General features: G+C 45.5%; 1 protein-coding gene and 1 pseudogene across 1 annotated transcript; both read right to left on the reverse strand.

The window, feature by feature from the left end:
- Positions 1 to 6,668: 6,668 nt before the first annotated feature.
- LOC100454527 (intersectin-1-like) lies at positions 6,669 to 18,776 on the reverse strand (annotated as a pseudogene).
- Positions 18,777 to 21,342: 2,566 nt separating this feature from the next.
- Positions 21,343 to 102,099, reverse strand: DAP (death associated protein). The gene is made up of 4 exons (XM_024246881.3): positions 100,760 to 102,099; positions 87,810 to 87,906; positions 24,749 to 24,791; positions 21,343 to 23,280 (listed from the first exon to the last, which is right to left on the reverse strand). The coding sequence occupies exons 1-4, from the start codon at positions 100,812 to 100,814 to the stop codon at positions 23,167 to 23,169; spliced, it is 309 nt and encodes a 102-aa protein (XP_024102649.1). The 5' UTR covers positions 100,815 to 102,099; the 3' UTR covers positions 21,343 to 23,166.
- Between the last annotated feature and the right edge of the window lie 42,080 nt (positions 102,100 to 144,179).

Genomic DNA, 144,179 nt, shown 5'->3' on the forward strand with positions numbered 1-144,179 from the left:
TGGCAGGTGGGCATCCTTCAGGGATGTTGCCATGAATTTATGTACATACATAAAAACAAGAATATAGTTCAGTTTCTGCGTGTACTTTTACCTAAATGGTACACTCTACAGGTTGTCTGTTAGTTTCTTTTCTTTACTTAAAATATGTCCCTAGAGAGCTTTTTAAAGAATTTAAATATTAGTTTTATTTTCTTTTGACAGCTAAAAAAGTAATACACAAATATGAGAAAAAATGTAAACATTGTACAAAGTTCTTAGATGAAAGTGACTTTACCTTCCCCCAAGACAGTCCCTCAGACCAGCTACTTGTACATCCTTCTAGAAATACCTTTTTAATGCGTTCTTCCCTCCGTACTGTGCAAACAGAACTCGATGGGATACAGAGTCCCATTCACTCACTGTGTTTTGGGAAGGGCGTGTTGGTCCCTGCTTTGTTCTTTTTCATTGCTGTGTAGTATTCCTCAGCAGAAGTGCACCACGGTTCATTTAACCATTTTCTCATGGGTGAACTTTTCAAATGGTCCCAGTTTTTACGATTTGCTAGTAATGAAGATCCTTGTACCTACCCAATTGTATACACAAATGGATGTTTTTAAGATAGGAGTGTAGAAGTGAGATCTGCCAGGTTTAAAAGAATATGTGTTTTAATTGCTGTAGTCACTGCCATGGCGCCCTTTTCAAAGCTCTGTGGTGTGTGCAACCACCAACAGGGAGCAAGAGAGGCCCTTTCCCAATAGTTAGAAAAATGTATCTCGTTTTAATTTTCATTTTCCCAGTTGTTGATGTGGCTGAACATCTTTTCACCTGTTTTTCAACATTTTAATTTCCTATTTTTACACATTTCTTATTTATATCCATGTCTCATTTGGTGTTTTTTTTTTTTTTTCTTTCTAAGGATGGGGCTGGTGGGTGGAATTTTATTTATTTTGTTTGTTTTTATTTTTGAGACGGAGTCTTGCTCTGCCTCCCAGGCTGGAGTGCAGTGGCACGACCTCGGCTCACTTCAAACTCTGCCTCCTGGGTTCAAGCGATTCTCCTGCCTCAGCCTCCTGAGTAGCTGGGATTATGGGCACTAATTTTTGTATTTTTAGTAGAGATGGGGTTTTGTCATGTTGGCCAGGCTTGTCTCGAACTGCTGATCTCAAGAGATCCGCCCGCCTCGGCCTCCCAAAATGCTGGGATTACAGGCATGAGCCACAGTACGTGGCCCCTCATTTGGTTTTTATTTCACTTTTTGGTGTCATTTTTGCTGGAGGTTGATATGTATTTGGGATCATATTTCATTCATGTGTGCATTTTCTCGTTTTATCACTTATTAAGGTATTTTCGGTAGTGTAGAAGATTTAAATTATGATTTAGTCAAATTTGTCTAACTTTTGTTTGTTTTGGTATTTGCATCCTGTGTTTTTTTTAAGAAGGCCTTACCTACCCCAAATGAACAATCTTTTTCTTCTATATTTTCTTCTAATGACCTATAGGTACTTTGCTTTTTTCCTTTTAGCTGAAAGACATGTACATGTATACACAACTCGTTTAGGTTATATTTGATGGGACTGAAAACAACCAGCCCCTATTTATTTGGGAAGCTCCATTTCGAACGTAGGAAATCGGAAGTCTCAATCATTAAATATCATAATCTACTTGATTATTAAGGAAGGGTCTAAGTAGGGAATAAAATTTTACATATGAACCTTTGTCCTAGGGCAAGAGTGTTATTGGAGATTATTTGTGCTCATTTGTGAAAGAGCCAATGATGCATGTGTGTTGGGTGAAATATGATTGAACAGGAGGGTAACACACAAGGGAGGATCCCCATAGGAAATCCGAAGAACTGTGATGGGAAACGGGAAATGGGGTTGAGGAGGGTTGGGAGAAAGGTGATCTTGTCTCCTTCATCTTCCTGACTGGAGATACTGGGGGAACGGTGCACTAAGTTCTTTCCTGTGGAAGATGGGAGCATCTTCCCAGGGAGCTCGCCCAGTCCAGCTGCCTCGCGGCTGTGTCTGCCCACGCTGGGCTGAACTGGTCAAGAATGTCTGCTGAGGATTTTGCGCATAGCCCCTTGTGCTCCTCCTTCACCAAGGCCCTTTACGTGGTCTTTGCTCCCAGCAGGTCATGCCTGCCATTTTCCTTGATGATGTCCAGGCTGGTTTCCATCCAGGGACATGAAAGGTGGCCCCAAAGCTTCCAGTCTGATGACAACTTTGATGTGCAAATTGCTAGGCAGAAATTGTCAGCTTGCCAGCCAGGGGTTTCCCAGTCCTGAGGGGTCACTGTTCCTCCAGCAGCGTGGCCTGGGCAGGGGTGGAGAAGGGGTGACAGCCCCCGGGCAGGACGGCCACCACCGCCATCCCCCTCACATCGCCTGTACTTCCAGCCTTATGCTGCCTAAGCCCTTTACTGCTTTCCCTTAAAAAGCCAACAGGGCCGGGCATGGTGGCTCACGCCTGTAATCCTAGCACTTCGGGAGGCCAAGGCGGGTGGATCACGAGGTCAGGAGATCGAGACCATCCTGGCTAACACGGTGAAACCCCGTCTCTACTAAAAAAATACAAAAAATTAGCCAGGCGTGGTGGTGGGTGCCTGTAGTCCCAGCTACTCGGGAGGCTGAGGCAGGAGAATGGGCATGAACCGGGGAGGCGGAGCTTGCAGTGAGCCAAGATTGCGCCACTGCACTCCAGCCTGGGCAACAGAGCGAGACTCCGTCTCAAAAAAAAACGAGAAAAAAAGCCAACAGAAACCTAGCAAAAGGTTAATAGGTTCTTTTGGCTAAAAATAATTAAAATACATCAATCCAACTCAAAAGCACCTTGATATTCCAAAAGCAGTATTTTAAAAACAAGAAAATCAAGAAATCGGTCAGCTGCAAGGAAAAGACTTCACCTTTTTATTAGCTCTTATATAAGAAAGAAGCCTTATTCATCTCCACAGCCTAGGTGAGAAGCTAGACCAGGAGGCCCCTCTCTGGGCCAAGGGAGACAGGAGGGTTCAGGCGCACGGACTGTGAGGGGAAGCCGGTGCCCTGTACTGAAAAAGCTGTGGACTGTCCTCACTCCCAGTGCAAGGGGGATACTTGGGGAAGCCACCCTCCAGCCTGGGCTAAAGATGGCCAGTCTGTGTCCTGCAAAAAGGGCCTGCCTTGGTGTCAGCCCTGGGCACCCCAATGCCTCTTCACCCCTTGTCGGGGGCCCTGACCTGCTCATAGGCCAGGGTGATCATTTGAAGGGATGAAAAGTCCTGCCTCGCCAAGCCCCATCTGAAAGGGCCTCCCAGGTGCACATGAGCTTCTCCTGGCTTGATTTAAGCTCACAATGTCTGTTGGAGGGTGAGAGGCGGCAGGTAGGGGTGGTAGAGCCATGGCCACCTGCGCTTCCTCCCCCTGCTTTGCAGGTGCTGCCCCTGAGTGTCTCCTCCGCGTGCTCAGCCCCAGGCTGTGTTCCTCTAACTCTACACGCTGGTCCTCATCGTGGACTCAGGGCCAGGTGGCCCTTGAGACATTGCGGCAACTCTCATCTTCTCAGTGATGAACCGCAATTACCTGCACCGTGGCTCTCCATGGGCGGTCCCCGGACCAGTAACATCAGCACCACCTGGAAAATTGTCAGAAATGCAGGTTCTCCAGCTCCACCTGTATGCCTTTCTTCGCGTTGCCTTAGCCAGTTACCGCAAACGTGGATAGCTGGAAACAAATGTATTCTCTCAAAGCTTTGGAGGCCAGAAGTTCAAGGCCACGTGACGTTGTCAGGGCCGCGCGCCCCGTGAAGGCTCTGCGGGAATTCCCTCCCACCTCCTCCAGCCTCTGGCAGCTGCTGGCCACCCTTGTTATTTCTTGGAGAGGGCCTCCAGTCTCTGTCTCTGTCATCACGAGGCCATCGTCTATGTGTGTGTGTCCAAATGTTCCTCCTTCTATAAGACCACCAGCCATTGGCTCATTGCTACCCTCATCCAGTGCAACCTCATCTTAACTTGCTTGTATGGACAGAGACCTTATTTCCAAATAAGGTCACATTCACAGGGACATGGGTGAGAACTTGAACATATCTTGGTGGGGACACAATTAAACCCACACCACAGACTATTGAATCAGGATGCTGAGAGCCCGGGAGGGCCCTCACCCCACCACCCTGGCCAGCCGCAAATCTGATGGTAACTTCTCCATCTGCGTGAGGGAGAGATTTCCACCCTGGGGCATCGGGATGGCTGCACGCCCAACACCCGACACTGGACACACTATCAACAGTGGTGTATTCACCACATGCACTCACAGCCCGGGAGGAGGCCACTGCCTGCCACACAGACCACAGGGGGAACAGTGTGAACAACCAGGGCCTGGGAGAGGCAGGCTCCATGGTATTGAGAAGGTGGGGTGCCCCCACCCCGTCTCCATAGGAAGATACAGTCGGCTTGTTAGGAACATTGCAGGGGCTGGTGGGCCATGGAAGCCGCTCTGCAGGGGTAGCAGGACTGCGTCTGGTCCGGCGACAGGAGGGTAAGTTGGCTGGGGGCCGTACTTACTGACACCAAGGCAGGTGTCAGTCTGCTCCACGGTAGCAGAGCAGGGAGCACAGCGCATGGTTGGACCACTCCCTTCTCTCCTGGGTTCACCCAGTGTCAGGAGCAAAAAATCTTGAATTTTAATTTCAGGATTTATATTGTATTATTTGTAAAATAGACCTCAAATCCTTCACTCGTTCTCTGCTACCAGCCTAGCCTGAGCTACCATCACACCTCCCAGACAACGGCCTCAGTCCACATTCGTTCCCCGCAAATCCATCCTTCCCTTAATGGGCAGAAGGATCTGTTGAGAGTATGGATGAGATCCTGCCACTGTCCTGCTCAAAACCTGCCAGCAGTCTTTGGTTGCACCTAGAAAAACCACCCAGCCCCTGCCCCATGGCCTGGAGGCCCATGGGGTGTGGCCCTATCTGCTGTTCCTCTTCCTGCTTTCCCTGCTCAGCCTTCAGCCCAGTGTCATTGCTCAGGTCCTTGCCAGGCCCCAGCGAAATTTAGCTCCCCTTGGGGTGCGCTGCCTCCCATCACCCTCCTCTTTCCTTTATGGCATTTTCTATACTTTTCTGCTTGGTGTCCATTCCCCATGATGCGTCCATCCCAGCACCTAAACTGGGCTTGGCCCACGGGAGTTGCTCCCAGGTATTGGTGAGCTGACAGGAGGGCCGGGGCCACTTTTTGACTTGGGCCTTGCGACTGAGTGGGGACCATGAGCAGAGGACAGCTCTCCACCCCAGGGCAGCAGCCTGGACCTCGGAGTCACGGCATAGCCTGTGGGTCAACCCTGCCCGCCTTGGCTGTGGGACATGGGCATGTTATTTAATTTCCCATGCCCAGGGTCCTCATTTGTAAAGTGGGGATTGTAGGGTTTGCATAATAACTTAATTAAATGACAGAAATTCTACTCAGATCTTTAACGAGGCTGCTGCAGAGTTGGAGGCCACTAAAAGGTAGTTTCCTGCCTTCCTCTGTCCTGCTTCAAACTAAATAACAGATGGCTACAAAACCCAGGACCACCCAGGGTCATCTTCCAGAGGGCCAGTCACTGAGGCTGCAGGTGAGGGAGTTTTAACCCTACCCCCAACCCCCGTCTCCCACGCCCACCCGCTCATGTTCCATCAGCTCTAAAAGTTTCTTGATTGTCCAGGGGCCACAGCTGCGGCTGCTTGGGCTTTTCCATTCCTGAGACTAAAAGAATGTTCACAGCTGGAACCTGCACCAAACCCACCCAGCGACCCCAGATGAAAGCCCCCTGCACCCCATAGAGAGGCAGGAGCAGAAAGAGGGCCTCCAGTCACTCCGTGCTCCAGGGTCCAGGGCCCAGCTGGGGTTTCCGGCTCCCCTGTTGGCAACTGTTCCCCTCTGCATCTCCGGCAATGACTCATTCCCAGGGACAGAGCTGCCTTCCTGGGGGATGAGCAGGAGCTGGAGGAAGCCAGAAGCGAGGCTCGGGGCAGTGGTCCACCTCCTCACCCCTTGTGCCCAGGGGTCAGAAAAGTGACCTGCCACCAGCAGCCGCCTATTGGCGTGTGGGAGGTGGCTGTTCTCCCAAATGCTGCAGGACATTGCTGATTAGGCTGCTTCGATGTGGGCGTTGTTTGACTAAGGGGCATATTAAATGGCAATGGGAACCAGTGAAATCAGCCCTCCAGGAGACAGCAATGCGGAAAGTACCTGCTCCATTAGGCTCAGCCTGGCTCTCCTCCCAGAAAAGCAGACTGGATGAAGGCACTGGGCCAGCTTAATGAAACCCAGCAGCAGTCCACGTATTCTTTTTTTTTTCATTTATTTATTTTGTTAATTAAAAAGCTAAAATATATATTTAAAAATAACTTTAAAACTATTGAAAGCACCTGTGCAAAGGTGGGGGAAAGTCAATTTGAGTAACTAGGAAAGCCACAAAAGGACCCACTACCCTGTGTTTTTGTAATTTTTGCTCCTATCTCTGCAAGTAATAACTCAAACATTGCGATCACATGCAACTAAGGTAAAATGAGGTAAACTGCTCTGCAGTGAGTTCTACTCAGAAGGCAGTAGGTGATCATGCTGGAAGTCGCATGATCAAGACTGCATCTCCCATCATCCCTCTGGGCAGTGATATGGGATAGTGGGTCTCTTTGAGGACTTTCAAGCCTGAAGGGGGGGATGGACAACATGATTCATTGCTGGCTTGGGTCCATGTCTGGTCAGCTTCACATAATTGGATGGGAAGAGCCCCACTTGTCCATTGACTTCTCCTTTCCACCAGTCAGTGTCCTCCTTGTTGAGGACGTTGATGATCTGGCCCTTGTTGAAGGCCAGCTCATCATCATTCTGCGTGGTGTAGTCGTACATCCCAATCACCTGGCACACTGCCGCTAATGCTGTTGACTTAGGTGGCTCTGTTGGAGTAATTTTGCTCGTCCCAGGGCTTAGAAGCTTTATATAATTAGCTGGGAACTAGCCTATCTGGCGCTTTTTCCCACGTGCTTGCAGCTCTCCTTCCCACCATCCACCTGGGTTCTTTTTTCGGATCAAAATCAGCTGACTAGGGGTGAGAGTGAGCTGCTCGGGGCCGGTGGCGGTGTGTGAGGAAATAACCTGGGCAATTTCAGGTTTCTTTCCTAAACTCCCTGTTTTCCCAGCAGTTCCAGAGCCCTCTGAATCTTTAAGCCTCACATAGTTAGAAGGTAAGACTCTGGTCTTGTCGCTCACTGTTCCTGTCTACCAGTCACTATCTTTCTTGGTAACCAAAATCACATCCCCTTGCTGAAAGGTTAAATCTCTTGCTCAGAACTCTCGTAAGTGTACATGGCAATAAATTCTTCTCCCGAAATGACCGGCTTAGCAGTCCACGTATTCTAGGCTGTGTGAGAAGGGGGCTTCAGGGGCAGAGACGGGGTTCCAGCCCTGGCTACACAGTTTCTCCAGCCTTGGATGCATACTCTCTGTGTGACTCTGACAGTGTTTGTTACGTCCTAGAGAAGAGCAAACTTCTGAATTTGCTGCACACCCTGCCTGGGCCAGTCCTGGACAGAACGATGCTGGGGGCCACTCAGCACAGACTCTGTGCCCATCACCTTGACTGACAGTCCTCAGGGGTTCTCCATCTGTTCTCTGCTTCCACACCCTCCCAGTGATCAGGAACAGTTCCCCAACCTCCCCCACCCCCCAGCAATTCTTGATGGAAGGTAGATCAGCATAATACAGCCTGCAGTGGGGTGTGTTTTAAAGCAGGGGCCCCAACCCCCGGGCTAAGGCCTGGTGCTGGCCAAGGCCACACAGCAGGAGGTGAGTGGTGGGTGGGCGAGCGTTACCGCCTGGGCTCTGCCTCCTGTCAGATCAGCGGTGGCATTAGATTCTCATGGCAGCTTGAACCCTATTGTGAACTGTGCATGCCAGGGATCTGGGTCTCGCACTCCTCATGAGAATCTAGCACCTGCCTGATGATCTGAGGGGGAACAGTTTCATTCTGAAACCATCTGCTGCCCCTCTCCGGCCACCCATCCACCCCCAGTCATAGGAAAAATTGTCTTTCATGAAACCAGTTCCTGGTGCTAAAAAGGTTGGGGACTGCTGTTTAAAATCCTTCTGAATTCTCACACCTTCCATTATAGGTCTTCCTCCAGGAGAATCAGACCACAGCTCTTTGCCCCAGGCCCTGGGTGAGCCCCGGCTCTGGTGTGTGGCCTTCCAGCAGGTGAAGAGATGCTTTGGCTCCTTGCCCGTAGGGCCATGCTGTCGTCATGGTCTGGAAGACCCCGTGGTGTCCTCAGTACCAGCAACAGCGTCCCAGACCATCTGGGCCCAAATCTTTCCAATCCTGGTAAGAATAGTCGGGAACCCCCAGGAGAAGCCCCCCGCTTCTCTCAGAGCCTAGAGTGAGGCGTGGTGAAGAGGCCTGGCCTGGGGCCTTCTGAGAGGAGGGGACCCCTCCGGGGTGGATGGTGTCCCAAATCTGCTCTCCCACCATCCAGCCACTTGGAACTAGGAGAAAAGCTAGGGTGACAGGAAACATGGGTCTTGTGTGAAACAATGGAGCCTCTCCTCTCGGCCCCTTCACCCTGCAGGTGGCACCCAACTGCAGTCCGTGCTGGCATCCTCAGGGCTAGAGCTCCAGCAAGCATGGCCTGCTGCTGCCTCTAGAGACTGCAGAACACAGCCAATAGATGATTTCATTATGTCCAGCTTCTTTTCTCATTTCCAAGCGAGGAAAAATCATGCCGCTTTTGTAAAGAAATTATGGACACATGGGAAGCTTCAGAAAATCAGGGCTGAAAAAGGCATGTGACAACCTGCTCAGACACAGCCCACTGCCCCTGTATTTCTAGCCAATGAAACAGTACGCAAGGGGGTCTTATTTGAGACTCCATGCCCAGACCGAGCATCGAGAGTGGCGTGCTCCTGACCCTCGGGCAGCAACTGCTCCCCCAAGAGAAGGGCCTTGGCCAGAGGCAGCTGCATAAAGAAATAGGGCTGAGGTGGCTACGGAGCCATTTGATGCCTGTGTCTGCATCTGTTTCCCAAAAAGGTTATGGGTGCACCAGGCACCCAGACTGTGAAGTTTCAGGAAATAGTTTCCAAGTCTGCCCTCACTTCTGACAGCAGCTGCAAGCTTGGAGGGTTCCCCAAGCTACCTCCCACATTAAGAGTTTGCTAACAGGATTCACATAACTCAGTGAAAGCTATTATACTCGTTGAATACAGGGCAAGGGCACTGACAGAAATGAGCCAAAGGCAGAGAAGCATGGGGCGTCAGGGAGCGTCTGAAATGTGAACCTCCCACTGTCCTAAAGATGTGTCAACCTCCTGCCATTGACGTGTGACAAATGCATGGAGAATTGTCAACCAAGGAAGCCTGCCAGAGCTTCAGTGTGCAGGATTTTTATTGGGGCCTCACTACATAAGCATGAAAGAATGATTGATTGATTGATCACATGCATAACTGAAATCAGGCACCAAGGCCACTGATATTGTGTAACTCAAAGCCACCATGGTTGGTCTTTCCTGCATGGCCAGCTCTTATCCCGAGACTGTCAGATGTGGCTGGCTCTATGCTAAGGTTCCATGTGGCCAGCCTTTGCCACCAACAAAGACACTCCTATCAGGTATGCCATCAGTCACCTCCTAGAGCGGAGGGAAATGGCCAGAACCCCTCTGTGGGCAAGGCCACATTTTTTCCTATGTACCTGGCTCCAGGCTGCACTGGTAACAAATCCCATGAGGCCCACTGACATCCATGCAGACATACTTGATACTGGGTCTGATTGTATCCCAGGGTCATGCCATGAGAACAGACACAGAGAAAATGGCAGAACCCAGCTTCCACAGCCAGTGATGCAGAGCTTACCAAATGAAGGTTAAAGAGGAGGTGAAGGATGAGTCAGTTACAACAGGCCCCACCCAAGGAGACAACTCCACCAACCCCCCTGCTGGGCACCCATGCTCCTTATGGGGCCTCAGCCTTGACTTTTAGTCTCTGTATGTTTTCTTCCCTCCTTTGCCCCACACATCCTTGGAGATCCTTTCTATTGTCCACAACTTGAATGCTGACTTAGCACAATTGAACCAGTAATTGGCTAGGTGGGTTATTTTCTGTTGCCCCAGTGTGCTCTGTCTTGAAAGTGGGTTCTGCTCTATTTTTTTGGAGACAGAGTCTGGCTCTGTTGCTCAGGCTGGAGTGCAGTGGTGGGGATCTTGGCTCACTGCAGCCTCAACCTCCCAGGCTCAAGCGATCCTCCCATCTCAGCCACCCAAGTAGCTGGGACTACAGGTGTGTGCTACCATGCCTGGTTACTTTTTGCATTTTTTGTGGAGATGGGGTTTCGTCATGTTTCCCAGGCTGCTCTTGAATGTCTGGGCTCAGCTGATCCTCCCACCTTGGCCTCCCAAAGTGCTAGGATTACAGGTGTGAGCCACACGTCTGGTCGGCCTCTGCTCTTCTGAGCTCATGGTTTCACAGGGGAGCTACTGAAAGGTATTGAAGGGTAATGTCTCTTCCTTTGTTCAAGGTTCTGGAAAACCCATTCTGGCTTGGCTATTGTGAGCATATGTACCAGGTTAGGTTTACCTGCACATAACAGAAAACCCAGTAACCATCATTGTCTCTGTCATTGTCATCATGATCATGATCATGGCCTATACTTATAAAAGTGCCTACCATAGTAGGACACCAAGAGTTAGAGGAACAGTTAGGTCCTCTAATTGCAAGTCACGTAAAAACGCCATAACATAGAGACCATTTCATGCTCGTTTTACAGATGGGGAAACAGATACAGAGAGGTCAAGTAACCTATCCAAGGACTTGATGCTAGTGAGTGAAGGTGCTGAGATATAATCCAGGGTGTTCAGCCTCAAAATCTGTACTCCAAACTTTTCTGTTACAACCAAGAAAATAGTGGCTTAAATACTTAAGGGTTTGTGTCTCCATAAGCAAAGTCCAGAGAGGCAGGCTGGGGCGATCATGGTGGGGCCACTGTCACCAGGGACCCAGGCTCCTTCTGTTCAGTCATCCTTGCAAGGGGCTGGCATTCCCTCATTGCCTCATGATCTGAAGTAGCTGCTGGAGGACAAGCCATCACACCTGTTTTCCAGGCAGGAGGAAGAAGTGAGGGGGAAAAACAGGCAAATCATCTGGATGAGTCAGCTCCCTTTAAGATACCATCCTTTTATATAGCCTATTAACCAGAACTCAGTCATGAGTCACACTTACCTGCTAGGTTGGAAAATGGAGCAGTAGAACTGGGCCAGTTGCTGGCATGGATATAACGCGGCTCCAATCCAAAGACAGGGGAGAATGGACATTGGGAAGCAACTTGGCAGCAAAGCCATGAAAATCAGTTTCTTAATTGTGTTTTCTTTCCTGAAACGTCTCCTGGGGGGCAATAGGGAAGAGGCCCCATTCTTTTCTCTGTCTGATTTTTGGAGCTCTTCATCATTCTAGATCTGCTTGCCCCATAGGACTTTCTCTTACAGTTCCCTGTTCCAGGGCTCCTGAAGACCAGCCCTGCAATGTGTGCATAGGGGGTCCTATTTGGTGCTGAGAGAGACAGGGTCTAGAGCATAGAGTTGGATTTCTGCACAGTGAAAGCAGGACTGAAGTCTGGTCTTTAAAGATTTCCTCCTTTTCCTGATATGGCCCACTGTCATTGTCATTGTCATCATTCACAATGATGACATCTCTTCAAGATTAATAGGTTTCAGACTTATAGTGTTACCATCCTGGGAACAGGACCTAGACACCTGTGAGGTTCCAATTATTGACCTAAACGGTGGACAATTGGAGGACCTAGCTGTCCTCTAACTCTTGGGGTCCTACTTTCACCTGAATGATGGATTGATTGGTTCCATCAATCAAATGTGTGAAAATGACAGTGGAGCTTCCTGTTCTTTAAAAGTTGGTGGTAGAAATCATAGCTGTCATATTGATCTTAGCTTTGCCACCTACTAGCTATATGATTTAAGTATGTTATTTTACCACACTAAGCCTCAGTTTCCTTATCTGTAAAACAGCAATGATGAAAATGTCTACCAGTAGGATATGTGAGCATCTAGCACATAGTAAGTGTCCAATAAATGTGAGGAGGAGGATGATAATGATGATCATGATGGTGGTGATAGTGATGGTGGTGGTGGTGATAGTGATGACAAATGATGGTGGTGGTAATGATGGTGAAAACAGCAATGATGGTAATGATGGTGATATGATGAAGGTGGTGATGGTGATGACAGTGATGATGATAATGGTAATGATGATGGTGGTGGTAATTACGGCGATGGTGATGATGGTAATGATGATGGCGATGATGGCAATGATGATGATGAGGGTGATGATGGTGATGGTAGTTATGGTAATGGTGATGGTGATGATGGTGGTGATGATGGTGATGATGCTGAGGGTGATGATGATGGTAATTATGGTAATGGTAATGACAATGATGGCAATGATGGTGATGATGGTGCTGGTGATGATGGTGATGGGGATCATGATGATGGTGATTTAGGACCAGAATCTCCTTCAGTGGGAAATTTGTCTACTTCAACACTTTTGTGATTAATGAAAGAAACAGTATAACTCTGGCTAAATTTATATGGGTTAAACAAAGCATTAATTAATAAATGCCCATTTGTCATTGTCTTATTATGTTCAGGTTGGTTAATTGTCCTTGAAGAAAATGCTGGTTTAGTGATCTAATGCTCTTTCTTAGACACTGCAATAGTGTTGCCCCTGAAAAGTAATAATCTTTTGGTTTTGTTATTGTTTCCTAGGATAACTTTCTTTGGGATCCTTTTGATATACTAAGAGCATCTGTGAGGATAGCTGAATAACTATTAGGCTGAAAAAAAATAGTATTAAGGCAGGAAAAATACTTTAGCTGTGAAACTAAACAATACATATATGAAGTCCTTAGCATCATGTTAGGGCTGTTAAATATATGTGATGTGACATTACAAAGTAATTTGAGATGATTTCCTTAGTATGCATGATGGAAATGATTCATAATTACCCCAAACACCATTTCTTAGGTATTGTTTTTATGCATGTATTAATTATGGCTGTGGTGGTTTTTGTTTAGAGATGCTTTGTACTCCAGTCTGTCTTCTTAGGCACAGCCTTGCCTGTGATGGGGCAAGTCTCAGGATGTGGGTTTCTTGCATTGGCCACTGGTCCCACTGGGTGAGGATGGAGGTGTCATTGCTATAGAAGGTAGGGAATTTGTGATGAAACTTGCATCTTTTGAAAAGTTTTGTTTTGTACAGTGCTCTGAAATTTGTCTTTTATATATGCGTGACGCAATCTAGTTGCACATGTTGCAGCTAAAAGCGGAACCAACTAATTGAACATTTTCAGAGTCTGACGGAAATGGTGGGTGCCAGCATTCCTAGTCTATCGTCCAGTTAGTTTGGAGGCTTGGGTAAGTGCCAGGTACGGTGAGAAATGACCACTTTCCCCCAGAACTCACATCTAGCTTTCACTCCTGTGATAGAAACAGGGATTTGTTGAGTGATAGAAACAGGGATTTGTTGAGGGGCTGCGATAGGTAGGAATTCTGCTAGCAGACAGGGACACAGGACAAGGGCAAAGTCCCTGCCCTGAAGGAGATCGTTACCTACATGAGTTTCTTTTCATGCTGCTGTTCTGCAGACACACACATTTTCCTCTCAGCTATTTATCCCTTTGCCATGCACACTCATAACTGGGAGGTTAATCAGCTTGAGGGACACATGGTTCATTCTGGAAAGCAGCTGCAATTGTTTGCAAAGAGGTTTCTAGACCTGTTTTTGAGAATACTTAAATAGCTGAGCCAAAAGCCAGTGTGACTGTCCTTCCTGCCCTAGGTGAGTGTGCTGGGAAGCCACCAAGGACATTGATCTTGGCTCTTCTTTGTATCAGTGATTGAGAAAACAACCATTATGCTGGAGAGCCACTGAACGCTCTCCCTGAAGGCAAAGATTTGCTTTATCTAAAATTTTCCATTGCGTCCAGGAGCAAATCTGCATCATAGCAATTTACTATTTTCTGCTCCAGGAACTGGAAAACACAAACAAGCTTGAGCTACGTTAGCTGCTTCCACGAAACGTGTTGTCATCACTGAAACACATGTATTTTTTTTTTTTTTAAGGATTCCAGGTTGAGGGAAATTTGCTTTTAATTGTTTAATTGCATTATTAGATTTTTAGTGGCATCTCTGGCCTCCATCCACTAGAAACCTCCAGACAGTGTCAAATATTCCCTGGAGGGCAACATCACCCCCACGTGAAAGTCATTGCCCTAGAAATAATGAAGATCATTATTAGTCCTCTAAGCACATTCCATGTTCTCAGTACATCCCTATTTTAACACAAGTGGGTTTCTGGTGACTTGCACAGGAAACTGAGTCCTTATGCTACAAAATGTTGGAGTCTTTCTTTTAAGTGACCCTTGGCAGTGCAGAATGCTGATGTCGAAATGTAATCAAAAGCTCATTCCGAGCTTCTGGGTAGAGTTCCAAATCCTCCAGATTATATTAGTTCATTATAGCAGACCATGCTGGGGCTTTTCCAGTTGACAAATTAGATTTTTTTGAAAGCATGGCAGTTGGATTTATGAAAATATTTAGGATTAAAGGGGAGGATGAGGGAAACTAATTTTCTCTTGTCATGAATGCCCTTAATTGAATTTTAGAAACTCTGTTTGGAAGAGCAAGGCGAATGCTAGACAGAAGCTAGTAAAGATGTGCAGATAGGTCGAAGTAAAAACACATCCGAGATGCTTTAAGGACCCAGAGAAAAATCAGCTGCAATGAACACTTACATTAGCTAATTTTATGTGTCAACTCGGCTGGGTCATGACACCCAGATATGTCATGAAACATTATCCTAGATGTTTCTGTAAGGGTGTTTTGGGAGGAGATTAACATTTAAATCAGTAGACTTTCTGAGTCAAGTGGACTGTCCTCCATTATGTGGGTGGGCCGCATCCAATCAGTTGAAGGCTTGAATAGAACAGAAGACCGACCTTCCCTGAGCAAGAGGGAGTTCTGCCAGCAGACAGCTTTCGGACTTGAATAGCAGCACCAGCTCTTCCTGGGCCTCCAGCTTCCTGCCATCCCTGCAGATATGGGATTTGCTAGGCTCCATAATCTCATGAGCCAATTCCTTAAAATAAGTCTCTTCCTATATGTGTGCATGTGTGTGTTCGCATGGATAAACACGTGCACACAAACACACCCCCTACTGGTTCTATTTCTCTGGAGGACCTGGCGAATACAACTGTGATGAGGATGTCTCAAGTTCGCAAAGCCTCATGGTTCGCCACCACCAGCCACTCCCTCCCTCCCTCCCCGTTCTTCAGGCGCATATGGCTGCAGGCGCCTCCTGGGAGGGTTACAAAATGCCTGTTTTTGTTTTGTTTTGTTTTGTTTTTGTTTTTATACTGCAGAGGCCAGCAGGATGCCAAGTCTTAGGGAAAAAGAAGTTTACTTTCGAACTTGTAAAAAGAAGCATTTAACCAGCACAGCAGCTGTGAAGACAAGAAAAGCTGCAGAACAGCAGAATAGCACAGGCTGCCGAGGCAGAGGCAGATGCAGATGCTTTAACAATAACCAATGAATGACAAACCCACTGGGTCTGGCCATATCTCCCCATGGCTCTGCTCTCTCGCCCCCAGTCCCTGCCCTTTCTCAGGCTGCCTGCGTGGCGCTCATCCAGGCCTGGGTGCGCCCTCCGCTTGGCTGTTGGTCATTCCACGGTCTCCTTGGCCAGGTTCCTGTCCAAGCCATGGGCACATCACACCCTGTAGCTTCACTTCCTGATACACACACGGGGGTTCACCTGGTGCCCAAACCTAGTAAGTGGCAGGAGGCACCTGAACCTGAGCCCTGCCTGAGCTTCCGGGTTCTGCGGTCCAGGCACTGGCTCCATCAGGGGCCGGCTCTAGTTTGAAGAACTGGAGCTAAGGAGGTTCTTTGAAATGGTGTCGAGGTGGCAGAACTCCAGGACACATTTGAATAGGGTCCCTGTTCTCCTTCCTCCCTGGACCCAGAAAGGAAATGTCCCAGGGATTCTCTCCCTCCAGGAAGGGTCTGTGGAGAGAGGGGGTGGCCCCAGGGACCTGGCCTCTGGGTCAGGGCGGGGCAGCAGGGATGTCCCAGGGGCACACTGCAGGCGTGAGGAGTGGCTGCTTGCTTCTCGGGTGGTCGCAGGGGAGAGCTCAGGGCTTGTGGTCCATGGGGCAGCATATGAATGAGTCAGGGGCACTGGAAAACGATGTGCTCCTCTTGGTAACCCCTCCAGTCTTGGATCATTCCAGTAACTTGTAAACGTTATGAAGAAATTTCTCAGTGAAAACATTCAAGGCACTGTGCTTTGTGCTGGGGCCACCTTAGCCCAGAGACTGCGGTGGATGGCATGTGGGAACCAGAGGCACGCACGCGCCGCTGACCTCTGGGTGACAGGTGGCCCCTGGAGGGTCCTTAGGGCCCAGCACCCTCCTGCCCATCCCTGCTCCGCCAACACTCACCTGGGCCCCTGGCCTCCTCTCCATCTCCTCATTGTTCCTGAACACGATCTTGATTGGCATTGATCCAACCATCCCTTTCTGGAATCTTCTTGCCAACTGCAAATCTCTGTACCCCTCTGGCACCCTTTGTCCATACTAGGACCCCTGTCCTCGTGATCCCAGTCACGCCTCTCATTTACTGAGCATCTGTATTAACCAAGAGGTTAGTGTGTATGACTTCTTTTCATGCTCACAAAACAGAGTGCAGAGGTGCAATTGGGTAGGTGGAGACTGGGGTCCAGAGACGCTGATGGAGGAATCTCTCGTTCCAGCAGGGCTGAGGTTTGATCCTGCGCAGGGGTGACTCTAGAGCCTGTGCTTGCCCCGGTGCAGTGCCATCCCCCCTCACCCTTCCTCAAGCCTGCCATTCACCACCTGGCCATTACCACACGTAGGTGCTCACGACCCTGTCTTCCCCGGCTCTGCACAGCAGAGGACAGCTTGTCCCCCACACCGTGTCCCTAATCCAGGGGCAGCAGCTAAGCAGAGCTTCTTGCTCCCTGTGGGGGTTTTTAGGTCGGCATTTGTCCTCCTTACAGGTCTCCTTTCTCCGTGTTTTATGCCTTCTGTTGAAGCTCAGGCTTTCCCAGTCCTTACTGCTATCATCTAATCACCCCTGGGATGTGCTGTTTCCCTGAGGATTTCAGTATCAGTTTCATAGTCTCTGGGGTCTCAGCATCCACACTGGCCCTTCCAGGTTTTCTCGTTTCCTCGACTTTCCTCAAATGGCTCCTTGCCATGCTGCTGACTAGCTCCCCTGAGTTTCTCTGACTGCCAGTCTCTCTTGCCTCCTTCATACCTCCGAGCTGCCCTCTCCATGGTATCTGTCCCTTCTGGGCTAGCAGGTGATAAGGTTTGTTTGATAATTGAACATAAGCCTTTATGGTGACACTGCCTGTATGCAAGTCCCAAGTCCTCCAAGCCTCAGTTTCCTCATCTTGTAAATGGGTATGATGATATGGGGATCCATCTCCTGGAGCAGATGGTCCACGTCTATGGCTCAGCACAGTAACGCACGCCAGCACAGAAGGAGCACCTGGTGTGAGTCAGCCATCCCTGTCCCCTGGGCTGGGCCCCAGGCTTGGTGATTCTGGGCACTGCGGGAAGCACTCTCGATCCTTCGGCCCATGGCCATGCTCTGGCCCCATGTTAATCCCCACACTTCACTGCAGGCAGCCTCTACCTCTTCCAAGCTCCCCCAGTCATGGCTAGAGAAAGTCCTAAGATTGGATGCATCACTTCCACTACAGATCCACTCTCCTCTGTCTCAGCTCAGTCTTTCCAGGCTCAGTAATCTTTCGAATCATCTGTTAGTGGCCTTGCATCTCAAACACCCCGATCTTCTCAGCGCTCCACTCTGCAGAAGCTTTCGCATAGGTTTGTTGAGAAGGCTGGCTGTACATCTGCGGTGGGTGCTCTCTGCTGTCCTCTTCCCAACCTCATGTGACTTTCCTGTATCCACATTGACTTCTGTCCCTCTCACCTCCCCTCAAGGGTGACTTTCCTGCTCTGGCTCATGAGCTCACCCTCTGTGAGGCCCCAGGACCTCTGCTGTCAATGAACATCATGCAGTTGTTCTCTTTCTTATGCCTGAAATCACTCTGGGGCCTTTCTCCACAAGCATGTTCAAGTCTCCCTGTAGTTCAGGCTAAAAACAACTTTTCTTCTTCAAACCTCCCCTCCCCTCCAGTGAAAGTCTTACCTATAGCTTCCCATTATAGGCAAACTTTTCCATTCCTCATTTTGCGAAATCTGGCTTCCATCTCTCCACTTACCAGAAGCCCCTGCTCTAGAGCCACAGGGTGATGGAATGCAGTCACCTGTCTGCAGCTCCCTGTGTCCCATCTGCCAGAGCCTCTGGCACTCATGACCTCGTGTGTGCTGGTGTGCCTCTCCAACCTTCCCTCACCTGGCACCTCTGCACTCACGCCTTCAGTGTGTCTCCATGGTCTCTCCATCACTGAGTCCCCGCCTTTATCAGCATCTCCAAGCAGATGGATCCCAGATGGCTCTCCAGCCCTGGCATCCCTCCAAGCACTGGTCTCACCTTGTCAAAGCCCTGCACAGTAGCTCTGCTTGGAGGCCACGTGGGCACACTGGACTCTGCCCGGAATGGTCTCTTGCTTCCCACATTAATTCCTCCTCCATTCACGTTGGCTTTTCTTAACACCTTCGCCAACATCCTGGCCATCCAGCCTTGAAACTGCAGCATGCTCCTGACCCCCTTGCCCTTCACATCAAACCACATTCTGTGTTTTCTGTTATTTAGTCCCAAGACCATGGCAGGGTGAGGTGTGATGTGTTGTGGGATCACAATAATCTGGATTCAAGCCTCAGCTCTGCCATTTGCTAACAGTGACTTTTAAAAGAAACATCTTTATTGACATGTATTTCCCATACCACACAATTCGCCTAAAGTGTATAATTCAAGGCTTTTAAAAAGCATATTAATGGTTATGTGCAAGTATTAACATGGTTGATTTTAGAATATTTTCATCACCTCAAGAAGAGACTCTGTACCCTTTGGCCATCACTTTCCTACTCCCCCTGCCCCCCACCAGCCCTAAGCAAGCACTGTCTCTACAGATTTCTCTGTTGTGGACATTTCATATGAATGGCATCACACGTGATCTTTGGTGACTGGCTTCTTTTAGCATGATGTTTTCAAAGTTCATCCATGTTGTAGTGTGTATCAGTCCTTCATTCCTTTTCATGGCTGAGTAGTACTCTACTATGTGGCTATACATTTTGTTCATTCATTCTTCAGTGGATGGACATTTGTGTTGTTTCTTCCTTTTGGCTATTATGAATAATGCTACTATAATCATTTCTTTACAAGTTTTTGCATGGACATGTCGTTTCATTTTTCTTGGGTGTATATACCTAGGAGTGGATTGCTGGGTCATATAACTCTATGTTTAATTGTTTGAGGAACTGTTTTCTCACTTGAGGAACTGTTTTTCTCAGTGTTTTTTCACTTGGGACTGTTTTCCCAAGTGGCTGCACCATTTTGCACTCCCAACAGCATTGTATGAGTTCCAATTTTTCTGCATTCCTGTCAGTACCCTTGTGCCATTGACTTTTTGGTTCTAGCCATCTTGCTGAAGTGGTATTTCATTGTGGCTTTGATCTGCATCTCCCTGGTGACTAAAGATGTTGAGCATCTTTTGATGTGCTTATTGGCCATCTGCTAACAGTGGCTTTGACACTGGACACTGAACTTCAGTCTTTCCTCCTGTAAAATGGTACAACCACCATCCATGGAGCACAGTGGCAACACCGCGACTCTCTGGGCTGAGGACACATGCTACAGCAAGTAATCCCACAGCCACTGGACCCAGGGACAGGCAGCCTCTGCAGCCAAGGGTCCTGTCCCTTCATGTCTCCGCTTCCAGTCTTTTCTCTGTATGTCCTGCAGCCAGGCTTGGGCTGCTGCACGGCTAGAGATGCTCTATCATGAAACCTGCAGCAGGTGAAGGTTCTCCCAGCAAAGTTTTTGCAGAAAAGCGATGCACTAAGTGAACTGTTCTTCAAATGGTGTGAGCTGGGAGTCAGGTTTCTGGCTTTTCAGCACATGGGTGATGTTCTTGGGTGAACGATGTTTCCCCAAAAGATATGTTGAAGTCCTAAATCTCAGTGCCTCTGAATGTGACCTTAATTGGAAACAGAGTCTCTGCAGGTGTAATTAGTGAAGGTGAGGTCATACTGGAATAGGGTGGGCATTCATCTAATGACGGGTATCCTCAGAAAACAAGGGAGAGTTGGAGACAGACACACAGACAGGGGATGGCCATATGACAGCAGAGTCAGAGACCGGAGTGATGCTGCCCACAAGCCAAGGAACGCCAAGGATGGCCACAGCCGCCAGGAGCTGGGTGAGGCCAGGAACTCCCACTGAGCCTGCGGAGGGAGTGTGGCCTGGCCAACACACTGATTTCAAACCTCTCCAGAACTGTGAGAGAATACACGCCAGTTGTTTTAAGCCACCCAGTTTGTGGCTTAATTTGTGACTTTGTTAAGGCAGCAATAGAAGACTGACACAGGATAATGATGTTCGGGAATGATGTGGAGAGCCCTGGGGGGTGGTTCTGTTCCATGCTTGTTGGATGCTTGGCATTTCTGGCCACCACAATGTATTTACTGAGAATGACCTCTCTGCCCAGTGGCAGAAAATGAGTATGGCCCTGGTTCCTGTCCTCAGCTTAGCATGGGAGACAGGAGGCAGGAATACAAGCAGCAGCTTCAGAGGCAACACCAGGCAAGACCAGGGTTGTTGGAGGTGTGGGCTCCAGCCACTCCCAAGCCGGGGCTCTGAATGTGGCCCCTGGTGCTCTCTCTGATGCTCCCTGACAAATATGGCCCTGGGTGAGAAAACCTCAGGCCCCTCCCACTCAAATTCCGATTTGATTCTGGATCGCCAGTGTAATAGTTGTGATTATTTTCTCACAAGGGTTATAGGAGACCTTCTGATTAAGGCAAACGTCTTGTACATCAAAAGCTGCTCACTGTCACCCCTGGGCTTACTATTAATCATTCTCTCTTAAGTCTGTTCCCAAAGGGCCTACCTGGCACAGGCCAGCTGCTGGGCCCAAGTAATATGTTTTAATCAATGGTATTAAGCTTTTCCATGTTCTGACATTTTAAGTAGATAATTAGACTCGAGTCACCAGGTGTCCAAGAGTTCTGCTTTTCTATCTGGAAAATAAGTTTTGAAAATACCTATCATGTACACGTTTGTATTTCTACTGTAACCATCTGGCAACCCTGGTAAAATGTAAAAGGGAATCTCTGATCTATAAGAAAAAACAAAGCCGGAGAGAAATGCAGGAGCTTTATTATAAATCATTAATATTTTTGAAGTTAACAACTGATAAACTCATTTAGGCAAACATTTTGGATTTAATGATCTAAAGCCCACAGATGCATGCCACATCTAGCTAAAAGTACATAAAAAGCGCACCTCTGGAAATAACAGCCCTCCCTCCGGCTGAAGACTGAGAAGCACGAAGGATGCTTCTGGATTTCTGCAGCGGCAGGGCAGGGGTCTGCACAGGCCTGACCTGGTGTTGCTGGAGCGCGGCATCCCCTCCTGGGTGCTGCTCTGAAAGGCAGGCTGGGAGGTGCTTGCTGGGGTGTTCCATGGCAGCGCTGCTGACCAAGTCTGGGTCTCTAAAAGCCACCCTCAGTTTATACCAACTGATCAGGAAATAGGTGGTGACAGGGCCTTGAAGGGTACGTGCTGGCTTCCCTTAAGTTGATTAGATGGGAAACCAAACACTGTCTTTCAAGTGTGAGGCTGTGCCGTGCTCCCTCAGGGAGAAGGGGCGCCGGGTCTGACCAGGTCTGCCTCTGCCCTCACCAGCTGGCAGATGTGAACTGGAGAACAGCACCAGAAAGGCTGGTGGTTGGCAGCTGCTCAAGGCACAGTTGCTGACCTGCAGCAGATCGGCTGTGGGTGGGCAGGACAGTCAGGCCCTCCACAAGCACTGTTCTGGAGTTTCGTCTGACTAGGTGAACCCTCTGGCTTTTCGAAGATGCAGGGTACCCTACTGCCACCAGCCAGTGAGCAGACTAGGACATCTCTAGACAGGAAATTCATCTAAAAATCGGAGGACAACCTGATGCACCCAAGTGACGATGGACCCAGGCAGCTGTGCACACGGGGTAGGAGGCGTTTGGAACAGTTAGACTCATCAGTGGATAGGTTTTTCTAGCACAAATGGAATGTGGTGTCTCATGTCCCTAGGGAGACAAAGGGCAGGTTTCTTATCTGGTCTTTCCAAGCTTTCAACTCTCTGGCTCAAGTGTCCCAGAATGAACTAGAAGTCTATTCCTCCACCCTGGTCCGTGGTCATTTCCAGGACTCCGAAGTGGCTCAGGAGGTGATTCCTGAAAGGCAGCCCTTGCTTGATCTCCTGGTGGAGCCTGTCTGGGCTGAGGCGATGCTGGGCTTGCCGCGCCGAGATCTCATGCCAGAAGTCCTCCCTCGGAGCTACCTGCCTCCAGCCTCATTCTTTGGCATGTTGACTCCTGGAATTGAGGGGCTATTTCTAAGATGCATGCTTTTTTGGCTTTTCTCATGGGTGCCTCATCAGCCTGCACAGGATCCCCCATCTCACAAGAGAGGGAAATTCGGCATTGCTGTTCCCTGCCTCTAAGGGCCTTTCTGAGTGGCCGCCCAAACTCATTCTCTTATTTCTTACTCTCCCACAGGTGTTAAGATTTTATTGTCCCATACTAAAAAGCATGCAATGACTGAGCTTTTCTCCTAACCTTAATCTCATCCTCTCAAATGTGTGCCTTTTTGTTTTTTAAGACCACAGACAAGGACATCAGGTGACTGCTGAAATAGAACTAAAGCTAAAGTTTTTCTCGGATCTTGGCAAATTCTGCTAATGGCACCTCTAGGGGCACAATGATCCTCAAATGACATCCGACCGGACTCCCCATGAACAAGGTTTGGGCTGGAGCTGTTTCTAGTTTTAAATACGGAAATGTAAGGCAAAGGACAGAGCACTTGGTTTTGCCTTAGATTTCCCAGCAGAGTAGGATTTGGGAGAAAGTGCTGGTTCTCTCTGTCGGGGAAATACCAAGTGCAGCAGAGCCGGGGCCGCGGGGGAGGCTGGTGGGCTCCAGGCTCACTTGCGTGGCTGCTGGATGTGCTGGGTTCTTGGGGAAGTATGCTTGTCCATGGAGGCATGCGGCTTCTGGTGAGCCACCTGCGCGGCCGCCGGGGGGAAATCTTTGTCACCCTGTCAGGATACATGGAAAGCTCAAGTTGATCAACAGGAAGCATGGGGTTCATGGGTGAGGAAGTCCCCAGGCCAGCACCCAACAGCATCTCTGCAGGAAGCAGTGGGTTTGTGTGTGAGGAAGCCCCAGGCCAGCACCCAACAGCATCTCTGCAGGAAGCAGTGGGTTTGTATGTGAGGAAGCCCCAGACCAGCACCCACCAGCGTCCCTGCAGGAAGCATGGCGTTTGTATGTGAGGAAGCTCCAGGCCAGCGCCCACCAGCGTCCCTGCAGGAAGCATGGGGTTTTTATGTGAGGAAGCTCCAGGCCAGCGCCTACCAGCGTCCCTTCAGGAAGCATGGCGTTTGTATGTGAGGAAGCGCCAGGCTGGCGCCCACCAGCGTCCCTTCAGGAAGCATGGTGTTTGTATGTGAGGAAGCGCCAGGCTGGTGCCCACCAGCGTCCCTTCAGGAAGCATGGGGTTTGTATGTGAGGAAGCCCCAGGCCAGCGCCCACCAGCGTCCCTGCAGGGCAGGCATGGACTGTGAATGGGTAAAGGAAGGTGGAAGCCTGTCCCCTGTGGGTGGTGGGGGGCCTGGGCCATCAAAACCAGGGAATGGCAGGTGGCACTGAGGCCCACACACTGGCAGGACAGCAAGAATGCTCACTGGCTCTGCCTCATGCCGTGAGACACAGGAACATGTGACTCCCACAGAACTGACTTGGATGCTGGGGGCTTTCTTCTGCTACATCTGTATTTGTGACTATTTAAATTGGGGGCAGGACAGAACCAAATCTAGGATCTTAAGTTCAGATGTGCCACCACAGCTGTGAGCCAGGCCTGGGATGCTGGCCGGGAAGGAAATGCACAGGGCGCCTACGAGACAGAGCCAGGTTCGGCCTGCCCAGTCTCAAGAGGGACTCGCTATTTTCCAGAGGGATCAATGGGCTTCTGTGGCAACTGTGGGTGTGGCCAGGGTGGGGTCCACATGGGCAGGCTGGAGCCACACTTCTCTGGCTGGCAGGTTGGCTGGCTGTGGTCACAGCTCCACCAACAGTGGGCTGTCCCCAACACTGGCACTTTCTTCAGGCATCCTCTGATAAGAAAGTGAACGTTCTGAGAACAGCAGCCCTGTGGATGGCAATACTGTGGGGTTCGCTGGTGGGGGTTCGCTGGCGGGGGTTCGCTGGCAGGGGTTTGCTGATGGGAGTTTACTGGTGGGAGGTCTGCGCTTAAGTCACAATGTTGGGCTCACCAGACGGCGGCTCTGGAAAGGTAAAGGATGTGACCCAAACTGTGAGTCTGGCCTGCGGTCTGCAGAAGCGCCCTCTGGGGAAATGTGGCAACGAAGACAGCCATGGCCACAGATGAGATGAGCAGTGGTGCTGGGTTATTCCAGGTAGAGTTTAACAAAACCAGAAGGAACCAGGAGACTCCATGCTGCCATGCAAAAGCCTCAAACCCACCGCAGACGCTCCCAGACTTACCCGGGCGATGACCCCAGAGATGAACACAGTGGGTTTAGGTGGACTGGAAAAAAAAAGGGAAAAGGCAGATTTAACAAAACAGTCCACAACAGGGGACACGGTGGCAGACAATGTGTATGTGGATGAGCCAGGCTGGAGGGTGTGGAGGTGGAATGGGGAGCAAACCTCTCCTCTGCGTTATTTGTTGTAATGATCACACTATGGGGCTCGGGAGCCTCCTTCTCCTGAGGCTAGTTCAGCCCCAAGTACGAGAGAGAAAGAGACTGCAGCCAGCTGCAAGTGAATTGCCTTCAAGCACTTTCTACTTGTGTTTTTTTTAGAGACAGGGTCTCTGTCACCGAGGCTGGAATGCAGAGGCACGATCATAGCTCACAGCAGCCTCCACCTCCTAGACTCAAGTGATCCTGCTTCAGTCTCCCGAGTAGCTGGGACAACAGGTGTGCATCATCATACCTGGCTTTTTTTTAAAATTTTTGTAGAGACAAGGTCTTGCTATGTTGCCCAGGCTAGTCTCAAACGCCTGGCCTCAAGCCATCCTTCCACCTTGGCCTCCCAAAGTGCTGGGACTACAGGGATGAGCTACTGTGCCCAGCCTATTTTTGTTTTTTGGTTAAATCAACACATTTTAACTATGGGCAAGCCCAATTATTTTGATTTCATGAGATCGTGAAACAGGCACTTTCCTAAAGCAGGGGAGAAGTAGCTTTACATGGTGTGGACTTGGAGACTTTCTCACTGCCTTCTCAACCCTGGGCTTCCCCTTCCAGCGTCCTCACAGGGGAGATTCCAGAGCCAACACAAACCTCCCGTCCCCATCAATCCCTGAGCATTACAAATACAAGGTCCTCGGGAAACTTGTCACCTCTTGACATGTTAACTCACACTGAGCTCACCCAAACTGTGGAGTATTGAGGGAATGGATGCAGTACCAAAGCAATACAGCTCAGTGTGAAAAAACAGACAAGCCCAAACAGGCTCAAATCGCCAGCAGGTCTACCACATGGAAACACGCGCTGTTAACATGGGGCTATCCTCCCAGGCTTTCCTTCTATGGACAGATGAACGTGCTTGTCTTCTTGTTAACTTTTTTCTTACAAAAATAGTTATACTGTTTTGTAACCTGCCTTCTGAACTAAGGCTATGGCAAGCATCTCTCCATGTAATTATATACTCTTCTGTACATTTATTTTTTATGGCTACGAGTGCCATAATTTAAAAACATCAGGACACAGTTTGAGGTAGTGGACAAGGTGTGTGCACTTCCAAAATGCCTCCACCAAGAGGTACAGACACACAAGAGCAGGAGGTGAATACAAGGTCAGCCCAGCTGGGACAGCGCGATCGATCGGGGACACTCACGGGGGTCCCTCTTGGCTCAGTTTTGCTTAAGGCCAGCCCTGCTGGGCAGAGGGGTAGGATTTGTCCCCCGAGCTCCCCAGCCTGTCTCTTCCCAGCTCTGCTTCTCCTCTGCTGCCAGTGGTCTTTTTTAAGGAATCCACTTGTCTTAGCTTTGTTGTGCTGCAGGCAAAAGTCCCAGCATTCCGAAAGTTCACTGACGGTTTACTTCCCCAAAGAGTTTACCAAAAACACCTGAAATTCCCCCAAGTAATTTCTGTTACTTTGCGACATTAAGAAACTTCAAATTTTACTAAGCAGCACAGAGATGCCCCATACATTACCTTGGTTTTATTTGGTGTTTGTTGTGTGGTTACCCAGGTTGGATTTTTTTCCCCTTCCTTTACGTATATGATTTAGCTATAGGATTAATAGCCGGCCAGAAATGTGTAAGCTCAGCTCAAGTTTAAGCCCCGCCACGTGGTATAACTGAATTCATTTGGATTCTTAAAGCACATCCTGCTGTGATGCCTGATACCATCCACAGGGGAGGGCATCCAGGGATTCAGGGCCAAGGAGTTTGCATCCAAAGCTCGGGAACTGTGGTCTGAATTCTAACATTTTAGAAAGATTTGGAAAGGAATACAGGAATGGCAGCACAAAGTTTCTTAACGTCATTTGGAATGTTCTTTTAAACATCTAGGAACAGCCTGAAGCAGGGATGGCCCCACTCTGGTAACGAATCATATAGTATCATCTTCAACAAGGCACAGCCGTCTTTCCGTAGCAGGAGTGCACAGTGGCTTCCACTGTCTCCATGTCTTATTTGTTTTTTAACCTGTTGAGGCTCTGAAAGGCGGAAATACAGGAGATCACCCCACTCCAGAAACTTGATAAAAATGTCATCCATAGAGAGTCAATCTAGTAAGAATACATGCATAATAAAGGGAATTAGCTTCCCCACCAAACTGAGCCCTAAAAGGTGGCTGAGGAAGCTTGAGTAATTATATACATATATAAACACCCTCCCATCTACAGACAGACAGACAGACACACACACACACACCTTGTTTTATGGCATCTGCTTATTGCACTTCACAGGTAATGTGTTTCTTTAGGAATTGAAGGTTTGTGGCAACTCTGCATAAGCAAGTCTATGGGTGTCCATCTTCTTTATTATTGTGTCTGTTAATGGTGATCTGTGGTCATTGATCTTTGATGTTACTACTGTAATTGTTTTGGGTCACCATGAACTGTGCCCATATAAGATGGTAAACTTAATCAATACTTGTTGTTGTGTTCTGACAGTTCTACTGACCAGCCATTCCCTGTCTCTCTCCTTCTCTTCAGGCCTCCCTACTCCCTGAGACATAGCAATATTGAAATTAGGGCAATTAGCAACTCGACAATGGTCTACAATGGCCTAGAAGTGTTCAAATGAAAGGAAGAGTCGCATGTCTCTCACTTTCAATCAAAAGCTAGAAATGACCAAGCTTAGTGAGGAAGACATGTCGGAAGCTCAGACAGGCTGGTCTCTTGTACCAAATAGCCAAGTTGTGCATGCAAAGGAAGAGTTATTGGAGAAAATTAAAAATGCTACTCCAGTGAGCACTGGAGTGAGTGACAAGGAAGTAAAAGAGCATTATTGTTGATATGGAGAAAGTTTGAGTGGTCTGGAAAGAAGACAAGCCACGACATTCTCTTAAGCCAAAGTCTAATCTAGAGCAAGGCCCTAACTCCCTTCAGTTCTATGAAGGCTAAGAGAGAGGTGAGGAAGCCGCAGAAGAAAAGCTGGAAACTAGCAGAGGTTGGTTCATGAGGTTTAAGGAAAGAAGCCATCTCCAGAAGATAAAAGTGAAAGGTGAAGCAGCAACTGCTGATGAAGAAGCTGCAGCAAGTTCTCCAGAAGATCTAGCTAAGATCATTGATGAAAGTGGCTACACTAAACAACAGATTTTCAGTGTTGACAAAACAGCCTTTTATTGGAAAAAGATGTCATCTAGGACTTTCATAGCTAGAGAGGGGAAGTCAATGACTGGTTTCAAAGCTTCCAAGGGCAGGCTGACTCTTAGTAGGCACTAATGCAGCTGATGACTTTAATTTGAAGCCAATGCTCAATTTACCATTCCAAACATCCTAGGAACCTTATGAATTACGTAAAATCTACTCTGTCTGTGCTCTATACATGCGATGACAGAGCCTGGATGACGGCACATTGGTTTACATCAAGGTTTACTGTTTTTTTTTAAGCCCACTGTTGAGACCTACTGCTCAGAAAAAAAGATTCCTTTCAAAGTATTACTGCTGATTTATAATGCTCCTGGCCACCCAAGACCAAGTATAAAGGAGATTAATGTTGTTTTCATATCCGTTAAGAAGACATTCATTCTGCAACCCATGGATCAAGAATTTTGACTTTCAAGTCTTATTTAGGAAGTAATTCCACTGGTGGATTTGGGCAAAGTAAATTGAAAACCTCCTGGAAAGAATTTACCATTATAGATGCCACTAAGAACACTCATGATTCATGGGAGGAGGTCAAAATATCAATATTAGCAGGAGTTTGGAAGAAGCTGATTCCAACCCTCATGGGTGACTTTGAGGGGGTTCAAGACTTCACTGGAGGAAGTAACTGCAGATGTGAAAACAGCAAGAGAACTAGGATTAGAAGTGGAGCCTGAAGATGGAACTGAATGGCTGTGATCTCGTGATTAAACTCCTCAGGGATGAGGAGTTGCTTCTCATGGATGAGCAAAGAAAGTGGTTTCTTGAGCTGAAATCTACACGTGGTGAAGATGCTGTAAACACTGAAATAACAACAAAGGATATAGAATATTACATAAACTTAATTGATAAAGCAGTGGCAGGGTTTGAGATGACTGACTCCATTTTTGAAAGAATTTCTACCATGGGTAAAATCCTATCAAACAGCATCGTATGCTGCAGAGAAATCTTTCCTGAAAGGAAGAGTTGATCTATGTCACAAACTTCATTGTTGTCTTTTTTTTTTTTTTTTTTTTTTTTTTTTACAGAGGGAGAGGGTCTCACTCTGTTGCCCAGGTTGGAGTACAGTGGTGCGATCTTTGCTCACTGCAACTTTTACCTCCTAGGTTCAAGCGATTCTCATGCCTCAGCCTCCAGAGTAGCTGGGATTACAGGCATGCACCACCATGCCTGGCTAATTTTTGTATTTTTAGTAGAGACAGGGTTTCACCACATTTGCCAGGCTGGTCTCGAACTCCTGGCCTCAAGTGATCTACCCGCCTTGACCTCCGAAAGTGCTAGGATTGCAGGCGTGAGCCATCACACCTGGCCTGTTGTCTTATTTTAAGAAACTGCCACAGCCACTCCAACCTTCAGCAACCACCACCTCAGTCAGTCAGCAGCCATCAACACTGAGACAAGACCCTCCACCAACAAAAAGACTGAGCCTCACTGAAGGCTCAGATGATCATTAGCATACAGAATTTTTAAATTTTTTAAAATTTTAAATTAAGGTATGCACATTGTTTTTTAGACGTAATGCTACTGTACACTTAATAGGCTACAGTGGAGTGTAAACATAACTTTTATATGCACTGTGAAACCAAAAAGTTGTGGGACTCACTTTATCATAATATTTGCTTTATCATGGTGGTCTGCAGCAGACCCTGCAATATCTCTGCGGTCTGCCTGTACATATTGATTATTGAAAAGCAGACAAGCAAAACAAGTTAAAATCACTTGTACTTCTGTATTACTGTATGTGTGTATTTATAAAGATTGACACATGCACAGAACTACTGTCCCATCACAACTGCTGAATGGCCATGGAGACTCTGGGGGCTAAAGGAGATCCCCAGCAATGAGGGTGGTCTACCCTGTGAGTACGCCACCCTTTGCAGAGGTGGAGTGGAACTCCAGGACGCAGAGGCGCCGTCCAGCAGCAGGGCGCCAGTGTGGAGAGGCCTCCATGTTGGGTGTTCCTCACAGGCTCCTTGGTTGAGCCCAGCCCCACTGTGTAGTAGCTGCCACGTGAGGCTCTCGGGGGACCTGGCTATCAGGAGTCTGTCTCCAGCACTGGTCCCCTGTGTGCACTGAGGACGGGAGTCTGGAGCCCAGGGGCCTGCCACAGTCCCACCCTTCCTCCCTGCCCTCGGTGCTCCTCAGAGGTGGTGTTCTCTGGGCGTCTCCTGCATTGATCACGACAAGGGTGGGGTTCTATGCCTCGAGTATGTCCCCGGAGAAACGTGTGTGAACAGTGATGATATGAGATCATGACAGCTCTGCTCTAGCCTGAGTGCTGGAAAACACACATGGAAGCCGAGGCCTAGAAACCAGCCTCTGACTCCCGGGGCACACTCTTTCCTTTCCTAAACCCACATTTAGCACCTCACCCCCATGTGAGCTGCTCAAGACACTGTCCCATCGCAACTGCTGAATGGCCATGGAGACCCTGGGGGCTAAAGGAGACCCCAGCAGTAAGAATGACCCTCCCCCGACAGGCCCAGCTCATTCCAGGAGGGTCCAGGGCCGTGGTTGCAGGTTGCAGAGTCTAAGAGTCCACAGGAGACATTCACAGATGGCGCTGTCCTTGTGAAACCCCAAATTCACGGAGATAGCTCCTTTGTGGTGAGTCATTACTGGATCTGCTGAGCTTTAGTGGCTTGCTGGATTCTGCTCATAAAGACAGAGCATGTCAATGAAAATCATGCTAGGCTCAGCGTAAGAAATGTGCCTCTGCCAACCATTGGGTGGTGGCGGGTGAGGCCCGCCGGGTGCGGCGATGAGCCAGGGACTGGTGTCCTTTGTGCTACAACCTATACAAAGTGGCTAGTCATTCTGCTGGATGTGGTGCTGGCGACTTGGCCAAGTGATGGCAAGACTGAGGGTCTGGTGCCGCAGTCAAAGGGACTCAGGATGGAAAGGCCATGAACTTGCCCTTGTGCACACCCTGAGGGCTGACTCCGAGCTGAGGAGCAGGGACAGGGAATGTCACTCAGTGGCAAGCTTAGGTCAGAGCAGTCTTTTGGGGCACAACCAAAACAGTGTGCATTCCACCTAATTAACTTGGGGAAGAGCAACATGAAGACCTGAGACTTCATCCTGCACTGCTGTGCTCCAGCGCCCCCATCTGTTTGGCACTGGTAAGAAATAAGGCACTGAAAGAAAAGAACCCTGTGTGTCCAGCACTTCCGCAGGTGAGGTCCTTGCTTTAAGACTGCACTTTTTACACAATATTCAAGAATTGTGTTGTGTGAGAGAGTCTTATAGAGCCGCAAGAGGTGACTTGGCGGGAAGTGACAGGACACCAGACTGAGGGTCTCCTTTAGCTCTGGTCTGCTCGAGGCGAACGTTCTTCCTAAAGACAGTCCCAAGCTCTCCCTCCCTTCTAACTTCGCTTTGAAACCCCAGCCAGCTCAGCCACTAATTACAAAAAAATTATGTACCATTTTAGCCATTTTTAAGTATACAGTTCAGTGGCATTAAGTATATTCATAATATTATGCTATCATCACCTTTATCTATTTCCAGAACTTTTTCATCATTCGCAACAGAAAGTCTGTCCCCGTTAAACACTAGCTCCCCATTCTCTCCTCCTCTCAGCCGCTGGCCATCACCATGAGTTTAACTGCCCTAGGGATCTCATGTAAGTGGAATCATACAGTACTTGTCTTTTTGTGTCTGGCTTATTCCATCTAGCATTAATATTGTCAAGGTTCACTTATGTTGCAGAATGTGTGGGAATTCCGTTTTGAGGCTGAATAACATTCCACTGTACGGACAGACCACATTCTGCTTATCCATTCATCTGCTGATGGACGCCTGGACTGCTGTGAGTGGTGCAGCTATGGACGCGGGTGTGTAAATACGTGCTCGAGTTTCTACTTTCAATTATTTTGTGTGTAACTCAGTAGTGGAATTGCTGGGTTATATGGTAATTCTGCGTTTAACTTTTTGAGGAATCACCAACCTGTTTTCCACAGCAGCTGTTCCATTTTAGATTCCCACCAGCAACGCACATGGGTTCCTATTTCCTCATATCCCTGCCAACACTCGTTTTCTGTTGTTTTGTTTTATTTTGTTTTTTGGATAAAGGCTCTATTCTAATGGGTGTGAAGAGGTATCGTACTGTGGTTTAGATTTAGCAACTAATTTTAAGAATAAGCTTCCTTGCCGCAGAATAATAAATATCAATCTGTATTGATCATTCATTAAAGGGCTTTCTGAACCAAAAGTCGCCCCCAAAATTCTTCTCTCCTCTAAAACTGAAAAGGCCATAATTGGCTGTAAGGACATATGGCAGCTGCCCATGAAAAGATGGCAAAAGGCAGGCCTCTTCCAAAATGTCTAACGGCAATATGTATTTTCATGTGACTTGTCCCGTGACAGAGCGTATGTTGTGTTGAAGGTTTTCATCAAGTTTGGCCCAAAGGCTTCAGAGCCCAATCCTTTTTTCCAACTATAATTAACAGCAACTTAAATTGGCAAACAATTATTTATGACGTTTATATAGTAAAAACAGTTACTAAACTCTGAGATGTGGTAGCTTGAACAAAATCTCACCAGCAAGAAACCCCAGTCAAAGGTCTGGGTGTAAGGCTGTACATGCAAAACACACCTATTTTAAATGCCATTAGGCTTCCATGCAAAGTATAACCTACATTTCTCAAGTCTAAGAAGTATGATAGCTGCTTTGAGGATTTATTTAATCTGATGAAAATCATTCTGACAGACGCTGTTTTGAAGATGCAACATTATTTTCTCTCAGGAAACAGAGAGAGTGAAAACTATCAACCCTATTTGCCCCATATCCTCAGGCTTTTCCAGACTTTAAAAACTACACTTATTTAAATTTAAAGGAACTGCAAGCCAGGCAGAATTAGCCAGGATTAGAATCCAGGTAACACTTCCTATACACTAGCAGAAACTGCAGCTTTTTCACACCCAGACTAAGCAGCCACCTGATGTCCGTGCACATGGGTCTCTATTGTCCATCTGGCAAGGACCACATCAAACTCTTAAAAGGACCCTTTGTCCTTAACAAAAGTTCGCTATTACTTATTTTCTAAATTTTCTTAATGAAGAAGATTTATACCTTATTGGCATTCTGTGGAAACTGCAGGCAGACAGGATAAAATGCCAGAAATGCTCAGTGAGTGAGTAACCCTGTGGAATGCAGATATCATCAAGACTGAGTTTGATGGTCTCATCTTTAAAGGAACGTGGAAAGGGCTGAGAAACCCAAATTCATGGTTTTAAAACTTCCCTAAACTCCCAAACGGCAACTATTTAACTCAATATATTCAAGTTACTGATACCCCAACAGGTAACTCATATAAAAATTGAGAAGACTTAACATTCTTTTGTGTTCTAAGGCTTTACACCCTCCCTCATCATCGCGGGGCTCTGACAGCCTGGTTTCTGCCCCAGTTCTGAGAGGTGTAAAGCAATGCACTCTGTGAGTTAGGGCTGGACAGGAGGTTCCCTACGAGGCAGACGGCTGCTGCAATCTATACCTTCATGCTTTCACAGTTGAGAGCTGAAGGGCCTTCAGTGGGGGCCACCTGGATGTCTCCCAGGTGGGCCGGATTCTGTCTCCCCGCACTTAGTCCAGCGCCCATCCCAAGTCTAACGCTTTTCCACAGGACAGCCCTTTGATATTTGAAGAAGGCTACCACAAGCCCCCAGAACATCCCTTTCCCAGACTCAAAGGCATGATTTCAAATTCCTTCACTCTCTCAGCTATTCTCTCAACTGCATTCCAGTGTGGTTTCTAGAGTTTTGCCTAGAACTGTACATGACACCCTACATGTACCTATTCAGTCCCCACAGGACACCGATATCGCAATAATACTTTCCCCTGGGTTACAGAGAGCAGGCCAGCCAGGAAATGAATCCGGGCTCCCCAAAAGGACCGATTGCTAATAATCTTCAAACAGGATTGCTACTGATAGGCAACTTGTGAACAAAGTAATTTGTATCTGCTGCCCTGCTCCAGCCTGGCTCACCACAGCTAGTTTTGTGGGGTCCTTACCCTTCTTCCCTTAACCCTGGGGAGCTTCTGCCTGTTAGAAAAATGCAGTGCCCTTCTTCACCCCAAAATAGGATTCTGTGCAACAGGGAGGGTCCGATGTGCATCCAACTGGTCAGCCTCTTCCTTCCCAGACATCCTGGCAGGGATTAGGGTCAGCTTAGTTACCACGTAGGTGCATTCTGGGATGGGGAGAAACATGCACACACACACACACACACACACACACACACACACACGCGCGTAGTAGTAGTGAAACTGGGAATCTGGTCAAGTCTCTGATCCCGCTGAAAGTAATCAAAATGGCAGCAAAGAGAGCTGTATGTGGAGAGCTGTATGTAACAGAATCATTTTCATGTTAGTTTTGACCTGGGTTCATGGAAGTCTATTCAAGTTATCCTCTGCAAATTCTGTCTCCTTTTCATGTAAATGTACTCTATCAGCAGGAAGCGTGTACACAGAAGGCAGGGACATATGGCCTTTAATAAGCCACTGGTGCTCTATTTTCCCTAAAGGATAGAAATGATCTCAGGTTGATAAAAGCTACTGTTTATCAATCACCACTATGTACTATGGACCAGGTGCTAAGTTAGGCGCTCCCCTTAGAAGTGCTGTATCTAACTCTCTTGGTCCTGTGAGGCAGGAGCTGTCCATTTCACAGATTAGAATGGTAAGTCAGAAAGGGCCGGTCATTTGCCCGAGCGTTGCACAGTAATAAGTGCTGGGAACCAGACTTGGAACGAGGGCCGTATAGGGCATGTAACCTTGGCCGCAAGCCCAGTCCCCTCATTTTAAAGGGCTCAGCAGCCTCAAGTTTTAGCTTGTCTTCTGTATATGATTTAGAGATGCAGAGTTTTAAGGTAAGCAATCTAAATGTAACCTGAGAGTCTTTTGTTCAACCAGACAGTACAATATATTCAAATCTACCTAAAGATTTACTTTCTGACTTGATAGTGGATTTTTTTTTTCTGAAAAATGATCACTTATGTCTCTAGCATGTAACTAGCATACAAAGCACTTCCACATAAATCATTAACTCATCTGAGTTCCTTTGGCAGGTGATGTTCTATTTTATGGAGAAAGAAATGGTGCTTCAGAGAGGCTGGAACCTTGCTTGGGGTCCTGGGGGTGGAGCCCGGGAGGAAGCGCAAGGGCTGTGCTCTTCGGTTGGGTTGTCTGAGATCTCCACCATCTCAGACGACTCTGTTCCTCAGTCTCGGGAACAAAATGCAGGGGAGGCTTCAAACCATCCAACAGATCCAGAGGCAGCCGACAGGTCCAGAGACGATTCAGAACCACAGAAAGGAGGGACCGTGGCAAATGGACACCATGAGTGTGGGCTAGGTTGTTGGATGATCCGGGTTCAAATCCTGACTCTGCCAGGGACAAGCTGGTGAGCTGGTGGTTGACTTTTCTGAGGCTTAGTTTCCTTGTCTATAAAACTGGACAGCAACAGACCCTACCTCCTTAGGTGACTGTATATATGTGTATACACACACACACACACACACACACACAGACCCTACCTCCTTAGGTGACTGTATATATGTGTATATACACACACACACACACACACAGCAGAAAGCAACAGATTCTAAAAAGGGTTGAAATAGAGTTTCAGAATTTGCTTCTAGGCTGCCTGGCGGGCTCTGTGCTTTCCTGAGGAGGGTGGGCAAAGAGACTGCTTTTCCAGGGTAATGACCTTGAGAACTGGGCCGCACCTCAAATCAAACCCTCTGTCAGTGCAGGAGAAGAGGCCCTTGGGCCTCACCCACTGTGTGCCGATGAAAGGTAGTCACAGTGTATGCTTAGCACGTGTGTAACAGAGAGGACACACGCTAGAGCACTGCAGTGGGATGGGGCACTCTCGATCAGCTTCTGCCCACACAAAGTGAATGGGGCCGGGGGCTCTTCTCATGCACTGATGAAGGGGGTGACTTAGGTTGCGGCCCAGCACACGCGCTCATTGACTGGGAAAAGCAGTCTCCTCATCCACTCTCCTCAGGAAAGCACAGAGCCTGCAGGGCAGCCTAGGAGCAAATTCCAAAACTCTTGTTTTGACTCTGCTCAGAATCTGTAGCTTTGTGCTTCCAGAGTTTATAGAAAATATATTCCTACCTGGGGTGACTTTTTAAACATTTCCTAGTAAGTCGATGGAAAACAAATCCGTTCCTGCCATTTTTAGTTCTTGAAATACCTTCTTGGCTTGGTCTTAATTTATTTGGGCTATTAATTTTCTGGACAGCAAAATAATAATTAGCATGGCTGGTGAGCAGAGGGAAATGTCTCACTCGACTGCACCCAGACATTTCTGGATAACGTCATTCTTCAGAGTGTGACAGTCGAGGCTGTCTCCCTCCTTCAGCCTGGCTTCAGCACTGAAAACATTTCCACAAGATGGCACTGCTGGTCCTCTCAGCCCGCGAACGCTCAGGCCAGCTCGGCCACCTCGAGGAGAAATGGAAGCCGGCCGAGCACTGTGGGTGAGGGCTGCTGGCACCTGGGCACAAGGGTGCCCCTTCTCCCCAGGAGTGGCTAATTGTCACATGAGTCTGACCAAAGGTATATAAAACTCAACTCCAGTGCCATAAACACAATTCTAAACCCGCGAGAAAATAATCTGGAACCTAATTCCTTCTAAATTTGGTATAAGAAATTTATAACATTTTTCAAAAGGGCACAATCAGAGGTGCTTTTCTTGGGGAGAATGCTTGAGCTCATGTTCACATTGGTCTAACAGCACCTTCTTTGCAGTGAGATGGTGGTTTCATACAACTGGAATCAGCCTTCAAATCCCTCAATGAAGAGGGTGGGACAGCAATCTGCCCCTTCCTCAGAACTACTGCTTCCAGGACACTGTGATTTCAGGACAAAACTTCATCCCAACCTGTTCTTCTGGGTCTAGGCCAGGTCTGGGTCTGTGTGGGAAGGATGCTCTCATTTGGGGGTTCTGAAATATTTCTCTCCAGGTAGCATTCCACCCACAGATATTTGGCTAATTGTTGATCCAGATATCAAAACTTCACAGAGATTTTTTTTTTTTTTTTTTAGTTAGGAAAGGCTAAAACCCCAAGTTCTGAGTGTGTCGGGTGAAGAGGGCTCATCAGTAGATGATGTGTTCCACACTCTGCATGCAGTGTGAAAGCCACAGACTGGGAGTCTGGTTTAAACAGGCGGGAACCTTCATTTTCCCTCTAGACACAGCTCCAGAAAGCTCCTGTGTGCCCAGCACTCTTCCCGTCCCAGATCACTTCAGCTTCTGGCATGTGGATCTTCCCTCCCCCTCCTCCTGCTCTTCCTTATTCTACCTCTTTCCCTGGATGCAAAGAAGGGGAAATAACGACAGGAAGTGTTAACTACCCTTCTCACATCTTATGGATTTAATACATAGTGACGGTCCTGGGCCACTGAGAGTCTCAAAATTCATCACATATACAGGAGCGACCACATCTGAGGGGCACAGCCCAGGCACCACTTCCTGACAGTGAGCCAGGGAGTAGGGGGTGTGGTGGGGGGAGGCCTCAGCCTGGTGTAGAAATCCCAGACATTCTGCTGCCATCTCTACAGGAGTCAGAGGCGATTCAGAACCACAGACAAAAGCAGTGTCATGGCACGTTTGAGGGCTTGGGCTTAGGAAATAGACGGTTCTGGGATTGAATCTCAGTTCAGATGAGCAGCCTCTCAAAGCCTCAGTGTCCATCTGTAAGATGGGAATGATTCCTACTTTGTAGAATAGGGAGTTTAAAGAAAATAGTGTATTCACTGTGCTTGGAATAGGCCTCCACTGACAAGCTCATGTTTAGTGGCGATAAATAATGAATTAGTTTCCTATGTAAAGACAGTCAGAAATTGCTTTTTGTCTTCTAAAGCATAACACTTGCTTTCTCTCGCTCTCATTTCTTTCAAGACTGGGGAATTTCAGAGTTTCTCAGGGCTTCTTTGAAGAATGCCAGCGTGCCCACCTTGAGTTTCCTCACTCCTCTGTTCTAAGCATTGCACTGTGCCATGGGGCAGGGTTTCAGGGCATTACTATGAGAAAAGGTTCCCCCAGCACCAAAGAGTGGGAATCCCTGTCCACTTCCACTCCCAGCAGCCTGAACAATTCAAACAGTATAAAGCAGCAAAAATGACTGCTTCCTTTCCTTAATGAAATGTTCCAGAGAAGGTAACTTTTAGGAAGAATGTAGATTATCATTAAAGGCAAGGGGCAAATTTTAAAAAAAGTGTGCATGTTTAACTACATGGCAATGTGGAACATACTAGGGGGAAGCCCACCTAGGCTTAGCTGTAAAGCCACATTGTTGGGAGACCTTGGCTGTAGGTGGGCCATCGCTAAAGATGCTAGATCAGGCATCGGACATAGTGCTTTGCAGTATTCAGAAAGGCTCCTGGCACTGCCCTAGGAAGTGCCTGCTCACCATGCTTTATTACATGGTTAGCTTGTTACAAGACAGATGCGCGGCTGTCCAGCAGGGCTTGAGGACAATTGGTATGATTATTAGTCTGTATAACGATCATCTATGTATTAAAAACTTTACATGTTGCTTGATTTCAGTATGTAACATTTACCCTAAAAATGATTCCATCTTTGATTCTGAACACGTCCATGCTTTAGAGTCATTCTTTGGAATTTCAATTATGGGGAAGTGCTGGTGACTGCTTAATGCTGATTAGACGGGTGCTTTAAAAACCACTCTATTTATTGTCTATATTTTGAAATGCAATCTTCAGGCTCAAGGGTCATGTTATAAATGGTATAATTTTTGGGAGGTGGGTGTCCATGGTTCAAAGTACAGAGTATTTTAAATAGGATAAAACTATGGTGGCTCTAAAAAGGAAAATGATCATGTAGGTAGAAAAAAATCCAACAAGACAACTGTCATTGGAATTCCTATTAGAAAGAAGTACACACTAATCCAATACAGACACCAAAAAACTCATCTGGTTCCATCTCCGGAAGCACAGGTGGCTGACCTTAAATGGGACCAGCTGTCACTAGGATGTTTTTGTGTCGAACCCAGCAACAGAATTAGAGAGATGCCAGAGTTAACTTGCACTGAGGATACTTTCCAGCCAGGTGTCTCTTAGTCACGGAGCTGTGCATCTAGCAAGAATCAAAGCATGGCCTGTGAGAACCACGCACAGTGTGGGCTCAGGTCAGGGACACTGCATGATGGACAAGGGCTTTCTGATTCCTCTGTGGCTGAATTCACCAGGAATTATGTCCTTAGTCCACCTTTCCCACACACAGCAAGGGAGGGAGTTGGTGAGCTGAGAGCACAGCTACTCACCAGCCAGCCAGGCTGATGCAAGTAAGTGTCCTCAGTGATCTCTGGATCTGCAAATTCAACTGCTACCTGATTGGAAATGCTAGCTCTGGGGACCCTCCTAAGGCCCTTCCTCAGATCATACCAAGCACTTCGGCCTTTTCCAGACTTAGCAAAAAAAAAAAAAAAAAAAAAAAAGAGAGAGAGCAGGGTCAAGTAGACAGAAAACTAAACTCACAACCAATTCTGCTTACTTTCCAAAACTAGCTAGTGAGTTGGGATAACTTACATTAAACCCAACAACCCTACCTTCACCCACGTTTATAGCAAACACTGCAGAGTATTAGAATAGAATGGGAGCACAGCAGGGCAGGCTGTGGTACAGACCAGCATCAAAGGCCCCTAAAGTCTGGGTTTCGAGAAATGCACTGTGAGCCACTAATTAAAGTCTTCACTCACTCCCTCATATTGACTATTCATGATGCCCTGATCTCTAGTGACTGGGTCTCTCCTGGGTAAATTAATATTCAGGGCCCTAAGGTTTACTGTGGTTTATTTATTAGTTGGTTTCATTCATTTATTCACACACATACTATACATATATATGTAGAGTGTCATTCTATCTATCAATCAATCATCTATCTATCTGTCAACAAAAGTTCTCTGAAAAAGGAATTTGGAGGAAAGAGATTTTATTCCAGTGAACAGTTTGCAAACCAGGGAGACACAGCCTCCAATATAAAATGAAGGTATGTTCCAAAGAACAAAGGAAGGCTTGGGTTTTAGAGCAAAAGTTCCCACCCAGGTTCCCAATCAGGTCTGTTTATTCAAATTTAAAAAAATGAAATTTGCTTAGTTCTGATTGGCTGATATGGCTGAGTCCTGGTTGGTTGGTTCAGGTGAGCTCTAAAAGTCCCAAAGATAAAAAGGTGCAGGTATGGGAGGGATCTCAGCGTACCTGTATGACCCCTAGTCGGCAAATGGCCACTTGGCTCTATTTAAAATCTGGACTCAGTGAGCCACTAAGGATCTATATTGGAAGACTGGCCCTTCCAGGTTCACATTTGTTCACATCTACCTACCTACCTACCTACCTACCTACCTACTTACCTATCTGTCTGTCTGTCTACGGTGTTGATAAGTATCAAGCATGCCTGAAAATAAGGAAGCATTTGCACAATCTCTGGAGCATCTCCTACTTTTTCCTGCCTGTCCAGTTGCTGGAGGGACATAGGAGCTTGTCTCCGCTTCTTATCACTGTCACCTTCTTCCTCCTCTCCACTAACAGGCATTTGGTGTTCACACACTGTATAGGATGCTGGGTTAGGGACTGAGGTGAAGACTGGTCCCAGAGGGCTCCCTAAATAGCAAGAGGCCAACAGGCCACACCTGTGAGGTTTACCAGAAGCTAATGCGAAAGCGGGTCACCATGGGTTTCTGGAAAAGTGGGCTGTCTCTGTTTTGATGTGGCCGGTCTCTGTGGCAACCACGTGAAAACTAAGAATGTCCTTATTGACAGGAAGGACTCCCACAAGACTGATCCTCCTTGAGGGATGAGAACTCCCCGGGAGCTATTCCTGAGGACATGCAGGGAACCACAGAATCTCTGTGAACTTGGCAAATGAGCCTTTCCAGAGAGGAGTGAAAGGGCAGGGGCAGGAAGCAAGGGGAATCTCCAGTGTGTGCTGCACTAGGCCCCAGGCCCACGGCTCTCATTCCTTCCTGCTTCTCCCAAAGGTTCCCTGGGGTGTCCCCTGCCTTGAGGCAGCTTCCTTTGCTTTCCATGGGGACAGCCAGATAATATGCTTTACCACCAGCAAATCTCACCAGTGAAGATATCTACGTGCCCTGTTATTCACAAAGTGAGGAGGCAGATGCTGGATGATGGACAGAGCAAGCTGCGACCCTAAGGGCTCCTCTCTGAGCTGAGATGCACCTGGAGGGCACAGCCTCGAGCATGAAGAGGGTAACCAGAATGGGGCCCTGGGTGGGACCCTCCGTGGGCAGGAAGTGACATACTTCTAGGGAGCATTAGGGCTCAATGGAAACTTTCCACTAAGACATCAGAGGGGAATTGATTTGTAGTGTATAATCCTCGCTTTGAGGTGGTATGTATGAGTAGACATCTACATGACAGCCTTCCTTCTTCCACGTGGCTGGGGAGATAAGTCCACCCATCTGATTCTGAGGCCCACTGAGAAGTGACAGAAAGTGCAAGAACAACACAGGTGCATTTCAGGAGAACTGCCACTACCATCTCTAAGGACAGCTGCAAACCACCCTGCAAATGTTAATGAATTAGAATGCAAACTAAGGTTGGGGCCAAAGGAGGAACTGGAGGCTCTTTGTTCTCCTTTTCACACCTGCTGGGACCTGTAGGAAGGGGAGTCTTGTTAGGGATGGGAGAAGGGAAGGACATTTTCCGCTGAGGCACAGGTTCTGGCGGGGAGTTCTCACTGGCACTGTGGAGCCCCAGGGGCAGCGTGGATGTGTGGGGCATGGCAGTCAGTGTGCATGGATCTGTGCTCACCACCACTGTGCCTGGGCGCTTCCATCAGGTAAATATTCACTGAGCAACCACCCAGTGCCTGCCCAGTGCTGGGTGCTGGAGACCCAGGAGCAACCACCCAGATGGGGCCGGCCCTGCTGGGGCATGAGGGTGCTGGGCTCTCTGCAGCATTATAGGACTCAAGGCTGACTTGACCTGCTTTGCAAACTAACCCAGAACCCTTGTTTCTCTGGGTCATGTGCTATAGGTAAGATGTTTTACATTCTGTTATCTCAAACCAGAACACATTGGCTGAGCAGCACAAGGCAGAATGTGTGAAAACAGAACTTTCCCAGAAAATCTGGGCCATGGGGCCCCTGCTCTGAATAGCCAGGTGTGAAATGCCTGTGTCTGTGCTGTTCCATGCATCTGATGAACAAGCTGTCACCTTAGAAACCAGAGGGAAGAAGCCCACAGAGAGGTGAACACCCAGGAGGCAAACCGTGGCATCTGGCTGGGGCATGCGGGTACTTGGTCAAGACCTGAAGCAACCATTGGCTATGAGGGTTTATTTCCCAAGGAAACAAAGAATGCAGTGTTTAAAGTGAGATACATGCATAAAGCACCCAGAGAAGTCATCTGCTTCTGTGTTGCTTGTTTAATAAAGGCAGGTAAAGATGGAACAGGAGCACTAACTCAGAACACCGATTTAAAAGAAGTCAGCTGCATCATGGAGAACGCAAGTCAAAGAGGAGTTCTTTTCAAGCTCAAGATGCAATCTGCTGCTTTTTCTCAGCATTTGCCTCAATAAGGAACCAATTTGAATATTTTTAAACCCAGCATCTTTATGGTTCAGTGACGGGGCTGAGAGAGCCCTAAAATGGTTTTCAAGGATATAAGTACAAACATACTGTGCAGTGTAGTTTCCAATAATGATTGCAATGTCAGATGACATTGTATTTGTCTTCTATCATTTTCTTAAAATAAATAAATAAATAAAAAGGTTGACGGTGGCAGGGGGCGGGGGGGCAGTGGGTGGTGCAACCAATCCCCTGCCATCTCCTCTCTGACCAGTAGAGGGAGAATGAACTTCATTCAGGGCAGCAAATTAGGCCTCAAGTTATCCCTAGGATGATGGTTATGTGTCCCTGATTCCCTGGGACAGTCTGGGTTCAGGCATCGGTCCTGGTGTTATTACTAGCAGTGCTTTCTTTCACTCTCAAAGCATGTCAGACTAAATATGCTGCATGATCACTCCAAGCTGAGACACGGAATTCTGGTATGATCCTCAACTTTTCCGGGGCTAAGTTTCATTGTTCATGGAAGAAATGCTCGGATTGCCTGTGCTTGGTTCTACCTTGATACTTAAGCCAGCTGATAAACAGCAACTTCAAGCCTGGCTCATGTTGTCTTTCCATCACTTTCCTTCCCCTCCAAGGGCAGGACTTATACTTTCCCAGCTGTGTTCCCACAAGAACTTCCCACTTATCACAACAAGGCTTTAGGCTTCTGCACGCATGGCTCCCCTTCAAGGTCAAGGACCGTGGTGGAATTTGTTGTGTGCCCAGCGCCTGGCACGTGGTCTGGTGCACACACATACTCAACAAATGCTTTGAGCACCAAATGACATCACTGGTCAGTGACCCTCAGCTTAGCACAAGTTTGTGGTCGTGGTCAGGCAGTGAACGAACCAGGGTGCTTAGCTGGAACTGTTTGTTGCTCATTTCTTAGGAATGAGTAACTCTCATGCCCTGCCTGCCTCAAAGGCTTGCAAAAGAGCGATTAGAGATAGTGGATTTATTTTTGTGACCCGACAATCTGGCTAAGCTGGATCTGCTGGCCATGGGTTGATATCTGGAGTCCCCAAGCAAACAGGCCCTTCCTCCAGCTTTTGCCAGATTGACCTGGAAGATTAGCTTTTCTCCCTCTTTAGAGGGAGCTCAGGCTAACAGGTACTTCTTCAGATCTTTTCAAGTCAAACTTGAGAATGGTGATAGAACCATGAGTTGAAGCTTAAATGATAAGCACAGTTAGCTAGAGGCAGTAAGGAAAAGAGGGATGGGGTGTTATCAAAGACCACATTCACGAGCCTGAATTAACGAATTTAACAGGAAAAACTCCATCTACCTTCTTTATGGCAACTCCTGGCAGCTGCCAACAACAGCTGGATGGCTTTGCAGGACTCCTGCCTAAACCAGAGAAAGACTACGGATCAAAGGTAGCTCATCTTGTTAAGAAAGCATGTCTTTTTAATAAAGTGCGATGTCACTCATGACCAAAAAAACCCTTGCAAAAGGGACAGTAACATGCAGACAGATATGGACCCTTACCCTAAGCACAGACGATCTGGCATGCCTTGCCTCCTCAGCCAGAGTCTCGAATGTCTGAAGGATCTGGGTCTTAAGTTTTCAACTTTCGTCTCCTTACCTAAGGCTACTCCACAATTTCTGGGTTTAGTCATCTGCAAGTGAGTGCTGGGAAACAGCCTGTTTCTGTTGATTCCCCTTATCACCAAGCACCTAAGAGCAGGAGCCAGCTGCAGGGCTCTGTGAGGAATGACTCACTCTGGGCAGTAGGACACACCTTACAAAGCAGGGGTGCTCCCAAAATAGGGAGCTTACTTGTTGGAACACAGTAAGATATTTTTCCCTTTAGAAACAATATGGATGATGCTTAGGTCCCTAAACTGTCTCAGAAGACACACAATCCAAGCGTAGGCTGTGAAATCCTAGTGTGCTGAGTTGGGGCTGAGAGCTGGGCCTGGCCGGCTGTGGGCTTCTACAGAGTAGTTGCAGCCCTGTGCACAGGCAGGGGGGGTGTCACCAACTCCCATGTGGGCAGGTCTGTTTGCTGTGCATCAGGTGCTTTAAGCTTTGGAACAACTGTGCAGGATTCTATTTTAGTATTCTGGAAGCATCATTGAGGAAGTAGTCCAGTTAAGTTAGCTCTAAAAAAACTCTTTTCTCTAACAATTAAAAGAAATATACCAAAGGATCCATAAGGGATGAATAAATTATTAAACTATTAAGAAGTTGCTATAAATATGCAGTGTTAATTCAATAATTCATAACGGACTGGTACAACAAGATTTTTTAAGGCTCATAAAATGCTGCTGGCTTTGGCAGTAGCTAGTGTCCTGGGGCTCATGCCAATTGCTTCTTTACACAGCAGCCTGGGTGTGGGGGGCACAGGGAGGCTTCCCCTGGCTGGCTGCCCAGGGCCTCTGGGTAGAGGACAGCGCAGGGCGTGGCTGTGGGGATGTGCCTTCACTGCCTCTCCAGCCCTGCTGGGGGCCAGGCACTGGCTTGTCTCTATGGCTTCACAAAACATACAGCAGCGGTGAGGAGGGGGAGAATTCACAGCACCATGCTGTGGCGGAGAGCAGCATCCTGAGGGCTGGGCAACCTCTTGCCTGAACCCGGGAACAGGGCGTCCTGCCTGTCAAATACCAGCCAGCCTGGTGACCTTCATCTTCACACGTGCCTTTGTACCCCAGAGTTTCCTTTATAGTCCCTGATCTCTTTTACCTGGAGCCCTTGGGGCTACATAGTTTTCAGAATTCAGGATTTTTCAAGTTTTATAAAGGCAATATGTTATAAAAATCATATATAGTGAACAGTTCTGGAGGGGCTTGGGCAGCACCCCATATTCAAACCCATTAATTTTTCTACAGCAAAATGTATGGATATTACACTAAGTAGGATTTAGGGACCATAAATAGCCTCACATCAGTTCAATTTTTGCCACCATGAGTTTCAGTGTGAAAACATAAAGGCCTCTGCAGTTTTCCGAGTGCTTTGGAATGTGTATTTGCTTGCCCTGGAGACATGGGCACTTTCCGCTCACCACTTCCTATGCGTCTCTGTGCTGTCGCCCAGTCTGCTGCCAAGAAAGGGAAATGGATTAGAAACAAGTAAGACAGTAAAACTGTCAGGAGGTAAAAAGATTACTCCTGGATTACATGGAGATGCCATGGTCGGCTCTATACACTTATCTGTATAGAGTAAAATTGGATTCATTCAATTAAGTGAAACCCTTGGCAAAGCAGAATAGAACAAATGCAATCAGGGAATTTTCCCCAAATTGTATCTTGGCCTTTTCTGGGTTAATAGAACTGAGCACCAACACCTGTCTTCTGTTTGTGCGGCTTCTCACTGATTTTAGAGCCCGTTGCCTGTGGTCCCTCAGTCTTTCCTGCGCAGTGTACAGGGCCAGGAGCCCACAAGCATCACTGACCTCCTTTTCATATAGGTGAGAAAGCAGCTTAGAGGCAGACAGTCCCTGTGGTCAAAGGAATGGGAGGAAGTGGCGCCAGGACAAGCACCTGGGTCCTCAAACTTTCTGGCCAGCTCTGGTCTTCCTACACCTGTCGGATGCACAACCTCAGAATTGTGGCCCAAAATACATTCTGCCTGGCTCTCATCCTGCAATGCAATTTGAGTAACCTGTGGTCAACTAAATTCTGGAAACACTACTTCCTGTATCCTCCTCTGAGAGACGGAAATGCCCCTTAGAGTACTGGGGCTCTGAGCCATCTTAAGGAAACCAGATTAACTTCATTTCACCCATTTCCTGAGTGCGTCTGAATAAGGAAGCCTTTTGGGCAGAACTTCCATTAGCATCAACCCGCTGTGGCCCACACTACAGAGGGCTGTGAGACATGTATTAAAGGCAGAGTTTCAATTGTGTTCCATATTTTACGTAGAGGTGAAGGTGGCTTACACATTTTGGAAAGAGTTTTACCTCGGAGGCTAAAGAGGGGCCACATTGATCTAGTGGGAGGCCCTGGGCTAGGGAATCCATTTCTCCATCCTCCTTTTCTCCACCGCTGGGTCACGTGCTGTTTGGTCACTGGAAGGACAAATCTGTGTGGCGGAAGCCTGGGCTCTCTCTACTGCTGTGTGAGAACAAGGCTGTGCATTCGGCCCCAGCCTTTCAGCTGCCTTGTCATTTTTGATGAAACAGAAGCAGTTCCATGCAGGGCCACACGCCCTCATGGTATGTACTATCTGGGCAAAACCTGTCAGACAACAGGCATTTTTCATAGAGAAAGGAGAACTCAACTTTGGTCTAAGATGCTCTCTGCCCTCCTGCAGTTTTCCTTTCCTACTCAGTATCATCTTTCATGGGGAGACAAGCAGATTTAAACGTAAGGTGCAGTCATACCTTTGAGTGCTGATTTTCTTTTGTTATGATTTGATATATCTATGTGTTGGCAAATTCCAGAAATTATGAAATCCTTGGTTAGGTGGGTGTGCTGGACCAAGTGTGCTTGGTGAGACATTAGTTCCATGAGCCATAAAAAAGTGACATTCCTCTGGGGATTTACTGCCCCTGAATCATGTGAGAGCCCTAGAAACAAAGCACTTCTCAAACATGCATCATTTTAGGTAGATGAGAAAGAAGCCACAGTCACCTCCACCCTCTGGACAGCAGAGAGCTTAGCTCATGTCGGCATTTGCATCCAACAGTACAACATGGAAAGCAGTACACAACAACAGGCAGAAGTGTCTTCATAAACACATTTTGCCTAAATATTCTGTATTAACCATAGCCATCCACTTACAGGGTGTTAGGATTACTTTTAGTTTTAGGTGCTTGACTATAAAATGATGGAGATACATCAACTACTAATGAACATACTACTAATAATAGCTAGTATTTCTTTCTGACTCTGGGCCCAGAACTATTCTATGTACTGGAGACACATTAACTCATGTAATCTTCACAACAGTCAGCTTAGGTAATATTATTAATAATCACAGTTTACAGATAAGGACACATGCACAGAGAGGTTGAATAACCTGCCTAAGGCTACACAGTGAGTAAGAGGAGAAGCTAGGAACCAAACTCACAAGTGTGACACCGAAGCCTGGGCTCCTAACTGCCGCTGATGCTTTCAAATCCAAACCTCAAATGCATTAACGCCTTATGTGGCTTGGGTACAATCTTGAGAATTTATTCAAATGTTAACTGGTTTGTTAGAAAATTGGACAGAGACAGACTTGTTAAGACAAACTCACTTTACTAATCAGTGACGAGGCAGTTGAGAAACATTTTACCTGGAAGAATTTCTTGTCTCTTGTTTATGAGACAAAAATGGTGATGGCATTTGATAAGGACACACTTTTACTAACCTAGAAACAGTATCCAAATTTAATACATTAAATTGTACCTAATGAAGAGGCCAACAGATGAGTGCACCTGATCCTATGCTGTAGGTGGGAGCACTGCCCTCGAGAAAAGGGCTCAGCATTCCAGAAAAGCCCAGAAAAACCCGATGCACACGGCATGCTTCAGGTCCATCTTCATGAACAACATGAACATCCTGTGTTAACCTGGTCACGCGCTTCCTCCTTTCTTGATCTGAATTCCCACAACTATAAGAGGGAAGGATGGCAGGCTAAGTTCAAAACCCACGTGGAGAAGTCAGAGGGGACTGGCCTTAAAAAAAGCCATGGGTCTGTCCCCAAGTCAGTCGGCCAGTTTGCAACGTCTGAGGTGGCTGGGGCTCAATGTCAAATGAATAATGAAAAATCAACTGGGCATTCACATTTAAGCCAAGTGCTATGAAGGGGAAGGCCAAGGTGCTAAAGGAGCATACAGCAGGGGTTTAAACTGGTTTGGAGGGCCAGTGAGATTTCAGCTGATATCTGAAAGGTGTAGCTTAGTTAGCTGAGCAAGTGTTGAGAGGCAGACACGTGGGTGGGCTTGGGAAGGGGAGAACTGCCCAAGGGTGGATTCTGCCTTTTCTCAACAGCAGCACAAACTTGAGTAATTTAAAGATTCATATTCAAAACCCCGTAACAATGTGGCCCCAGCACGGAGCTGAGAGCAGGAAAGCTGGTGGTGTGATGCATGGGTGACATGGTACATAAACTATGTGGTGCAAAGGCAGTGTGATGTATAGGTGGTGTGATGCACGGGTGATGCATGGGTGGTGTGATTTGTGATCAGTGTGGTGCACGGACAGTGTGGTGCACAGGCAGCGTGATGTACAGGTGGTGTGATGCACGGTTGTTGTGATGCATGGGTGGTGTGATTTGTGAGCAGTGTGGTGCACAGGCGGTGTGATGTACAGGTGGTGTGATGCATGGTTGTTGTGATGCATGGGTGGTGTGATTTGCGATCAGTGTGGTGCACGGACAGTGTGATGTACAGGTGGTGTGATGCATGGGTGGTGTGGTGTGCGGGTGGTATGGCACACAGGTGGTGTGGTGTAGAAATCATGTGATGCACAGGTGCTGTGGTGCAAGGGTGGTGTGATGGATGGGTGGCACTGGATGAGCACTGGCTCTGCTCATCATCCAGTTCTCTTTTAGATTAAATTCTCCATGAATCACATTAATTTGGTGCCTCACCCCATGCTGTCACTACCTCCAAGTGGCTCCAATTCTTATTTAGGCTTAAAATTCTTAAGAGTTGGATGCCACACTGAAGAGTTGAATCATCCTTTAATATTAAGTACAAAGGAATTTCATGGGCAATACAAACTTGAGCATTGTTACAACTCCAGGCAGATATACCAACAGGCAGATTATAAAGGGCGTATGCTGTCAGAGCAGAGAAATAACTTGGGAGAATATAAACTCAAATGACCACTTTGAGGAGGAAAATTTTAAAACCAAATTATTAATTCTTCTCTACTCTGGACTTGCTTAAAAGATTTTCTATCAAATGGCTTTCCTACATTTTCAGCATGACCCACAACAAAAACCTGGATCATTTTACATTGTGATGCAGTGGGCGCAAGTGCACACACACATACACAGAGACACACAGACACAGACACACACATATACACACATACACACAGACACACATACACAGACACACGCACACACAGACACACATACACACACATGCAGACTACATACACACACGCACACAGGCATACACATACACACATATCAGACACACACACACACACACACACACACACACACACACCTCCCTAAACAAACAATTCTGCCCCTTGTATCCTGGGATGCACTCATGTTTTCTGCATGGTCCCATCCCTGCTGATCTCCATCCACTCAACTGACTTCATGACCCACCAACGGGCTACAGCGTACAGTGTGAAAAGCACGGCGACTCTGAAACCATGTTATTAATGATAACAGTTTCCACGCTTGCACTTTTCTTTGTCATCGTAAGCAATGGGGGAAAGTCCTTGTGCGGTTGTGCAGGTGGACTCCTACACTGCAGGCCCATATAGGAATGGGTTTGGGGTCAACAGATAAGGCTCTGGACACTGTGAAATGTTCTCAGCACCTCTAACTAGGGTGCAAGAGCACAGGAGCACAGCTGTGCCTGTTGTCGGGTGAGTGATTTTTCTGACAGAGTAAAACCTTATTTCGTTGGATTTCACTAATTTGAAATTCATGTTCATTGGATCAAAGGTTATAGGCAACGTAAACAAGATAGTAGAAAGAATATTAAAATCAAAAGACCCTAAATCTACAAATAATTGATATGTTCATTACAAGTAATCAAGTAATCCTCCCTTGTGCTTTCAGTCACATCTCCTCTACGAGGAATCCACTTGGCACCTCTGGAATAGACAGGCATGTGGTACGGCTTGATCATGAAAGTACCACCACATTTCTTTGTATTTAATAATCTGGATTTTTAAAAAGCACATCTGACTACCAATCACTATAATTAACACAAATAGCTGAAGTTCTACTGTATGAGGTATGCATTATAAATGTTTTTAGGTTTGCTTTTGAGGATGTGTACACGCATTCCTATAAAAACCCAGGCGACTTACTGGGGAAAGAAGATGAATAAAAGCCCGACTATGCGATGCTGCAGCCGTGGAGCTCATACAGTGTGACTACTGTGTGGTGTGGTGTGCCAGACCCAAACACAGGACACTCCCAGAGGAACGAGGTAGGTAAGGGAGCCCAGAACATCAATCCCACCACTGGGGAGAGCTTGGAAAGGATTTTCAATTCCAACCTCATTGCTCAGGTGTGTTCAAAACATCCCACCGCACTGCCCATAGGGTTGCCTCGTGGTCAGATGGGTTTGGCAAATGGTTAAACAGGACTGTATGGCTTTCTCCGAGGCATGGTCTCCAGGCCAGGTCACAAGCTAAGGTGCATAATAAATTTCCAGGAGAGAATCCTAGAGGCTGCTTGCCTCTGACCACATGACAGGAAGCCAAGGAGCAGGCTTGGAACTCTGCTGCACAGCAGGGCTCCCACCCTCCACAAGGGCATTGAAAATGTGGGCAATGGACCAGAGGCTGACAGTTACCCACCTGTAACATGTCCCAGGGGATATCCTCAAAGGGAAGAGTGCTGGGCACTGTAGCCCCTCTTGTATTCTTTAGGGCAATGGGTCCAAGCAGAGTCCTGGGACCCAGGGCATTGGTATGGATTCACCTGGGACTGGTCAGAATGCACATTTCTATATACTACATAAGCCTTCCCCAAACACAGGGGCCCAGAGATCTGTGTGTAACCAGCCCCAGGTGATGCTGGCGCCGCTTGAGGCTGATTGCCAGGCTCTGTGATGACGGAGAAGTGCCCACATAAAGGGGCTGCCTGGGAGTTTCCGTCACCTCCACCTTCAGAAACAAATCAGGGAAAAATCACTTCCTAAGCAAACGACCCCTCCCCTTCCCTCGGCTCCAAAACAATCCAGCCCCAAAGCCTCAGGGAGAGGCGGCTAGGGCCCTTCTGAGGGCCTCCTCTTGGCCAGGGTCCTTCTGAGGGCCTCCTCTTGGCCAGGGTCCATACGGAAGCCTTCACAGCCTCAATCACACCAAATCCCCTGAAAAGTCCTGTAAACGACTATCAGAGGCCCATCTCCAAGACGACAAGCTGAGGCTCAGGGAGTTGCAGTTATCTGACCCAAGCCACAGAATGGCCCTGGCAGAGGCAGGTTTAGCTCCTGATCTCCCTGTGTTCACCCCACTGCACTGAGAGGCCTCCTGGGAAACGTGTCCACAGCCCCAACACACACAGAACCATGAGGGGGCCACAGAAGCCTTTCATGGGGCTTAGGGGCCACAGAGCGCTCTGAGTGAGGTCAGGAGGCTTCTGGCATCGGGCCTGGAAGTGTGGTGGGATGATGGGTGTGCTCTGGAGGGTGCAGAGGAAGGGATGGGGGTCCACACCGATGGAGGGGCTGGTGGGAAGCACAGCGCCTGGGAGGGGGCCGGAGAAGGTGCCCTGACGGCAGAACGTGCCTTGGCTTCTGCGGGTGACAGGGCAAGCAGGCTGGGAGTGTCCTTCAGCCCTGCACCTGTGCCTGAGTCCCAATCACCGGGTGTTAAGGGACACCGTGGAGTGAGTGAGAAGCAGGTATGACTGGGAGGGGCAAATGGAATTGTTTGGGACAACTGAAGGTATCTCACGCATCTGCATCAAGCTGCCCAGTTAGCAATACCAAGCTGAGCCAGGGGAAGTGGTGAGGGCTGAGGGGTTGTCCGCAGAGGCACGGTGTGAGAAACTGTGGCTGAAATGAATTTACCCTGCAGCGTGTTGTGTGAGGACAGAAGAGACAAAGAGAAAAGGCAGTGCAGCTAATAAATAACAACTGAGGTCTTTAATTAAACATCAGTGAATCTAAGACTTGAACTCTTGAAACATCTGAAATTGTCAACATGAAATAAATATGGCCATGGGGTCCACACTTCCATGTTTTGAAATGAGGGGAGAGAAAAGGGTTTTGCTCTTCTGTACACAGCAAGGGGAAGGTAGGTGTGAGCAGACCTCGGGATCAGCAGGGCCAAGAGTAGCACATGGCTCCCAGTTGGCGGCTGAAGTCCGCACACCCGGGGTGGCCTGGGACTTTTACCTTCATCAGAATTTCATTCGAACTTTGCCCTGACGCCAAGCGATCCATGTCTGCATCCACCCTCTATGAAGGCCAGCCTCAGACAGGGTGGGACTGGAGACAAAGGTGGTCTCACTGGGGCGTAACTGTCCTGGTTTGAGGAAGGAGCAGTGTTTACAGGATTCTCCTAACGACTGCCCCCACACTGGTCCTCTGAGGACACACGCACACCTGCCTCCAGCGTTTACGCTCTGTGAGAGCCATAACTTCTACGCTCTCTTACTCTATCGACATTAAAAATCCTCTGAACTCTGACAGTGCCTCCTCTATTTCCTGGAGTCAGTGCTTCTCACCACCCTGCTCTCCAACTGTCTATCCCCATCTTCCTGATGAGACCTCACCCACCTTACTCTGGGTGGGACGTCTGTTTACTCTTTCTCACACAGTGCTCTGAATAGAGCCTCAAGAACTGCTGATTCGCTGGCTTCATTAAATCCAAGTTTGGGACTCAAAAGCAAGTTAGTTTTTCATTGAAAAATGGCATGTTTAGCATTTGCAAGCACTGCGTGGGTACAAAGTAATATACTACATAATCCTTCACCAAACACAGGACAAGGCAGGGCAGGAAGGACTTGAGGCAGGCAACCACTGTGTGCCAAGTGAGAGGCTGTTCTGGCTGAATTTCACCCCCGTCCTTCCCAGCAACACATTCATATGTTGAAGTCCTAACTCCCAGAATCTCTGAGTATGACTCTACTTGGGGACAGGGCCTTTAAAGAGGTGATTAAGTTAAAACAAGATCATTAGGGTGGACCCTCACTCAGTATGATTGGTGTCCCTATAAGGGGAGAGCAGGACACAGACAGGCACAGAGGGAAGACTATTTGAGGGCACAGGGAGAAGACGGCCATCTACAAGCCAATGAGAGAGGCCTCAGAAGGAATCAACCCTGCTGACACCTTGGTCTTTCAACCTCCAGAACTGTGAGACAGCAAACTTATGGTGTTTCATCCACCTAGTCTGTGGCACTTTGTTAAGGCAACCCTAGCAAACTAACACAGTGACACACACAGCATGTGCAGAAAGAATTCGGATGGGGGAAGCTCCTGTGGGCCGGGGTCATAAGGGAAGGCTTTGAAAAAGCCGCTTCAATGGGGCCTGGAAGGACCGGCGCAATTCAGGGTATGGAGGGACTGGGAGACCCCTCCACATAGGAAGGGCAGGAGAGGTGCGGAGGAGGACTGAGCATGGTGTATTCTTTCGAGCGGATTCTGGCCTCTCAGGTCCTGATTCATGGAAAAGGTAGGCATTGATGTCTGTGAGGAGGGCTGGATGGGGTGGGGGAGACTAGGCAGGGCCTTAAATGACAGGTTACAAAGGGCAGGAACCCATAAGACCAACATGGCACAGGGGAGAGAGTTCTAGATTAGGGCAAGGGAAGCCCTGTGGGTCTATACATTAGCCTTGAAGCTGGCGGGAATGCCCTTAGCTTCTCAGGGCTTCTGTTATTCAATTGCGGAATGACTATGTTGAACTCTTTCAGAGGTTATCGACTTCTCCCTCTGTAGCAGTAGATCCTGTTTTAAAACATCAAATCTGAATGGAACCTCAAGTTATCAAATGGATCTAGGTGGGGCTCCTATTGAAGTGGGGGAGGGAGAAGCCTGAGGTGGACCCCAAGGCAGCTACTCATTAGCGCAGGCCTCCATACGACACATGCACCCATGAACTAGGCTGAGGGAAAACCAACTAACCAGCTGACACCAACCAGCCAACCAATCTGCCTTACATCTTTATCTCCATTGACATCTGAACTGATATTTAACATGCCCTCTCAGGATGAACTCCGCGGGCAACCTTCCCAAGCCAAAGGCTCCATAATTGATTCCTAGGAAGTAAATGTTACGGGGTGGGGAAACTGGAATCTCAGCAAGACAACCTAACATCGGAATCGAAGGTCAACTGACTGGGGCAAGACTGAGACAAGGTGATCAGTAAGAGGTTCTGTGGCTAACCAAGTCTAGGATCTGTGGCAGTCAGAGCATTTCCTTGTGGGAGTTATGTTCCAGGCACGACAGCAGGACTGGGCTGGGACTGGGCTGGGACTGGGCTGGGACTGGGCTGGGACTGAGCTGGGCAGCAAAGGAGGAGATCACAATGACTGATTTTCAAGCCCAGGAGCAGGGAATGAGGGAGGCAGAAGAGTGAAACAGAGTACCACCAACAACAGCCATTCATAACGTGCTTTATCTTGCTCAAGGCTGGCATCTTCTCATCTGAGAGGGGTTATTGTTTTACCCCCATTTTCAGCCCCCCTGAGAGCTGAAGTGTTTTCCACAATCACACAGACGGCAGGTCCCAAAGCTGGTACTCAAACCCAAGTCTCCTGCCCCAAGCCCTGTGCACTCCATCTACTAGAGGCTGAGGTAAAGCTGGACCAGCAAGGAGCCATCCCTCCAGCCAGCAGGCACGCCTGGTGTGCTCTGGCGGGGAAGCAGGGCTGGACAAGTGCTGCTGCGTTTATTCCTCATTCGGGTGATGACAAAGGCGGGAACATGCAAGTTCTCTAATGGACGGTGAACAGAAGAAAGCAGAGGTCTGAGAACCAAACGTCAGGGAGCAGTCGAGATCCCATCAGGCTGCCCATGTATTTCTTCTTAATATTTGACAATGAAAAGGGTAATTAGGACTCACAGCAAAGCAGGCTTGCAATGGAATCACTTAAACTAGGCTGTGGGTTCTTTCCACATGGAAGGGGCATATGGGGTGTAGAACCGTGAGAGTCACGCTGAGATCCACACCTTTGGAAAGTTGTCTGATGTAATAAAAAACTGGAGTAGACATATATGTTTTGACATAACACAGATCTAGGAGGTATAAGGTAAAGATTCTTAATCTAATGGGTCCAGAAATAAAATTCAGGACACCCATGAACTAGGCTGGGGGAAAACCAACCAACAAACCAACCAACCCCACATCTTTATCTCCACTGACATCTGACTGATATTTAGCCGGCCTTCTCAGGGTGAACTCAGCAGCATCAGCAGTGCCTGTAACTTTTTCATCAATAGAAATCACAGATATTAATAGTTTTATATCACATTCCTGTTGTTGCAGATACCTAGAAATACCATTGACATTCATCACTACTCTAAAGTGACGGCAGTGATCAGACCTATCAGGAGACCTTGTTATTAAATCTTAAAAAAATCACAATTTAAAGTAATATTTTGATAACTGTACTTCATACTTCTTACGGCAAGAAAACAGGTAATACAAATAAAAACAAAGTCAGGAAAAATATAAAGAAAAAAATTCAAACAGATATGAAACGTGAGGAAGCACAGATATGCAGACACACGTTGATATAGGGTCTGTGTCCCACCAAATCTCATGGTCGAATCGTAATCCCCAACGTTGGAGGTTGGCCTGGTGGGAGGTGACTGGACCATGGAAGTGGATTTCTCATGAACGGTTTAGCACCATCCTCCTCGTACTGTCCTCGAGGTTGTGAGTGAGCTCTCATGAGACCTGGTTGTTTAAAAGTGTGTAATACTTCCCCTCTTGCTCTCTTGCTCCTGCTCCCACCATGTGAGACGCCTGCTCCCCCTTTGCCTTCTGCCATGATTGGAAGCTCCCTGAGGCCTCCCCAGAAGCACAAGCTGCCATGTTTCCTGTTCGGCCTGCAGCACCATGAGCCAATTCAACCTCTTTTCTTATAAATTACCCAGTCTCAGGTATTTCCCAGGGATTTGAACTGCTATAGTGCAAAAATGGACTAACACATACGAATATACAGATAAGGGTCTCTGTGTCTTCTAGAGTTGTGCCACAAATGTGACTTAAATTGGCTTGTGCCCAAAGTGCAGGGAGTTATATGGACAGTTGCTGAGTTCTTGTTTTTGGAGGAGAGGAGGAGGCCCCAAATGTAAAATGTTGGAGAGGTTAAAGACACAGTAGCCTGATGTCCCTTGGGTTTGGTCCTTGGGAGGATGCTACTGTACTTGCACTAGGAAGTATTTGTGAAGTAATAGGAATGGCAGCCAGATTACAGGGCCCAGGACAGCAACAGGAGCAACTTCCAACCCATCAGGCTGATGCCCCACCCACCTCCAGGTGCCAATCACTCTGGGTCTAAACAGCGTCTGGCCACACCTTGCACCACTAGGCAACCGGGTCTAAACAGCGCCTGGCCACACCTTGCACCACTCCACCCTTGGGGACGTGGAGTAGAAGCCTGAGCTGCCAGTGGGTTCCTACAGCAAAATCTTCTGAGCTTGAGAAACGCAGGCAAACTGGCAATGTCTTGTGGGTCAATTACCAGGCAGTTCCTGAAGACCTAGCAAAGGTACTTTTGAAGAAGCTGCTGGGTCATTTCTAGGTACATAGCACCTCTCAGAAGCAAAAGAAAAATGCTAAGAAGAATTAACACAATTGTTAGGAAATGAGTGAGTTAACTAAGGTCTCAAGGAAAGCAGGTGAGTTTTCCGATGCCACAGAGAAAACGGGCAGGCTGCTGTAGGCAGAGAGGCCGTTCGCCTCGTTTATCATTCATGCCCCCTCGCCCTGGGAACTCACCATGGAATTCCAACAAGGAGCCGGCACTGAGGTATTTATCGCTTTCTTTGCATGTCAGCTTGTCACATGTAACAATTAATTTGATGATTCCAAATTGGACCTGATAGGAAACCTCTCGAAGATACACCATGCCTAGATTTAGCAGAGATAAACACTGCTGTTAATTTCTCCAGCAGAGGATGTGAGTATCAACCCAGGGCTACTTTCATTAATTTCCATCTCACACAATGTGGGCCCACCTCATATTGGCATTGCTCCCTTTAGCTGATAGCTGTGGCCAATTTTAGAAGTGTGGTGTCCTAGGGTTGCCTGCCAATCATTTCTCATTTTCAAAGTGATGAGAACATGACAGGGGACACAGACATTGAGCTCCATTGGTGAAGAAACAGTGGGCAGAATGAAGCTGGATAAGCCCTGAAACTGTTGGTAAGAAGATAAAATGCGACTAAGAGAAATTGTGCTTTACAATGAACTTTTCAGGAACACATCTATCGTGCAAAGTAAACTCCTTTGAAGTCTAGATATCTGTGGGTAGTAAGAAAAAATAACATTTTTTCTCTCCCTCCACCCCTATACTAACTGTGATGGTTAGTACTGAGTGTCAACTTGATTGGATTGAAGGATGCAACATCGATCCTGGTGTGTCTGTCTGTGAGGGTATTGCCAAAGGAGATTAACATGAGTCGTGGGCTGGAGAAGGCAGACCCACTCTTAATTGGGTGGGCACCATCTAATCAGCCAACAACAAATATAAAGCAGGCAGAAAAACATGAAGCAAGAGACTGGTCTAGCCTCCCAGCCTACATCTTTCTCCCATGCTGGACGCTTCCTGCCCTCAAACATCGGACTCAAAGTTCTTCAGTTTTGAGACTTGGACCCGGCTCTCCTTGCTCCTCAAGCTTGCAGACAGCCTATTCTGGGACCTTGTGATCGTGTAAGTTAATACTTAATAAACTCCCCTTTATATGTATATAGCTACCTATTAGTTCTATCCCTCTAGGGAACTCTGAGGAATACAGATTTTGGTACCAGGAGTGGTTCTAGAGGAACAGAACATTAAAAATGGAATTCTTTCATTGGTATTGGGGTTTCTGGAGTCGGCCGCTTAATATGATTAGACCCCAAAATGCTAAGGACTGTGCTTCTAATAGTATGGAGAACACTGATAGTCCTAGGCAGAAACTGTTTAGCCTTATGCAAAATAAATGCATTTGACACTCCTGATTCACCGCTTGTGAGAAGCAAGGAGTTCACTGACTTTATACATAATACCTTTGACCGTATGTGGAGAACCAAGGAACATGATAAAGCTGGTGGGTTGCTCCTAAGTTCAGTAGACAAACTGATGAAAGAAAATGATGAACTCAGGGACTCTGTCTCCGGGCTTCAGAAGCAGATACTGAACCTCAAATCTGCTAAGACTGCACTGAGGGAGAGTCTTACCTCCTGTAGAGAAAGAGCTGAAATTGTGGAAAAACAGACACAAGCCCTTATGATGCGAGTGGCTGACCTGAAACAAAAGGTGCATGCACAGCCTCGCCAGGTGTCTACTGTTAAAGTGAGGGCATTGATTGGAAAAGAATGGGACCCTGCAACTTGGAATGGGGACATTTGTGAGGACCCCGATGAAGCTGGGCACACTGAGTTTGTAAACTTTGATGAACCATTTTTGCCAGAAGGAATTTCCCCATCCCCAGTAGTGGCAACATCCCCTCCCCGACCCATGCTGCCACCAGCCTTTGCACCTCTGTCTGAGGAGATGAACCCTGCGCTGCCTGAGGGAACAGTGAGGACCTCTTCTGAGGCAGTTGCCAGGCAAGATAATGTTGATTCTCCTCAGAAGCCACCCCAACACCTCTGTTTGCTAATTAGATACCAAGGTGGCAGGGGCCAAGTGGCAGCACTCGACCATCAAAGGCAAGGTGGGTGCAGCTACCATAATGAACGGCAGAGGCAATGAGGCAATCAGAATAGTCTGACTAGTGTACAGCTATGGCATTGGCTAGTTAATCACAGTGTTCCTAGAAGTGAAATTGATAGGAAGCTTACTGCATTCCTACTTAATTTATACAAGCAAAAAGCTTCTAGGTGAAATGGACAAAAGACTAATTTGAATTATAAAAACAGAGAATCACGGCCCCTCAATTTCCAGCCTTGAGCCGGTTTACAAACCCAGAACCTCTTGAATGAAGGGGAGGCCAGGTCCCCTTGAGGAATGACCCCACTACATTACCAACAACTTATGCAGCAAATCTTTCTCCCATCTTTCCCCAAGGAGATCTCCAGCTTTTTACCAGAGTAACTGTGTACTGGGGAAAGGGAAATGATCAGACATTTCGGGGACTACTGGACACTGGCTCTGAGCTGACGTTGATTCCAGGGGACTCAAAACATGTGCATGCCAGAGGATGAAAAATAAATCCGACTAAAATTCAGATACCTTCTACCTCAGTAAAATTTCTAAGGGTCCAGTGGTGTACAGCCTGTCAAGATATTCCTTCTAAGGTAAAGGATAAGTTGCTGCATTTGGCCCCTCCTGCAACCAAGAAAGAGGCACAACACTTAGGGGGCCTATTTGGATTTTGGAGGCAACACATTCCTCATTTTGGTGTGTTACTCTGATCCATTTATCAAGTGACCTGAAAGGCTGTCAGCTTTGAGTGGGGTCCAGAACAGGAGAGGGCTCTGCAACAGGTCCAAGCTGCTATGCAAGCTGCTCTGTCACTTGGGCCATATGACCCAGCAGATCCAGTGGTGCTTGAGGTGTCAGTGGCAGATAGGGATGCTGTTTGGAGCCTACGGCAGGGCCCCATAGGCGAATCACAGCATAGGCCACTAGGATTTTGGAGCAAGGCCCTGCCATCTTCTGCAGATAACTACTCTCCTTTTGAGACAGCTCTTGGCCTGTTACTGGGCTTTGGTGGAAACTGAATGTTTGACTATGGGTCATCAAGTCAGCATGTGACCTGAACTGCCTATCATGAACTGGGTGCTTTCTGACCCATCAAGCCATAAAGTGGGTCATGCACAGCAGCATTCCATCATCAAATGGAAGTGGTATAAATGTGATCGAGCTCGAGCAGGTCCTGAAGGCACAAGTAAGTTACATGAGAAAGTAGCTCAAATGCCCATAGTCTCCACTCCTGCCACCCTGCCTTCTCTCCCACAGCCTGCACTGATGGCCTCACGGGGAGTTCCCTATGATCAGTTGGCAGAGGAAGAGAAGACTAGGGCCTGGTTCACAGATGGTTCTGCACAATATGCAGGCACCACCCAAAAGTAGACAGCTGCAGCACTACAGCCCCTTTCTAGGACATCCCTGAAGGACAGCGGTGAAGGAAAGTCTTCCCAGTGGGCAGAACTTCCAGCAGTGCACCTGGTTGTGTACTTTGCATGGAAGGAGAAATAACCAAATGTGTGATTACATACTGATTCATGGGCTATAGCCAATGGTTTGGCTGGATGGTCAGGGAGGTCATTCCAAGCGGTCTGATTCACTGCTTGTGAGAAGCAAGGAGTTTATTGACTTTATACATAATACTGTTGACCATATGGTCTGACCAAGGAGACCATGAGCATTTGAGCCACTTCCTCATGTAACTTACTTGTGCCTTCAGGACCTGCTCAAGCCCAATCACATTTATATCACTTCCATTTGATGACGGAATGCTGCTGTGCATGACCCACTTTATGGCTTGATGGGTCAGAAGGCACCCTGGATGGTCAGGGACTTGAAAGAAGCATGATTGGAAAATTGGTGACAAAGAAATTTGGGGAAGAGGTATGTGGATGGACTTCTCTCAGTGGTCAAAAACTGTGAAGATATTTGCATCCCCTGTGAGTGCTCACCAATGCGTGACCTCAGCAGAGGAAGATTTTAATAATCAAGTGGATAGGATGACCCGTTCTGTGGACACCACTCAGCCTCTTTCCCCAGCCACATGTTGTCGCCCAATGGGCCTATGAACAAAGTGGCCAAGGTGGCAGGGATGGAGGTTACGCATGGGCTCAGCAACATGGACTTCCATTCACCAAGGCTGACTTGGCTATAGCCACTGCTGAGTGCCCAATTTGCCAGCAGCAGAGACCAACACTGAGCCCTCAATACGGCACCATTCCTTGGGGTGATCAGCCAGCTACCTAGTGGCAGGTTGATTATATTGGACCTTTTCCATCATGGAAGATGGCATCATGGCAGAGGTTTATCCTCACTGGAATAGACACTTACTCTGGATATGGGTTTGCCTATCCTGCATGCAATGCTTCTGCCAAGACTACCAGCCGTGGACTTGCGGAATGCCTTATCCACTGTCATGGTATTCTACACAGCATTGCCTCTGACCAAGGCACTCACTTTACGACTAAAGAAGTGTGACAGTGGGCTCATGCTCATGGAATTCACTGGTCTTACCATGTTCTCCATCATCCTGAAGCAGCTGGATTGATAGAACAGTGGAGTGGCCTTTTGAAGTCACAATTACAACACTAACTAGGTGACAATACTTTGTAGGGCTGGGGCAAAGTTCTCCAAAAGGGTGTGTATGCTCTCAATCAGCCTCCAATATATGGTACTGTTTCTCCCATAGCCAGGATTCACGGGTCCAGGAATTAAGAGGTGGAAGTGGCATTACTCACCATCACCCCTAATGATCCACTGGCAAAATTTTTGCTTCCTGTTCCCACAACATTATGTTCTGCTGGCCTAGAGGTCTTAGTTCCAAAGGGAGGAACGCTGCTACCAGGGAAACTGGAAGTTAAGATTGCCTGGACACTTTGGGCTGTTATTACCTTAAGTCAACAAGGTAAGAAGGGAGTTACAGTGTTGGCTGGGGTGATTGACCCAGACTCTCTAGATGAAATCAGTCTACTACTCCACAACGGAGGTAAGGAAGAGTATGCATGGAATACAGGAGATCCATTAGGGCATCTCTTAGTCTTACCATTCCCGGTGATTAAGGTCGATGGGAAACTACAACAGCCCAACCCAGGCAGGACTACAAATGGCTCAGACCCCTCAAGAATGAAGTAGGGAAAAAACCACAACCTGCTGAGGTGCTTGCTGAAGGCAAAGGGAATACAGATTGGGTAGAAGAAGGTAGTCATCAATACCAGCTATGACCATGTGACCAGCTCCAGCTCCAGAAATGGGGACTGTAATTGTCATGAGTATTTCCTCCTTCTTTTGCTAAAAACATGTTTGTGCATGTATACACTTTTACTAAGAAAATATCTTTATTTTATTTCCTTTTCCTTTATTATGTGACATAAGATTTATTGACTTCATATCAGCATTTAAGTATTGTTAACCTTACGTAATAGTATTTGGGTTGGGGATCAGTGCGTTTCTGGTAGTACAAAGGATAGTTGTATTATGTTAGGTGTAATTATGACCTTACTGTATTTGAAGATTATGTATGATCTCAGGAAATGTGTATGGGTTCAAGTTGACAAGGGATGGACTTGTGGTGGTTAATAATGAGTGTCGACTTGATTGGATTGAAGGATGCAATATTGATCCTGGGTGCATCTGTGAGGGTGTTGCCAAAGGAGATTAACATTTGAGTCAGTGGGCTGGAGAAGGCAGATCCACCCTTAATCTGGTGGGCACCATCTAATCAGCCATCAACAAATATAAAGCAGGCAGAAAAACATGAAGCGAGAGACTGGCCTCACCTCCCAGCCTACATCTTTCTCCCATGCTGGACGCTTCCTGCCCTCGAACATCGGACTCCAAGTTCTTCAGTTTTGAGACTCGGACCTGGCTCTTCTTGCTCTTCTTGCTCCTCAAGCTTGCAGACAGCCTACTGTGGGACCTTATAATTGTGTAAGTTAATAAGCTCCCTCTTTCTCTCTCTCTCTCTCTCTCTCTCTCTCTCTCTATATATATATATATGTTCACAACTGTAAGCAGTCAGATGCTGGCTGCTATACCCTGCCCGGACCCAGATGCCACAGGAACGTCACCTTAATGAAAACTATATGGGGGAAATGACAACATCTTAGTGATGACACTTCACCCACCAACAGTAACGCCCTTCTCACACCCACCATCCAACGACGGATACTCATGCCAAATCTTTCTTGATATTACTATTCCCCACCATCCTTTACAGACTGCACTTAGGAAGGAAGGAGCCCATAGAACCAAATATCAATCACAGAAGCTGCATAGCAAGACATTCAGTGTTCGATGTACTGAAAAATCCTCTTTACACGTCTTTATGCTTCTGGCCACTGCAGCCACAAAGTCCAGCCATTAGAAGGGACAGCCATCTTTCAGAGTCATGTCCCTTGATGAAATGTCAATGCCAAAGAAATATAGACAGATATGCCTTATGTATTTTGCCATGTCTCCTCCCTCTTGCCATCACAGTCTCCTTTAAAAGAGTAAGCAATTAAAAAAGAAAAGCTAAATGTTCAGTCCCTGTAAAACACCGCTTACAATAACAAACTCACATTGATAGAAGAGGGAAGATGCTGTACTAATAGCCCATCAGGTCAAAAAAATTAGAAGATAAGAATGATAAAAACCATGGCAATTAATTCAACTCCCTATATGTAGTCTATCCTGTAAATATAATTTGATTTCCACAGGGCTGCTCAGCTGGCTATTAGTGCAGCGGTCAGCTCAGGTCTTCTAGGCCGGTCCTTGCTTTGCAGCATGATGCCTTGTAAGAATAATTGAGTGGCTACAAAACCTTGGAAATAGTACTTAGCTCCTTTGGGTCATCCAAGCAAAACTACTCTTGTGAAGCTCATTTCATTGGGATATCAGGGAAAGAAACAGCAGAGAAGGGATGGAGGCACATACAGAAACAATCTTTAAGAAGACCCAGGCAAGAAACAAAACAATTCTTGAGCATTTTAAGTAAAGAAAAAGGCAGCATGTTACAGCCACTAATTAACACATAGCCCTTTCTGAGGAGAGATTCTATCACAAGCTCCAGGTCAGATACTAAAGCAAAAGAATGTGTGAAACCAAACTCCTACCTCATTAAAGATTTCTGGTCTGAGTTGGCCCTACATGTTATTATACGCCATTATCTTCGTCTTCATTACAATGCTGAGTTGTGACACCTTCTATGTTGACAGAGCTCCTAAGGATACAGAAGGAGACTTGCACGTCTTGCTCTGTATCTTAGGGGACTGTTTGCTATCCAAGTGTACTTGCCAGGTGTCTATTTGGAAGATTATTGAAGTAAATGCCAAAATACAAATGGTGCATTGTTTGGGTGCAGAAAAAAACATATAGCAAAAAAGTAAACCTGTGGGATGTGTTCAAGGCACCATACAGCAAAGGCAATCCATTTCCTTGTGCTACCCTCAAAATGTTATACAATAATTTCTGGTAAAAACTCTAAATTAAAACGATTTAAAAGCACAGCACCTCTAATCCTGTTTAAGCTTGAAATAATTTATAAATACCTACCCAGGAACTACTCTGCCACCAAAGGAATGCAGATGGCCTTGGTCAGGATTAATCCATCTCTGGAAGGTTCTTGAGGACTGACTTATCCTTTCTTATTTTCTCCAGAATCTAGCAAGGTTCCACCTCTATAACAGGAACCCCATGAATATGGGACTGCTATTAATTCATGCTGTGCTTTTAGTTCTTTTCAAAGCTTACAGATATTCATATTTTTCCCTCATTTTCTTTTCTCCATAAAAGTCCCATAAGAGAAATAGACACATGCACGAATCTTGCACTACAGATGAGGAAACAGGCACCAAAGGTTCATGGTTTACCAGAGGCCACCCAGGAGCAATGGGCCAGCACCCCAGGGCCCATCAGCATAGGGCTTTCCTAGACTAAATGCTTTACACACATTTCAGGTAGACCAGGGGAGGCTGGCTCTTGTGGACTATGTGTACCTAAATTGCTTGATTTAGGAGTCATAAATGTGGTCCAAGATTTTCAAAAAGTTATAACCAGCACATGAACTAACAGACCAAAGGTTCAGCCTGAGTGGGGTCAAACTAAAGCCGCAGAGGAAACATTCCTCCTTTTTGGTTCTGTGTGCCTAATGCACAAGGGCTCCAGTGACTTGGAGGGCAGAGTGCTGATGCTCCCCAGGGCCTCTCACCTGGGTACGCAGCCATCTGGACACAGTCAAGCTCTGACAAACCCAAAAGCCGCCAGGGGGTGTAGCTCCCTCCTTCCCTCAGGAGGAGAAGGCAGGGGTTCTGCAGCTGTGTGCTGACCTGAGCTTCTTGCTCCCCCCTCTCCCCTTCATGCTCCTCTCTGACCCAACACCCCATGGGCTTGGTCTCCCTAAGGCTGGGAAAGGGCTGCATTTGTTTCTATCTCTGATCACATTTGGAATCCCTAGCAAAGTGAAAACAAACCTTCCATTCTTCAGCCGTGTTTGTTTTGGGCCCATTTGGCACCACCCTTCCCATTTTAGGCTTATTTTTTTTTCCACTTATAGTCATCAAGAATTTGGCAGAGGTGAGTCATTGGTTTTAACCCTGGCTCCAGCTTCCTCTCGTTTGTACTTTTCCAGTCTAATTTCCTTTATTTGCAGCACCTTGAAAGTCTCCAGTCGCTAGCCTCTGACATGGTTTTACCGGGTCCTGAGCTTGGGCCATCTCCAGTCCTGAGGTGTGTGGGCTCCTGCACACTGGGCCAGGGGTTTCTGAGTGGTTGTTGTGTTCCTGGTTCTGAGGCTCCTGCCCACAAGATCTGAAGACTCACCAGGGCAGCTGCTGACCTTCAGGTGGAGGCAGGGAGCCTCTGCAGAAGCCGGTGCTGCTGCAGAGCTGCTCTAACACTGCCGTGGTGTCTTATAAAGCCACAAAGCTTGAGTTGACAATTGGGGTAGAAGGAAAATCACTGAAACGCCTCCGTCTTAAATGAGCCTGATGGAAAGCAGTCCCTAATAATACAATCCTACTGCTGAAAAGATGTCTCTCAACTTCAACATTTGAAGTAGGATTTTAGGCTTTCTTCTCAATAATTTCCCCACAACTCTTTGGGAAAAGATGACTAGTTAACAGAGCAGAAATGGTGGGCAGGAGACTGGAAGTCTTTGGAGTCAGACACATTTGGATTCACATCTTATTTGTCAGTTACTTTGGTAATGACCTTAGGCATGTCATTAGTCTTTCTCAGTAGATATACTTGACCATAAAAGAGAGTCCCACCACTTACCTTGTAGGACGTGAAGACTAATAAGACAAAGTATGTAAAGCACCTGGTCTAAAGGTAGCTGTATTTGCTGTTATTTGGCTATTAGACTTCCTGAATACTGTTGAATTGCTTAAGTCATACCAGGGACAATCTTCTAAACTTCTCATTCCCCAAGGACCAATTAAGTTGAGACATAATCATAAAGTCAACAGGACACATGACAGATGCTTTCAAAACAGATTCAAGTCCCATGGAAAAAAACGTTCAATTCTGCCTGTTGGACAGTTGTCATTTATACTCTCTTTCGCCTCCCCTCTGGAGTCCTTATAAATATGGTGGGCAATTAGGAAGTTATCATTACTCACCCACAGTGAAAGAATAAACTGTTCATGAACCATTTTCTCCCTTTAACACAGTGTTCATACATTTCTGAAATGTGTAGGTTTCACTTGCATTGCAGAGACTGGGATGGTGTGTGTGTCTCAGATAAGTGCTGCTCACAGCGTGGTGGGGAACAACAGCACCACTAACTCTGGGAGCTCATGAGAAATAGTCTCGGGCCCACCCCAGCCCTGCTGAGGCAGAATCTGCATTCTGACCAGATTCTCAGGTGATCTGCAAGTGCATTCAAGTTTGGGAGGCCCCTTGGTCACACAGAGGAGGCAGAGGTGTGATGGTGAAGGTGCCAGCCCCGGCCCAGGAGGCCGGGTTCTGACTGCTCTTCAGCCCCTGCCACTTCGGCTTAGCTGAGGGACAACAGGCAAGTCATATCACCCTCCAAGCTTACCCTCATTACATCCAAAACTGTGAAGGGCCTGAGGTTTTATCTCACTTGTCAGCTAATACATCAGCCTGCCACTGTGTGTACATGTATGTGGAAAAGTGTGTTTGTGTGTGTGTATGTGAGTATGAGTGTTCACAACAGAAGGTGCAAGACCTCTGAGTCAGAGAGAGCAGAAAGAATGACATCTTAGCACTAGTTTGCTAAGTGCCAGTCCCCACAGTGATGCGACATGGTGAGGGCCAAGTGTCACTTATGCATGTAGTGGAATCATCACAGAAGAGAAACCCCAGAATTAAGGAACGCTGACCTTGTACAGGGCTGCTGATGACCTTCTCTCTCCACTATCAAGAGGGAGAGACAGAGACTTAGCTTGATCCTGGAAGGTAAGCAACTGTTTTAGGGAAGTGGAAGGGAGACTTCTGTAAGCTGTATTGTCCTAAAATGTCTCCTTATACGAACATTATTAACTTGGCTGTAAATGTCTTTGCTCAGAGGACCTGGACTGTGCAGAAACATGACATGTCCATAGGAACTGTCTCTCAATGTGCCCATGTGTCAGGAGAATGGGTGGCTGGCACACAGCAGGCAACAGTATCTGGCCACTGCCCCGGGGGAGCTTGTAGTCTGAGAACCACCCACAATGGAACCACAGTGTCATGAGAGGGGAATCCCAGGTGCCTGTGGGAACACACAGGGGTCAGCACACCCTGATGAAGGCAGGGCTGTCAGGAAAGGGTTCCTGGGGCCGACTTCCAAGCTGAGACTTGATGTTTGGATTGGCTGGTTCTGAGTGCCACGCAGGGAGCCCTGAGAGTCGGCCGTGAGAGGGTGGTGGGGATGGGGCCTGCTGCCTTGCTCCTTATGCTAAAGGGCCCGACTTCATTCTGAGGGTTTAGATGTGGGGGACAGGGGAGAGGGAGAAATACATGTTGATTCCCTGGTTCTGGCTTGGACAACTCAGTATCCAAGTTATGAGAGCCCAGTAACAAGATGGAAAGGGGAGCAGAGTTTGAGGGACGAAAATGGTGTGCTGTTTGTAGGCAATCTGCTATGTTTCTGGGAGTATAAATTGAGATATCCAATCTATGCAGTCATCCTTGGCATCCATGGGAGAGTGGTTCCAGCACCCCTGTGGATACCACAATCCCACAGAGGCTCACATCCCTGATATAAAATAGTGTAGAATGTGCATATAACCTCCACACATCCTCCCATGTACTTTAAATCATCTCCAGTTACTTACAATTCCTAATACAATGTAAATGCTATGTAAATAGCTGTTATCCTGTATTGTTTAGGGAAGAGTGACAAGAAAAAAGTCTGTACATGTTCAGTACAGATGCAATAATCCATTTTTTTTCCTGAATATTTTCAGTTCACAGTTGGTTGACTCTGCCGTGGGTTGAATCCTTGGATGCAGAACCCACAGATACAGAAGGCTGACTGTCTATGATTAATAGGCAAAGAAAAGAACATGAGGCAGTCGTAACTTACTTTTTTTTTTTGGATATCAGAAAGTGAAATTTTATTTTTTGTATTTATTTACTAATATTTGTTTACAAATATTTATTCTTTTGAGAATTATTTGTTCATCTTCTTTTGAATTCACTGGGAATTTGATGTGTTTATGATTGATTTATATGAACTTCCCATTCACTTTCAGTCTGTATTAGGTTTTCAGCTATCACTGCTACTTTCTAGAAACCTTAAGTGTGGAGTTACTTAAAATCCTGGGGGAAAGATTTAGACTGAGCCCAAGGGATAGGCCAAAAAGACAACAAAGAAGACCTCTGATGGACCAAGACTATGTTCTTTTGCCCTATTTTCAGAGCTTCAGGGAAATTAAATATAAATAGATGTATGGACAAGTCAATTCTGAGTTTAAGAAATTAAAGCAGTGCTACTAATTGATAATTTTACTGATTTGTTAATGTTCTTGAGAAAACTTGACCTTCTTGTAAGTCCAAGTAAACAGATATAATTACCAAACTCCTGGGTTCAAATTAATCACACACTAGGAAAAACATGTCTTGCCTTAGATACAACTTTTGATCACGGCCACAGCACTGGACAGGGGGCTGCAGGGCTAACCCACGAACAAGGTCTGGAGAGATACCCCTACGTGGCACCCTTGTGTCAAAGTGTGAATGAATTGGGGGGAGAGATGCGGAGAGGAAGAGGCAGGGGGAGAGGGCCAGTCAGCCCCATCCCCAGCATCACTGACATCATTTATTCTGCTTTTTTCAAAACAAACATTGATGCTGTTCCCCCAACCAGTACAGATTTGCCATATTTCCACCTATCAAAATTCTATGTGCTCTCTTAAGTTCAAAGAGTATCAACTTTCTCATGTTAATTAAACAGCATGTTAATTGACAACATCCATGTTGTTAATTGTCCTAGTTTTTTTCTCAACCCACAGAACTTATTTAATATCGCAGGATATCAACAACCCTTTTCCCACAAAGAGTGTAGGTTTCAAAAATGTCAAAACAATTCCCTCACGTCCACTTTCCACTGAAGCCAGGTATAGCTGAAAGTTAACCTTAGCTACAGAGGTCATGCTCTGCTGTTCTGTAGGTAGGAATGTTAGATAAATGCAATGAATTTGTGCTCTTATAATCAAACAAACTTTATACCCAACCACCATCTTTGAAAATAGGCACCCATATCAGAACATGTATATTTCTACTCCACCATCTTAGCTTCCCTCCCCTTCATTTCCTACCTCCCACGATGCTCCCCCAAAAAGTAAACAGCAATTACTTCTCTTAATTTAGATTGGCCAAGATTGCCCTAAATTTCATTATCACTCTGAAACTGCTACAAAGGAATGCTCAACAGATGTCATTTATAATCTTCTTTATTCCTGACTTAGATAAATTCAAAGTGATCTAGTTAGAGGTTTTGTTGAATTCTTGGAATACCAAAGATGTCCCTTATTTTCCAGTGTTCTTTCTTTGGTTGTCCCTACCTAGAATGCCAGGGCAACTACAGCCAACCACATTCTGACTAGCACACCAAACACTCTTGATCGTGCCTAGTTTGCAGGATCCTTGGCCTCAGGCTTGCCCATACATCCTGAAGCCATGTCCACAGAGATGCTACTCTGGTTCCCCTTAACAGAAAATTCATCCTTACGGCAACCCCAAATTAAGAGTGAAGCAGAAGTGCTCGGACATCCAGGAACTGCCAGAGCCTGCCTGGCGAGCTCCAGCATGCACTTGTGGGCCCATGAGGACCCTGCCTGCACAGCTGTGTCCTGCAGCAGCTACCCTAACATCTGTCTTCATTTCCTCTTTCCACATGCATTCTGCAGAGGGCCTTGGCTACCATTAACGGTGGTTATGAAAATTCAATCAGGCTGTCCTCACGGGCAGTTTTCTCAGGAGATAAAGACCCCTCACTGCCCCTTGCCTTCTGTGCTTTCTTTGCAGCATTGCTAAGTCCACTTGCCACAGCTCATCTTCAGCTGTCCATGTGCTTATCATCTGTTGTTCCCAGTGGCATGCCTGCCCTGTGAGAAGAGGGATTTTGTTTTGCTCACTAATGTGTCCCCACTGTGTAGAGTACCTGGCACAGACGAGGCACTTACGGACATCAAGGGAATGCCCATGTGCAGCGAGTGGATGCTCAGATGTGCGTGCCAGGGAAAACAGCTAAGGGCTGCTGCTGAAAAAATTATGAGGACACGAAACCCTGTCCTATACAAATCTACTACGAGAGTGGGGGACTGAGAGCCCTGGTTGGGGGGGAATCTTTCTCTACTGAGAGCCCCGGTGGAGGGGAATCTTTCTCTACTGAGAGCCCTGGTCGGGGGGAATCTTTCTCTACTGAGAGCCCTGGGGGTGGAGTAAAGGGAGGAATCTCTCCATGGCTTTGGCTGGTGCCAGTTTTACCTCAGACCCTGGACCTGGATTCCGATCTCTTGCTACCAGCTGCATTGGCTTTGGATCCCAAGCCCTGTGTGAGGGTTCCTGAACCTCATTGCCCAGGCTCCAGGTCCTAACATCTGGCTCAGCAGTGCTCCCTGCACTTCATTCCTTTTCTGTAAAGACCTGGGCCACCTGCTCATCCCCACTACTCCAGGAGACCTCCCTAGCCTGGCTTCTGCCTGGCCACACTGCCTGTGGTGCTGGTCTTTGTGCCTGACTTCCCAAACTCCATGCCACTGTAAACCACATATCTAAGGCAATCTTAGCAATGTCTGACTTAGGGATAGTCAGGTCACCTATTTCTGGCCAATGAGTTTGCTAGGGGGCTTCTGGTGAAGCTTTACTTGCTCCTAAAAAGAGATGAAAGAGGAGATGCCTGTTTCTTCCTCTCAATGCCACTTGTCTGGGTGTGAAGCATGGATCTACTATGGCCAACCCTCTGCCAGCCTGTGGAGGCAGCTGCTCTAGGAGGAAGGCAGAGAGGTGGCCCTGGAAGAGCCCCAGGGACCCACCTCTCCTGTGGTCAACCCCATCCTGAGACTTCTTCAAGGAGTCAATGTGTCCTTGCTGCCTAGGCCTGCAGCCTGGCTGCATGAGATGCCTCTCTCCCCAAACCTGAAGGGTCCTGATGTCCCTGAGGAGTTCAGCCATGGACCTCCAGAAGTCCTGTCACTACAGTGAGCTTCCGCTTTCTCAGCGATGACAATGTGCGGGCTGAACCTAGCCATGGTTCCCAATTTTCATGCATGAGGACTTCCTTTTTATTGAGGTAACATTCATAGAACATAAAATCCATTTTAACCACCTTAAATTGTACAATGTAGTGGCTTTTAATACATTCACTATGTTATGCAACCACCACCACCATCTAATTCCAGAACTTTCATCATCCTCAAAAGTAATCGATACCCATTAAGCAGTCACTCACCATTCCCCTTTTTCTCCTCAGCCCCTGGCAACCAGTCATCTGCTACCTGTGTCTATGCATTTGCTTATTCTGGATATTTCATATAAATGGCCTTGTTGAATATGTGGCCTGGTGTCTGGTTTCTTTTACATAGCACAATGTTTTTAAAGTTCCTCCATGACTGTATCATTAATCAGCACTTCATTCTTTGTATGAATATACCATGTTTTGTTTCTCCACTCATTGGCTGATGAACATTTGGGCTGTTCCAATTTTTTGGCTATTGTGAATAATGATGGGATGAACATTCATGCACAAGTCTCTGCTTGAGCATTTGTTTTCAGTTCTCTTGAGTGTATACCTAGGAAGGGAATTGCCAGGTCACATGGAAATGCTGTTCAGCTTTTTGAGGGTCCACCAAACTGCTTACCACAGCAGGAAGGGCCTTGTTTTTTGTTTTAAAAATATTTTTATTATGGTTAAAAAACATATCACAAAAGTTACCATCTTAACCATTTTAAGTGTATAGCTTAGTAGTGTTAAGTATATTTACACTGTTGTGAAACAGATCTCCAGAACTTTTTCATCTTGCAAATCTGATACTTTGTACACATTAAACACTAATCCACATTCCCCTTTTCCCTAGTCCCTGGTAAGCATCATTCTAACTTTCTGTGAGTCTGACTACTTTAGATACCACATATACACAGAATCATGCAGTACTTTTCCTTTGGTAGCTGGTTTCTTTCACTTGGCATAATGACCTCCAGGTTCCCCCATGATGTGGCATATGACAGGATTTCCCCCTTTTTTAAGGTTGAATAATATTCCTGCGTGTGTGTGTGTGTTTGTGTGTGTGTGTGTGTGTATACCCTACATTTTGTTTCTCCATTCATCTGTTGATGGGCACGTGAGTTGCTTCCACCTCTTGGCTACTGTGAACAGTGCTGCTATGAACACAGGAGTACAAATATCTCTTGGTGACTCCGCTGCTTTCAATTCTTTTGGGTATACGCCCAGAAGAGGATGAGGGCTAATTTTTAACACAAAAAACTTTGTGGATTGCTACTCAATATATGTTTCACTTTTGGTATCTAGATCCTTCTGGATCTTTAGCAAAATCTCACATCTCACCTCTCAAGGCCTCCACTTACAAGCACCTGGATTAAGTGATCCTCAGGTTGTGTCCAACTAAATCTGCTGATTCTATGAGAATCCCTTGAGTAGAACATCACCCTTGATACTCCAGCCCATATTAATTCCACAGTAATGACTACAGTCCTGCCTTAGGGGATGTGCACAATAAAAAATCAAAGTAAACATCCTGCCTAGAGAGAAGTGAAGGCCCAACAGAACATGTGAAGATAAAGAATTTTCTTCCCCAACATGGCTACTACTGCATTCACCTTTTTCCACCAACTGGAAAATAAGAAGTAATCAAGTTAACTGACTATTTTATCTTTAGAGAATCAAAGTCCAAGATAATTATTACTGATTCACCAAGCATTTTCTGAGTGCTACGCCTTCCGAGACAATTGAAGTCAACAGGGCTTATTTAGATAAAAAGGACTTTAAAACTTCAGGCCTAGTCATTTTAATGCAATAAACTCAAGAATGGCTCTTACTTTGATGTGGTTATTATTACATATTTCATTCTATAAAATCCAAGCACTGGAGAGTTGATTTAAATTCAGTTCTTATGTTTATGTAATAAGAAAACACTCCTGATAAACAGTGCAACCTTTTGAGTCACACCATAAAAACAGAAGAGCCTCCGTTCCAAGAGGCTGACTGCAGTGCAGACACACAGAGAAGAGCCTGGAAGGGAGAAGTGATAGCCCCATTTCCTTTCTTCCCTCCTTCCATCAGATCAAAAGAGCCCTGCCAGTGTAGATGGGAGTGTGACAATCCTAGAAGGAGGCTGGGACCTGTGGAGGGAGAGAAAGCAGGAAGGGGCCATTCGGAAGCTCATAAATCACACCTGGTTTCCACATCCGTTATGTAGCCAGATGTTGTACAAACACTGCCTCAAAGCCTATTACCAGCAGCCACTGGCCCTAGAGGAAAGCCTGGCCGCCCGCACTTTCTTTCTCATCCCCAAATCTAAGGAGTTCAGCCAGGATCTCGTGACACATGGGTACCCATATGCTGCGTCCCTCTGTGGCAAGGCTTTGATTCACTGCCTGCCAGCCTCAAGTCTTTCTCTGGCGTCCACCTCCAGGACAGGAGGAATCAGTCTAGATTCACTGGGAATCCTGACAGTGCTATTACCCAGTGTTCATAGGGCGATTCTGGGCAAAACTCCTTAAAATGCTCACAGTGTCATTTCTACTAATCATGCTAAAATACACATACCCACAGGTGCTGGGAGAAATGTTTAATTTCTATTATATACAACAACAAAAGTGGTATTGGGCCATGATGAATTAATCCATGATTAAGGCAGTCCCATGTGCTTAAGAAGCCAATTATTTAGCTGGGAAAATGAGATAAACATGAAGATATATTCTATTTACATTTATTTTTTATCTAAAGAAACAAAAAGAATTAAGCTTTGCCACTATTTACTATGTGGCCCCCAGGCAGACTATCCCTCACCGGCCTCCTGGTCCTGAGAACTCCCAGGGAAGCCGCGGGGCCGCCACCCAAAGGCCCCCGTGCGCTACACTTGCTTTCAGTGTCTTGCAACATATCCATGATTCCATCTGGCTAACGGGGTAATGGGTTCAATTCTCTAGTATCATCCTCAATATATCCCAAGTGCCTCAAACTGTGCTCAGATGTTGAATTTAGAGTGAATTTAAGCTAACTTTTACAAAAATTTTAGTTTTACAAAATGGACAAGTAGCTTAAAAAAAATTCCTGAAAAAATAACCTCTGGAGGCTGAAGTTAATCCCAATACAAGCACAAGTGAACATAAGCAAAGGGAAGCGCTCCTGCCTGTTGTCACTGGTCTCCATGTTACAAATACCAACGACCTAGTCACATGTGACAAGAAGCAGCTCTCCCCCACAAAACCTGAAATTGCCTGGAACCCATTAGAAATTTAGATTCACATCCTGACTCATGAACGAGAAACCCCATCTCAAGGGTAGCTGGACCTTGAGGTTAGCTAATGATAGTACAAAGTCACTAGAAACAGCAAGACATTTAAAATATTGCTGATTTCATCTTTATCAAATATCTTACCATCCATTTTGTATATGTTTCATAACTTATACAGTGGTAGTGTAGTGCACATGTATACTTTTAAAATGAATATACATATATTGGGGATGCATACAGAAAGTGTGTGATCAAATTTGGGGCCACACCGCTTGTACACAAAATGCCCCTGGTCAGGAAGGTGGGCTGTTGCAGTGCTCAGCCTGGGTAACAGTAAACAATGGCACAGGGCAAGACAGAATCATTTGCCATGAAAGCATCACAGTTAATAAATTATCATGCTGTCATTGCTGTTGGAATGCCAACAGAGCCGGGTACTGCCAGCTGATGCCTAGTGGCACAAGGTGCTGCTTGCTTGTTGTGGGTTGAATTTACGTTTCCCCAAGAAACAGAGGTTGAGATCCTAGGCTCCAGTACTTAAGGGCATGACCTTATCTAGAAACAGGATTGTTGCAGATGTAATTAGTTAAGAAGAGGTCATACTGGATAAGGGTAGGCCCCTAATGCAATAGGACAGGTGTCTTTATAAAAAGGGGAAGTTTGGTCACAGACAGGCACACAGGGAGAACGTCAGGCAAAGGCAGCAGAGTGAGGCTGCCAGCAGCCAAGCACTACCAGAAGCTGCGAGACAGGCCTGCGACAGGCCTTCCCCAGAGCCTGCAGAGGGAGTGTGGTCCTGCCAACACCTTGATCTCAAGCTTCTGGCCTCCACAACTGTGAGACGAAACATTTCTGTTTTTAAACCACCCAGTTTGTGGAACTTTGTTATGGGAGCCCTAGGAAAACTAATGTGCTGCTTCTTGGCGGAGAGGCCAAGAAGTTCTGCCTGGAAGTTCTGCCCACTCTAACCTGGGTGGAGATGAGAGTGGGTTTGTCCTAATGGCAGATCTCGATGCTGCCATTAGGACAGCCAGAGGCTGCCAGACGCCAACCCTCCCTGGGCAGCCTCGCTCGCACAGATGTCATCCTGCATGGGGCTTCACGCGCAGCGGATGCTGCCAGAAGACTCGGCTGCCATCAGGGGGTTTGAGGGCTTGTGCTTCTTCTGTCAACTTTCTGCCGCCCAAGTTGCCACAGGCAAAACGCTTCCTTTTACCACTCCCTTGCTGGCAGCTGGCACATAAACTGAGACACTTCAGCAATGCCCCGTTTTGCCTACAAACTTGGTCTCTGAGTCTCAGTCTCACAAACCTGACAAGAAGAGCTGCCCAACAGCAACGGGAGTCTTCCTGATTCTCCTTCCCAGGGCAGATGGGCTATTTGTTACTATTTTATACCGCCATGAAATCAGGCCTGCTTTTTATTCTGAGGGTCTTGCTGTACACTTCCTTACAGCTTCTCCCTGGAAGAGGCATCTTAGTCCATAAGCAGTGACAACCAGTTACCCCCTCAAACAGACATTCCATGTCACTCAGGACCCGGGCCATGTTGCGGCTCTGCCTTTGGCCAGTGGAGGGCTCTGTGGCCCGTGGCACTCCAGCACCTGGGTCAGCTGCTGCTGGCAAGTGGTGGGCCCTGCCTGCCAGCTCGGAGCACTCACAATATTGGAGCTGAGCCAGGTACGGTGGCTCATGCCTGTAATCCCAACACTTTGGGAGGCTGAGGCAGGCGATCACCTGAGGTCAGGAGTTTGAGACCAGCCTGGCCAACATGGTGATATCCCGTCTCTACTAAAAATACAATAATTAGCTGGGCATGGTGGCATGTAGCCTGTAATCCCAGCTACTCGGGAGGCTGAGGCAGGAGAATCACTTGAACCTGGGAGGCAGAGCTTGCAGTGAGCTGAGATCATGCCACTGCACTCCAGCCTGGGCAACAGAGCAAGACTCTGTCTCAACAAAACAAAACAAAACAAAACAAAACAAAACAACAACAACAAAAACTGGAGCTGAAAGGTGGCTGAAGCTCAGCATCCCTGGTCTGCTGAAATCTCCACACACATCCTAGAGAACAGGGACACACCCCTTTTAAAAGGCAGCTGGCAACTAGCCTGGATATAAAAGGTAACATTAGAACTTAAGGGTGACGTTGAAATTGGTTCACCAAACGGCTTAAAGTTCAAACATGCAGATCATGGCTAAAGATAAAAATTCCCAGGCATATAGGCCTGAGATTCAAGCTGGCACATGGCTGGGCCATCTTTTAACTGAAGTTTTAAATTTTCTATTTATTATCTTAACAATGAACTTGACTGAGAGAACCATTAAAAACTGCTATAGATCACCATTTGGCATCTGCTACGGGTTGACTTGTGTCTTCCAAAAAAGGCACGTTGAAATCCTAACTCCCAGTACTTCAGAATGTGAGCTTATTTGGAAATGGGATCTTTATTAATCCAGTTAAAATGAAGTCATCAGGATGGGTCCTAATCCAGTATGACCAGTGTCCTTATGAAAAGGGGAAATTTGGACACAAAGACACACGAAGAGGAAAAACGATGTAGGGACACAGGGAGAAACCACGTAAAGGTACAGGACTGGAGTGATGCATCTACAAGCCAGGGGATGCCAGAGATTGCCGGAAACCACCAGAAGCTAGGGGAGCAGCATGGAACACATGCTTCCCACAGCTCTCAGAAGCAACCAATCTGCCAACACCTTGCTTTCAGCCTTCTGGCCTCCAGAACTGAGATGACAAATGTGTTATTTAAAGCCACCCAGGTTGTAGCATTTTGTTAAGGCAGCCCTGGGAAATAAATACAGTATCTCTACAGTAGTCACTGTTTCAGGCAAGCATCATCAGTGACTGCTCAAAGTAGCAGGCAAAAGTTTGATGAGAAACATGATACTCATAGAGTTGCAAAGTATTCCCCCATGAGATACGTATGAATTAGAAAGGGTAAAATAGCAAATTGATAGTGTAGAAACTAGGCAGGTGCCATGTTAACCGAACAATCAAAGCTGGCATCACCAGCCATGAGATGGGGAGTGTCATGTACCTCCTGATCCAATGCACCAAGAAGGACAAGACCTCGCTTCTGTGCAGTCCCTGCCCTGGAAGCAGGACCTGAATCCAATCGTGAAGGCACATCAGAAAAATTGAACTGAGGAAAATCCTACAAAATAAGTGACCTATACTCTTCAAACATGTCGAGGTCATGAAAGATTTTAAAAAGCTGGATAACTGTTCTAGATTAAAGGCGACTAAAGAGATATCACTAAATGAAGGTATAATCCTGGACTGAAATTTGTGGCAGTAGTGGGAAAACGGGCCAAGTCTGAAGAGTCTGTAGATTAGATAACACTACTGTTTCAATTTTAGTTTCCTGATTTTGATACTTATACAGTACTTGCTTTTAGTAAACACACACTAAAGTATTCCAGAGTAAAAGGGCTCTTGAGAAGAAAGTTCGTATAAACAGACAGATGTAGATTTAGATATATGTGAGGGTAAGAAATAGGAGGAGCACGGCCGGGCGCAGTGGCTCACGCCTGTAATCCCAGCACTTTGGGAGGCTGAGGCGGGCGGATCACAAGGTCAGGAGATCGAGACCATCCTGGCTAACACGGTGAAACTCCATCTCTACTAAAAATACAAAAAATTAGCCAGGCGTGGCAGTGTGCACCTGTAGTCCCAGCTGCTGGGGAGGCTGAGGCAGGAGAATGGCGTGAACCTGGGAGGCGGAGCTTGCAGTGAGCCGAGATCGCGCCACTGCACTCCAGCCTGGGTGACAGAGCAAGACCCCGTCTCAAACAAACAAACAAACAAACAAAAGCAAGAAAGAAATGGGAGGAGCAGCAAGTGTGGTAAAATTTTATCATATGAGGAATATGGTGAGGGGTAGATGGGATTTTTTCAGTACTTTTTTTTTTTGGCAACTTTTCTGTATGTCTGAAATTATTTCAAAATATAAAGTTTTAAAAATCACCACAGATGTAATAACAGCTATCACTTAATATGTGACTGAGATGGTTGAGGTGTTTTTATATGTTGTCTAATTGACCAGTGAATTATAATCACATGAGGCAAATATTATGATTCCCACTGGCACTCAAGGCCTCACCCTGGACCAAGCAGAGGTCCACCTTGGTTGGAAAGGGATGGGGGAATTGAAAGGCCCTCACCCACAAGGCTCAGCACACACACAGAGCCTGCTGAAGTCCAATGGCAGGGCAGGAAAATAGACACACCTCCGAGGCACTCATATCCTAAGCCACTACAAGTGGGAAGGTTATAATCCTACCTTCAATTAATTTGATATTTGTGAAGTCTTGAATCTAACTAAAGCAGCAATACAGCCCAGGCCTGGTTCAACTTTTAATACTAAATTAACTCTCTCTCTCTCACACACACACACACACACACACACACACACACACACACACGAATGGGTTCGAACAGAAAAGGCATGCTGTTTTCTGGACTGATGTAAATATTATTTACTTCAGCTTCTAGTGTTATTTCTGTCTCTGTCATTCCTTTACACACCAGGTTTTACTTTACTTAAAAATTAAAAGACCCTCGAAGAAGTGATGTGACCCATTGTAAAGAAACAAACAGTTAACAGAACGAGGGACCAAGCCTGGATATACAGTTGGACTCATCAGATGAAGATTTAAAATAACTGTAACAAATGCTTGTGAAAAGACAGGAAATTTCAGCAGATAAATGGAAGCTATATATTTTTAAAAGCCAAATGGAAGTGGAAATGAAAAACAGGATATCAGAGATGAAGAATTCTTTCACTGGACTTATCTCCACACTGGGCACAAGAGAAAGGAGTCAGGTTCAAAAGAAACACTGAAATAAAGAGGAAAAAAGAGTCAGCGGCAGAGGGGAGAAAAACAGAGCATCCGAGGCCTGTGAACATATCAAATGTTCACTATGAGTATAACTACAGTCTCAAAAAAAGAAAAGAAAAATGAAGCAAAGAAATTTTTGAAAAGACAATGGCCAACAATTTTTCCAAGCTGATGACACCAAACCATAGATGAAAAATGCTCAGTGAATCCCAAGTAAGATACATACAAAGACAAACAAACTTGGTGCATCACAAACACACTGTTGAAAAACAGAAATAAAGAGAAAATCTTGAAAGTAACCATAGGTAAACAGAAACATTATGTACAGAGAAAAATGACAAGAATTATGGCTGACTTCTCACTGTACACAATGGAAGCCAGAAAAAAATGGAATGCCATGTTTAACACATTGAAAGAAAAAACTTTTAACTAGGAATTCAATATATAGTGAAAACATCTTACAAAAGTAAACGCAAAACAAAGACATTTTCGGAAAGACAAAACCTGGAGGAATTCATCTCCAGCAGACATTTACTATCACAAATATTTTCAGAAACAGAATAAAACAGATAGAAACCCAGTGGGAAGAAATAAAGGACACCAGACAGAGTGAACATTAGATGTGCACAATGAATCTTTAAAAGATATTTCATATCTATCTTTCTTTAAACATCTTTAAAAGGCTACTATTAAAAACAATAACAATGTAAGTGGAAGCTGTAGCCAGTGGTGTATTGGAGCTGACTTACACTGGCATGTAGAGCTGACTGTTCACATGTCTTCACAAGTCTATGTTTAGTGATGTCATGTTGTTAGTTTAAAATTCGCTGTAGCTGGGTGTGGTGGTTCATGCCTGTAATCCCAGCACTATGGGAGGCTGAGGTAGCATTGCTTGAGCTCAAAAGTTTGAGACCAGCCTGGGCAATGTGGTGAGACCTGGTCTCTACAAAAAAAATTTAAAAATTTGCTGAGTGTGGTGGTGCACACCTCTAGTCCTAGCTACTTGGGAGGCAGAGGTGGGAGGACTGCTTGAGCCCAGGAGGCTGAGGCTGCAGTGAGCCAGGATCATGCCACTGCAATCCAGCCTGGGTGGCAGAGTAAGACTGTCTCAAAAAAAAGCAGGTGGGGTGGGGGGCTGTGGTAGGGGTATTCACACCATAAAATTAGCAAATGCTATAAATCGGGGCTTTTAAAATTTTTTCTTGGAGGGCCAGGAGTTAAGTAATCACCAGCACATTATTTTTTTATAGTACTGGTAGAAGTAAAGTATATGACAAAACACCAAGTGGGTAGAGTGGTAATTAGAAGTATACTGTTGTAAGTTTCTGAAGCTGTTTATGAAGTAGACTAGTTTTTGAAGGCAGACTAAGTTAAAATGAGGGTTGGCAAAGCTTTTCTGTAAAGGACGAGATAATAAGTTCAGTCCATCATTACCATTTATGTATTCCATTTTTGTAAACTTGCCTACTTGCTAAAATTTATTTGTAACCCCAAAATCAAACACACGTAGCACCTTCGTGGTCATTCACAGTCACAGGCAGAGAGCAGCGAAGGCTTTTTGTTGTATTTTTTGTGACAATCAACCTGTTTTCCCAGCTGAGGCTGAAGGTGGTGCTCTGCCTTGTTTCCGTTTTCATACTGTACACAATGTGCTTCTTATGGCTTCCACAGTAAAGACACTCTTCTCATTTTGTTTTGTAATTAATACATATATTGGGGAAGATACTTTGAGACTACGCAAATTGACTATGTAAATATTGTGTTTTTCCTCAAACTTTTACCCATTAATTCTGACATCCATCAGTGGATCTTGTCTATGACAATCACTGTGCTGTTTGCCTCCTGGTGATATTCTAGTTACCTCCCTTCTTATACATTAAGTAAGTGGAGTTCTTCTATAAAAAAGAGCTATCCGTTCTCCTGGCTTATTAATTCAATTATTTATGTCAGTATGGACTCATGGATATTTATTTTACTGTATGGGTTGAAATCTAACACTATCGGCCAGGCGCAGTGGCTCATGCCTGTAATCCCAGCACTTTGGCAGGCTAAGGTGGGCGGATCACAAGGTCAGGAGTTTGAGACCAGCCTAGCCAACATGGTGAAACCCTGTCTCTACTAAAAATACAAAAAAAATTAGCCGGACGTGGTGGCGGGTGTCTGTAATCCCAGCTACTCGGGAGGCTGAGGCAGGAGAATCGCTTGAAACCGGAAGGCAGAGGTTGCAGTGAGCTGAGATCATACCACTGCATTCTAGCATGGGCAACAAGAGTGAAACTCCATCTCAAAAACAAAACAAAAAAGTCTAATACTATCACTTTGTTGCAAATTATTCCAGCTAAGGCCATAAGGAGATCCTTCAGATGGGCTTCTGTAACATTTTGCCCTGCCCCAAACCTTTCTGGAGAACTTCCTTATGTTCTGGCACTACAGTATATTCCAGGCTCATCTAGTATTTTTCCTGGCCTGGCCTGGAATCAACTACTTCTCCAAGGAACCATGGTTCCTCTGACTGGGGAATGGTGTTTAAACACCATAGTCTGGGCCCTAGGGATGCTTATGCCTGCATGGGTGTCAGTTCTTTAGGCCCTCTCAGTGAACAAAGCTAGGAAATACAGGTGTAACACTAACCCTCTCATCCATATTCATTTCTGTATATCTGTATAGGTATGTTTGTATCTACCATCCATCCATCCATCCACCCATCCATCCATCCATCCATCCATCCATCCATCCATCCATCCATCCATCCATCCATTCAGAGCCATATGTTCATACAGATACTTCCAGTTCCCATCCAACAGCACCAAGTTCATTTCAATCTTCTCCCTTTCCTATTTGTAACCTCTTTCTCTGACAGTGAGGAACTTGGCTGTTTGTTTGTTGAATCCTAGTATTCACCTAAGGCAACTCCAGAATTGCTAAACCATGCCCTTTAAGAAGCCTGTTTACTAACTGAAGTACCCCATTTATGTATAGTTTTTTATTGTCTTTAGCCTTATACTATCCACTTAAAAATGTTGTTTTCCAAAGTTACTTAGGTAACTCCCCACTCTCTTAAATATGGTTATATCAAGCAATTGCATTTCCCACTCCCTTCAATCTGTCAGTGCTTGTATGCCATTCTGGGTCCATCCCACCTCTTGGTTGATGTGAATTGTTGGCTTACTTGTCAGGTATGTGAAACAGTGCCATGGTTCTAGGTCAGAACCATGCAAAAAGTCAAGCTCAGGGAAGAATTGTTACTTACTCCCCTTTCCTGTTCCTTCGTTCCACCCCTTTTCCACCCACCACTTGTCAGTGACCAAACCCATTCTTTTTTGGTTTACCCCTCATGTTATCCACTCCTTTTTAATATCTTGTGCCAAGCCCAGTTCATGGAAGAATGTCAGGAAATGTCTGACATTAAACTGTTTTCTCTAGTGAACCCTGACTCCTGAAGCCCATTCTATGTCTGCAGTTCTCTCCTTTACATAATGAAACTTGCTACTTTATCTTATGACACTCGACAAAATGCTTGAAAACCACCACTTTCCTTAATTGGGTCGGCTCGAGACGGAATCAAGCAGCCACGCAGGAAAGTATTAGCTAATAATAATGAAGACTATTACTCTTCCTGGACATGAAGAGCCACCAGTAACTAGAACTCAGGTTGATGGAAATTCTTTGGCAGCATTTTCACATTTTTGCTATGTTTTTTTTAACACAGCATCTCAAAACAACTTGGTAGCATAAGAAATTACGTTTAAGTCTGTGGAAAGCTACAAGATTAAAGGGAATAATAGTTGCAGAAACAATTGCAAGAAAAATAACTAGTAAAAGTTGCAGGGTTTTTTTTTTCCCTGTCAACACAATAACATCTTTAATCTTCCATTTGTCCCTTTTCTCTGTAATCAGTACTTGATTTTCCAATTAATGGGGAAGGAAGCCACCAGAGATGAGTCAGTAAATTTAAAACTACTCTTGAATGTCTGGCAAGGAAAAGAAAGTTTTGCAAATGTACATCTATAGCTAAGAAGGAAACTGGCATTTGGTGTTAGGTACTCATTTTCATATCTGAACAACACTGGGATCAAAATTAAAAAATATAAAACTTTAGGATCAGGGTAATGTGGATAGGAAAGTCACATGCCATAAGACATTTCCAAGAGCATAATTAAGTGTTTTATACATTCTACAAGTAAGTAGGCTTTTCCATACCTGAAGTAAAACCAGCCTAGTCCCCTGAAACCTTATTGTAAAGTGATAATTAGACCACCTACTGATGATGAGGCTGCAAAAGGGTAGGATTATGGCTTTGAGGAGCGTAGACAAGGTTATGGGCAACCCCAGAATCAATGTTTCATTTACAGAGAGATCAGGATTGCAGTCTATGTGGATCCAGGGACTTATGTGACATATCAGGAGCAAGGGCTTCCAAATCAAGACAGACTCAAGGCTGAATCCTGGCCAGGCCAATGACTGACTACATATCATTGGGTTGGAAACCTCCCTAAGCTTTGCTTTCTTCATCTCTATAATGGACACAGTAATACTAACTTATAGGTGCAGTGAGCATTAAATTCAACGTGAAGCACTTAGCAAGTGCCCAGCACAAAACAAGAGCTCAATGGGTAAGCAAAGCCTCGTGGAGGAGCATAAGGAATCCAGAAGCTGCCACCAGCGCTGGAATGTTGGCGCTGCCACTTACCCACCGTGTGCCCTTGGAAAAGTCACTTCACTCTCAGAGCTGTTGAAGAGGGAGTAGTAATTCAGAATGGGAGTAATAGCCAATAATAAACAGCTCTGAGATAGGGATGATAACAAACTAAGCAGTAGCACAGATCAAATGAATTAGTATGAACAGCGCAGTTAGAACAGGGCCAAGTTCATTGCACTCTGTAAGAATGAGTGATGATGATGATTAACTATGATTATTCAATCAGCCCACCAGAGAAATGGGGAGTAGGAGTGCATAGTGGTAAAAGTGAACTATTACACAGAGTACCAGGCCTCGTGGAGTGTGTTAGAAAGAGCTATTTCGGCAACTTACATCAAAGCTAAAGAGTGTACACAGGCTTACCCCGTTCTGTAAATGCTGTGTCAAGTTGTTTAACCCACAGCAGTAAACAGCCAAGCCCAAGTCAAGAGGACAAGTGCTAACACACTCATCAGGAATGTATCCTAGCAATTTGGCTGCAGGGAACAACAACAACAAAAGCCTTGCTCATGTGCTTTGCAAACCGTACCCTGCAGTCGGCCTGCTTCAAAATATCTGGTTCTCTAGAGATAGAGAACAAATCTTTAAGGTAAATAAGATGCTACAATCTACAGTGCTGGGGTGCTCGATCTTTCCTCTTCAACTGTTCATCCTCTGGCATATTTATTTAAATTGATCATCTTCTAGAAAAGCTGCATTTCAACTCATGAAAAAAATCAATAGAAAGAAAACTAGTGGGCTGTTCTGTCCTTATTTCTAAACTTGCTAATAAATTGCTATCTCTCATTGTATTGACACCGTGTTAGGTAGGGAACTAGCTATCTGTACCTTATTCCACTTAAACTCACCAAGAAAAGCAGTGTTTCATGAACTTTCCAGGACTTTTTTTTTCCAGGCAAGGCGTTATCTCTTGCCCTCTTTCTTCCTTAGGGAAACAGATGGTTATGAAGAAGGGCAATGACACCCCAGGTTTCCTAGAGGGAAATTACTACAGGCTTACACACTCTTAGCCTCGATTCCCAACTCAAGAATGCTCAGAAAATGGAAGGTTTCCTCATAACTTATACGGAGGCAAAACTTAACCTGAAGTGACACAAGTCCCTAAATTTAAAAAAATTATCTAATTCGGTTTCAACATCACATACAGATTACAATATGCCGCCTGAGACCTCACTGGGGGTACTATGTGGTATATGCAAGGTTTTATTCTACTAAAAGCAGTAATATCCTCCTAGACTCCCAAACTTCTCCATTCTAAAATACGTCGGGTCGCAAATCCTACAGATATACAATTGTGAACTTATAGAAGAGTTGCTGATGCTGTTATGTTCCAAACATAGCTTTGTGAATATAGTAAGTGAGAAAAATAATTCTAGCGTTTTCTTTTTTTTTTTTTTTTTTTTGAGACAGAGTTTCGTTCTGTTGCCCAGGCTGGAGTGCGGTGGCATGATCTTGGCTCAATGCAACCTCCGCCTCCTGAGTTCAGGGGGTTCTCCTGCCTCAGCCTCCTGAGTTGCTGGGATTACAGGCGCATGCCACCACACCTGACTGATTTTTGTGTTTTTAGTAGAGACGGGGTTTCCCCATGTTGGCCAGCCTGGTCTCGCACCCCTGACCTCAAGTGATCCACCCACCTCAGCCTCCCAAAGTGCTGGGATTACTGGGGTGAGCCACCATGCCCAGACAATTCTAGCATTTTCTTTAAACTGCCTTCTTTTAAAACCAGAACTGGGACTGAATCTTTACACTGCTAATCTCATGATTTAAAATGGACAATAATCACTAATAATCACTCAGAAATGTCACCCAAAATGCTGTCCTTCCCTCACGTGGCCGCTGCACAACTCATACCGTATGAGGTTTTATAGACAATACTCAATGGGGAAGGCCACTTAGAAGCAGACAGGCAGGGTTACCAAGAACATGCACCACTTCCTCATGTGGGTGCCTACTCTTGGCAACTATCCATTCGGAAGCCCAACCCGCTGAGCACTCCATGAGAACTGGGTTGAAATTCCTGCTCCATTACCTAGCAAGGTGCATGACATGGGCAAGCTGATATCCTCTTTGGGGTTCTGTTTCCTTGTGCATAAACTGGGGAGAATACCACCTACTATTCAGGATTGCTGGAATGAAATGACATAAAAGCATGTGCCTAATCCACAGGAATCAAGGTTAGCTTCTTTCCACAGCCTCTTTCCCCTTCCACACCCTCTCCTCTTCTTGCTGAGACATCATCTGGAGACAGGCTGTAAGTAGAGAGCTTAGTGCTTTCTTCTACGTGGACGAGCTCCCGCAGAGGTGTGTTAGTGGTGCCTGTTTGCGTATTGCAAAGTCGAGGGAAATGGATTCCTTTCAAGGTCCCTGAACCCAACTGGAAATCTGAACCTTTAAGGAAAATAGGTGTTGAGCAGGGGAGGAGGGGTCTGCAAGGAGACCCCTGTGCAGGCCCCAGGAGGGTTGGCAGCAGAGGTATCATATAAGGACACCCAGTCACTCATAAGGGCATGGCCTTGTAATTCTAGATCTGGCTGATGATCCGAGGGAGGAAATGCTTCAACCATTCCGAAATCAGAAGTTCTCGCCCCAGCTACACAGACAGCCAGGTCCACCCCTGAGGTTCAACTAGTGCGGCAATTCTCAAGGGTCTCCATGTGATTTCAGTATGGAAGCCTAAGTTGCAAACTACTGCCCAGAAATTGTTAGTATTTGCTTCTCTGGAATGACAACAGAAACTTGGAGTACAAAAGACTCACAAGTGTAAGAATTTGCCTACTTTGTCCACTCTGGTGGTCCAGCCTTGGGGACAGGGTGGCTGGCAGCTGTGTCCACCATCAGAAAACCAAGGGGCCACAGGAAGCTGCTCCTGCTTGGCTTGGCTTGCCCTGGCTTCCAGGAAGGGAGGCACACCGGCTAAACCCAGGCACCTGGGCAGGTGGAGGTAGATCTCAACTGTGCAGACAGACAGGGCACCAGCCCTGGGTGTGGGGTGGGGAACAGGGTGGGCTCGTGGGAACTGGTCAGGAAAGAGGACCTCTGGGGCTCTATTTCTCCCCTGTCTGAGAACAAAGCCCCCTCCTCCCTGATTAGGAAGGGAAAAATACACAGAACAGGTCTCTACATAGCCCAGGAGTTACCAGAATCATAGAACAGAGAACAAATGTTAATGTTTAACCGAATAGGGTTTTTGGGAAACATGCTCAAGAGTCGCCAGCATCGTCCCACCTGGGGCTTTCCCATTCCTGGTCATCCTTGTCTTTCTCTTCTTTGGTGTCTCCAGTATGCGGGTGTTTCTGCACAATTCGCATTCCACCAGCTTTCACTGAAATGAAAACAGAGAGCGCGGGATTAATGTGGAAATGGGGCTGCCTGTGGATCAGGGGGACCAGCTGGAAAGGTGTTGGTTGCTCAGTGGCCACAAGTTAGTCTGGAGAATCTGGCAATGACAATGATTAACTAGGGAAGGTCAGGGTTGTCAGGGTAAATTCAAAATGATACAGCACTCAACATAATCTCTTACTACAGATCGCTCAGAAACTTTCCAAGGCTCTTGTTTTTCTATCTGGTCACCTTTCAAGTATTTTGTCAGAGCAGCAGTGTAACGAGGGAACAAACTACACGAAGAGAGTGGCTGCTGCTTTCAGTTCTCCACAGTCTCAACACAAGGGCTCACCTCAACCCTCCCCTGTGAAATTTACTTTCTCAAATATCGAAGATGTTTTTGATGGGGTGATACGGTGATGGGTGACATGGGACAGCTACTGTGCCTTCACAGAGCCCAGGCAAGTGGCAACAAAACTTCTACTGCAGCTCTGCCCAAACTGTGCTGTGAAACTCTACTGCTGGCAGATGTTAACTTAGTTTTAAAAAACAGCTTTATTGATATGTAATTCATGTAGAATACAATTCATTCATTTAAACTGTATAATTCGATGGTTTTGGGTGCATTCAGAATTGTACAACCATTGCCATAATCAATTTTAGGAGATTTTCATCACCCCAAACAGAAACCCCACACCCATGAACAGTCACCCTCCATTCCACCCGTCCCAGCTCCTGGAAGCCAATCACCTGGACTTGCTTATTTCGCACATTTGATATAGGTGGAATTATAAACTATGTGGCCTTTGGTGACTGGCTCCTTGCACTTAGTGTGTTTTCATGGTTCATCCACGTTACAGCACATGTAAGTATCTCATTCCTCTTCTTGTCAAATATTCTATTGCATGGATGTATCACATTGTATCTCTCCACTCGTTAATTAGACATTTGCGTTGTTTCCACTTTTTTGGCTATTATGAACAATGCAGCTGTGAAGAACTTATACATAAGTTTTTGTACGGACATATGTTTTCATTTCCTTGAGTATATACCGAGAAACGGAACTGCCAGGCCACATGGTGACTCTGAATTTATCCTTCTGAAAACCACCAAGCTGTCTTCCAAAGCCTCCACACTATTTCACATTCCCACCAGTGTGTGGGTTCTAATTCTCCACATGTTCCCGACACTTACTATTGTGTGTCTTTTTAATTATAGCCATCCTAGTGGGTGTGAAGTGGTCTCTTATTGTGGTTTGATTTGCAATTCCTTTATGGCTAATATGTTAATACTGTGTTGTAAGGTGTCGGTGATCTAGGATCTAATAAGAGTGGGAAATGCTAGGTTGAACAAAATTAAATAGGTTTCCCCAAGAGAGACCTTCTTGGTCCTTAGTGTGCTACCCTGCATGAGGAAGACTTACGGGAGGCATAGAGCATGCCGACTCTCCCCAGCCTATCTAACCACACAACTTTTTTTTTTTTTTTTTCCGGCTATAGTACCAGTTATCCTCCATCAGGACTACAGTGTTCCATGAACAGAATTTGGAAATGCTGGCTGGCCCTAAATCCAAAAAGCCAGCCTCGCATGGTGGCCACCAGCATGTGTTTTGGGGTCGGCACGTTCCTCCACGCCCTCAGCTATGTGGTCTCAGACTAGTGTCTCAGATTCTCAAAGATTCCCTGCTTCATCTGCAGAAAGGAGACAAACCTCCTCAGACTGTTAAGAAGAGAAAGGCATTCGGGAGAGTGGGGTGCTGGCTAGAAAGCAGGGCCGTTTTCCTTGCAGTCATTGGCCCCCCAGGCTCTGGATGCAGGCCTTACTGAGCTTTACCCTTCGAGTCTCTGAGTCTCTGCCACAAGACGGCTAACATCATGATACAGTCAACTTGCCACACCATGTCCTCTGGCATTTTAAACTGAGTGGACCCTGCCGAGTCACGAAAACCCAGGCCAACTTTCTTTATGCTGCTGATGAATGGAAAGGAGAATGGGAGAGGCAGCCTGGGGCTTACATGCTTCAGGTGTACTGGTCTTCAATTTCCCTGGGAGACTTGGCCAGCCCCTGACTGGAGGGAGATGGTGACGTTTGCTCCCAGGACCAGCACTGCCCCAGCAGCTGGCTGTTAGAAAAGGGCAAAAGAGAGCAAGGAAAATGAAGGACTATGTTTAAACCATTCCTCTGCTGGCTTGGGTTTAGAACTAAAATCTCCCCGCTGCCCGAACCTCTTCTCAATGGAGAGGACATTCTACTTGGGGCAGAAGGAAACAGAATCCTGTTCAGTAATCCTCTCAAAAATCTGCTCTATATCCCATCAATTGATTTTTAATCACTGTATTTTTCATTCCTAGAGCTTTCATCTCAAATTCACCAGGTATTTGATGGGGTCTTATTCTTTTCTTGTGCATTCAATTCCTTTATCTATTTAATCATTTTAGTTGTATATCCAATTATTTGATTTTCTGAAGTCCTCTGGAGTCTAATCCTGCTGTTTTTGCCTGTAGATTCTTGCTCTTGTCCTGGGAGACTTGGAGGAGGAATCTGTCTTCACTGGGCTTGATCTTATGGGGCCTGTGATGCACACAGCAACCCTCTGGGGAGATGCTACACGTGTTTTTGTCAGGCCAGGAGTATAGGTGTCTGAAAATCCTTTTCAAGGCAGATTTCTCAGAAGACAAATTGCCAAACAGTACAAATACGAACTGAACTCATGTAAAAGCAAGCCTTTGTTTACAAATTCTCAAGGAGACTTCTGTCCCCATGTGGAGCCCAGCCTGACACAGTCCGGCTTCCTGGCCCTCCCAGGGCCACTGAGCAGGTTTCCCTCTTCCACCTTTTCCCCAGGGGTGTGGCGTCTGAGCATCCAACCTTGGCTACTCCCTGCCTCCTGTGGGCCCACCTCTCATGCTAAAGGTCTGAATTTCAGTTCCTTCTTTGTTTTGGGTTTCCAGGAATTCCTTTCACTTCAAGGTCAAATTTTTTTAAAAAAGCACAAAGCCAAAGACAAAACAGAAAAGACCTACCATTTGCAGGCAGCTTTTTAATCTAAGATTAAAAAGATTTCCCAGCCTATGTAGTTGGCCTCCCAATCAGAAATGGGGCCTCCCAATCAGAAATGGAGACTGAAAATACAATTATCTACACCTTAGGGTCATTTTCCACTCTCTTGAAACACAGGATCTCAAGAGTTATGAATGTTTTGGGCCCAAGGAAGAGCTTAGAAGAACTGTCCCACTAAATGTTTTTTAAAAATTAATTTCCCTCCCCGCTCTATCCCAACTCTTTCCCATGCTCATCAGAAATCAATGAAAGATGCTATTATGGGCTGAATAGTATCCTCCCAAAATTCATAGGTTGAAGTCCTAACTGACATATCCTTAAATTGTAATTGTATTTGCAGAGGGGGGCTTTAAAAGATAATTAAGTTAAAATGAGGAATTGAGGTCAGGCTCTAGTATAATAGAAATGGTGTCTTATAAGAGAAAGAGACACCGGAGATGTGCACACACAAAGAAATGGCCTGCGAGGAAACAGCAAGAAAGTGCCATCTGCAAGCCCAGGAGAGAGGCCTCAGGAGAAAGCAGAGCTGCCGACACCTTGATCTTGGACTTCAGCCTCCCAAGCTGGGAGAAATAAATGTCTGTGGTTTAAGCCACCCAGTCTGCAGTATTTTGTTAAGGCAGGCCGAACCAACAATACAGATGCCCATTTAAAAATGATCTCTGAATCTTTTCAACTTGGCACACATAAAACTTTTAAACTATAACTCACAGATGTGTTCATAAAGTAAAAATAAAAAGAGCTGTGCAACTAACTACAAAGAAAACTAATGATGAATGTTAAGGTGACATTTGAAATGATCAAGTCTTCTGAAGCTCCTGCAGGGCAGCCTGTCCACTCCTCCGCTGAAATAAGCACACAATGTCAAGGCTCAGTCACCCAGCATTAGCACTTGCATTTAATTTAGTTTCTAAAAACACTTAACTTCATTAATCCCTCTCAGTATGTTTGGTGATTAATGTAGCAATAAAAAGTGGCAATAATAATAATAATAACTCAAAGCTGAGACAGATTCATTTTAACTTGCAATACTGCCAAAAAATATGACAGCACATATTTATTGTGATTGTTGTATCACTGACTCTAGAACTCTTCATTTGCAAAACTACAAAAGAAGAATTACTTTTGCAGAAACCTTTGCAAATCAGTATTTTTAGGAGAAACAGAAAAACCTTAGATTTTTGTTGTGGTGGTTGTTATTCAAATGAGAGCTTCAAATGTAAAGAATAAGCTTCCTCTTAGCAGAAGTGCTGTGCAGAGGATAAGAACACAGATGCTGGAGCCAGAACCTTGGTTCAAATCCCAGCTCTGCGTGTGTGTGTGTGTGTGTGTGTGTGTGTGTGTGTGTGTGTGTGTGTGTGTGTGTGTGTGTGTGTGTGTGTGTGTGTGTGTGTGTGCGCGCGCGCACGCACATGTGCCTGTGCATAAGTGTGTGCACATGTGTGCAAATGTATGGGCTTGTGTGTGTGTATGGCTGTGTGTGGGCAAGTTGCTGAAGCTCTCTATGCCTCAGGGTCTTCCACCTATGAAGAAAGAGTGAAAATGTTCCCCTCTCCCAGGGCCAGCTGAGGATTACTGAGTTAGGACACAAGAAATGCCTCCAACAGGGCCTGGCACACAGGATGTGCTCAACTGTTAGCTAATCTTATTAAATGGGTTTTTAAGTTAGCATTTAATACTTAGAGAGGCCTCTGGAGTCCTCAAATCGTTGGTGCTTTTCCAGCTCTTCACCCTCTCTTCACAGCAGTTCCTTAAAGAGCACTGCCCTACGGGTTGCTGGGGAATGAAGGCCATGCCCTGTGAAGCACCTGCCCATCGTGATGCTGACCACCACCAGGACTTCTGTCATCACATCACCATCTAAGTGAGGAAGCTTCGGGAGAATCACAGATCCAACTTCTGCTCCTCGTCACCACTCTGTGGCAGGCACTGCTCTAACCACGTGGAGTCCACACATCTTTCCCTGTACAGCAGCCCCACGGAGTAGATCCTGAGGCAGGGAGAAGGGGAAGCCAGCAGCCCCAAATCGCACAGCTGGCAAGCGGCAGACTGGGTTCCACCCTTAATCATAGGTAAGCCTTTCCTTGCTCAGACTCCTTCCAGGAAACAGAGCACCATGGCTTCTGAGAGTAACTCAAAGGAACGGCCTACAGATAGGGCCAGGTTATTACACTACCTAGATAAGGGAAGTTGAGTTTGAAATGAAAAGCTCTCCACAGAGCAGCTGCCTGCCCAAATGGGAAGGGGAGTGGAGGAAGCTTTACCTATGGTCACATCTGGGAGGTAAGCAAATACCAAGGAAGCAAATGACTATGTGGGACCCAGGGCCAAGCATCCATCCTCAGGTGTCAGGATGCCTGGCTGTAAGACAGAGTCACTGGTGGCTTGCTATCTGCTAGTGCTCAATAGCACACTAGAAAATGCTACTGCGGGAAGAAGAAAGGGGAAATACCAGAAGAGTCCCATGAACCAGGGAGCGGTTTCCAGCAGGGAGCTAGGAAGGGCTGTTAACTCACACAAATGTCTCAAAAGCATTCACTGCAGGTAATGGATTATGACTCGCAAGTATATGCTACCTTTGTTCTTGCCTGAGAAGAGCTATTGAAATGTTATTCAAAGGGAAGCTCTTCTACCTAAAAGAAGAGACGAAAGGTTCTCAGGACTGTTCCGGTGGAAACAACAAAACAAAACAGAAAACAACCAGTGCTGCAGGTTATGATTAAACCAAAGGATCTCAGGTACAGCAATGTAGTGGCAGGTAAGCAAAGGGGTTGGCGAGATTAGGTGGGTAGAACTTCTCAATGCGAACAGGGCAAGGGACTATGGCCTATCTTAGTTAAGTAAATGACTCCACCAGGAGAGAGGATAATCACTGGCAAGTGGAGACTCACATCTATGGAAGCCCATGCACCTGAAGGTGGGAACCCGAAAAAGTGGAGAGGATAAAGGGGTGAGAGGCGGTAAGAACGTATGCAGAGAGTGGGTACTGACAGTCTGGCCCAATAACAGACATGAGTTATAGAAGACCCCAATGAGAACCTTGCCCCCAGACCAAGTGGAGCCCTTACAGGAGCTTTCAGGTGTGCACATATAAGGTAGAAGTAATGGTTTGTGCTAAAAAACGAGCCGAAGCCCCAGATACATTCCTGAATTTGCACCTTATAGGCTTCATACTGCTATTCTGTGCTCAGGATCATAGACTGTGACGGTGAGAAGGCTCTTAAATTACACGGAGCAACCCCATCAAAGAATGAAGTTCAGAGACATAGTGGGACCCCCCTAGGCCATGGTGCTTTGACTCTGAACTAGTAATGCCTGACTCCATCTTCCCCAGCAGTGTGTGTTCCATCCATGACATAGTTTCTGACCCAAAGGACAAAATGAGTACTGACTGGGCCAGGATGGGCACCCTGCCGGACAGCTGACTGGGCCCCTTTCAAGCTGGGAGGTACATGGAGCAGCTACATGTATATCCTTGAGTGTAGGGAGGCTGATTTCAAAAAGTTCAGGGGAAAGTAGGATCGGCTGCCTGGAGGTGCTTTGGAAAAGCTGTCATTGGGAATTGGTTGAGGCAAGGACTAGTCAGGTGTTCGCCAGTCTCACTCCCAGCTTCCCCGTAGTTGGATTGGGGGCATCAAACTGGGTCCTGCCCAATAGTACGGGGAAAAGTGACTTTGGTGGGCAGCATCATGTCATCATGTCCCCCCACTCTGGAACCTGTGAGTGTGCTGGGCTACATGGCCAGGGGAAATGAGGGTTATAGATGGAATTAAGGTTGCTCATCAGCTGACCTTAAGCTGAGGAAGAAGAAGGGAAACTGCTATTCTGTGCCAGAATCACAGACTGAAGGTGAGGAGATTATTCTGGATTACCCAGGTGGGCCCATGTAATCTCAAGGGTCTCTGAATGTGAAAGAGGGAGGCAGAAGAGTCAGGGCTCTGAGTGTGTGATGTGAGGATGTGACTAGTCATTGCTGCCTTTGAAGAAGCTTTCCTTGGCTTGTGGAGGAAGGCGTCATGAGCCAAGGAAAGTGGGCGGCCTCCAGAAGCTGGAAAAGGCAAGAAAATGGATTCTCCCCTGAGCCTCCAGAAGGAACCAGTTGCCCTGTGGATACTTTGATTTTAGCCCAGTGAGACCCATCTTGGACTTCTCACCTCTAGAACTGTAACATAATAAAACTGTGTTGTTTAGAACCACTAAGTTTATTGTGATTTGGTACAGCAGCCATAGGAAACTGATGTAATGATGCATACCGCTTGTGGGCCACACCATACGGACCCCAGCACAGCGACCTACACTCGTCCCCTCTGCAGCAGCCACACATTGAAAAGCTAGTGTTATGCAGCAAGGGGTGTCTAGGCCTCTGAATTGTTCCTTGTTAAGAAGACTCCCCCAGTAGAGAAATAAACCTGGATTAGTTTGGCCACTGAGAATTTAGGTTGTTTGTTACAATAGGAAGTACCATTCTCTATACGTAATCTAGTACTTTATACAAAAGTGAATATTCTCTGTAGAAACAAAAAGATTTCTGAAGCTGGGAAGGGAAAAGCAGTCACAAAACCAAGTAAGAATGCACAGGGCACTGGCCGAAATGAAAAGGACACTCACCAAAGACGTGACGAAGGCACAGATAACCAAAAATGGCTAGGGAAGGCTGGGTGCAGTAGCTCATGCCTGGAGTCCCAACACTTTGCGAGGCCAAGGTGGGCAGATCGCTTGAGCCCAGGAGTTTGAGACCTGACTAGGCAACATAGTAAAATCTTGTGCCTACACAAAATACACAAATTAGCTGGGTGTGATGGTGCACACCTGTAGTCCCAGCTACTCAGCACACTGAGGCGAGAAGATCTCTTGAGCCCAGGAGGCCAAGGTTGCAGTGAGACAAGATCATGCCACTGCACTCAAGCCTGAGTGAGACCCTGTCTGGAGAAAAAAAAATGGCTAGGGAAGAGGTGAAATGCCAGGGGCCGCCTTGACAGAAGGCTTCTAAAAAAAACATAGTAACTAAAGGGTCTTGTTTTCCTTGGCATGTTGGGAACAAGAGCAGACCTCTTATCTGGACCCTTCGATCTCTGGTCCTGACTGGTTGACAGTGGGACTATGCTTAGCAAATCTGTGACCACAGGGTTAATAGAAGACAAATTAGTCTTCCGTTTCTAGCAATGGATAATCTGAAAGTCTTTCTGCAGGGAGATAATTCAGGGAGAATTATACTAGACTTTTGAAAGGCATCCTTAACTCATGTCTGACGGATCAATTAGTATAAGAGAGAACTAAGTTACTTTGAAGTTACTAAAAAAAGTAACATGGTCTATTTTCCATTTTACTTGAAATAAATACAATCGTGCTTATATTTCCATTTAATTCACTTTGAGAGGGGATGTAGAGTCTGCTTTTCAAAGAAAACCATATGTAAGATTAGCAACATTCAAAGCTATCATGTAGCAGATTTATGAGAACTCTACTGACACATGGTTTTGGCTTCACTGGGAAATGGAGGGGGAACAGGGCCAGCAAAATGTATTTAGCAAAGAGATTTTACCCATCTCACTGCCACAGACTCACAAAGACTGGCAGAGATGAGTAACAGCGAGGCTTATAATTAGGTCCTCTTTTCTGCTGTGGAATGCTATGACTGCTGTTAGATGAAACAGAAAGAATCTCGCTAATTCTAACTTTGCTAATCTGCATTTGCAATAACTCATCCAACAGGCAGTCTCACCCCATTTCTCTGCAAATATTTTGTAGTCAAGAGCAGTGGTGAGGTCTCAAATCATTAAGGCTGGATTACTTTTACAGAGGACTGCAGACGACAGCACATTTGCCAGGACGTGATGCAGTGCCATCCATCACTTGTAAATAACAATACCTGTATTTGCACAGCACCTTTCTCTAACACTCTTCAGAAGCCTTTATAAACTGCCTCATTCATCTCCCACCTTGGGAGGAGGCACCTGGCCAGTGATGGAGTTGTCTGTTGGGCCGCTGAGGTTCCAAAAGGCAACAGCCTTTCCGGCCGCTCCCACTGGGTCACTAGCTCAGGGGAGTTGGCAACAGACACTCCAAACAATTGGGTCAGGTTTTTTTTTTTTTTTTTTAGATGAAGTTTTCGCTCTTCTTGCCCAGGCTGGAGTCCAGTGGTGTGATCCTGGCTCACCACAACCTCTGCCTCCCAGGTTCAAGCGATTTTCCTGCCTCAGCCTCCAGAGTAGCTGAGATTACAGGCACCCACCAGCACACTCGACTAATTTTGTATTTTTGGTGGAGACGGGGTTTCACCATGTTGGCCAGGCTAGTCTTGAACTCCTGACCTCAGGTGCTCTCCCCACCTGGGTCTCCCAAAGTGCTGGGATTATAGGCGTGAGCCACCGCACTCGGCTCTGGGTCAGGTTTTTAAATGGCACTGTCCTCGGTATCTCAATGGTAAGATGACTGGTGATTTCATGAGTTAAACGTGCCAAGCGCTTAGAAGTGTGTCAGCACATTGTGACACTCAACAAACTTCATTAGTGTTTCCACCAGTCTGCTGCCTGAACCAGCCAAGAGGACCACCTGCATCCCTGCGCACAGTACAGAGAGCTCAGAGCCGAGGAAGGTGTGGGCCTGGTTTGCTATGGGGGCAGTGGGGGGTGAGAAGAGGCCCTGGGGAAACTCTGGAGTGCTTATTGAGTATTGTGTGCCGCCCCTGGGAATAAAGAGATCAAGAAGACCCAGCCCTGGAAGCAAGAAGACAGGCAGAGAGGCGAAGGTTAGCGCATGAAGGAAAACTAGGGGATTGCAGGGAATGTACAGGAGGAGATATGGGCCAGACAGCAATAAAGAGAAGACACAAATGAACATTAAGATAGTCACTGTAAGAGAATTTTATTATTTCTGATTGAGCATTGAGGCGCAAGTCTGTTATCCAATTTAAACACTTAATGAAAGCATTCTCAACATTTTTAAGGCAGTGATTTTGATTTATGAACTGTGCTCTTGGCTATCCTTGATGATTATCCTTTACTGTAGTGGGCCGCCTTTTTTTTTTTTTTTTTTAAACTATCTACCCTTCAGAGCTGCCTCCTCTCTGGCAATGCCAGACTAAACAAGAACACCGGAGCTTCCTGCCAAAAAAGGTTCACACATGGTCCTCTGTAACACCTGGGAAAGCGCATTTGAGGGGTGCTGTTGGCATTTGAGGGGTGCTGTTGGCATTTGAGGGATGCTGCTGGCATTTGAGGGGTGCTGCTGTTGGGCCCCTCCTCTAACTATGGTCTTGGAGACAGATGACAGATGGTGACAGCCACCCGCAAGAGCTCACCCCGTAAGTCTAAAGGAGTTGCCCTGAAGTCACTGGAGGAGTTTACCTGTGGGATGAACAGTGCTGGTACCCTGATGCTGAAGCGGGACGCAAGAGTCACTGTAGCAAACACAGGCCCACCCTGCGACTTGCCCCGAGGCCCAAACCTCGCATTTCATAAAGGAGAAAAACTGAGCCCCAGTGAAGCGTGAAGTGATGTCTTCAAACTTAGAACCCAAGCTCACTGCTACACTAGCACAAATAAGCTGCCTCTTCCCTCCTCAGGGGTAAATAAACTACTTACTCTGTAATTCACAAAGCCTAGCTGTTTACTCTGCAATTCAAAGAAAACCAGAGTCCAGCAAGGAATTTCTCCCAGGGAGTGAGTATGTACAGTTTATACCTCTGACCTTAAAAATCTCCATATGGGCACTTTGGAAGGCTGAGGCGGGTGGATCACCTGAAGTCAGGAGTTCAAGACCAGCCTGGCCAACACGGCAAAATCCGGTCTCTACTAAAAATACAAAAAGTAGCCAGGTGTGGTGGCAGGTGCCTGTAAACCCAGCTACTCGGGAGGCTGAGGCAGGAGAATCTCTTGAACCTAGAAGGCAGAGGTTGCAGTGAGCCAAGATCGTGCCACTACATTCCAGCCTAGGTGACAGAGTGAGACTCTGTTTCAAAAAACAAAACAAAACAAAAAACTTCTATATGGGTGTGTCTCTGTATGCAATTCAATTACTGTACTTTGGTTCTGTATCATTCCAACAGATATGCTTTAATGTAACCCATGTCCTGGGGAGTGGCGGGCCAGGGCAGGCGGCTGGTGCAGTTCCTGGAGGCAGCCCTGCCCCGGGTGGAAATCAAGGCGCTCCTCCCCACAGTGGACAGCGACCCGCTGTGGTAGAAAGGAAGTCAGTTATCCTTAAAAGAAATCCCATTAAAAAAAAAACTCCCTTTGAGGTACTTTTTTTCTTAAAACCAATGTAACACAAATTCCCCCAAAACCATTTTCCATCACAGTGGAATGATTTTCTAAAACCCCATGCCTCTTAAGTCCTCTGACATCAGTCAGACATTTTTCTTTCCTAGTGCCAGTTAGTTTTGTTGTAGAGAGCCTCCGTCACCACTGAAAAATATTGCCTACTTTGGACTGCAACATATTTAAAGAACCGCTCCTATTCATTGTGCTGGGGCAGAGAATTCCCGCCCTATAGCGGAGGACAGCAGAGAAGGATAATGGGAATCTTTTTTTTTTTTTTTTTTTTTTTGAGATGGAGTCTCGCTCGCTTGGTCGCCAAGGCTGGAGTGCTTTGGCTCTATCTTGGCTCACTACAACTTCTGCCTCCCGGGTTCAAGCCATTCTCCTGCCTCGGCCTCCTGAATAGCTGGGATTACAGGCTCCCGCCACCACGCCCAGCTAATTTTTGTACTTTTAGTAGAGACGGGGTTTCACCATGTTATCCAGGCTAGTCTTGAACTCCTGACCTCAAGTGATCCACCCTCCTTGCCCTCCCAAACTGCTGGGGTTACAGGCATGAGCCACTGCGCCTGGCCAGGAATCTTTATTGCCAAGAAAATGGCACAAATGTGCCACCAAAAGAAGCCATGTTTCTCAAAGACTTGTGTTCCTAGAAGACTGAGTTTATGACACTAAGGCGTGCTATTAAGACCCTAAAAGAACCTCACGCATCCATACATTGAGGTGACTTGGCTTCTGAGACCCAAGGCCTTTGATCTTCTCACCAGTGTCCCTCCATATGGGCCGACTGCCACTGGAAAGGAGAGCAGAAACGGAAACAGACCCGTCTGGACAGAGTCCAAAGTGCAAACAGGAACTGTGCCCAGAGAGAGGAGGAGGTGGCAGAAGCATGAAGGCTGCTTAGATCCCTATGTTCTAAGAAAGACCGCTCTTTCCTGGCTTTAACTTCCTTGGCTCAGAAGTTTAGGATTTGCTCAAAATGAGAAAAAGCAACTTTGGGAAAAAAATAAAATCTGGATGTGGAAGAAACTGGCGGCGAAAGTCATATTGAGTGATTAATGATAAAAATTATTTCCGCTCCTTGGTTCTTGGGTCGGTATGAAACGCTGGCAGCCTCTAATTAATCATCACCATGATATTAACACCACTGACTTTTCATTGCTTCTGCTACTTTCTTTCTAGACATCTGTATCCTCTAAGTAAATATTATCCGCCAAAACTTTGTTATAAGTTGTGCAACTGGGTTCGCCCAAGGCACCGGAGCCTGCACGCAATCGCACAGGTACGCGGCCGCCCGCGCTCCTCAGGAAGAAACGCTTCGCCGCCGCCGGCAAGCGGGGCCGAAGCTCCGGCGGTCTCGTCCCGGGCCTGGGCGCCCGACCCCTCCGCGGCCCGCGCCCCTCGGGCGGGCATCAGGGCCCGGACCCCGTCTCAGCGCTCGCCGGGCCCTCCCCGCGGAGCCCCCGCCCGGCGCCCCCGGGTTCGAGCCCGCCCCCGGCACCCGCGCGTGGAGAGAAAGGAGAAACGAGTCAGTACCGGCGGGCGGGTGTCCAGCTTTAGTCTCCAGTTTCCCTTCGGGAGGCGAAGACATGGCGTGGCGGGGCTTCCGCGGGGCCGAAGCGGCGGCGCGGTTCTCGGGCCAGGCGGGAGTGCGCGAGTGAGCGCGGGTGTGAGCGCCGAGGAGCGAACGGGCTGGAGACCGACGCGCGCGCGTTGGGCGCCGGGGCCGCGCGAGCCGAGCGAGTGCCACTGCCGTTAAGGGGGCGCGGCCGCCGCGCGCCGACGTGGCGCAGCCAAGCCCACACACGGCATGCGCACTGACGTCACCGCGGCCCGCCCGCCCCGCTGGGCCGCGAGCCAAGCATACGGTGCATGCGCAGCCGGCCGCGCCACGTCGGATGCACTGGCCGAGGGTGGAGGCAGGGGAGGAGGAGGGAGGGGAGAGAAGGGGTGAGGGAGTGAGAGGGAGAAGGAAGGAGAGGGAGGCGGGGTCCCCGGCTGGCTGCGGGGACTGGAGTTGCGGGAAGTTAGGTAGGGCCCAGCTGAGGATGGCTCCTGCAGCGAGCGCGCTCAGCCGGGCTCCTGGCTACGCGGCGACGGCGGGGTGACGGCGCCCCACAGTGCGGGCCAGGGCCGGGGCGTCCCGGCAGGGAGGCGACCGTCCCCTGAGGCCCTCAGCCCCTGCCGCGGCAGCGCGTAATGTAGCGCGGAAAGGAGAGCCCAGATGGCAGCGACGGGGGCCGAGAGAGCAGGAATTTGTTAAAAGACGATGCGAGGGGAGAGCCTGCTTTCCGAGTGAGGGCCAGCGCTGGGGAGCAGAGACGGTGGCTTCTGTCCCTGCCCTCCTCCGTTATGAACCAAAAATAAAATTCTAAGCCCTGCAGCCAACGGATGGACCCTCCCCTCCGCCTGTGGCCTTCTAAGTTATCTTGAAAAACTTGTTCAGGCCTTGATGGGAAGTGGAAGTCAAACATGGCCTCACAAACATCCGCACGGAGACCCTAAGACTAACAGAGGACTCTGATAAGAAACACTTGCCGTGTATTCCTGGCTTCATCTGCATGATAACACCTTGGTCTCCACAACTCCTTAATGCAACCCGGACATTCCCTTCTATTGAGTCCAGGTCTTTAGATGATAACTCTCAAACAATTGCCAATCAGAAAACCTTTAAATGTACCTATGACCCGAACGCACCCACTTCACATTTTACCTCCTAAAGAGCCAACCTACATCTTACGTATTGATTGATGTCTCATGTCTGCCTCAAATGTATAAAACCAAGCTGTTCCCTGGCCACCCTGGGCACATGTCTTCAGAACCTCCTGAGGGTGTGTCAATGCACGTCCTTAACCTTGGCAAAATAAACTTCCTAAATTGAGACCGGTCTCAGACACTTTCGGTTTTCACCATCATCCCCCTGTTGCTGTGGCTGATCCCTGGCTCTTGCGCCTTGGATCGTGTTCTTCCCGCCTGCCCCAGTGCTTTGCAACTGCTGTTCACTTCCGCAATGCCCTTGCTGGATTCGCATTCAGACAGGCCTAATCTCTTTAGCGAAGGAAACACCACCCCTCTCTTGGCTGTACTTTTCCCTTTGACAACAAAACTGCTCAGCGAGGCTGAGCTCCTCATCTCTTGTCACTCTCTCCAGTCCAGTTTGTCTGGTTTTCATCAAGCTCTGCTGCACTGCCCTCAACCATGGGAAGTCCTTTTGTGGAAGTCACTTATAACTATGTGCTGCCAGATCCAATGGTCATTTTCCACTTTCATTCTGCTTGAGCTCTTAGTGGCACTTGATGCAGCTGGCCGTCCCCCTCCTCCTTTGCTCCGGAGGTGCCACATCATACCCTCCAGTTCTCTGGCCACCCTGGTTGCTCACTCTGTCAGCTTGGCGGTTCGCCCTCTTCTAGATTTATAAACATTTGAGTATCCCAGGGCTCAGCATTGGCCTTCTTCTCTATCGAGACTTCCCACAGATAGTCACATGCAGCCCCGTGTGGACAACTATCATGCACATGCTTACAGGTGCCAAATCTGCAACCTCATTTCTCTATTTCTGCCTCTCCACTGAACTCCAGACTCACCACCACCACCACCTGCAGACGCTTATGGGTGCCACATCTGCAACCTAATTTCTCTCTTTCTGCCGTTCCACTGAACTCCAGACTCACCACCGCCACCTTGTCTTCTCTGTTTGTTGTCTAACTCAGTGCTGCGCAACTCGGTGCATCAGGGCACACGTGGAGATGCACATAGCATACACTGGTCTTGCATTCCCCACTCCATACACACGTTTCAACACCACTAATAGGATAATCGTTGGCCAGGCTGCACTCACGATATGCTTGTCATTGTCTTGCATTCACATCGAAACTTGCAGGTGGGTGCCAGCAGTTTAGAAGAGAATCCTGAAATGAATACTGGGTTACTCTTTAAAGAGATACCACGTCACTCACGTTCTTAAAAGTTTAAGGATACCTAACCGATTAATTTCATGAGTAATTTCCTTTTTATGTATGTGCAAAAGTGCTATATAGTTAAAAACTTATGTCTTATGTCTTAAGCCTAAAGAACTATTTCTTGGAAGTATAAAATGAAAATTTTAAGTTGAAAGAGCACCTTGTGGTATCATTTAATTGGTAGTGTTTTTACCCTTAGTGGTACCTAAAACAAGGTTGCATGTTGTGAGCCACAGCTTCTTAGACTCAATAACAAATGCTATTGGTAAGGAACCCTGGGGGGTGGGGGAGAAAGCCTTCACAGGAAGGAGCAGAGCTCCAGAGGGGCCCTGGTGGCCCCTGGACTGCCCTGAGGTCTGACAGGTTGTGTATCTTTGCCTGTTACCTGTTCTCCAGGGTTGTACTGATTGGGAAACTCTGGTTGTCTTAGAGTAGGTAGCTAGTCGGCCTGAACAGGGCAGGAGAGGACTCTTCCCCTACAACCCATACCACCAGAAATGTTGTGTGACCATCAGGTGATAGTCAGGAAGTTGTTACACTGTTTCTCTAAAATAATAATTGGTTGCAGTCAGCGCCAGGGAAAGGCGGTCTCCCAGTAGATAGAAAAAACCTGAAAGTGGTGATCAGCAGCTTTCTGGTAAGATCTCTTTGCCACACATCGAGAGGCAAAATGGCAACGTTTGACTGGTATATGACCTTCTAGGAACATGGGGCTGGTAAGGGAAGATTGCCTCAAGTGAGCATGTGTACACCTCCAATAAACACACTGCCCCTGCTCAGTTTCCAGGCGCTGGCAAGTCACTGCGCATGTGGACAGCCTACCTCAAGGGAAGAATCGGGACAAGGGATGCAAGACTCCAGAAGTATGCCAATGTATAAAACCCTAAGTCAAAGGTCAAACCGTGCACTTGATCTCTAAAGTTACCTGCTTGGCCATCTTCCAAGTGTACTTTCCTTTTGTTCCAGATCTGAAGCTTTTTAATAAACTTTCACTCCTTTAAAGTTGCCTCAGTCTCTCTGTCTGCTTTATACCCCTCAGTTGAATTCTTTCTTCTGAAGAGGCAAGAATTGAGGTTGCTGCAGACCCGTACAGATTCACTGCCACTAACGTATTATATTTGGGTGCTACGTGACTCAGATACATTCTGCTCCTGACAGTGTGACAGCCAAGTTAATTTTACATGTTCAAAGAACTCTTGATTCTCCCACCTACCAGCAAATAGCTTCTCCTCTAAAATACAATCCAAGCTACTCATTACAGTGTGGAATAATCTGTCTACTCAATAGCATTTCTAATGAAGGAAATACTGTTAAGAAGGTAGTGAACTTCACACATACACACAAAAAGACATTTATTTTTCAGCTTCTCTTGTAGCTAGGGGTAGCCAAGTGACACAGTTCTGACCATGGAAATCTGCTGGGGGGTTTTGGGGGAAATTTACATTCTTAATATGGGGACACCCCTTCCTCCTGGTGACTTCATCGTTTGTACCACCTTGAATTCAGACAGAAGGCCAAAGGTAGAACAATCATATCGCAACTGTGAGGCAATCAAAGGCATGAAAATCACATGCTAAAGGTGACAGAGCAGGAAGGTCAAAGGCATGTGGGAATCTGAGGGTCCGTGGAGGCTCTTCAGAGCTGTGGACTCCTCGTCCAGACTTTTTTGTTGTGTGGGAAACAAATTTCTATTAAATGAAGTCCTTGTGGTTGGTGTCTTCATGGGCAGACATGGCCTACCAGACACTGCATGGTGGGGATCCTGCCCAACTGTGAGCTCATCCCTCTTGGCTCCTCTGGCCACACTGGCCTTTCTGAGGTTCCTCTAGCAGGACAAGCCAATTCTTCCCCTTGGGCCTTTGTGTTAGCCACTCCCACTGAGAAAGCCAAGCATAAAGGGGTCCCCAGAGAAACTCTGACTACCTGCACACCGGAAGATGGGGTGGAGCCACAGAAGTTCACGCCCTTTGCTGGGGAGAGGAGCCTGACCTCTTCTCTTCCCAGGTGGAACCTGGGATTCAATCTGTGAGGCGGGAAACCGGCTAGCAGGACTCTTGCTTTGCTGAGAGTCCCTGTTTCCTTTTTTTCCTTTTTGCCTAATAAATTCCATTTTCTCCACCCTTCAAAGTGTCTGTGAGCCTAATCTTTCGTGGTTGTGTGACAAGAACGCTGTTTTTAGCTAGGCTAACGAGAAAGTCCTACAACACCACTGCCGAGAGCCGTCTCTTCCAGATCCTCGCGTAGTTAACTTCTTCTCATTCTGGAATCAGCTTTTCAAGGGGCCTGCTCTGTCTTACTGTCTTTATAGCACTCTATCCTCATCTGAAATTCCTCATTTATCTGTCTGCTGGCTTATTGTTTTTCTCCACTGACGAGAACGTCAGCTCCATGAGGGGAGAAACCTAATCCATCTTGCCCACTAGGTATTCCCAGCACCTAAAACCATGGCCAGCACAGAAGCATTCAACAGATATTTTCTCCCCATAATTCTAGAACATAGATACATTTAATTTCTCACAACTGCTACCTAAATGAAGAGTAGCCAATGATGACTACACAGAGAATGAAAAATGTATATAGCATATAGATGGCACATGGCCACTGATCTTTTCTGACATTTGCTTTATCTTGTAAATACTTTGTGTGTGCATATGTGTGTGCACACGTGTGTGCATGCATGCATGGGAGTGTCCAGCCCCTCCAGCCCTAGATGCTGAGGATAAATGTCAGGCATCACCCACTGGTGATATAGATGTACTATGTAGATGTTCTATGTAGATGTACATGCTCAGTAGATAGGATGAGAATTGTTGAATGAATAATCTTATTTGCATCTCACAATAACAGTAGGAGTAAGATGTACCAAGGAAAACAAAAACAAACAAACACAATGGAGAAGAGAAGCATTGTTGGACTTATGTGGGATGCAACTCTGGTGAGTGTGACCTGGGACCCAAAGCTGGATTTTCTAAGCCCCAGTTCCATTCCCCCAAGTGTGGGCTGACTACTTCTAAATAGAGTTTTGGGAACCATTTTCTTTTCTTCTCTAAATAGGTTGTTTTCTCTCTCTCTTTTTTTTTAGATGGGGTCTCTTTAGATGGGGTCTCACTCTGTCACCCCTGCTGGAGTGCAGTGGCACGATCTCGGTTTACTGCAACCTCTGCCTCCTAGGCTCAAGCGTTTGTCCCACCTCAGCCTCCCAAGTAGCTGGAACTACAGGCCCATGCCACCACGCCCAGCTAATTTTTTGTATTTGTGGTAGAGGCGGGGTTTTGCCATGTTACTCAGGCTGGTCTTGAATTCTTGAGCTCAGATGATCCGCCCATAAATAGGCTGTTTTCTAATCCCAAATGGTGGTAAATTCACTTATTGCGAATGCTGTAAACGCCGGAAAAAGTATTTGAAGAAACAGAAAATGCAGATTCTCTTTTGCAGATGTGTATTTTGTGTCCGTGGCTACATCACTAAACCTTTCTGAGCCTCAGTGTCCTCATCTGCAAGTCAGAGATGTGAACGCTAATGCCTCTCCCAGGAAGGTTGTGAGAATGAAGGTCTTTGACTAAACATGATTATGCTTGTACAGCTTCGTGTCACCCCATTTACCCCTCACAGGATCCTGAGACACAGGGAGTTCTCTGGTCTTTTTTGATGGAGAAATTGGATCTGTAGCTGGATTTTCTAAGCTTGGTACAAGGATTGGTAGCTAGTGTGGGGAGACCCAAGACAGCTCTTGCTATCTTATCCATAGTACATTTAAAAGTGTTTTGTAAGCCATAATATACTAGAGCATGTACTGTTATTACTGCAAAGGGAGTTTCTTTTTATCAGCATTCATGAAATACACGAATAGTCCCCGTGTGTATTAAAATAATCTCACATAACAATCACTTCGATGAATATTGCTTTCTTATTCCAGGCTGGTTTCTATTTCCTGTCTTCTTGTGCTGTTGTCTGATAGATGAGAATTTTGTATTCTTATTTACCACTTCTATGGCTTGAATGTGTCCCCAAAATTCATGTGCTGGAAACTTAATCCCCAATGCAATGGTGTTGAAAAGTGAGATCTTTAATAAGTGACTGGCTCATGAGGGCTCTGTTCTCATGAATGGATTTATGCTGTTATCACAGGAGTGGGCTGCCGATAAGAGGATGAATTCAGCCCTCCTTCCTCTTCTTTCACGTGTTCTCTTACCCTTCCACCCTCCGCCATGGGATGACACACCAAGAAGGCCTTCACCAGATGTGGTGCCCTTGACCTTGGGCTTCCCAGCCTCCAGAACTGTGAGAAATAAATATTTGTTTTTTATAAGTTATACAGTCACAGGTATTCTGTTATAGTAGCATAAAACGGACCAAGACAATGACCCAGGATTTCTCTGATTTCTCCTCCATTGTTAATTTTGCTCATAAGGGGAGAGCATCAGTCATTCTTGACTTTGCTTTGTAACATTCAGGATATTTCTTATTATACTATGTAGTGTAGGCTTTAAATTAATTTTAATGTAATTTTTTGACATACACACATACACATAAAACACTTGAAGAGGATATACATATCTCAAAATCAAATAAAAATGATAGAATATATTTTACACACACATATACACACATGTGCGTGTGCACACACACATACACACATGTGCGTGTGCACACACACATACACACATGTGCGTGTGCACACACACATACACACATGTGCGTGTGCACACACACATACACACATGTGCGTGTGCACACACACATATACACACATGTGCGTGTGCACACACACATATACACACATGTGCGTGTGCACACACACATATACACACATGTGCGTGTGCACACACACACACACAAGTGAGGGATCTTTGGGATTTCATTGGGCCTCAACTTATCACTCAGTGACAGTTTCAGGCATTTTTCAAAAGTAATTCAACAGCTAATAAAGAGCATGGAGGTCCATTTTAGTCACAAATGAGGTTATACTTTAGTTAACAGTATTTGAAGAAAAAAATAACCAGGCTGAACCTTGGCAAAATATTCCTATCTTTATTTAAAAGTTAGCAAATAGAAACTGCAAAAAAGTTGAGAGTAACACAACCATGAATACTGATTTTCTAGGGAATTTCGAATGGTTTGTAAGTTATTTATAAAAAATGTGTTTTAGCAGAGAAATGGGGAGTGGTAAGGATAATTTTATGTCTAGCTCTTGCATTGAGTCATTATTTGACCTTGTGCAAGCTACTTACGCATTCTGTAATTACATTTCCATATTGGAGGCCATAATACCTATCTTACTTGAAGATTCAAATAGTTATTCAATATTATGTCTTAGCATTTACAGCCCTCGTGCTGTACTGTGTGCCTCCTAGAGGTAGTTCTGGCAATCTCGGAGTTTTGATAGCATTAGTGACACCATTTTTCAGAAGGGCTGTTTTCACAGGCTTTGAAGTGAAGAAGGTCTCAAAGAAGAGGCTGTTGGCCTGGGTTATTTTTTCCTCCAAAGGAGCATGTTGTATCTTCTCTCACTGGCCATATGGACGTTTTGACTACTTTCAAGAAAGAATTAATTTTTATGAATAAGTTTTTTAAAAAATACAAAAAATAATACACTTTGGAAAACCTAAATAACAGATTAATGTCCAAAGGAAAAAGCAAGTCACCTCTTCTCAACAATCCTACCAGCAGGTAAAGTTGACCACTGGTAACATTCTGTTGTACGTCCCTCCAGGCTTCCAGACAAAAATAGACAAGGATTCTTTTTAGCTATCTTATTTTGTAAATTGTCCCTTAATTTGTGTTTGATGTTTTTCTCATAGTTAAAAACAGGAGTTACAGGTTTTTGGAAGGAAGACCATAGTGACCTTTTTTTATCACATTATGTTAAGGATACATGTTATTAATATGACTAATCACTGAAGATGTCAACCTGATCACCTCATGATAGAAAGCGGTTTTAAGTATGGCCATTTTATTAGATTTAAGTTAATTTATTGGTGAGTTCAGCTCTATAATAGGACTCAATATGAACATGGGCTAAATTCTTTGTATCATAACCTTAAAGTTCCCCAATAATTGCTAAGAGTCTATATTAACAAGCCTATGCCTGGTCATGAGTCTGGAAGATACCTCTGGGCTCTTGCCATCTCAGCTTTATTTGCTCTCACTATTCTAGTGTTAGAGATGGCAAGTAATTTCCTTAAAAAAATTTAGAGCTTTTTTTTCCTGCTGAAATTACTTGGTTTTCTTTTTAGACCATCTTTCTTCTCAGCAAGTGATTTCCTATAATTGATTAATTATTCCATTCAGGGTGAAGTATCTGTGTGTGACTTTGCAGGCTAGAGAGGGTTGTAAATAATGACTTCTGTCGGATCCTAGTCCTCAGTGTGTTTGCAGAAAAGCCAGCTCTGTTCTTGCTCAATTTTAGAAAAGGTCCGAGCTTGGAAAGTACAATTGCTGTTAATCCAGATAAGAACAAATCCCAAAGCCATCCTTCAGGTTTGGAGGGACCCTCTGGGGCACCATTCACAAGCTTTTCACTGACACAAATTAATAAAATGCCTTTGGCCATGGAAAGAATAAAAGAAAATATACAATTTCAGTAGCTCACTGGAGACTTACAACATGACTATTCATGGCCTTAACAAAGAACCACAGGGCATTTGGGTAAAGAAAAGCTACACTTAGCATTCCAGGCAAGGTTGTGGCAAAGGTATAGCTTGACATGACATCACTCAGCACAAATATTGGGGAATAACATGCTGGGTCGGGCTTAGTTTGGGTTTGGCTTATTTACTGTTCCTCTGTCCCTTAAGAATGTTGTTATTCTCCTTTTCTTTTCCCTTCTCTTTTCGTTTCAGAAGGAGAAACCAACTCCAAGTTCTTATTGGAATATTTACAGGGTACTGGAGGGGCTCACAGTATTAAGGAGAAGACTCTGGCAGCCTCAGAAAGAAAGAAAACTAGGGAAGCTCTGGAAACACCAATAAATGACCTCTGTCTAGGACGCTGCTGGTGGATGACTCAATGTGATGGTTCATTTCATGTGTCAGCTTGGATGGGCTATAGGGTGCAGGTATTGGGTCAAACATTATTCTAGATGTATCTGTGAAGCTCTATTTTAGATGAGCTAGACACTGAAATTGGTGAACTTTGAGTAAAGGAGAGCACTCGCTATAATGTGGGTGAGTCTCTTCCAATTGGGTGAAGACCTTAGCAGAAAAAAGAATGACTGTAGGCATCCCAATCTCATGAGCCAACTCCTTAAAATAAATCTCTCTCTGTGTGTGTCTCTCTGTCTCTCTCTCTCTCTGTCTCACACACACACACACACACACACACACACACCCTATTGGTTCTGTTTCTCTGAGCACCCTGACTGACATGCTCAGTTATGACTTTCCTCTCTCCTGGATCTCCATTCCAGACCTGATGCAGACAGCATGCAACATTCTTGGACCTGAACCGACTTTGATTCAGGTGTTATGCTGTACATGATCTTCCTGGGTGTAAGCTGAAGTGGAGAGAACATTTACAACTTAGTGAGCTAATCAAGCAGCCCTGTCAACTGACAACCAGGATGGATGGCCTCACACCATATCACATTTGGCTATACTCTGTTATCTATCATAAGTTACTGATCCTCCTGCCAGGTTTTTCTGAAATTTGATTTTAAGAGATGAGGGCACTCCTATTATCCAGTGTTTTACCCCAGAGCCTATCTTTACCCATTAGGAATGTAACCCCTTAACCTCATACCTTGTGTAACTCCAAGTTGTAAAACACATTTAAGATAATTGCATCTGTTCCTAAACCTCTCCCTTGTAGGGAATAGTGTTCATACGTTGTGCCTATTATTAAAGACTTAAGCTGCAAAATGACCTCGTACTAATTTAGTTCATCATCGCAGATTATATCTTACATAAATTCTCTTGCTAATCAGATTTTCAGACCTCAGTTATAGTTTTTCTCTTTCTAACTTGCAAACTGCACATAAATAAAAAGCAGAGCCTCTAATGGCTTTTTCTTTATTATTGTAAGAACACTTAATGAGACATCTACCCTCTTAACAAACCTTTGAGTAATACTGTATTGCTAACTACAGGCATGACGCTGTGTAGCAGATCTCTAGAATGTATTCATCTTGCAAACTGTAAGATATATCGAGAGATATGTCTTCGCCTCTCCCAGCCTTTGGCACCACCATTTTACTCTGTTTCTATGAGTTTGACTGTTGTGGCTTGCTCATGTAAGTGGGGTCTTGCAGTATTTGGCCGAATAGTTTTCCACTGTGCACAGATGTCACATTTTCTGTATTCATCTGTCGATGGACACTTACATTGCTTCTGTTCTAATGAATTCATTGCACAACGGGAAGTCTTGCTTTCCACCTCCTTTCCCCCCAACTCCACCTACCTTGCTGGCCTTTCTGATACTAAAGTCTGCCTGACCCATGGAGCCAGCTCTTTCCATCAACAGCCCTACGCTCTCTGCTTTGTTTGATCTCAGTTCCCTGGTGTTTGTTTCCACTTCCAACTTTCACTTAGGTGTCTGGAGAGCTGAGTGGTCCTTGAGGGTCCAAACAGCAAAGTACAGGAGCTGAGAGACTGAAAGGAAGTCTGTCCTTATCATCAGCCCAAGTGTGGTGGTCATGGTAGACATCTGCTGACCCTGAGCCTCCCTCCTGGAGTCTCTTTTCTGTTCCTACAGTCCCAAGGCTGTAGTAACGGAGAGGATGGAGGCACGGTTGGCTACCAGGCTCTGAAGATAAATCTAGAAATCTCAAGGCCGGGAAGGGAGTTGTTGATTTCATAGACTTTCTTTTATTCAAGAAAATATTTTTGAGCACCTTCCTTTTGCCAGGCACCTTTCTAGAGAGTGAAGATAAAGTTTCAGCTCTCTCAGAGCTTATACTCTAGTCCAATGGAGGCCGACACAGTACATAGTGACAAGTAACAGAGGTAGGCTTCTGGTATTCTCCTCTAAAACAGACTGAAATGCTGAATAATGATCCACTTTCTAAAGCTTTCTGATATTAATATAATGTGTTGTTTTTGGACAGTTCCTTGGAACACATTTTAAAAGATAAAAGTCAGGTGCCAAGGCATTCATGCTTTATGTTATGTGCAGGCAAGATCTTTCAGGAAGAAATTTTGGGTAGGGAGAGGCTGGCTTGCATACACTTTATCCCTTTCGGTTATTCATGTCAGAGAGACGGGGCAAGTCTTTTGAAGATAGTCCTTCATTCTGTCTAGCAGGTGTCAGTAAACTGTGGCTAAAGGACAAGTCCAGTCCACCGCCTATTTTTGTGAATAATGTTCTAATGGAACACAGCCACATCACTCACTTAAGTACTGTCTGTGGCTGCTTTTGTGCTACAAGAGCAAAATTGAGTAGTTGCAACAGAGGTGGCATGGGCTGTAAAGCAGAAGTATTAATTTGACCCTCTAGAGAAAGTGTGTAGGCCCCTTCTCTACAACAGTGGTTTCAGTGTGGTCCTTGGAGCAGTAGCATCTGTACCACTGAGAGGTTATAAACAAATCCAAGTCTTATCCTACCATAGATCTGCTAAATCTGAAACTCTGGGCTGGGCCCCAGCAATCCATGTTTTCATAAGCCCTCCTGGTGGTTCTAATGCATGCTAAAGTTTGAGAACAACTGAACATCACTAATCTATAGTTTCTGGGGGCCTATTGCCTGCTAGGATGTCAGAAGCCTGCAGCAGTTTTGAAATACTGATATCTCCTTATTCTTTCACGTGATTGCTTAGAAACTGAGTGCTGTGTGTCATGATGTATTGGATGATGCATTTCAAGAGAAGCTATGTATAATGGCGCTAATGATTAAGAATTGTGCTTACAGCAGAAAGGATCATTAACTGATTTTATAACACTTATGAGGACTAATATTTAGCTCATTGATTTATGAACATCGCATCAATGTTCCTTTTTAAAGTTAAATCTCTTTAAATTAATTTCGATCACAGTTGAGGAGAAGACGTTGACTGATGGCGTTGTGTTCGTGTGCTGTGATTACAGACAGCTCCTGGTGTTTTCCCAGGTGGCCATGAATGGGTCTGATTTATGGATTCCCCTGAAAGGCACAAGAAAAGCATGAATGTCATGGTGTCCTTCTTGGCTGGGGTCAGTTGTGATGCTGCCACTGGAGGCTGCTGCCTCTTGCCCACTCTTACCCTCCTTTAAGGAGGAAAAGGCCATCAGGCAGGGCACACACCAAGTCGAGTTTCAGTTTTGGGATATCTGAGATGTGGTGTAAAGGACAGAATGGAAGGGCAAGCCCCAGGAGCTGTCAGCCCGAGGCCTGAAATAACAGACTTCTCTGCTTCTGTGAGTGGATTAGGAATGAGAAGACTCGGTGAGACTTCTTCAAACTTTTGACTTGGCTGACTCTTGTTTCTGGGCATTCAGACTTAAAACATCTTCATGGGCAAGTGTCTTCCTCTACCTTAATTTCAGGTTTAGTAATTATTATTATGAGCTTTTTCTTTCATTTATATTGCCTGTATCTCCTAAACAGATGGGATTTTCATGGGCAGCCCCATGATTTTTCTTTTTTGCCATATTATCAACTCAAAGAAATGTATGGTATCACTGTTCCAATTGATTATGTAGAAATTCATCATTAGGGTGACAAAGGGAAGATTTCATATCTTGCCACTCTCGCCCCAGTGGTTCAACAAACTTTTAAATGGTTGTAGATGACAGGAGAAGTCACAGGTCAGGAGTCACTACTTGGATGGTGATTGCCAACACAACCTTTTAATATAATCTGCCCATATTTATGTTGAAGTGTTTTATACACATGGCACTTTAATGCTGTGTCAGAAATAATAATGTTCTAGCTGTACTGTACCATTATCGCTAATTTTAATTTTATTCTCAACTAGAGTACATTTGAGTATTGTTTACTACAGGGTGGGTAAACAGTAGCCTGCAAGGCAGGTCTGACCTGGTGCCTGTTTGTGTAAAGTTTTATTGGAACATAGTATGCCCATTTCTTTACATATTATTCATGGCTGCTTTTCGGCTACAATGGCGGGGTTGAGGAGTTGTGGCAGACACATTTGGCCCCCAAAGTACAACAAGTTGACTGTCTGGCCTTTTGCAGAAGGTTTGCCATCCCCTGCTCTGCTGCATCACTTCACACACCAACAAAGGCAGCAGCTCAAGGTTAGGCGTAGACATCTGTAGACACAAAATCAGATCACAAATGCCTTCCTTCACATTTTAGCTCACATGCAGGTATCAGCAAAGAAGTGGAAACAAAGTGCTTTGTACTCAGAAAGTATTTCAGATAATGAATCACTTTATGATTTTCCATGATTTATTTTTAACTCTTACTTTTCCAATTGTTTATTTATTTATTTATGAAATGGAGTCTCACCGTGTCACCCAGGCTGGAATGCAGTGGTGTGATCTCAGCTCACTGCAGCCTCCTCCTCCTGTGTTCACGTCATTCTCCTGCCTCAGCCTCCCAAGTAGCTGGGACTACAGGTGCCTGCCACCACGCCCGGCTAATTTTTTGTATTTTTAGTAAAGAGGAGGTTTCATCATGTTAGCCAGGATGGTCTTGATCTCCTGATCTCATGATCCGCCTGCCTAGGCCTCCCAAAGTGCTAGGATTACAGGCGTGAGCTACCGCACCTGGCCAAGTATTTTAAGGCTTCTATTCAAAACTAAAATGAACTGTTAGAAAAAATGTAATATCTGAAATATATCCTTCTGAATATATTTTTGTAAATATCTAATCACAAATGGTCATTTTTTAATGGAATAGTAAAGGCCAGACTTGATCTAACACCAGCAACAGTAAACAAGTGGGAGAAAAACAAACATCTCTCCATGAATCCAATTGCGTGAGTGCCCTTGTTCACTACAGAGTGCTTTTCTTGATGATTAAATAAGAACGTCTACCTTTAGAACAATTGTCATTCAGTGAGAGGTGTGGAGTCAGCCTGGAGCACCTCTAAAAATAAAAAAAATTACGAAATTCAGAAACTTATAAAATTCAAACATATTCCCTTTTCCTAGCAGGCAGTAAAATGACAGCCATGCTAACACACATGATTACAGTTAAGAAAGGAATAGAACAGAGGTCCCATTTGATCACTGTTGCGGTTAGACCTATTAGAAAATGCATGCTCTGGAAAAAGAAGCCAATGAAGAGAGCAAAAGGGCCGAGCAGCCAGCGTTGTTGCTGTTTATGTCTTTGCTGACCTATCCATCCATAATCATATATTTTGAGCACCAGCTTTGCACAAGGCATCACCTTAGAGGTAAAAAAGAAAAAAATGAAATAAAAATAAGTCTTCCTCTAGCCTTATCATAATTCTGCGAGGTCTCGGGTCTTTGGGGAGAACAGAGAGACCCCAGCCCCAGTGTTCACATCACTTTGCCAATGCCCGTGCTTATGTGGGTATCTATCTGCAGCTCCACCATGCCCTGGAATGGCTCTAAGACATGCTTCTGTGCTTCTTGCTACAGCTCCTCCCAGTGGCCAACAGCAATGATCTGTCCCCTGTCTAGGGGCTCCCATGTACCCACTCTCCACCTGCCGGCAGAGCCCTGTCTGCACCCTCAGGTGGAGGGACGAACACGAGATGGGCCCGAGCCGGGCCGGCTGAGCCTGAATCCAGCATTCTACCTTGATGAACGTACTACTCTCTCGGCTTTCGATTCCCCCGGGGTAGAGCAAAGGGCTATGTTCAGAGACGGATGGCTCCTCCAGCTTTAACCTGTTGAGTCTGCACAGGGAGCCATCTCCTGGCTGCAACCAAGTCAGGGCATGGAGTGGAGCAAGAGTTAGAGGCCCCACAGCAGGAGTGGACTCCACACCAAGATCCTCAGCTTAGCCTGGGAAGTTTGGATTTCTGTGGTTACATTTAAGACACAAAACGGATTGAAGAGAGATTCACATTAGAGATTACAGAAACTAGCAAATAAACAGAAACATTGCTTCTGGCCCTTGAGTGGCAGGTCAGAGATTTAGCTGGGAACCTGGAACTTTGTCTTCCAATTCTGTTTCTGCCGCTTGCTGGCTGTAAGATTTGGGGCAAGTTACTTCACCGATTCATACCTCAGTCTCTCCAAGAGTGAAATGGGAATATGAGGGGCCTGCCTCAGTGGGCCCTTCTTTAAAGAAGCTATTATGTTTAAAGACTATAGAACAATACAGGCAAACTGTGAGCACATGTTAGGCTGGTGCAGCACAGCCTCAGGGCACAGAGAGAAGGCCAGGGCTCTGGCCGTCATCTCTAACTCTGAGTGGTGACTCAGGCTGCTGCCCCAATGGCCTAAACAGTAGTGCAGAGGCCTGACAAAACCCAAAAGCTATACAAAGGCTCACGTCTTGGAGATCAGTCTAGGTTTTCACTGGTGAGAAGGGAGAGGCCCTTCAGAAGATCCTAGAGAAGCCCCCAGGCTCTGACATCCACGGCCAGTCCACAAACTCTCTACCACTGCTGGGCAAACAGGCAGCAACGGCTCTCCCTCCTTCCTCATTCCCACCAGCCTCCCAGTCCAGGCGTCTTTTTCTCTTTAAAGGTTCCCAAATGTGAATTTGAAAGGCAAGGAAGGAGAGGCAGACAAGAGAAGGGAAAAGATGTGGTTGGAGTTGCCCCTGATACTCACACTCTTCTAGAAAGAACATTCCTCAGCCTCCCACTGTATGCAAGGCTCTGAGCAGCTGATCGTCCAGGCTAGTGAAGGCCCAGCTCTGTTCTGATGGGCTGAGGTGGAAGGGAAAGATGTGTTAGGCAGAAAGAGAAAATGTGTGGCAGAGGACAGAGGCTGCTTCGGACAGCTGCTTGCAGGAGCTACAGGGCATGTATGTACACACATGCACACATGTAGGTGTACATGCACATATATAGGTACACACATGCACACACATGGGCACACATAGGTGTACACCTGCACACATGCATGCACACAGTCACATGCATGAATGCATACATAAACACAGGCACACACACACAGGCCTTCCGCATACATAAATACACACACAGGTATACACACACTCAGGCAGAGCTACTTCCAGCTGCATGATGGTAGGCAGAGGCAGTGACAGTAGGAATGTCCAGCTTACTTATCTGCTGGTGAAGACCCAGATCAATTTCCCAGATGGTGACTTTCTGTCCAACACTAGTCCCCTGTCTTCTAGGGTTTGAGGTATTCAGAATTGACAGCCATGGGCCCTGGAGGTCTGTAATTGTTTAGCAATCAGCTCTCTGGGGGTCAGGAATATGGGAGAGAGCCCTGATTTGTAGAGTTTGCCCATTTCTGTGGTGTAAACACTCCACTCATAAATGATTTCAGGCTACCAAAATGATGTCACTGAAAACAGTGTTGGTAGGAGGCACTAGTAGTCCGCTCTTGTAAACAATACAGCTGGCTTAGGTACTAAGGAATCACAAGTTGGGTAAAGTGAAGGAATGGTTTTCCAAATCAAAAGACCACCATGATACCAAACACCAACAAGAAACAGAACTGACACACCATCTCATCTACTGGCCAAAATCTACTTGTTCAATTGATAACATGTGCTCCAGTCAACTAAAACAATGGAGAAATCTTAGAAAGAAAACATTCCCTTTTGATTTATGACACAATGTATAGTTAACAAATGTAGAATTTTTTCCTGTCCGGAAATTGGCAAAATGATAAATATTACTGTATAAGCTCTGGGAGACATCTACTCTGATGAGATTTTCAGTTGTTTTGTTTTGGTTTTGTTTATAATAATTTTGAACAGCTTTGTATCACACTGAGTTAGGGGAAAGGAGAATTTACTAGAAATGCACCCTAAGTGAGGCCAGTGCATAAGGATGTACCACCTCACACGTGTGGGATAGTTTTGCAAGAGGGATTAATGGTCATCTGAACCTTCAGAAAGACTGGAGTGGGCAGGAGCAAGCTCCCCCCTCCTGAAAAATTGCTAAGTCCTTCTGCAAGCAACAGCCTTGTGCCATCATTCGGCAAAATCCTCATCAAACAACTTCTTTCATTCCTCTGCTTCCACCCAGTTGTTGCAGCTCAAATTTTTATTAGGTTTTCTGGATGTAAACTTGAGATGGCTCCCAATGCAAACAGAGAAAGCTCCTGTTACAGTCCATTTAAAAAACTGCCCACTTGTATAGGGGAAGAGAAAACACATGCTGTATTTATTCAAAAGCAATGGAGCCTCAAACAATAAGTTAAGATTATAATATTCTTGAGGGAGGCAAAATTTTCAGTTTCAATATAAACTACACAATTGGTTATCTCTGTACCATTCAGAAAGTATCCCAGCCAAATGAGTGAAATATGCTCTGGACAGCCAAGATCCTTTACACAACAGCAATCAAAACAAAGGAAAAAAAAAAGAGATAAAAATAGAACATCTCTCCCTGACACTAGCCCCCAAGCAGAAAGCTATAAACCTATCAGAAGCGTAGGTTTAACATCTCATCCTTCAGGAAAATATTAATGAAGCTATAAGACGATCAGAGCTTGGATTTATGAGGCATCAGCTTCTTTCCAACTCCAGATAAACACTAAGCTCCAGCTTATAAGAGGAAAGGAGTTGATGAGTCTGGGTATAATCACTTTAAGTAAATGTAGTATCCAAAGTCTCAAAAACAAGCAACTCAAAAAACAAACAAATACATAGGAAAGGGGCAGCAAACAGCTGGCTACTTTACATGTAATCTGGTCAAGCTTCACACACCTCCACCTGCAAGAGGCTCCTGAGGAGGAAACCAGGATTCACAAAGGTAAACTTCCACCCACATTCTCACAGCTGGTCAGTGGAAGAGACAGAATCAAACCTAAGGCTCTTCTGCCTTTTGCCATGAAAATAGCATACAGGTCTGAAGAAGATAAGAAATTCTTGGAGCAGGAATAGAGGCACCCAGCACTTGCCTCCTCCACAAAGAAGGACCAAAACAGCAAACAGATGACCACACGTTGAATAGTACATCTAGGATAATACACTGGAATTCAGCAGGGAAGTGGCAGGGACCCTTTGAAGCGTGGAGGTGGGGAAAGCAAAGCAGCTGGTCCACCTAAGATTGGTATAAAGCCAGAAGGAACTCCCCATTGTGGGGAAAAGATAGGCAAGAGATTCCCAACAGTCCACATTCCCACCACAGACTCCTGCAATACTGGCCACGAGAGAACCCCTTGGCCCTCACAGGCCCTGAGACTAGTACAGGGAGCTGCCTGGAGTATGCATGACTGCATTGTCCTAGAGAGGAAATGCTGGGTCCTTCTCATCCCTTAAGACCCAAGCTGCTATGGCATGGCACCATTTTGAGAGTCCAGCCTCAACCAGACTACATTCTGCCCTGGAGCCCAATATCCCCTGCATCTCCACATCCATGGATCACCCTTTGAGCCGCCCCCATGTCCACCCAGAGGTCTTTAGCATCACAACACCATCTGGACCCAGTGGTTTGGCTGGATCCTCAGCACTCTAGCCCATGCAGTGTCCTATGGCCACGCAGAGAGCAGGCAGTGCAGCACACAGGAAGGCTACCCTCAGAACAGAGGGAGCCCAAGCGCATGCTCTCCAGAGCCTGGGAGCCACCTGCCCAGGGCTGCTGCCACCAGAAGCACCCCACCCCTCCAGTAGTGGGGCCACTGCACACCTGCATGCTGTTCAGCTCCAGTCTACAGCTCCCATCATGAGCAACGCAGAAGACGGGTGATTTCCGCATTTCCAACTGAGGTACTGGGTTCATCTCACTGGGGCTTGTTGGACAGTGGGTGCAGCCCATGGAGTGTGAGCCGAAGCAGGGTGGGGCATCGCCTCACCTGGGAAGTGCAAGGGGTCAGGGAATTCCCTTTCTTAGGCAAGGGAAGCCGTGACAGACGGTATTTGGAAAATCGGAACACTCCCACCCTAATACTACACTTTTCCAATGGTCTTAGCAAACAGCACACCAGGAGATTATATCCCGTGCCTGGATCGGAGGGTCCCACGCCCAAGGAGCCTTGCTCACTGCTAGCACAACAGTCTGAGATAGAACTGTAAGGTGGCAGTGAGGCTGGGGGAGGGGCGTCCACCATTGCTGAGGCTTGAGTAAGTAAACAAAGCGTCTGGGAAGCTCGAACTGGGTGGAGCCCACCGCAGCTCAAGGAGGCCTGCCTGCCTCTATAGACTCCACCTCTGGGGGCAGGGCATAGCTGAACAAAAGGAAGCAGAAATTTCTGCAGACTTAAACATTCCTGTCTGACAACTTTGAAGAGAGCAGTGGTTCTCCCAGCATGGACTTTGAGATCTGAGAACGGACAGAGTGCCTCCTCAAGTGGGTCCCTGACCACCAAGTAGCCTAACTGGGAGACACCTCCCAGTAGGGGCTGACTGACACCTCATACATCTGGGTGCCTCTCTGAGAAGAAGCTTCCAGAGGAAGGATCAGGCAGCAACATTTGCCATTCTGCAATATTTGCTGTTCTGCAGCCTCCACTGGTGATACCCAGGCAAACAGGGTCTGGAGTGGACATCCAGCAAACTCCAACAGACCTGCAGCTGAGGGTCATGACTGTTAGAAGGAAAACTAACAAACAGAAAGGACATCCACACCAAAACCCCATCTGTACGTCACCATCATCAAAGACCAAAGGTAGATAAAACCACAAAGATGGGGAGAAACCAGAGCAGAAAAGCTGAAAATTCTAAAAATCAGAGCACCTCTTCACCTCCAAAGGAACACAGCTCCTCACCAGCAACAGAACAAAGCTGGACAGAGAATGACTTTGACGAGATGAGAGGAGAAGGCTTCAGATGATCGGTAATAATAAACTACGCTGAGCTAAAGGAGGGTGTTTGAAGCCATTGGAAAGAAGCTGAAAACCTTGAAAAAAGATTAGACAAATGGCTAACTAGAATAAATAAGCATAGAGAATACCTTTTTTTTTTTTTTTTGAGATGGATTCTTGCTCTGTCACCCAGGCTGGAGTGCAGTGGCACAATCTCAGCTCACTGCAAGCTCCGCATCCCGGGTTCATGCCATTCTCCTGCCTCAGCCTCCTGAGTAGCTGGGACTACAGGCGCCCACCACCACACCTGGCTAATTTTTTGTATTTTTAGTAGAGACGGGGTTTCACTGTGTTAGTCAGGATGGTCTCGATCTCCTGACCTCGTGATCCGCCCGCCTCAGCCTCCCAAAGTGCTGGGATTACAGGCGTGAGCCACCGCACCCGGCCTGAGAAGATCTTAAATGAACTGATGGAGCAGAAAACCATGGCATGAGAACTACATGACGCATGCACAAGCTTCAGTAGACGATTCAATCAAGTGGAAGAAAGGGTATCAGTGATTGAAGATCAAATGAAAGAAGTAAAGCGAGAAGAGAAGTTTAGAGAAAAAAGAGTAAAAATAAATGAACAAAGCCTCCAAGAAATATGGGACTATGCGAAAAGACCAAATCTACGTCTGATTGGTGTACCTGAAAGTGACAGGGAGAATGGAACCAAGTTGGAAAACACTCTGCAGGATATTATCCAGGAGAACTTCCCCAATCTAGCAAGGCAGGCCAACATTCAAATTCAGGAAATACAGAGAACACCACAAAGATACTCTTCGAGAAGAGCAACTCCAAGACACATAATTGTCAGATTCACCAAAGTTGAAATGAAGGAAAAAATGTTAAGGGCAGACAGAGAGAAAGGTCGGGTTACCCACAAAGAGAAGCCCATCAGACTAACAGTGGATCTCTTGGTAGAAGCTCTACAAGCCAGAAGAGAGTGGGGGCCAATATTCAACATTTGTAAAGGAAAGAATTTTCAACCCAGAATTTCGTATCCAGCCAAAGTAAACTTCATAAGTGAAGGAGAAATAAAATCCTTTACAGACAAACAAATGCTAGGAGATTTTGTCACCACCAGGCCTGCCCTACAAGAGCTCCTGAAGGAAGCACTAAACATGGAAAGGAACAACTGGTACCAGCCACTGCAAAAACATGCCAAATTGTAAAGACCATTGATGCTAGGAAGAATCTACATCAACTAACGAGCAAAATAACCAGCTAACATCATAATGACAGGATCAAATTCACACATAACAATATTAACCTGAAATGTAAATGGGCTAAATGCTCCAATTAAAAGACACAGACTGGCAAATTGGATAAAGAGTCAAAACCCATCAGTGTGCTGTATCCAGGAGACCCATCTCACATGCAGAGACACACATAGGCTCAAAATAAAGGGATGAAGGAAGATCTACCAAGCAAATGGAAAACAACAAAAAAGCAGGGGTTGCAATCCTAGTCTCTGATAAAACAGACTTTAAACCAACAAAGATCAAAAGACTCAAAGAAGGCCATTATATAATGGTAAAGGGATCAATTCAACAAGAAGAGCTAACTATCCTAAATATATATGCACCCAATACAGGAACACCCAGATTCATAAAGCAAGTCCTTAGAGACCTACAAAGAGACTTAGACTCCCACACAATAATGATGGGAGACTTTAACACCCCACTGTCGACATTAGACAGATCAACGAGACAGAAAGTTAACAAGGATATCCAGGAATTGAACTCAGCTCTGCACCAAGCGGACCTAATAGACATCTACAGAACTCTCCACCCCAAATCAACAGAAATACATTCTTCTCAGCACCACATCACACTTATTCCAAAATTGACCACATAGTTGGAAGTAAAGCACTCCTCAGCAAATGTCAAAGAACAGAAATTATAACAAACTGTCTCTCAGACCACAGTGCAATCAAACTAGAACTCAGGATTAAGAAACTCACTCAAAACCGCTCAACTACATGGAAACTGAACAACCTGCTCCCGAATGACTACTGGGTACATAATGAAATGAAGGCAGAAATAAAGATGGTCTTTGAAACCAATGAGAACAAAGACACAACATACCAGAATCTCTGGGACACATTTAAAGCAGTGTGTAGAGGGAAATTTATAGCACTAAATGCCCACAAGAGAAAGCAGGAAAGATCTAAAATTGACACCCTAACATCACAATTAAAAGAACTAGAGAAGCAAGAGCAAACATATTCAAAACTAGTGGAAGGCAAGAAATAACTAAGATCAGAGCAGAATTGAAGGAAATAGAGACACAAAAAACCCTTCAAAAAAATCAATGAATCCAGGAGCTGGTTTTTTTAAAAGATCAACAAAATTGATAGACCACTAGCAAGACTAATAAAGAAGAAAAGAGAGAAGAATCAAATAGATGCAATAAAAAATGATAAAGGGGATATCACCACCAATCCCACAGAAATACAAACTACCATCAGAGAATACTATAAACACCTCTACGCAAATAAACTAGAAAATCTAGAAGAAATGGATGAATTCCTGGATACATACACCCTCCCAAGACTAAACCAGGAAGAAGTTGAATCCCTAAATAGACCAATAACAGGCTCTGAAATTCAGGCAATAATTAATAGCCTACCAACCAAAAAAAGTCCAGGACCAGATGGATTCACAGCTGAATTCTACCAGAGATACAAAGAGGAGCTGGTACCATTCCTTCTGAAACTATTCCAATCAATAGAAAAAGAGGGCTGAGACGATGGGGTTTTCTAAATATACAATCATGTCATCTGCAACCAGGGACAATTTGACTTCATCTTTTCCTAATTGAATACCCTTTATTTCTTTCTTCTGCCTGATTGCCCTGGCCAGAACTTCCAACACTACGTTGAATAGGAGTGGTGAGAGAGGGCATCCCTGTCTTGTGCCAGTTTTCAAAGGGAATGCTTCCAGTTTTAGCCACCACGCCGGGCTAATCTTTTGTATTTTTAGAAGAGACGGGGTTTCACTGTGTTAGCCAGGATGGTCTCGATCAGGAAAGGGAATTCTTATGCACTGTTGGTGGGAATGTAAATTAGTACAGCCATTATAAAAAACAGTGTAGAGTTATCAAAAAAACAAGAATAGAACTACCATACAATCTAGCAATCCTACTACTGGGTGTTTATCCAAAAGAAAAAAAATCACAGATTGCTTGAGTTAAGGAGTTCAAGATCAGCCTTGGCAACATGACAAAACCCAGGCTGTCTCTACAAAGAATACAAAAATTAACCAGGTGTGGTAGCATGCACCTGTAGTCCCAGCTACTTAGGGGGCTGAGGTGGGAGGATTGCTTTAGCCTAGGAGGTCGAGGCTGCAGTGAGCCATATTACGCCACTGCACTGCAGCCTGGGTGACAGTCAGATCAGGTCTTTAAACACATGCACACACACACACATACATGAAAGGAAATTAGCGTATCAAAGGGATAACTGCATTCCCATGTTTACTGCAGCACTATTTGCAATAGCAAAGATACAGAATCAACCTAAGTGTCCATCAACAGACAAATGGATAAAGAAAATGTGTTAATATACACAACTGAATATTATTCAGCCATTTAAAAAGAATAAAATCTTGTAATTCATGGTAAATGGATGAGCTTAGAGACCATAATGTTAAGTGAAATGTCAGGCACAGGAAGATATGTACCACATGTTCTCACTTATATGTGGGAGTTAATAAAAAATTTGAGTTCATGGAAGAAGAGAGTAGAATTGTGAGTATCAGAGGTTGGAAAGGGTAATGGGGAGAGGGAGATAGGGAGGGTCTGGTTAATAGATACAAAATTACAGCTAGATAGAATAAGTTCTAGTGTTCTATATTGCTGTAGGGTGACTACAGTTAACAAAAATTTATTGTATATTTTCAAATTGGTAGAAGAAAGGATTTTGAATGTTCATGATATGAAGAAATAAATGTTCGAGATAATGGATATGCTAATTACCCTGATTTGATCATTACACACTGTACACATGTATTGAAATATTTCTCTGTATCCCATAAAGATGCACAACATATAGAATAAAAAAAGAATCAAACCCAAGTTTTCCTGGCTCAAGATTACTTATCTTTTCACCATGTCAGGAGGCTGCCCCATTATCAAAAGTATTATTTATATAACAACCTTTAAAAAAAAATAACTTCCCCCTCACCAGTTTAAAAGCTATAAGCATTTCATTTTGTGCACTTTCTAGAAACCTGCACCTTAAAAGCACTGAGGTGAATTTTATTTTCTCAGTAGCAGGGGAAACAGATAGAACAGGGGTAGAGAAAGATACAACCCTTGTGTTCACCAGAAGGCTGAGACATTAGGATCCTGAGGCCTTCAAGTTGAGTCCTTCCTCTACTATTTCGGAGCTGTGTAATCTTCAGCAAGTTGTAAACCTCTCTGAATCTCAGCTGTCCTCCTTTGTAAACTGGAGTGAATAATAGATATCACTGCATGTAATAGGCATCACTGTTCAAAGTGTTTGATTAGATAAACTAGGTCTTGCTTGGCACATACAGAAGGCTGTGATTTTCAGCTATTATTTCTGTATTCATCAATCCTAAGATGCATTTTTTTTCACAGTTTAACATTTCTTCAGTGCATCTGACCGCCTATGGCATCTGTGTCAAATTTTAATGATGCATCTTACAATCAGTGGAGTCTTGATTTGATGAATTGTGGTCTTGTAATTATCAGTACTATTATTACCAAAGAGATCTGGCCATAAAATAATAATGAGACTGTTTCCACAAGCTGTAGACAATAAGCACCTTATTATTTTATAATAGCATGGCACAAATTTCTTGCTGGAAGACTCTCCTGGGGGCCTCCATGTCATGGCTAAGATGGATGAATATTGCCTTCTGGCAGTAATGGACTTTCTGTAGATCTGTCTTATGTTAAGCAATCTCAAGATGTGAAAATCCAGATTTCTGTTTTAAAAATTAATTAGAAGGTGACACTGCAAAATAGAAGAGCTTCACAAAAGTATCCATTTGGAGCAGTATTTCTCAATATTTCTTTCTTCATTACCTCCCTCCCTAATAACAAGGCTTTTTAGACATTTTTGTCCTAATCACTCCCCCAATGAAATTTTAATATTGAAGACATACTGTATACCTATTTATGTACTGTTTGTATATTTTTTCTTAACACATAAAATGATATATAAAAGATGTATAAAAGAGTACCATTTGTTGCACACACCCTCTCATTCAAATTTTCACCCCCTTGAGTACAATATCTCCTCTTTGAGAATGCATACATTAGAGACAGACCTTAAAGGACATTTAAAATATCATACGGCTTTGGAAATTTTAATTTGCAGTCAATTTTCCTAGGACACATCAGCTACAGATAGGAAGGCATACGAGTATCATATTAGATAAAATGTCACCGTGGGGTGTCCACTCCATGTTGATTACAGGCTAATGTCTGCCTAGTTGTTTTTTAGACCATGCTACCCAACCAAAACACCAGGAGGAAGGGACACATGTGAGCCATTTATAATTCCTGTAATGGAAGAAAAGTTGTCTCAAAGTTAAGTTGACTTTTAAAAATGTACCTAAGTGTTATTCAATCGCAGCATTTTATTTATTAACGTTATTTCTACAATGGCTCCGGAATATTTTTTCTTTTCTCACATTATTATTTCTTTAATACCAGAAATCAACACCCTGATCAACAGTTTCCAGAAATATTCCCTACAGTTGAACCCCAAGGGAAGGATTCTTTATATCCATCATCTTAAGGGCCATGGCCAGACGAAAGTTCCCTGGGCCCTCATCTGCCTCCAGGCCCCGGGCCTTAGAGGAAGGACTCTTGAAGCAGCACAAAAAGCTGCTTCCTGTTTCCCACTTCCCACTTCCTACTTCTGGCTTCCCACTTCCTGCTTCCTGCTTCTGGCTTTGGCTGAGCATCCAAAGGAGGAACAATGCTGGATTCCTGGGCTATGGTGCTTTTGCCTCAGAATGGATGGGGGGAACCCTGGCAGAGGCTTGGTCCAGAAGATGGGCAGAGGTACTCAGGGGGCCAGGCTCAGAGCAGCACCCCCACCCCACCCCACTGCCCAGGAGATAGGCAGTTTAGTTTGATGTTTGAAATACCATTTCAAGAGACCTTCCACTCCACTATGAGGTAAATAGCCTAAAATGTTAAAAATAAAACAAACATCTCCACTAAAAATACAAAAATTAGCCAGGTGTGGTGGCACACGCCTGTAATCCCAGCTATTCAGGAGGCTGAGGCAGGAGAATTACTTGAACCCGGGAGGCAGAGGTTGCAGTGAGCAGAGATTGCGCCATTGCACTCCAGCCTGGGCAAAAGAGTGAGACTCTGTCTCAGAAAAAAAAAAAATAATAAATAAAATAAAAATAAAAATAAAATAATAAAACAAAAAAAACAGCCTGTGAGAATTTTCACCTGAGTTTTAGCTTAGTACAAGGACTCTGGAAGACTCTGGAGCATTCACCGTGGCTATCGTCTGTGTCTTTCTGAGCCTTGGGAAAAACAAGGGACCTGCTTAGAGGCTTTTCTCCTTTCTGGGGCTTGATGACCTTGTGTCACCCTTCCATGCAGTGGAAAGACTGTTCCACTGTGACAGTATTTACTCTGTTATGTACCCCAAACCTGGCTACCTCCATGCCTCACTGAAGCAGGCAGGGCCAGGGCTGTCCTTGACACTCCTTTTTCCTTGTGCAATGCTGTGTTGGGGTCTCTGACTTGGAAGGAGGTTGGCCAAGTTCAAGGTTCACAAGGATGCCTGTGCCCAGCCATCCTGCCAGCAGACTGCAGACATATGAGCTAGCCAAATTGAGAATGCTGAGCCTGGCCTAGGTCAGCAGAACCTCACCAGCCAACTCAGAAATGACACACTGACACATGGTTGTGTGTGTGTGTGTGTGTGTGTGTGTTTCAGAGTCTCGCTCTGTTACCCAGGCTGGAGTGCAATGGCGTGATCTCAGCTCACTGCAACCCCCATCTCCCAGGTGCAAGCAATTCTCCTGCCTCAGCCTCCCAAGTAGCCAGGATTACAGGCGCGTGCCACCACGCCCGGCTAATTTCTGTATTTTTAGTAGAGACAGGGTTTCACCATGTTGGCCAGGCTGGTCTTGAACTCCTGACCTCAGGTGATCCACCTGCCTCGGCCTCCCAAAGTGCTGGGATTACAGGCATGAGCCACCGCGCCCGGCCAGTTGTGGTTTTCAGGCAGTATATTTGGGGGTATTGTGTTGCTCATTGATAACTAATTGAAACACCTGGAGCACAATAAACATTGAGTAAATGTAGCTAGCATCTTTAGCTTTTTATTCAGCTCCCCCCATAAGTACTGGTTTCTCCATGGTGAGCCTCTGCCCCTTCCTGTGTGACTGTCCTCGCTAGTCCCTGCTGGCCTCTGCTGGGCATGCTAAGCACAGGCATCGCCCAGCTTCATAGGCACTGAACATCCTCTGCATCCTGCTTTTCATTCCTGACACACAGTTCAAGGAAAAACAAACCCAAAGTGGCTTTTCCTAATAGAAGAAAGCATAGAATATATAAATTCCCAGAACCAGATTAAGTTCACACAACGAAGGCAAGGTGAGAGACTCCTTGATTCCAGCCACTGCTGTCTGATGGCAGTTTGACTTCCTTCTATTTCTTTTAAGCAGGGAAATGAACATTAATCCTCACCCTTACAATTGTCCCAGGCAAGCCACAAAGTGCTGAGCACAAGGGGAAGGCTGGCTAAGTATGAATGGAGTGGAATTGGATTAGATGGGGAGAAACTCTGGTTAACTCTGAACTTGATTTCTACTTGGGCCAGCTATGTGCCGTTTGACCTTGGCCCAACCAGCCCTCCTCTCTATCTGTGCTTCTTCTTCTGTAAAATAGAAATAATTACGTCTGCTCGACTCATCTCATCCATTGTTGCAAGGAGTAAATTAGATGGCACGTGTGAAAATGCTTTGTAAACTACTGAGAACCGTGTAATGCATTGTAAGGCATTGTCATGATTGCTACTATTTCAAGTTCAATGGGGGAGATTGGATAGAAGAAGAATGGCAGACAGCCCAGGGTTGTAGGGGCAGTGAGGCTGATTTGTTTCTTTATCAGTAGAAAAAGCATTCTGACTCATCTCAGAAAAGAATCCTGGCAAACACAAAGAAAATAGTCTGGAGAAAGCTGATGAGCCCACAGTTGGAATTCTGTATTGGGGTTTAGAAATGTGAGCACCAGGATGCTGAAAACATGAGCACCAGGATGCTGAAAACATTGAAAAGAGTCCAGGCAAAAGCAGGGCAGTTACTAGATAACAGAAGACTCAACTTGCGAAGAATTCAGTGTGAAACACATGCGCTTTAGCCACCAGGAAATTATACTTGTTTGCCCAAGTTTTTTCCAAGAGGAAGATGCTTCAGGGATATGTAACATGCTCTTGTGGGAAGAATGCTGGTTTATAGGCCTCTGCACCGGGACTCCCCTAAACCTCTACCCCAAGTCTGGATGAAGAAAACAGCGAGAGGTGCACCAGATGAGGAGCCAAAGCTTTTCACAAGAACCAAACAATGTTTTACCAGTTAGGGTGCTTTTGGCTGTAAGTAATAGACCAGATAACAAAGAAGCTAAGGTCATTCATTATTTCCTTCACAAGAAGTTCAGAGATAGGCCAGTACCAGGCTTGGTTAACTCAGCAGTGCAACAAAATCCTTTAAAACTCAATTCCTCCGCCCTTCTCTCTCTGCGATCCTCGTGGGCTTGATTTATCCTTTTAGGGTTGGCTTTCCTCATGCTGCAGAGATGGCTATGACAATTCCAGGCATGCCATGTAGATGACAACATCTCTGTCCCTTTTTAAGAGTAGGGGATAATTTCCCAGAGGTTCTCCAGCAGATTTTCACTTCCACTGCCCTTGACCATGACTGTGTCGTCTTTCCAAGCTGTATTAGTCCAGTTCTCCCGAGAAACAGAACCAATAGGAGATAGATACATTTATGTACATACATGTAAGTGTGTATGTGTTTGTGTGTGTGTGTATATATACAAAATAAAGAATTGGTTTACATGATTCTGGAGGCTGAAATGTCCCCAGATCTGCAATGCAAAAGCCTGAGATTCAGGAGAGCTAATGATGTTAAGTTCTAGCGTGAGTCCAAAGCAGAAGAGAGACGTCCCAGCCCAAAGTCAGCCAGGCAGAGAGAGCAGATTCTCTCTTGCTCAGCCTTTTGTTCTCATCAGGCCTTCAACAGATTGGATGAGGCCCTTCCACATTGGGGAGGGCAATCTGCTTCACTTAATCTACCAATTCCCATGCTAATCTCACCTGGAAACACCATCACAGACACACCCAGAAATAAAGTTTACCCAAATATCTGGATGTCTCATGGCACAGTCAAGTTGACACAACAGTAACCATCACACAATCTTAAACTAGCCACCAACAAGGGGAGTAAAATGACTATGAATGGCCAAGATCAATCCCAATTCACCCTAAGGCTAGAGGGGGAGCTCAGCCCCCAGAAGCTCAAGGCCTTCCAGTCCCTGGACACAGCTGGGGTTCTGCTGGCAAGTAATAGGGGGAAGAGCTGTGGGGTAGTGACCAAGAATGGCTGCACCCTCTGCTCCATGTAACTCACCGAGGAGGTCCCCAAAATGTAATGCATGACAGGATGTTATTAGTGCCACGACAATGGCTAACACTTGCTGGGCACGTACTCTGCACTAGGTGTGGTACTAGCACTTTGTAGGTGTCATCTCATTCCATCAGTTTAACAACCTGAAGCCCCTTGTATTGGGCTTTGTTGGGAGGTGAGATGGACCTTAATAACTGAATCTTCCTGGAAGAGCCCAGGGTTAATCCTCTTTATATCAAATTGCTCTCCATAAATAACTGATTTGCTGTGGTTCTCGTGAATTCCTACTTCTTTTCTTTCTAGTAGTTGACTTCACTTTAGACAACTGCAATTTCTACTCTGGCATGATTTCTCAGAGGGGTTCCTCAACAAACATGCCTGCGGTCAGGGGGAGAGTCCAGTGATATGAAAAACTAGCCCAGAATGGAAAACTCCTTGAAGTTCTGCAATTATATATTATTTTTTATTTTGTTTTTGATTTTTTGAATTGAATTTAATTTTTTGAATAAATAAATTCAAGCAATACAAAAGTACTGTTGAGAGCAAGTGTGCCTCCCACCCTAGTCCCTGCCCAAATCAGCTCTCCCATGGATCCATTCATCCTTCCCTTCCTAGTTATTGATAAACTATTGTTATGCAAAGGTCTGTGCCAGGTTCAAGCTGACTCGTGGAGTTCCAATGGAGTTATCTTTAGTTCTTCCCTCCCACACAGGAAGCACCCATCAGGTGCCGAGTCCTAAACATCCATCTTCACAAAATCTCTGAAGTCCTCATTCCCTGTTTGTTTATTGTTTCTCCTTGGACTCATCTTGCCAGCCTCCAATGGCCTCCATGATGCCATTGCCTCCTTCTCTGTTGTCTCCATCTTCTTTAAGTGCATTTTTATAAAGATACACTATGTTATAGGTGGAATACTGTGTCCCTCCAAATGCACACGTTGACGTTCTAACCCAGTAACTCAGAATGTCACTGTAGTTGCAGGTAGGGTCTTTAAAGAGGTAATTAAATTTAAATGAGGTCTTTGAGGTGAGCCCTAATCCAATCTGACTGGTGTCCTTAATAGTAAGAGGTGATTAGGACACAGACACACACAGGGATAGACCATGTGAAGACACAGGGAGAAGACGGCTATCTACAAGCCGAGGACAGAGGCCTCAGAAGAAACCAGACCTAGTGACGCTTCAATATTAGACTTCCAGCCTCCAGAACTGTGAGAAAATAAATTTGTGTTTGAGCCACATGGTCTGTGGCACTTTGTTATGGAAGGCCTCGTGGGCAAACACAGACTACGGACAATCCAGCCACTCACTTGCTGAAAGCTCTGTAGTGGCTCCTGGATGTTTAACAGTGAGGCAGCGCTGGCCCACCTCTCAGGACCCTTCTGATCTGGCGTGGACCTGCCTCTACTGTCCCACTTGCTTACCATCCATGCTCTGGGCTTCAGCTCACACTGGGCTGATTCCCATCCAGGGAACACGGCTGTGCTTCCTTGCCTTTCGCCTTTGCACAGGCTGTTCCCTCTGCAAAAAACATATTTGCATTTCCCATCATGCCTTTCCCATTTCTACCTGTTGAAATCATGTCCATCACTCAAACCCAACCACAGTGCCATCTCCCTTATAAAGGCATATGCTTTCCCAAAGCCACAATCTAGTGGGGTCCCTCCTTTTTACCTCCCTCATTGTTACAGGTAGTCAGACAGTATGAGCAGGGCAGAAGAGGGCTCTCCCATCCACTAGGAATGTTGGGTAATGGTTCAGCAATGATCACAATGTCTCTCTAAAAATGGTAAATTGGCAGCCGGTGCCAGGGAGAGGCTATTTCCTGCTGGCCCACACCTGTTGCACTAAAGTGTTCACTGAATGCAGACACCAGGGAGAAGCAACTTCCTGGGCATATACATAAAGACACAAAATGGCAGAGTATGACCTTCCAAGGGCACCCCACAGGAAAAGGGAAGAAAGCCTCAGATGGGCATGTGGACAGCTTCCTAAACACACTGCGGGTGCTCACTTCCCAAGGGTAAGGGGGGCACTGCGTATGCGGGCAGCCCAGCCTAACGGAAGAATCGTGGGAAAGGGGCCGCCTATAAGGCCCTAGCATCAAGGTTAAACACCGCACTTGTTCTTCAAGTCACCCAATTGGGTTTCTTCCAAGCCTACTTTCCTTTCTTTCCTATTCTAAAGCCTTTTTAAATAAACTTACACTCCTGCTCTGAAACTGCCTTGGTCTCTTTTTCTACCTTATGCCTCTCAGTCAAATTCTTTCTTCTTGCTCTGTCATCAGGCTGGGGTGCACTGGTGTGATCTCGGCTCATTGCAACCTCCACCTCCTGGGTTCAAGCAATTCTCCTGCCTCAGCCTCCTGAGTACCTGGGACTATAGACATGTGCCACCACGTCCAGCTAATTTTTGTATTTTTAGTAGAGCTGGGGTTTCACCACGTTCTGAGAATGGTCTTGGTCTCCTGACCTCATGATCCACCTGCTTGGGCCTCCCAAAGTGCTGGGATTACAGGTGTGAGTGACCGTGCCCGGCTAAATTGTTTCTTCTGTGGAGGCAAGAATTGAGGTTGCTGCAGGCCCGTATGGATTCGCCAGTAACTCAGACATCTTCCACCATTTACACATCATCATTTGTAAAAGTCTCATGCCGGGATCAGACCTGCCCCATGTTCTACTCAGGTGTGCACTCAGTTGCCTTCCTATTTGACTTGCTCAACTTTCAGTGTGTCATCTAGGAGGACTAGACAAGTAGCACATTTTCACAAACATGAATGGAATGAACATGACAGGCCAGATTGGAAAACAGGATCAAAAATAGGTCAAAAAATGAAAACTATGTCTATGGAAAAAAAGAAATAGGAAACACGACTCAAATTGTGTCAACCCTAGGATGACCTGCAGGAAGTTGAAACCCTGGGTGGGAGAAGTACTGAATAGAAGAGAGAATGCTGCTCCCCTGACACTGCAGCTATATTGGAAAATACATTCTAAGTCTACTTAAGATAGAATTCTGGTTGAATATTCTGAAATGTGTTCTTACATGGAAGACATTTGATCCCTGGAGACAACTCAACAGAAGCTTCGCCTTGGAAAGATGGTTGGATAGAGAGGTTTTGTGAGGTCTTTTTACTCTGGAATCCGAGATGCCTTGTAGAATTTGAGCAGCAGTGTTTTGCAGGGAGCAGGCCCTACCAAGAGCGCACACATACCCTTAAAAACCATCTGCTCTGCAAACATGCAGAAATCATTAATACATTGCAAGCGTGGTTTTGCCCAGACCTGCTGCAAAATGATCAAAGGCAAAGTGGTTTGCGCACTCTCCCCCTCACTGATGACTCTTTGGGCCATCAGTTGAACAAGGAACCCACACGGAGCTAAAATGTACAAACGACAAATAAAACGTTGCCTCTCTCTCCAGACTCTCACAAAATCAGGAAAAACAAAAAAAACCTTTCTTTCCATTTCTGCAAGAGAGAAATGAGAGCTAAAACTGTTAGCCATGTGAAATCTAGTGGGGAAACATGTTTTTTTTCCTATGAGTCTTAAAGCAGCAATAATTTGTTTCCCTTTCTTTTTTCTCCCCTCTGCCACATTAGAAAGGCTTGCTGACAAGGACTTGAGTAGGTTCTATAATGAGCCCCAGGCATCCCCAGATGTGGTGCATATTGAGATGGGTGGAGAAGTTGTGTAGGGCGGAGGAAACGAGGAGTGCAGCAGGATAGAAATCCACTGGGAATAAAATGGGTTGGTGTCCCTCTGGAATCCGTGCTGCTGCCACTGCTCGGTAGAGAAGGGTGGGTGGAGTCATGTCCCTGGAGCCTGCCTGACAGTGTTGCCAGTTCTCCTGCTTCACTTCTGGGGCTGCCCCCGTGTCCCTGATGTCAAAGCCATGAAGTGACTTCTGGGAGGGGAGAAATCAAGCTGGAGACCCTGAGACAGGGGTGCAATCAGAACCTGCTGCACTGGTGGAATTTGGCAGATGCCTCCATGCTGTGAAGGGCCATGGGCACCGAAAGGTCTCCCCACCCCTGTACCCTCTCACTCTGATGCCAAGGGCCTTTAGTTCCCCAGAAGCAGAACTGGAGCTGGGGAAGACTACATGAGGGATTCATGAAGGCAGAATTCTTAGGAGGAGGAGGGATCAGGAAGACACATGGTGGAAGGCATGGGGCTAGGCTGGGGATGTGGCCTCTGCCGGAGACCAGCTTCTGCCAGAGCCCATGGCAGCTCCATGGCAGGAATCCTGCCACATTGTGGGTCCCTTTTGAGGTGAGGACATCGGCCTTTTGTATCTCTGTGTTTTGTCTTTGACCACTGGCCATGGTGATGGTGTTGGGTGACTGACAAGGTAGCTCTGTGCTGGGCTGCACTTCCTTCCACTGAAAGTCATCAGGATGCCTCGCGGCTCCTTGTGAGGTTGGACATGGCGGATGAGCACTGAAGGTGGCAGGATGCTTCAGTACAGAGCCAGATGGTAGATGTTCCGGCTTTTCAGGCCACCTGATATAGTTAGGCTTTGTGTCCCCATTCAAATCTCATCTGGAATTGTAATCCCTATAATGCCCACGTGTTCAGAGAGAGACCAGGTGGAGGTAATTGAATCATGAGAGTGGTTCCCCCATGCTGTTCTCATGATAGTGAGTTCTCACGAGAGTTGATGGTTTTATAAGGGGCTCTTCCCTGCTTCACTAGGCATTGTCCTTCCTGCCACCTTGTGAAGAAGGTGCCTTGCATCCCTGTTGCCTTCCACCATGATCGTAAGTTTCCCGAGGCCTCCCCAGCCATGCAGAACTGTGAGTCAATTAAACCTCTTTTCTTTATTAATTACCTAGCCTCGGGCAGTTCTTATAGCAGTGTGAGAATGGACTAATACACCACCTGTGGTTTCTGTTGTCTATTCTTTTTTGTTTTATTTCACCATTCTTTATAGAAACTCCATTGTTGGCCTGAGAGCCACACAGAAACAATTCCTGATTGACTAAATCCATTAATTCATAAGGGATTGCAAAATGGTGATGGCCTAACTCTTCACGCTTCATTCACTGCTGAATTATTTCTATAAAGAAAAAGATTCTGCCAGTCACCTATTTAATAACCCAAGGGACAGTTCATTTAGGAAAGGCATGATAAATGCTTGGATTTTTCTGTTTACTTACTATCTTAGCCCATTCCAGGCTGCTATAACAAAACACATGAGACTGGGTGATTGATAAAGAACAGACATTCATTTCTCACCATTTTGGAGGCTGCAAATGCAGGATCAAGGTACCTAGAGTTTTGATGTTTGATGAGGGCCTGTTCTCTGCTTCCAAGATAGAGCCTTGTTGCCAGAGGTGATCAATACTGTATTCTCATGTGGCAGGAGAGATGGAAGGGCCAAAGGCCTGGCTAGTTCCCCAGAGCCCTTTCATAAGGGTTCGAATCCCATTCATGAAGGCAGAGCCCTCACGATCTAATTACCTCCCAAAGGCCAGCCTCTTAATACTGTTATCACACTGGGTCTTAGGTTCCCATTTATGCATTTTTGGGGATACATACATTCAAATCATAGCATGTACTGATTTTAATAATAATGTGTTTATTTCTAGACATTCTCCAAAGGTAATCAAGATTTTTTTTTTCTTTTAGTATAATTGTGAACTTAGGGATGTAAGCATATTGACATGTTCAGGATCAAATTTGTCAACTTTGGGCAGGTTGGCCCCTGAATATTTTTCAACAGTTTTATTGAGATATATAATTCACATACAGTACAAACACCCATTTAAAGGGCACCATTCAATGGTTTTTAGTATATTCACAGAGTTGCACAACCATCACCACAATTAATTTTAGAACTTTTTTGTCATCCCCGAAAGAAACCCTGTACCCAGCAGCAGTCATTCTCCATTTCCCTCCACCTACCTCTTCCATCCCTGCACCCCACCCCCAGACCTAGGGAACCACTAATCCACTTTCTAGACGAGCCTGTTCTGGACAATTCATATACACTGAATGATATAATAGGCGGTCTTTTGTGACTGGCTGCTTTCATTTAGTAAAATGTTTTCAAGGGTCCTCTACACTGTAGCATGTATCAGTATTTCATTTCTTCTAATTGCCAATTAATATTCCATTCTGTGGATGTACCACTTTTTATTTATCTATCCATTGGTTGATGGACATTTGGTTGTTTCCTCTTGGCTCCTGTGTCTTTTTGATAGCTCCCTAGCAGTCTTTGACAGCTTCCTCCCTTTCTAGCATAACACAAAGTTCCAGCCTCTTCCTATACATGTCTACCCCAGGCTTGGGAAAGCTCACTCTCCAAGGAGCACATATTCGTTTTAATGGGAAATGCAATGTCAAGACAAAACCTGGGTGCTAGGGATGTTTATTGTTACTGGGCTGGTCATTGATTCTAGGACTCGCAACAGACAGAGACAAAACATTTTTTTGGTTGTTTACTTGTTTGTTTATTTGCTGTTTAAGATAAACTTTACCAGGTGTATGTCCTGAAGCTTCCAGTTCAAAGTTAGGACCACAGAGTTTTTACTTATCTTCATCAATCTCATAATTGTATTTTTTTCTATGCTAAAATTTCAGGTTCTCAGTGACACCAAAGTAATGACTCATTTGCATTATCCCATAAGATACACAGACACAAGTTTCATGTCGCAATATCAAAACTTGTGGGAGCAGTATATTTACTGAAAACAGTTTAAAATTTGTTCAAAGTTATTTTTGCCTTACAGATTTGTCACTGGAGATGTACAGTTGTAAATGTGTTTTAACGGCATTTGGAATAGTTCCTCTTTGTGGTTATGCTGTCAACTGGATGCCGCTTAAGTTCATTTAGTTCACTTTATTTTTTATTTTTAGAGATTGGTTTTTTAGAAATTAATTTTGTTTTCTAATTATGTTCTAAAGTTAAAACTACAAGGTAAGATTTATTCAAAGAAGTCTGGCTTCTATTCCTGTCCCTTCTATTTTACTCCCTTTTCTTTCGATAAGGCAATCTCTAAAAACAATTATCTTCTTTTACTTTAAATTTTAAGCAAATTCTATATATATGTTCAATCCCCCTTCTGTCTTAGACTACTGTATTTACTATTCTCCATCTTGCTTTTCTCGTTGGACCATAAATCTTGGAGATCAATTCGTAATGGAAATCTTTCTTAGTCTTTTTTAATAGCTGCATAGTACCCTAATACTTTCTATATGCACCCAAGTTAATTCAACTTGTACCTGATTGACAGACATTTGGATTGTTCCAAGTTTTATGCAGTCTCACAAATAGTGCTGCAATGAATTGCCTATACATTTTCAGATTTTTGCCAGAATATCATTGGATAAGAGCATAGAAGTGGGATAGCCAAGTTAAAGGAGCATACATTGTGTAACTTGGGTTTTTCTAAGGCATGATTTCCATTAGGGGTTGCAAAACAGTGATAGGTATTTAAATTTTATCATTCTTTATTTATTAGCTAGAACAGCTCTATAAAAAGAAAGCTCCCCTTACCACCTCTTTGACTACACTGAGGGACAGTCCATTTAGGAAAGGCAGGACAAATGCTTGATTCTTTTTACTTATTGATTTTCACAATAATGAATTGGTTCTCAGGCAACCTCCAGAGGTAATCAATGAAGATTTTTTTGCCCGTATGTATCATTATGAACATATAAATTCAATCATATTTGATGTGTTTAAATCCAATGGCATCTTAGTATAATATTAATTTCCTTTATTATAAGTGAGGTTGAGCACCTTTCATTTGCCTAAGAGTCAGTCACATTAATTCTTTCATAAACTATCTGCTCATATTTCTAGACTACTGTTGGTCAAGTTGTGAGCCTTTTTTTCTCTTTTTAGAATCTCTTTTATATTGTTTATTGACTTTTGATACATGTGTTTTTTCTTAGTTTATAATTTCCCTTTTCTACTTTGCTTATGCTGTTAATTTTTCATAAAAAAGGTTTTTTTGGTGATCAAATTAATCAAATGTTATACTTAATGCTTCAGATTTCAAGTCATAATTAGGAAACTTTTCTTCATTCGCAGGATAAAGAGGAATTCAGCCACATTTCCTTCTAGTACCTTATGGTTTGGTTTTGTTTTTACATTTAAATACATACCATTTGAAATTTATCCTATCATATAGCACGAGTAAAGATTCCATTTTATTTTCTTCCATATGGCTATCCAGTTATCCTAACACCACCTGTGAAAGAGTCTATTTTTTCCCTACTGACTTAAGATGTTGACTTTAGTGTATACTACATTTTAATAATCACGTAAGTCTGTTTCTAGATTTTATATTCTGAATCATGTGTACCTATTTAAACACTAATATAAAGCTTTTGAAATGATGGCAGCTTGTAGGGTGTTTTAATATCTGAGAGGTCTTTCCACCACCCTCCCTGCCATTCCTCTCCTTTTTTAAGCTGCTATGCTTACTCGTATGTTAATCCAAATAAATTCTATATAATCAGCCTGTCTGGCCCAGGTAAAAAACCTGGGAATTCTTCAACTTTGTATTACATTACATTTATTTATTAGCTTAGTGAGTGCTGAATTTTTTTTTTTTTTTTTTTTTTTTGATGCTGAGTCTTCCTATCCAAGGACATGGAGTGTCTTTCTATTTGTTCAAGTCTAGTTTTGTGCCTCTCTCATGAGTGTTTTATGGTTTTCTTCATGTAGGTTTTGGGCACTTCTTTGTAAGATTTATACCTAGGTATTTCCTTCTTATTTTTGCTACCACAAATGTGATCTCTTCATCTTCTTACTGGTTTTTGTTTACAATATATGATGAGTATTTATTTTTCTTTGTTACTTCTAAAAATTGCTCCCTTACTAACACTGCTCTCAGTGTTATAGTATCTTTTCCTTTGATTCTTTTGAATTTTCAGATACATAATCATAAAGTGAAAAATTTTTTATATTAGAAACTCCAAGGGAACGTTTGAAATATGAATCTCTGAGAAAGTATGTCTCTTATGAACCATGGGAATGAAGTCAAGGCAGTTGCCACAACTTGCTGGCAACATGCTAGGAAAAAATATATGCAAGGAAAGGAAATATAGCTTTTAAAGTACTCTAATTACAATCTCAAAGCTTTAAGGTTGGAGACAACTTTGCAAAAATATATAATTATTGTCTTTGTCTCTCTCCTCTTTCTCTGACAGCCCTTCCTTCTCTATGTCCTTTACTCCTTTGTTTTATATATTGCCACAGCATCCAGAAATGCTCTTCTCTCACAGATCCTACGTCTTTCTACCTTCTTAGCTTCTTCTTTAACTCCTCCTTGCTCTTTTGCCTGCATCCTCTATTCCTTTTATTCTTCTATTTTTTTTTGTCATATGTGTTTGTTTATTTCCCATTGGTAAGGACATTGGAGTATAATTAGTATTAAGCAAAAAAAAAAGAGTCAAATCCAGAAAATGTCTTGAAATACTATTACAAAATATTACACTATACATGTCTTTAATAATGTTCCTAGAAAAACTTATTTTTGTCTAAAACACATAGTGCACAGTACAGCTTATCCTAAATATTGTAGATAATAAGAATAATGGTGAAAATCTCCATTCAGTGGGCAATTCCTAAGTGCCAGATACAATGCTGTATACTGTGCTAAAAACTCATCTATTCATTCTATAAATATTGATTGAGTTCCAGGCAGTATTCATTCTGCTGTGGATAAAATAGATGAAATCTCTGCCCTCATTGAACTTACATTCTAGGAAGAAGACATAAAATAATGAAATATTATAAATCAACAAGATACGATCAACGCTAGCTCTACTCTTCTAGGAGGCAGAGGTTGAAGCAAGGATTTGGGAGGTGCAAGGCTGGACTTGGAGAATATAGAAAGAAGAGGAGAGAGATAAGAGATGTGAGGCTGGGAGACTCAGGCAGGAGAATCGCTTGAACCCAGGAGGTGGAGGTTGTAGTGAGCTGAGATCACGCCACTGCACTCCAGCCTGGGTGACAGAGCGAGATGCCATCAAAAAACAAAAACAAAAAACAAAAAAACCAAAAAAAGAGAGATGTGAAGCAATGTGATGTATATTGAGTTGGCTGCAGCATCATGAGCTGCCAATAGGCACAGCAGGTTGCATCTTCTTTGGCTTGTCAGAGTTCTAGGGAAGGATGGCAAAGAGGAACTGCATCTTGGTATATTCACAAAAGGAAGGGGTTTATCAGCCTGGCTCCCACCCATCTTCTCTTTTGCATTGGTGAAAGACCACCCTATGTGGAATTAACTTCCTCACATTGCCAGATTATACCTTCTGGACCTCTGGTGGTCTACCAGAAAGCCACACCCGACCCAAGTCTATTGGCAGATGGGTGACCCAGCAGAAGTAGGGTGCTGACCAAGAGAAAGGAAGAAGGGTGAAGTCAAGGTGAACAAAATGTGCTGGCTTGTGCCCAATGTGGCTGACACAGTCCTCAGGAGGGAGAGACACAACAGATGAAATCAGAGAGGTAAGGAGAGTGGGGAGTGGACAGATCCTGTGGAACCTTCTAAGTTCTTGCAAGGACATTGCTTTTTACTTTGCATGAGCTGGGAAGCCGTTGAAAGGAGGTGTTGGAGCAGAAGAGTGACATGATCTGACTCATGCTTTTAAAGGACCATGACAACCCTGCAAAGTTAGTAATTCAGGCTTAAGAATTGAAATAATTTCCCGATGATCACAGAGAGAGGTAGTAGAGTCAGGATTTGAACCCAGGTCCTCCTATTCTAAAGTCCTTGCGCTGTCTAGTAGGGGCATTTCCTTTCTAATATATTGGTTGCAAACTTTTTATTCATTTATAAATTTATATATTGATTTTATGCCTCCAATGATTTCCACTTTTGGGGGGGTGCTTGCTTATTTCATAGAATTCCCTAAAAGAAAATTGCTATTTATTTTAAAATACAGCCCCATCTGAGAGCTGGCAGCAGACAAAATATGGGATTCCCTCTTCGATTTTATAGATTTTGACTTCCAGCTTGACTGTTCAGTTAGCACATTAAAAGAAGACTCCCTCACTCCCCAACCCTAAGCCTCGCAAACCCAACCTGTGATCAGAAAATCCAGCTGTGCACTTTCTATTTTTTGACTCATTGCCAGGAATAAAGATTCAGCAATCTCTGCCTAACCGACAGTGTTGTCAGTGACACCTGAGGCAAAGTAAAAACAGCTCAGCAGTTCTGCAGCCACTGAGCCACTGTGGCATGGCATTAGTCAAAGCAAGGATTCCTAGGCAGCCCCCTCCTCTCTCCCATCTCTCACTGGGGGGTAGCTTCTGCTGCAGTGGGCAAGAATATTCAGTATCAGAATCTGCTCCTCTCATTTTGATGAATAACTGTGACAGGACTAAAAGGCAAATCTTGATCCAAAGACTGTTATGTTTGCCTTCAGCCAGTATTTCAATTACTTTCAGGACTTGAGTTGTACAGTCATGCCCTTGGTTTTCCTGCAGAAGACTCAGGCAAGCAACACATTTTAGGACAACAGCCCTGTATAAGGATTCAGGACATGTGGGCTTCAGATCTGCCTCTGGCACCATCTGCCTGTGGACTGCACGCTCTCCAAGGAGTACGCCATGAAGGCCTCTAAGTCCCTGTACCCCACATGAGCTTTGTTTGGGTCTTGCAGAATCCCCAACGGGAAGCCAACAGAGTCATACCTGGCCCTTGCAGCTCTAAAAATTCCCACATGACAAAGCACATCTGTATTCCGCTTGAGTTTGCCTCCCTTTTCTGTGTGAACTTGCAAACTCTCTCTGGCTCTACAGATTAGAATAAACCACAATGAGATACCATCTCACACCAGTTAGAATGGCAATCATTAAAAAGTCAGGAAACAACAGGTGCTGGAGAGGATGTGGAGAAATAGGAACACTTTTACACTGTTGGTGGGACTGTAAACTAGTTCAACCCTTGTGGAAGTCAGTGTGGCGATTCCTCAGGGATCTAGAACTAGAAATTCCATTCGACCCAGCCATCCCATTACTGGGTATATACCCAAAGGACTATAAATCATGCTGCTATAAAGACACATGCACACGTATGTTTATTGCCGCATTATTCACAATAGCAAAGACTTGGAACCAACCCAAATGTCCAACAATGATAGACTGGATTAAGAAAATGTGGCACATATACACCATGGAATACTATGCAGCCATAAAAAATGATGAGTTCATGTCCTTTGTAGGGACATGGATGAAACTGGAAATCATCATTCTCAGTAAACTATCGCAAGAACAAAAAACCAAACACCGCATATTCTCACTCATAGGTGGGAATTGAACAATGAGAACACATGGACACAGGAAGGGGAACATCACACTTCGGGGACTGTTGTGGGGTGGGGGGAGGGGGGAGGGATAGCATTGGGAGATATACCTAATGCTAGATGACGAGTTGGTGGGTGCAGCGCACCAGCATGGCACATGTATACATATGTAACTTACCTGCACATTGCGCACATGTACCATAAAACCTAAAGTATAATAATGATAATAATAATAATAATAATAAAAGAAAAAAAAAAAAAGAAAAAAAGGAAGTGAAATAAATGACTATAATCGCCAGAGAAGAAATAGAGACAATGAAAAGTTACCTTTACTGAACTTTATATATATGTATACTAGTACAAAAAATAAAAATAAATGTTATAGTACAAAAAAGGAAAACAGCACAACTGTTTATTCAAAAGATCTCATACCTACCTACCAGTTTGAACTTTGATCCATCAGTTACACACTGATACAATAACATTTTATGTAAATAATTGCAAACCACCTGAAAAAAAAAAAAAAAAAAAAAAGAATAAACCCTCTCATGACCCTTACCAGAAATACACAACGACTTTCATCTTAGCCAGTTTGTTCTCAGCTAATACATCCTTTTGAGCCTCTTTGTTTTTTGTCTTCATATGCATTTGTTTATTTTCCTTTGGTAGGAACATAGGAGTATAATTAGGACTAAGCTGTGGTTTTGTATAGCTACCCTTAACATTCTATATCCTGGACTTGTTATCCTTTGCTTTTGACTGTTATCCACAGCTTCTTCTTACATGGCTGTGCAAGTTGCTTATTCATTCATTTGTTCAATTAATATATGTTTATTAAGAGTTTATTACCTGCCAGGTGCTATGAAACCCAGCATCCACCCTGCCTCTCTTAGGAGGCTGATGGTTCTGGGGTTTATATATATGCCTATTTGAGTATCTTTCCTATTTGGATATCTTTGCTGTGATACTCAAATAGGAATAGACACTATTTGAGTATCACAGGAATAGGCATATATATAAACCTATAATGCCTATTTGAGTATCTATTCCTATTTGAGTGTCTTTTCTGTGATAACTTTACAAAAAAAGATGACTTTCAGAGAACTATAACTTTTTCTTCGTTTTTACTGATCAAGTTTCTATGCCTTAAAAATTCTCCAAGATTCAGTATTAGAAGTTATTACAAATTCTTCATTTATTTGTATGGAAAAATCTACTTAGCAGTGGTGAAGTTTTTTTATCCCCAAAGTACCAAAAAAGATAGAAATGATTTAAAGAAAGATTACTTCTAATTTCATTTTTTTGT

The sequence above is a fragment of the Pongo abelii genome, chromosome 4 (genome assembly GCF_028885655.2).
Source record: "Pongo abelii isolate AG06213 chromosome 4, NHGRI_mPonAbe1-v2.0_pri, whole genome shotgun sequence".
NCBI lineage: Eukaryota > Metazoa > Chordata > Mammalia > Primates > Hominidae > Pongo > Pongo abelii.

Excerpts from the sequence above, each read along its gene's own strand:
- DAP (XM_024246881.3), bottom strand. The coding sequence starts at position 100,814 with ATGTCTTCGCCTCCCGAAGGGAAACTGGAGACTAAAGCTGGACACCCG. Across the intron at positions 87,907-100,759 it reads AGCTGGACACCCGCCCGCCG|TGAAAGCTGGTGGAATGCGA; the intron begins GTACTGACTCGT and ends TTTTCATTTCAG. Across the intron at positions 24,792-87,809 it reads CAGGAATGGGAAAGCCCCAG|TCCACCTAAACCCACTGTGT; the intron begins GTGGGACGATGC and ends TTTTTTTTCCAG.